The following is a 133990-nucleotide window of genomic DNA, read 5'->3' on the forward strand; positions in this document are numbered from 1 at the left end:
AACCCAGCTGATACCAAGTAATGAAAATAACAGAGAGGTAACAGCCCGCTGGGTGGATTGCAGCTTTATGGGGAGCATTTGCTGTTTGTATTTCCACTGCTCCCCCTCTGAGTTTTGCTTTCTGACCTGTGGTGTGAGGCAGAGGGGGGGTCCAGGAGCAGCATGGGCTTACAGCAGCACTGCTGCTTTGGTGGTGTTAGTACTGCATGGTTTGTGCTAAAAGAGAACAACAGAGCATGAGGTGCTGGTCAGGTGAGCTGGCAGCAGCCACCTTTGTTGGCTGTTGCTGTTTTGTGCATTTTAACCAGAAATACAGCTCAGTGTCCTCAGGAGCTGCGTGCACGCACGGATTAATCCATGGCAAATTGTTGGCCTGTGCTTCCACCCCTGGGGTAAACGGTTCCAGGTATACTGAATACCTCTCCAGGTAAAAGCAAACTGTGGCCTACATTTTGCAGCCAATGGGATGGAAAAGAAGGCATTAGCAATATCAATGGTGGCATACCACCTAGCTTCTTTTGACTCCAATTCATACTGGAGTTCTAGCATGTCTGGTACAGCAGCACTTAATGGAGGTGTAACTTCATTCAGGCCACAGTAATCTACCGTCAGCCTCCATTCCCCACTGGTTTTACGCACTGGCCATATGGGGCTGTTAAAAGGCGAGTGCGTTTTGCTAATCACTCCCTGATTTTCTAATTGGCGAATTAGCTTGTGAATGGGGAGCAATGAGTCCCTATTGGTGCGGTACTGCCGTCTGTGAACCACTTTGGTGGTAATTGGTACCTCTTGGTCTTTTACCTGGAGCAACCCCACAGCAGAAGGATCATCTGACAGACCAGGTAAAGCTGACAGCTGCTTAACACCGTTTGTGTTAACAGCAGCTATCCCAAAGGCCCATCGATACCCCTTGGGATCCTTGAAATATCCCATCCTAAGGTAATCGATTCCCAGTATACATGGAGCCTCTGGACCAGTCACAATAGGGTGTCTCTGCCAGTTTTTACCAGTGAGGCTTATTTCGGCCTCCAACATAGTCAATTCTTGGGAACCCCCAGTCACTCCATGGATGTATATTGGTTGTGTCCCTTGGTGACTTGAGGGCATTAGGGTGCATTGTGAACCAGTGTCCACCAAGGCTTTATATTTCTGTGGTTGAGATGTGCCAGGCCACTTAATCCACACAGTCCAGTATACTCTATTGTCCCTTTCCCCCCCCCGGCTGGGGGCAGGGCCCCTCTATTGTTTACCTCGTTGACTTGCAGCAACTGGAACTCTCCCCTTCTTGGAAGAGTTCACCTTGGTAGTTGTTTCACCTTGTAATTCTTTCACTCGTGCCTGAAGTGCAGAGGTGGATGAATTACACCACTTCTTCATGTCCTCCCCATGACTACAGAGGAAAAGCAACAAGGCAAGACGTGTAGTCTCATCGTTGATTCAATGTGACTTATCATTGTCATTTGCTTGAATACGAGGACGTCTCTTTTTAATGGTTGAGATTTTCGATGATACAGGTCGAGAGGAACTCATGTTGTTTAGCTTCCTCAATAGGCGATCGTGGAAATCCTGGTCTCCATCATCTTGTACCACCATGGATTCATCTACATCAGGCACATTAGCCAATTTGTCAATAATATCATTTTGTGTTCCCTCCACTTCGTTTAACCTTTCCACAATTTTGACAATGGCTGAAGTATACAGATTAACTTCTGTGGCGCTTATAAATAATCCAAGTTCCTGAAGTCTGCCAATTAGTTCATTCACAAAGGGTTTCCTGTCCCCTTTGCCATATACTAATGCAAGTGCACTGGCATGCTTTTCTGGAGCTGCCTTTGTAAAGTCACGCCACATTTGTCGTGGAACGCGGACTGCTTCAGGATCATGTAATTGGTCTGGATCATTACGATTGAACTCGCGGCTGTATAGCATTTCCACCAGAGCATTTTCTCTCAAAAATTGGATACCTTTCTCAATATCAGTCCATTTCTTTCTCTCAGGCTCCAAGTCCCGTTTAAAAGGGAATCTATCTCTTACCGCTATCAACATCCGCTTCCAGAGGGTGTAGGACCGATTTTGGCATGTGCCAATACCTCTGTCCACACGTGGGTCCCTGGAAATGCTACCCAGTTGGCGAGCTTCACTGCCATCGAGCCATGCACTGTTGGCACCATTGTCCCAGCAGCGAAGTAACCAAGTGACCATATTTTCTTTTGGCTGACGTGTGTAATCCTTTCTTAGATCTCGAATTTCACTCAGTTTAAAAGATCGATCAATAATGGTCGTAATATTTTGCTCACCTTTTGCTCTATCAAGAGTCCCAGGTGTTGATGGTGGCAACTGTGTTGATGAGGCTGCCCCATCTATAAGTTTGGACTTGAGAAATTCTTGTAAAGAAAAACTAGCTTTTGGCTCCTCTTCTAACTCTGACCCTGACCCTGATGCTTGTGTTATTTCCTCCAGGTAACCCTCCTTCTTTTTCCTCTCTCCTAACTTTCTCTGCTCCTCTAACTTCTTCTGCTCCTCTAACATCTTCTGCTCCTCTATCATCTTCTTATACCCCTCTAACATCCTCTGCTCCTCCAACTTCTTCTGGTCTTCTGACTCCCCCTGCTCTCCCGAGTCACCTGAGTCTCCTGAGTCCTGCTCTCCTAACTCCCTCCGCTCTTCTAACTCCTTCTGCATTTTCTCTAACTGAGTTGAAACTTGTTTTGTCTTTCACCCTCTTACAGGGGCAACCAACATTGTATCTGGTGTCCCCGATGGTTGGTCCAATTGGACTACATGTGCCCCCGGTGGCTGGTCAGATTGGACTACATGCGCCCCCAGTGGCTGGCCCAATTGGATTACATGTGCCCCTGGTAGTTGGTTAAATACATTCAACTCACCCTGGAGGGCACATAGCTGGTCTCGGAGAGCGTTCCGCTCAAACTGGACAGCACCAAGCTCAGTCTGGAGGCTGTTGTAGTTGGACTGGAGAGTGTTGTACCCGAACCAGAGGACGTTATGCTCGGCCTGGAGGGCAGTGTGCTCAGTCCGGAGAGTGTTGAGCTCGGTCTGGAGGGCATTGTGCTCGGTCTGAAGAGCGTTGTGCTCAGACTGAAGAGTGTTGTGCTCGGTCTGGAGGGTGTCACAATTGGGTTGAAGGGCATCGTGCTTAGGCTGGAGGGTGCCGCACTCAGACTGGAGGGCGTCATACTTGGACTGGAGAGTATTGTACCCGGACCGGAGAGCATTGTGCTCAATCTGGAGAGTATTGTGCTCGGTCCCGAGGGCATTGTGCTCAGTCTGAAGAGCGTTATGCTCGGACCGGAGGGCATTATGGACAGACTGAAGAGTGTTGTAGTCGGACCGGAGGGCATCGCAGTTGGGTTGGAAGGCATCATGCTTGGCCTGGAGGGTGCCGCACTCAGACTGGAGGGCGTCATACTTGGACTGGAGAGTATTGTGCTCGGTCTGGAGGGCATTGTGCTCGGTCAGGAGGGCATCGCGCTCAGTCTGGAGAGTGTTGTACTCGGACCGGAGGGCGCTGTGCTCGGACTGGAGAGTGTCGTGCTCGGACCGGAGGGCGCTGTGCTCGGACTGGAGAGTGTTGAGTTGGGATTGCAGGGAGCTTTTCTCACCCCAAAGTTTTTCTGCGTCAGCTCTAAGATTCTCTTTCTCGTACCAGATTGAGTCTCGTTGGTACAGGAGATCTTTTCTCGCAGCTTCAAAAGCTTTTTCTCTCTCTACCTTCTCAGTCCAAAGTTTTTCTGCCTCAGCTCTAAGACTCTCCTTCTCGGCCCTGAGACTCTCTCTCTCAGCTTCAAAAACTTCCCTCTCAGGAATGGTATTGAATAAGGCCCGATAAGCATTAGCTAGGCCCAAAATCATTTGTGCCTCCTGAGATCTGCCTGAGCCACAACATTCCTGCCTCAAATATGCAATCAAACTCTCAGGATTCTTCAAGTGTTCAGGAGTGAAGCTCCATAACACTGAAGATATCTGTCCTTTGAGAATCTCTTCAAAGCCTCTCCACACTCCCTGCCACTCAGTATTCTCTGGTTCTAGGGAAGACTTCCTCCGGATGTTATAAATCCAGATACTGAGTGAGATTATTACAATAATCAACAGTAAGATCAGGGAGATTAAGAGTGTGACCCACTGATCATTCAAAAACTGCATAAAGGATTCATAGAAAGAAAGAGGAGCACGCTTAAAAATCACCATTTCTGTATAATTAGTTGCATTAGTTGCTCCCTCTGGAGCTGTACGCAGATACGAAGTGAGCATTGCTAACCATGCTTTCAATCCATTATACAATTGTATAGCTCCATAAGAAAAAGTGGCTAGCTTAAACATGACCCAATATGTTCGGAGCATCTCAAAAAAGGAACCAATGGCACACAGTCCCTGGTAAAACAAATTTAGTAGAGAAAACATTTTTTTTTCTTTTTTTTTTTCTTCAATAGAGAGGAAAAAAAGTAAAAGAAAACAAAGCTCAGCAGTGTTTATAAAATATACCGGAGTATTGGCAGTCCGCCTGGACTTTCAAGGTCAAGCTCGCAGGTGCAGAATCGCAAACCTGAGATAGCTCCTTAACAGGGAAAAAAACTCGTAGCTCTGTTAAAAGCTAAAAGAGCAACAGAAGAAAACACAGAAAAACAGCAACTCAATTTGCCCGCATTCAAAAGGGGAGAGAGCGTCAAGGATGGGGAAGCGTCAACAGCTGTGCCGTTATCAATACCAACACCCCGTTCTCTCATGAAATTCTTTCATTCCTACGAGCCAACTTGTAATGTTTTGCATGCCATCTGACACTCCAGTTCTTCAGGCATTGTTGCCTGTAGGTAATATGAGAAGTAGTGGTTGTTGGTTGTTGAATTGTTTCATTTTTTAATGAATTCTGATGGCAAACAAGCAGCGTTCCCTTTGATGAGACTGTACACCAGGCTGTGACAGCTTGTGTTGTGATGTGAGGTGGAATTAGATGGAAGAACATTAGCAGGGGGAAGATTGAGTGAGGGACTGAGTGAGTGTTGGAGCTCAGTATTCTTCATAGGGAGCATGGGAATGATGGTGGAGTTCTTTATTCCGTAGTGAGGCTGGAGAACTTTCTGTTCACCAGCTGTGCAGTAAACCAAGGGTACGTACTATTGTGTTTAAGAACCAGCTGTGTTGTCTTAGGAACGTGGTGTGAATAGGCACGGAAAGATTTTTGTCTGGTTTTGTCTTCTGTAGAGACATTTCAAATGCCTGCAAAGAAGGAAGTGTATAGGTCCCTACTTAAGAGCGGTTGTACAGGGATGGGCTGCGGATCTGGAGTGGTAGAACCGAATGGTCCACTCGTAATGGGAAGAAGCGTGTTGTTATCCCCTGTGCTGGGTAGCCCAGCTGCGGTCCCAGCGCTCCAGCTGTGACCTCCTCAGGGCTGAGCAGAGGGCGGGATAACCGCCCTTCACCCACGGGTGGCACCTGGCCTCACGCAGCCCAGGACAGCGTTCGGCAAGGCAGCCCGGGTGGGTTCCTTGCAGGTTCAGCCTGGTGTCCAGCAGGACTGGTGGTTCTGCTCCAGCTGGCTGACCCCAGCTGTAGCACGGCCTGTGGACGTTGGTCCCCAGGAGCAGAGGTTTGCCATTGCCCTCTCTGAAGCCCGTGGGGTTCGTGTCTGGAATGCAACAGTGGCAGCAGTTGCACGGCAGTAGGAAAAAGGGGAGAGAGCGTCAAGGATGGGGAAGCGTCAACAGCTGTGCCGATATCAATACCAACACTCAATACCAACACTTTGTTTTTCAATTGTTTTCAATGTTAATTTATTGTTTGCAGTCTTTCTGTTTTCTATTTGAGGTTGAATTGGACGGTGATGACAAGGGTCCGTTGGGGCCAGTGTGTGTCCCAGGTGCTGCCTGGCCCCAGCCTCCTCAGCTGCCCCATGGGCTCTTCTATTGCTGCCGGGCCTCTTCATTGATGGTGCTGAATGAAGGGGTGGCCTCTTCATTGATGGTGCTGAGGCCTTAAGAAGGGTTTTTAGCAAGACTAAAAGGTAAAAACAAGACTAAAAGGGAAAAGCAAGACTAAAAGGGAAAAGCAGCAGTGAAAGGGAAAAGCAAGACTAAAAGAGAAAAGCAGCAAGGAAAGTGAAAAGCAGCAGTGAAAGGGAAAAGCAAGACTAAAAAGGAAAAGCAAGACTAATAGGGAAAAGCAGCAGTGAAAGCTAAAAGCAGCAGTGAAAGGGAAAAGCAAGACTAAAATGGAAAAGCAAGACTAAAAGTGAAAAGCAGCAGGGAAAGGGAAAAGCAAGACTAATAGGGAAAAGCAAAACTAAAAGGGAAAAGCAAGACTAAAAGGGAAAAGTAAGACTAAAAGGGAAAAGCAGCAGTGAAAGGGAAAAGCAAGACTAAAAGGGAAAAGCAAGACTAAAAGGGGAAAGCAAGACTAAAAGGGGAAAGCAAGACTAAAAGGGAAAAGCAGCAGTGAAAGGGAAAAGCAAGACTAAAAGGGAAAAGCAGCAGTGAAAGGGAAAAGAGTAAAAGGGAAAAGCAGCAGTGAAAGGGAAAAGCAAGACTAAAAGTGAAAAGCAGCAGTGAAAGGGAAAAGACTAAAAGGGAAAAGCAGCAGTGAAAGGGAAATGCAAGACTAATAGGTTACTTAGATCTACCTATGCCCGTGACACGGGAAGCCACCCCGTGGGCCCCCCCCCGGGGCCCGGTAAGTAGGGGGAAAAGGCGAGTGGGATAAAACAGCAACAATCTAAGGAGGAAAAACTTATTTTACTAAATATGATATCGAAATACAAGATAACACAATATAATATAATTGAGGCTAACAAATCGAATGAAACAGAGAGAGAGAGTCACCAAAACCGAGAGGCCTACTGTGAACTCTAGGCAACACGGCTGGAACACATCCCACTCTCCGAGAAGTTCGAGAGAAGAAGGAGGGCACTCCAGCCTGGAAACGAGATTATATAGAGTCCTGGTCCCGTAACTTATTGTTACTCCTGTTCTCTGGGATATGTAGTCTTCTTCTGTGGACTGCACATTCAAGAGAAGTATCCATACTTGACATTATGTTATGATGTGGAATACTGATAGCAAAATTACAAAATTACAAGACCATGACAGGGAAAAGCAGCAGTGAAAGGGAAAAGCAAGACTAAAAGGGAAAAGCAAGACTAAAAGGGAAAAGCAAGACTAAAAGGGAAAAGCAGCAGTGAAAGGGAAAAGCAAGACTAAAAGGGAAAAGCAAGACTAAAAGGGAAAAGCAGCAATGAAAGGGAAAAGCAAGACACAAAAGGGAAAAGCAGCAGTGAAAGGGACAATCAAGACTAAAAGGGACAAGCAAGACTAAAAGGGAAAAGCAAGACTAAAAGGGAAAAGCAAGAGTAAAAGGGAAAAGCAAGAGTAAAAGGGAAAAGCAAGAGTAAAAGGGAAAAGCAAGAGTAAAAGGGAAAAGCAAGAGTAAAAGGGAAAAGCAAGAGTAAAAGGGAAAAGCAAGAGTAAAAGGGAAAAGCAAGAGTAAAAGGGAAAAGCAAGAGTAAAAGGGAAAAGCAAGAGTAAAAGGGAAAAGCAAGACTAAAATGGAAAAGCAAGACTAAAAGGGAAAAGCAAGACTAAAAGGGAAAAGCAAGACAAAAAAGGACAAGCAAGATTAAAAGGGAAAAGCAGCAGTGAAAGGGAAAAGCAGCAGTGAAAGGGAAAAGCAGCAGTGAAAGGGAAAAGCAGCAGTGAAAGGGAAAAGCAGCAGTGAAAGGGAAAAGCAAGAATAAAATGGAAAAGCAGCAGTGAAAGGGAAAAGCAGGAGTGAAAGGGAAAAGCAAGACTAAAAGGGAAAAGCAAGACTAAAAGGGAAAAGCAAGACTAAAAGGGAAAAGCAAGACTAAAAGGGAAAAGCAAGACTAAAAGGGAAAAGCAAGACTAAAAGGGAAAAGCAAGACTAAAAGGGAAAAGCAAGACTAAAAGGGAAAAGCAAGACTAAAAGGGAAAAGCAAGACTAAAAGGGAAAAGCAAAACTAAAAGGGAAAAGCAAGACTAAAAGGGAAAAGCAAGACTAAAAGGGAAAAGCAAGACTAAAAGGGAAAAGCAAGACTAAAAGGGAAAAGCAAGACTAAAAGGGAAAAGCAAGACTAAAAGGGAAAAGCAAGACTAAAAGGGAAAAGCAGCAGTGAAAGGGAAAAGGAAGACTAAAAGGGAAAAGCAGCAGTGAAAGGGAAAAGCAAGACTAATAGGGAAAAGCAGCAGTGAAAGGTAATTAAGACTAAAAGGGAAAAGCAAGACTAAAAGGGAAAAGCAAGTCTAAAAGGGAAAAGCAGCAGTGAAATGGAAAAGGAAGACTAAAAGGGAAAAGCAGCAGTGAAAGGGAAAAGCAGCAGTGAAAGGGAAAAGCAGCAGTGAAAGGGAAAAGCAGCAGTGAAAGGGAAAAGCAGCAGTGAAAGGGAAAAGCAGCAGTGAAAGGGAAAAGCAGCAGTGAAAGGGAAAAGCAGCAGTGAAAGGGAAAAGCAGCAGTGAAAGGGAAAAGGAAGACTAAAAGGGTAAAGCAGCTGTGAAAGGAAAAAGCAGCAGTGAAAGGAAAAAGCAGCAGTGAAAGGAAAAAGCAGCAGTGAAAGGGAAAAACAGCACTAAAAGGAAAAAGCAGCAGTGAAAGGGAAATTCAGCAATGAAAGGGAAGAACAGCAGTGAAAGGGAAGAGTAGCAGTGAAAGGGAAGAGCAGCAGTGAAAGGGAAGAGCAGCAGTGAAAGGGAAGAGCAGCAGTGAAAGGGAAGAGCAGCAGTGAAAGGGAAGAGCAGCAGTGAAAGGGAAGAGCAGCAGTGAAAGGGAAGAGCAGCAGTGAAAGGGAAGAGCAGCAGTGAAAGGGAAGAGCAGCAGTGAAAGGGAAGAGCAGCAGTGAAAGGGAAGAGCAGCAGTGAAAGGGAAGAGCAGCAGTGAAAGGGAAGAGCAGCAGTGAAAGGGAAGAGCAGCAGTGAAAGGGAAGAGCAGCAGTGAAAGGGAAGAGCAGCAGTGAAAGGGAAGAGCAGCAGTGAAAGGGAAGAGCAGCAGTGAAAGGGAAGAGCAGCAGTGAAAGGGAAGAGCAGCAGTGAAAGGGAAGAGCAGCAGTGAAAGGGAAGTGCAGCAGTGAAAGGGAAGAGCAGCAGTGAAAGGGAAGTGCAGCAGTGAAAGGGAAGAGCAGCAGTGAAAGGGAAGAGCAGAAGTGAAAGGGAAGAGCAGCAGTGAAAGGGAAGAGCAGCAGTGAAAGGGAAAAGCAGCAGTGAAAGGGAAAAGCAGCAGTGAAAGGGAAAAGCAGCAGTGAAAGGGAAAAGCAGCAGTGAAAGGGAAAAGCAGCAGTGAAAGGGAAAAGCAGCAGTGAAAGGGAAAAGCAGCAGTGAAAGGGAAAAGCAAGACTAAAAGGGAAAAGCAAGACTAAAAGGGAAAAGCAAGACTAAAAGGGAAAAGCAAGACTAAAAGGGAAAAGCAAGACTAAAAGGGAAAAGCAAGACTAAAAGGGAAAAACAGCAGTGAAAGTGTAAAGCAGATGTGAAAGGAAAAAGCAGCAGTGAAAGGGAAAAGCAGCACTAAAACGAAAAAGCAGCAGTGAAAGGGAAATGCAGCAATGAAAGGGAAGTGCAGCAGTGAAAGGGAAATGCAGCAGTGAAAGGGAAGAGCAGCAGTGAAAGGGAAGAGCAGCAGTGAAAGGGAAGAGCAGCAGTGAAAGGGAAGAGCAGCAGTGAAAGGGAAGAGCAGCAGTGAAAGGGAAAAGCAGGACTAAAAAGGAAAAGCACGAGTGAAAGGGAAAAGCAGTAGTGAATGGGAAAAGCAGGACTAAAAGGGAAAAGCAGCAGTGAAAGGGAAAAGCAGCAGTGAATGGGAAAAGCAGCAGAGAAAGGGAAAAGCAACAGTGAAAGGGAAAAGCAAGACTAAAAGGGAAAAGCAGAAAAGAAAGGGAAAAGCAAGACTGAAAGGGAAAAGCAGCAGTGAAAGGGAAAAGCAGCAGTGAAAGGGAAGAGCAGCAGTGAAAGGGAAGAGCAGGACTAAAAAGGAAAAGCACGAGTGAAAGGGAAAAGCAGCAGTGAAAGGGAAAAGCAGCAGTGAATGGGAAAAGCAGCAGAGAAAGGGAAGAGCAGCAGTGAAAGGGAAAAGCAACAGTGAAAGGGAAAAGCAGCAGTGAAAGGGAAAAGCAGCAGTGAAAGGGAAAAGCAGCAGTGAAAGGGAAAAGCAGGACTAAAAAGGAAAAGCACGAGTGAAAGGGAAAAGCAACAGTGAAAGGGAAAAGCAACAGTGAAAGGGAAAAGCAAGACTAAAAGGGAAAAGCAAGACTAAAAGGGAAAAGCAAGACTAAAAGGGAAAAGCAAGACTAAAAGGGAAAAGCAAGACTAAAAGGGAAAAGCAGAAAAGAAAGGGAAAAGCAAGACTGAAAGGGAAAAGCAGCAGTGAAAGGGAAAAGCAGCAGTGAAAGGGAAGAGCAGCAGTGAAAGGGAATATCAGCAGTGAAAGGGAATATCAGCAGTGAAAGGGAAAAGCAGCAGTGAAAGGGAAAAGCAGCAGTGAAAAGGAAAAGCAGCAGTGAAAGGGAAAAGCAGCAGTGAAAGGGAAAAGCAGCAGTGAAAGGGAAAAGCAGCAGTGAAAGGGAAAAGCAGCAGTGAAAGGGAAAAGCAGCAGTGAAAGGGAAAAGCAGCAGTGAAAGGGAAAAGCAAGACTAAAATGGAAAAGCAGCAGTGAAATGGAAAAGCAGCAGTGAAATGGAAAAGCAGCAGTGAAAGGGAAAAGCAGCAGTGAAAGGGAAAAGCAGCAGTGAAAGGGAAAAGCAGCAGGGGAAGGGAAAAGCAGCAGGGGAAGGGAAAAGCAGCAGGGGAAGGGAAAAGCAGCAGGGGAAGGGAAAAGCAGCAGGGGAAGGGAAAAGCAGCAGGGGAAGGGAAAAGAAGCAGGTGAAGGGAAAAGAAGCAGGGGAAGGGAAAAGCAGCAGGGGAAGGGAAAAGCAGCAGGGGAAGGGAAAAGCAGCAGAGGAAGGGAAAAGCAGCAGAGGAAGGGAAAAGCAGCAGAGGAAGGGAAAAGCAGCAGAGGAAGGGAAAAACAAGACTAACAGGGAAAAGCAGCAGTGAAAGGGTAAAGCAGCAGGGGAATGGAAAAGCAGCAGTGAAAGGGAAAAACAAGACTAACAGGGAAAAGCAGCAGTGAAAGGGTAAAGCAGCTGTGAAAAGAAAAAACAGCAGTGAAAGGGAAAAGCAGCACTAAAAGGAAAAAGCAGCAGTGAAAGGGAAATGCAGCAATGAAAGGGAAGAGCAGCAGTGAAAGGGAAGAGCAGCAGTGAAAGGGAAGAGCAGCAGTGAAAGGGAAGAGCAGCAGTGAAAGGGAAGAGCAGCAGTGAAAGGGAAAAGCAAGACTAAAAGTGAAAAGCAGCAGTGAAAGGGAAAAGCAGCAGTGAAAGTGAAAAACAAGACTAACAGGGAAAAGCAGCAGTGAAAGGGAAAAGCAGAAGTGAACGGGAAAAGCAAGACTAAAAGGGAAAAACAGTAGTGAAAGGGAAAAGCAGCAGTGAATGGGAAAATCAGCAGTGAAAGGGAATAGCTGCAGTGAAAAGGAAGAGCTGCAGTGAAATGGAAGAGCAGCAGTGAATGGGAAAAGCAGCAGCGAAAGGGAAAAGCAAGACTAAAAGGGAAAAGCAAGACTAAAAGGGAAAAGCAAGACTAAAAGGGAAAAGCAAGACTAAAAGGGAAAAGCAAGACTAAAAGGGAAAAGCAAGACTAAAAGGGAAAAGCAAGACTAAAAGGGAAAAAACGAAGGGAAAGGTAAAAGCAAGACTAAAAGGGAAAATCAGCAGTGAAAGGGAAGAGCAGCAGTGAAAGGGAAGAGCAGCAGTGAAAGGGAAAAGCCGCAGTGAAAGGGAAAAGCCGCAGTGAAAGGGAAAAGCCGCAGTGAAAGGGAAAAGCCGCAGTGAAAGGGAAAATCACCAGTGAAAAGGGAAAAGCACCAGTGAAAGGGAAGAGCTGCAGTGAAAGGGAAGAGCAGCAGTGAAAGGGAAGAGCAGCAGTGAAAGGGAAGAGCAGCAGTGAAAGGGAAGAGCAGCAGTGAAAGGGAAGAGCAGCAGTGAAAGGGAAGAGCAGCAGTGAAAGGGAAGAGCAGCAGTGAAAGGGAAGAGCAGCAGTGAAAGGGAAGAGCAGCAGTGAAAGGGAAGAGCAGCAGTGAAAGGGAAAAGCAAGAATAAAAGGGAAAAGCAGCAATGAATGGGAAAAGCAAGACTAATAGGGAAAAGCAGCATGAAAGGGAAAAGCGGCAGTGAAAGGGAAAAGGAACAAGAAAATGCAGCCCTGAAAGGGAGAAGCAGAACTGATAAAGAAAAGGAGCCCTGAAAGGGAAAAGGAGCCCTGAAAGGCAAAAGGAGCCCTGAAAAAGAAAATAAGCAAAGGAAAGCAGCCCTGAAAGGGAAAAGCAGTCCTGAAAAAGAAAATAAGCAAAGAAAAGCAGCCCTGAAAGGGAAAAGGAGCCCCGAAAGGGAAAGGAACAGCATAAAGTAACACTGATAGGGAAAAGGAGTACATAAAGGGCAAAGGCAGCACTGAAAGAGAAAAGAAGCCCTGAAAGGGAAAAGCATCAAAGCAAGGGAAAAGAAGCACTGAAATGTAAAAGGAACAAGCACAGGGAGCAGGCAGGTAGGCACAGCAAAGCAGCAAGCAAAGCCCAATCTCTCAGAGGGGGCCTGCTAACAGGAAGCCCAGCTATTGCCCTCCCAAAGAAACTCCACCATTTTGACAGCCAAAACAGAAACTACGGTTTCGGTTCTCATGACTCTTCCCTGCGCTCCCAAATAAATGGTTTCGTGACATCCTCTACCACACTGCAACTGCTCTGAATAATCAAAATTATATCATTCATGACATAAGAAACTCACTTTTGCCTGGTGGCAACGACAGTCCATTCCCATCCTGTCCCTCCATGTAATGAACATTGCATTTGGCCTTCTAACAGCCTTTTGGATGAATCCACCAAAAGCAAGGAAGCACCCTGCCCTTACTCTGAAGAGAGAAAGAAAGCAAGGTTCATGGAAACAGGCACACAAGGCTCGCAACAAGACACGGTGCTCCAGATCATGCCAGAGATAGGACTACCACAGTGCCAGAACATGATTTACCACTAAAGGAAACATCTGGGAGCACATTCACAACTTCAGCACAAGCTGTAATGGCTCAGCATATTTAGCTTTCTTATCGTTCAGCTGGAGAACGAGATACTCCCAAGTATCAGTCAGCAAGCACTCGGATGAGCCTGCCCTCTGGTTTTAACGATGACAGACATCATTACTGCCACCTCTGACACCTTACCAGGAGATGCTTCCATTTATTAGCCTGGTCTTGATTCCTTCCATCAGCAGCTGCTCCTAAACTGACCTCCATTCATACAGTGATACCACTGACTTCTAGCACGAGCTGACCTGCAAGACAGAGAAGAGAAAGCAGGATGGCAACAAACACTGACATAGCACAATCTAATATTCTTGAACAGCTGCAAAAGAGACAAAACAGGAGAGAAACGCATCCGCAGCAACACCCCAGTTCATAAAGAAATGCAACTCCAGCCTGGCCTCAGCAGCCCTTATATATTTCTTACACATTTGATTAAGCCAACTGCAATTTGAACCAGGAGAATTCACAGTCTCTTGCAAATGTCACCGTAAAGCAGAATAGGACACAGCAAAAAAAAAAAAAAAAAAAAAGAAAAAAAAAAAGAAATATAAAGAAAAAAAGCAAGCCAAAAACCAGGGAATCAAAGTTTAAAAAACCACAGAAAACAAATAAAAAAAAACACATACTATCTGTAACAACAGAAAGACTAGCACAGTGTGAATATACTACAAAGGTAAGGAAAGAATGGCTCACCCACCACTGAGGATGGAAGTGCACAGAACAAACTCCACAGAGGAGAAACCATCAAAAAAAATTCCACCCAGGGGCAGTCAGCCTTCAAAAATGAGCTGTAAGAGAGGTGCAGCCAGGCTCCATCCCTTCCAGTCACTCAGCTGCATTGCCCTCACCTGCACTAACCAGGGCTGACCAGGTCCCTTCCCTAGGTGATAATCAGTGGCTCAGACTGTGATTCAACAGTTCTCATACAGCGTATCTAAAGAAAAATAGCAAAACATAGATGAAAAACACAACAACAAATAAACCATGAAGGATTTTAGGAAATAACACAGAATTAAAAATAATAATAATAATAAAAGCAAAGAAAAAATAATAAATCAAACAAAAGAAAAAAACTAAGACAAGGAAAAACAGAAAAAAACTTATAAAAAAAACAAAAAACAAAAAACAAAAAACAAAAAAACAAAAAACAAAAAAAACACGACATAGAAAACACCAAATAGGAAAGAAAACCATAGAACTGCAAAGGAAAAAAAATAACACAGCAAAGCAAAGCACAGATGATAAAAAACAACAAGGAAAACACACCTCCCTGACATGACATCTTGCCTCCTGAGCAGGTCACAGTGTCCCTCACTCAGATGTAGAGCAGGGAGGAAGCTGAGACCCCATGTGTTCCTTGCTGCACACTCCCATCTAAAAGGTCCATATGCTCCTTGGGAAGCACAATGCCACCTGGGGAAAAGAGAAAGCAGGAACAAAACATGCAGGCGGCTATCACCCAGCAGAAGGCCAGATCCTTCCATCTGTTATCCGCTCCTCTTTTTAGTCCTAACAGGGCCCCGAGGATACAGAAATAGCAGTGCTTAGCAGAAGGACTCGGAGAAGGACCGGTAGAAACTGTCAGGAGGACAACTGGCATCGCATGGACACAAACAGGCTGTTGGTGCAAGGAAGGAAACAGCACCTGAGCATTTCACCAGACAGGTTCCCTCCTCTCTGTCTTCCTGCAAAGATACAAGGATAAAAACCTCATTTCCTCTGAGCAACAATTGGAAACAAGACCAGAAAATTATTAATTCAAAGGCACTTTTAGGAGATGTATAACAGAGTCCTTCCCAGTTACACGAGCTTACGCTGTGGCCTTTGGAGAAACAAGCTGCCTTTGTGGTCCTGAGGGTTCCTTTTTGTCATCTGTTGGGCACAGCAAGAGAGCTTTTCTTGTACAAATCTATGCCCTGTGTACCTTTCTCCATCCCAAAACCTAGAGTTGCGGTGCAGACACTGGATGCTGACCAGAGCAGTAAAAGAACAGAAGAGGGGAAAAGCAGATACAGGTAAGACACCTAAAGGAAAGGAAAAGAGCAGAAGAGAAGGAAGGATACGGTTAAGAACAAAGGACAGAAGATGGAAAGTGCTATAGAGGATTGGACTGGACATGAGCAGATCAGAGCTACACCAAGGTGTGGCTTCTCCCTGTGTCCCTGTCCACCACTGGCAACATCCCCCAATGACAGGGATGATGCTGCTCCAGCAGCTGATGGGGTTGTGGTCTGGGGTTACGTTCTATGCAGAGCCTCCACAACCTGCTACAGACCTCCAGTTCCCTGCCACTTCTTTTTTTTCCAGGTGTCTGCACACAAGGAACAGGTGTTCCCCATGCCCTGCATGCTGGTAATTAGTGTGGGCAATTACTGTGTGGGAATTGGGGGAGGGAAATTCAGGGGTGGGATAGTGAGGAGGAATTGGAGGGGGCTGGGAAATTGTTTGGGTGGGATTGTAGAGATCAGATACAACTGCTAGGATGGGGGATATTTGGTTGGAAATATTGTCATTTCTATTACTCATTGCTTTGTATAAGTTATTAAATGCTTTATGTTCCCTCTGCTACATCTCTGCTTGCAGTCATTTGTGCAGTGACAAAGGTCCTCAGCTCTACATGCCCACCTCCAAGGTAGGATGGAGCACCACAGATGGCAGTGTTCCACAGCTGCCACCAGCAGCCCCAGCTCGTCCCTCCACACCTGAGGTGTGAGTGGCTGTGAGAGGAATGTCTCTGTGGAAGTGCAGCTCATTCCTCCCCTCTGATGGGGGCAGAAGGCATCTGCATTTCCCTCATGGCTCTTATTTCCTGTGTTACTGTGGGAAATGAGCTGAGCCACTGTGCCTCCCTACTATGGCAAGCTCTGCAGCTCTGCCACTGTCTTTATACTCAGCTGTTCCTGTGTGTAATGCTCCACACTTGGACCCTGCAGAGCCCAAAGGCCTCCTTGGTTGCTGTTACTCACCTGGACATTGAGGGTGCTGTGTCTCCAGTCTGTACCTGCTTCCAGGTGTCACTTGCAAGACACTGCGAGTCCACCTGGTTGGAACTGCAGTCAACAAACACAAATGTGAAAGAAATAAGAAAGGATTCTTTCATTTCACAGGCTTTCATCTCCATTGAAAGATGTTCTGCTGTGCAGCACAGCTGGGAGCATTTCATATGTGCAAAAAAGGGGGATAGGCCCTGGCTGTGCCCGGCCCCCTTCCGGCCCAGGCCCCAAAGCAGCCCCGACTGTGCTGGGTTCCCCTCTCACCTGGGCCCTGCAGTGGCCTCAGCTGTGCCTGGTCCCCCTCTGCTCTGGGCCCTGAGCTGGCCCCAGCTGTGCCTGGTCCTCCTCCATCCTGGGCCCCAAGGCCCTGCCTCTGCCTGCTCCCCCTCTGCTCTGGGCCCTGAGCTGGCCCTAACTGTGCCAGGCCCCCCTCTGGCACAGGCCCTGCCTCAAGCCCCGCCCCCTGTGGGCAGCAGTGCTAGTGCCTGTTGCTTTTGCTCTCTTCCCTCTTCTTTCCCTGTTCTCTTCACAAATGCTTTCAGATCCCCCAGGATGACGTGCACTGACACTGCTGCCTTCTTCCTGCACAAACTTTCTGGGCAGCTCAGCTTTTTCTACAGAGCAGCGTGCCTTTGGAAGTGCTTGGAGGATGTAAACTAACAGCAAGAGAACACTGAGCTCTTCTGGGTCTTTCTAGGAATGGCAAAGAGACAGGAGAGCGTGCTCAGCCTTGAGTGGTTGCTTGTATGCAGAAATCCCTGTCACGTTTGTCAACATCTGTGCTGTTTTGCTGTAGGCAGTAGTGTGTGACAAGAAGCCTACAATTATCAATTTAGTGAACGTAATTAATTGTAACAGTTCCCCTTTCTTCTTCCCTTGACACTTGGGTTATGGAGTTCTCCTATGCTATGTGCCGGTGTAATACCTCTGAGCCACAGCACTGTTGCGTTTAGCAAAGCTCATGGCAACAGGCTTTGGCCAACCTCAGAGCTACGTAGATGATGAGAAGATATCCGATGATAGGAGAGAAAATGAACAAGCTCCAAGGTAAGTGTTGTTTTTTCCTTCTAGTCAGCACGCCATCGCTAAATCTTCCATGCTGTGTCTTTTATCTTGATAGTGATGATCCCTTAACCTCACACCTTTAGCACAGCACTTTCTGTGGAGATTCCCACCAGTGACAAAGTATTAGTGCCGCTTTTCTGCCTGTTTCTTTTTTGTCTGTATTTTCCAGAATGTGGGTATTTCTTTCATTGCCCACAAACACTGCCCAGTGCAGGAGGAGGCAGGGACAAGAGTCAGGAGCAAGGGCAGAATAGTTTCTCTGTTAGTGAATGGAATGCCAGTGTTTTCTGCATATGGACTTGCCATAGTGCTTCTTACAAGGCCTAACAGTGGGATGAAATGTGCCCTGAAGCAGGTGTGCTTGCAGGAAGGCAAAAGAGAATTGCAAATAATGCTAAGGGGGGCCAGTAAGATGATCAGAGGGCTGGAGCACCTTTCCTATGAGAACAGGTTGAGGGAACTGGGCTTGTTGTGCTTGGAAAAGAGAAGGTTCCAGGGAAACCTCACTGTGGCCTTCTAGTATTTGAAAGGAGTGTATAAACAGGCAGGGGATCGGCTGTTTACGAGGGTGGATAGTGATAAAACAAGGGGGAATGTTTTTAAAGAGATAAGGGGACGTTTAGGTTGGATATTAGGTTGATGTTTTTCACACAGAGGGTGGTAACGCACTGGAACAGGTTGCCCAGGGAGGTTGTGGATGCTCCATCCCTGGAGGCATTCCAGGCCAGGCTGGATGTGGCTCTGGGCAGCCTGGTCTGCTGGTTGGAGACCCTGCACACTGTGGTCCTTTTCAACCCAGGCTATTCTATGAGTCTATGGCTGTACAATTGTATCAGACCTCAGGGAAGTCACGTGGAAGAGACAAGCCTTTGAAATTAAGCTTGATTCACTTTGCCCCTCATACACCTGATCACTGCATCCCTTACTTGGCAAATGGTCTTTCTGTGGGGGGTAGATGAGGAAAGGGGAGGAGGAAAATAAAGCAGCTGCTTTGTCTTAGAGCTCTTGTTTCGTTGGGGTCTGGCCATATTTTCTGAAACTAAAAGACGATGTGTGAAAGAAGGACAGGGAAAGGCACAAGGAGGTTTTGGGTTTGGTGCTGACTCCAGCTCGCTGCTTGGTGCTGGGAAAGGCACACTTAGCTCCAAGGAAGGATGCATGCGTGGAAATCCAGTGGCCAGGGGTAAGGGGTACCCAGCAATAGAGGGCAACAAGAGCTGGGGTGATTTGCTTTTAAACTGCAGCCAGTGAAGTCCTGTCCCATTGGATCTGACATATGTCTCCCCATTCCCTTCCAGTTTGTGCAGAGATGGCATGAGACAGAGGGCATTGCTTTCTGCCAGACTGCAGGAGCAGAAGCATTTCAGGTACCTAAATGGTTTGGTTTCCTCATTGTGGTGGAATGGGGTACGCATAGAAGGAAGACTTCCATTCTTGGGGTGGATATGCACATGGGAGGCTGTGCAGGGAAGGCTCCATCCTGGCCAGTTCAGCCAGCAGCTGTATCCAGCTGGCAGAAGCCCCAGCCCATGAGGCCGGCACTGGCCCTGGGCCATAAAGCCACAGTAAGGGAAGCCAATATCAGCTCTGGAGCCTAAAGCCACAGTCAGAGAGGCGAGCACCAGCCTCAGGGCATACAGATGTGAACCCTTATTCATTCCCACTATCTCCCCTGGGACTCCATTGAGCGCTATGAGGCCACATTAGTCTTGACTGGTTATTAATGAAAATTACAAAATCATGACATCTGCACAAGAGTCACCTTCACTTCCCTGTTGTCTTTTAGTCTTGCTTTTCCCTTTCACTGCCGCTTTTCCCTTTCACAGCCGCTTTTCCCTTTTAGTCTTGCTTTTCCCCTTTTGTCTTGCTTTTCCCTTTTAGTCTTGCTTTTCCCTTTTAGTCTTGCTTTTCCCTTTTAGTCTTGCTTTTCCCTTTTAGTCTTGCTTTTCCCTTTTAGTCTTTCTTTTCCCTTTTAGTCTTGCTTTTCCCTTTCACTGCTGCTTTTCACTTTCATTGCTGCTTTTCACTTTCATTGCTGCTTTTCACTTTCACTGCTACATTTCCCTTTTAGTCTTGCTTTTCCCTTTTAGTCTTGCTTTTTTCTTTCACTGCTGCTCTTCCCTTTCAGTGCTGCTTTTCCCTTTTTAGGCTTGCTTTTCCCTTTCACTGCTGCTTTTCCCTTTCAGTCTTGCTTTTCCCCTTCACTGCTGCTTTCCCTTTCACTGCGACTTTTCCCTTTTAGTCTTGCTTTTCCCTTTTAGTCTTGCTTTTCCCTTTTAGTCTTGCTATTCCCTTTTAGTCTTGCTATTCCCTTTTAGTCTTGCTTTTCACTTTTAGTCTCTCTTTTCCCTTTCACTGCTGCTTTTCCCTTTAGGTCTTGCTTTTCCCTTTTAGTCTTGCTTTTCCCTTTTAGTCTTGCTTTTCCTATTCACTGCTGCTTTTCTCCTTAATCTTTCTTTTCGCTTTCATTGCTGCTTTTCCCTTTTAGTCTTCCTTTTCCCTTTCACTGCTGCTTTTATCTTTTAGTCTTGCTTTTCCCTCTCTTTAGAGAGTGTTTTTTACAGCTAGTTAGCTGAGAAGGGTTGTAATCATGGTGCAGCTAAGCAAGCAGCCATAACACCTGCAAGGACAGCAAGAACAACAGGATGCCCTGGGATGGTGAGAAACTAGCCATGGTTCTGGGAACTCAGCAAGGGAGTAGCTTTCAGTTGATAACAACAAGCTGTTAAGATACTCGGGGATAGTATGTAATTGGGAACCAATGATGAGCTCCACTTTTGCAATATGTATGAGCTAATTATCCGTATTATAAAGGTACACGCAGCCAAGGAATAAATGAGATTCGCTGATCATATGTCAATGACAGGTGTGGTCGTCTGCTTTTCTCCCGCCGTTCTGCAACAAACACCTATATACAAATTTAAGAACACAACGGAGTAACTGTTACTGTTTATTAACAACCAGTTTTAATAATACGATAAAAGTATGTCCTGAGAAAGGGGAACAAACATGCTTCTTCAAGGTTTTTTAGCTGTTCTGGATCTCAGCCGTCGCTTGATGATCAGATGATCACTTTCCTTCTTTTGTTCCTCAGATTCCTGAAGAAAACATTTCAAAAGTTACTCATCTTTTCACACAAGACTGACAAGCTCTTCTTGACCCACGCAAACATATTTCTTCCCCTAAATGGATTTCAGAATGGCATTTGCTTATTATATTTTATTCAGAAAACTATGGGATACTGAGATCATTTTAATGCAGTTTAATCACTCCGCCAGCTTCCTCTGCTCCATATGTGCGCGTAGCAGTACCTGCTAAAGGAGCGCTGCCTCAACACCACGTGCGTGAAGGCCAAGCACAAACAGACATTTTCTGTTGGGGTGACCTTCAGTGAGAACTGACAACTGAGGAGTGAGTGCGAGAGCAAACCCGGGCTCTGTGGGAAAGCATCTGGCGTGAGTCTCTGCTGCCAGCCTGCACTGCAGCAAGCACAGCCGTGGCTGCCAACTCTCACAGAGGGTGGATTAGGGATTAGAAAGTGCAGGAAGAGAAGACAAAGGCAAGGGCTGTGTGCTTGCAAGCCCTTGCTGCCTGCTAGGGTGCAGTCTTGTGTAACTTAAGTCTTGTGATTGGAATAACACCCACTACAGAGGGGTGTAAGATCTAGGAATATAAAGGTATGCTAAAGGATTCAGTAACTTCCTAGAATGAGAAATATGAGTGCAGACAATCAGCATTTCTCTCTAATTTAGATAGGTGACCTGTCCTTTATCTGGCATGTAAGGCCATGAGAGGTAGCACAGTGGATTTTGCTGAAGAAATGGGCCAAATTTGGTTGGCTGCTCCACCTTTTATCTGTGAATTACACGCATAGCAAGGCAAGAGACCCCAAAAGATGGGCCAAGAAGGAAGTCGGACATCAGTTTTTATGTTGGTGCGCCGAGCCTTCACATGGGGTTCTTGCACTTTCCCAGAGTCTGAACGGGAGTCTTGATTTCCAGACATGGGAGCAGATTTCCCATGGACATGTGGCTCACGGCTGACAGAAAGGCTGGTGTCCATGCAAGGATGAGCTTTGCTACAGAGGCTCAAGGAGATGCGGCAGTAATGGCGTGGCCCACCTCTTGTTCCCCTCTTGGCAGGCTCCCTGCCCTCTGATGAGATTTCTTTCGCTGGGGAACTGCACAATCACTTCTTCCTTACCCAGATGCTCTCCCAGAACTGGTTGCATCTGGCTATCCGTGGAACTTCCAACTTTGCTGGCAAATACATTCAAAGCTTCAGGAGGTAGGAGGGAATGCATATACAAACATACACTTATGTATATCCATTTGCTGCTTTGCAGGACAGTATCATCACAAGTGCTGTTTCTATGGAAACAAGACTAAAAATACAGAATAACAGAAATTAGAGACTCATCTAACAAGTATTTTCTATCCTGGACAAGGTTATTCTCATTTATATACTGTGCCTGCACATGTTTGCATGGAGACGGGGTTTCATTTTGTTTTGTTGGTGCTCTCGTCTGCTCTTACATGCAGAGCCCCTCAGCAATAGTCCTGCTGTTATTTCTTCTGAAAAGAAATGCTGCATTGCATCAATATGTGCTGCTGAAGCACCTCAATGAGATCAAGAATTGACGTTAAGGATTCTTCCCCATCTCAGCTGCTTTGCAGCTGCGTCTCCAGGGCACTATAGCAGGTGCCCAAAGCAGGCAGCTTTTGCCCTTTGGCTCAGGGCAGCCACCTGCTTTGCTCCAGTGCTGGTGGTGTCGGAAGGGCACTGCAGGCACTGATCTGCCCTCACCTCACAGCTTTCCCAAACAGGCCTTTGGGGCAGCAAAGCACTGAAGCACCAACAGTGTGTTGTGTGAACCCCGTGCCCTTCCCCACTTGAGCTGCCCGGGCCCACTAAAAGCTTTAAAAACCCATGAAAGTGCTCTTGCAATTTGCATATAAGCAAGACTGCACTTCAGAAAATCTTACATTTTACTTCATAAACATAGGCATCTGCTGCTAATTAAAGTAGCAGCATATAATTATACCCTTTCTTATTAGTAGATATAGAGTCTGACAGTTGCTTAGATACAAAATAAGCAACCACGGATTGTCTTCTGCACTTTAACAAGCAGAGAGAGCAGGAACAATAGAAATGTAAACTTATTCTATATTATCTCTGGTAAGTGCGCCTGGGAAAAATGTTTAATCTCATTGGTAGCTTGTAATTTTAGCTGTAAGGTTCTTCAGCAACCCCTCTGTTTTCCACAGTAAAATACCAACCAGTTGGTTCCTTGCCCCGTCCTTGGAGGTGTTCAAGACCAGGTTGGACGGGGCCCTGGGCAACCTGATCTAGTAAATGTGTATGTTTGGTGGCCCTGTTAGGCAGGGGGGTTGGAACTACATGATCCTCGAGGTCCCTTCCAACCCGGGTCATTCTGTGATTCTGTGGTTCCTCTGGGGAGAGCAGTGAAGCTCCTTGGGGAAGGTGTCGGGCAGGAGGAGTGATAGTGGAGCTAGTAGACACCATTTTTCAGAGACCCCATCTTCTGGCTTTTTATTCCCAGGGAAGTAATGTCTGCTTCCTGATTAAAATAAAACCAGTGCAATCCAGGATTGTCACTGTAGACAGAGGCAGATAAACAGGAGCAAAGTGAACTGTGTGCAGAGCGTAGGTAAGGTTTTTAAAAGGCGGTGATGTTGCCAAATGTGGTTGCCTTATTTTCTAATGGGTTAAGTTTGCAGCCAAAGCAGCCCGGATGTGACAAGATGGATCTTCAAAGTCCTTACTGCTTCTCGTCAAAATACTCATGACGCTGTAGTGAAAAATCACTTCCCTGCCCCACTGAATATGTCAGCTGCATCCTGAGAGGCACACTGCAGTGCGTGACCTTTTCTTTCCTCTTGTTCTGCTAATAACCCCCAACTTTCCTTGCTCGCAAATCTAAAACTCTGTTGATACACCTACAGTCTAAGTGCTCTTGTTATTAAACTGTAGGGAAGGTAATCAGAGCAGCTAATGCCACGATAATCCCCCTGATCCATACTGTTATCTTTGGAGATATCAGAAATGATGCTGCCTGTAAAAGCGATGATGTATGTTCTGGTTAATTCTGCACTGGGAAACATTTGAAGCTAACCTTCAGAGTGTTACATGCTGGAGGCTGCAATGGAATTTCAATTGCCTTTCTTATTGACTAACAAAAAGTGCAATATTTCTCAGCAGAAACCACTGGCTTATTTCTAAAAAGTCATAGTGAGAATAAGAAAGTTCATTTTGGGAAAGGTCCTTCTTCCCTCTGCAGCACTGTGACACCTAGGCAAAAGGCCAAGGCTCATAGGGATGGGCAGCAGCCTCCCTTCCTTCTCCCTGTGTGGGGCGTTAGGAGTTGAAGAGAGACATGAAGCTTCCCTTTGCGATGTCAGCTGGAGCAGAATTTTGGGTATGGCTTCCCGTGCTCTGAAGACAGATTCGGTGGGCTGTTGCTGTTCTCTCTTTTCTGAAGCATCACCAGTTTTAGGTTCTGCGTTACTGTTTTGGCAATGATGCCAAGGAGATGGCACAAACACTTTGCCAGCCTACTTGGTGCTTTCCAAGCTGGCCAGATCTACAGCATGGGCATTGCTGGCACACCTTCTGGTTCAAAGTTTTTCTGCTATGGCAGCACTGGGATGCCAGTAGAGAAAGGCCAAGGCAACTCTTTCTCTCGCTGTGCCACTCCCTGGAAACCACCTTGCCACCTCCTCCCAGCCTGCACACAAACCAATTGATTTGCTCCACTCTCTGAGCCTCCTGGCAGCCCACTGTGAGCTGACACAAAGGAAGACCCACAGATCAAAAGAAACCAGCACAGAGACAAGGGGAAAGCATTACAGGAAAGCAAAGTGCTGCAGTGAAGTTCTCTTAGCATCTTTTTCCATCTCTGTTTTTGTTACTGGGCGATTTCCTTTTCATTCCCAGTGTGATAGAAACTTTATCATCCCAGTAACATTAATTTGCTAGATCCACCCCTCTCTGAAAGACTCCTGACAAGAGGACTGCATGGCAAACTCCTGTGCTCTCTGCCTCCCCATCGAGTTTCTCAAATATTCTGATGTTGTCTCAGAAGTGCCTTTCTTCTGCTGTTTTTGTTTCTCAGCATGAACTTTATGGTCCCCAGAGGTAGATTCAGAGCTTAAAGGTAAGTGAAATGCAGTGTCACTGGGTGTGCTTCAGGCTCTTCCGCATGAAACGCAGAAACAACAATCTCTTCACCTCCTTCCAAGCATAACTAAAGCCCTATTTTCAGTAGGACAAACTCATGCAAAAATTCCATAAGGTTCTTAATAGAGCCAGCTGAATTTGCTGCTCACCCTTTCAATCCGTGGGCATTTGACAATTGTGAGATGATGTTATTTTAGCGAGTATCTGACAAAGCATCTGGTAAATTTTGCCCCCCTGTTTTTCAGGAAACCAAATTTCAAGGTAAGGTGATCTTAGAGGTTGCCTATTGCAGCCGTGCTTGACATTTTGGCTGCAGGCAAGACATGCAAGTGCACGGCTGTGCTGTGCCAAAAAGGTATTTCTCTTTTGTTCTTGGTGTGAAGTCTCATCTAACTCAAGTACAGGTGAAGAGGTTACCCAGTGTTAACAACAGTGGGCTTTCTCCGTGCCTGCTTGCAGGTATAGGTTCTACTAACAAACCATGGGAGACTCACATGTGGTAAGAAAAGCAACCTCCAATGAGCTTGCATAGTTTCTCTGTTCCTTACTATCCCATTTTTTTCATGCACTTTTCATTACAGCTCCTTTTTTTGTACTTCACTGATCCCTCATTCTTTTTAGAAAGACTTTTTTTTTTTTAAATAACTTTTAAAAATACAGCTTTCTTATAAGATGGGCTCCTCAGGCAGCACGCCTCCCTCGAGACAACAAAGTAGGCATCTCACACAGAGCCCTGAGAGGCTGTGGATGTCCTGCCCATCAGTTCACTGTTTGCTTTCCCATCACCCTGCTGAGGATTCTGCTACTTCAGTGATGCTACAGCAGCAAATAGACTTCGTCTGTTTTAGGCCTTCGCAAGGCAAAGGGTGACAGCTCCCAGCTGTCTGCACAGGGCTGCAGGAGGAGGCTCTTCATATGAGCAAGTGCTGCCCATGGATCAGCTGGTGCACAAACATTGCTTCCACAGGTCCATGAGCTCTCTGTGCTGGCCAGTGTCTGTGTGGGCTGAGGAAAGGGGCCCAGGGGAGAGAGGCTGTAAGGTGGTTCAGTACCAGAATAGGAAGGGACGTCAGGGAGCATCATTTTGGCTGCACCTGGGGGCTCCTGTGTGGGCTGGTATAGGGCTGATACCACTTCACCACATGAAGGGGCTAGGCTGAGAGCCCCCACAGCAGATGTCTCTCCTTACATACACATTACAAGTTGCTGTAGATCCAGGAATGAGTTCCTAGTGCAATGTGTATGGTCTGGGAAGGAAGGTATCTGAGAGGTGGAAATGTAATCCTCCAGCAAGAGTGGAGGTAAAACATCAGTGTACCAAAGGGGTTTTGTACATCCCCATATATGCTGAAGCAATATTTAATTTGTGCTCTCACGAATGCACAGAGCTCATCAAAGCTGTAAATGCAATCAGCTTTTGTAAACTGACTCACAAGAAAGGAGGAAAACTGGGGACCTGGGAACTGCTCTGGAGACTCGGCATATCATCTCAATAAACTGCCGTTACCATCAGTGCATCAGAGAGCCTAGAGCAGGGTCCTGTTGGCAGTGTTTCTCTATTGGCTATGGGATATCTAAGAGCTACAGCTAACTGATTCCTTGCTGTACCTCAGTGTATCTAGCATCTCCAGCATTAGCAGTATGTCTGCTAAAAGGCGTCTTGGAACAATCTGAAATGCAATAAGTGCTGTTGTACAGAAAGCTGTTTTTGTGTCTGCAGTCCAGGCAAAATGGGTAAACACCTATACTGTCACAATGGGGTCATGTTGTTCCCTCAATAAAAAATAGGGTTTTCGCAGCATAGGTTGCTAAAATTTGCTAGTCACAGCATATTTGAAAAAGAGCCTCCAATTTCCCTGTTAGCTAGTGCTCTTTCTCTGCCATAAACAGTAATGCTCGATCAAACATCTTGATGTTGTTATAATGAGCTGTACCTAATACCTTAACGAAAACATCTGTGTAGGCTAAAAGGGAGAACAGACTTTCTGGCTCTCAGCAGATTTAGAGCTCTGTATCTGATGCAGTCCAGCCAGATAGTCTCTGTTCATATCTTTCCCTGTTGGCTTTCTTCTTTTCCTACATCTGCTCAAGTAGCACTGGGTGTCCACGACCAGTCACAAGTCACCAACCTATACAGATGTTCTGCTTAGGGCTGTGCCACCTGTGGAGAGGAAATCCAGCAGTGATGGGAGTTAGTGGTTTCTTTGCAAGCCCACCCCATGTGCCATGTCGTCCTGTTTTCCCCTTGAGTAGACCTTTGATTTCTCTTTTTTGCAGGCTGCTTTCAATATTCTGTTTCTCCAGATACTGGTGCCCTTCTCTTGCATTCTCTGTGTACCCACATGCATGTAGTACCTCATGTAGTAGCACGTAATACCTCATTCATAAAATTTCCCAGGCACGCTTCTAGACCCAGATAGCAAGGGCATTTGTTAACTGAGACAGGATTTCAACCTGTGTGATGCAGTATCTGTGGAGTTGACAGAGCCTGCGGAAAGCTGACAAGAGATGATTTCATTCAACTGTGAAGCCTTGAACCATGAAGATCGCAGCGCTGCTCATCCTTTCAGAGCACTGTCATCATTTGATAGATTAATCAGGGTTACTTAGCAGGGATGCTTACCTGGCAAGGCAATTCCTTAGCTTTTGTACCCCTTGAGTAAAAAACTCAAGAGCAATGAGCAGCTGCATCTGGCTCCAGCAGCACTATTAAACTTCAATACCAATGGGGTATTCAGTGAAGGGTATGAGGGCTCCATGTCTTACAGTTGATTTTTTTCTCCCTTGAAGATACCTCTGTATTTTGTCTTCGGTGAGGTGAAAATTTCACTGTAACCCGCATTGTTGCATCTGATAATATTTACAGAGCTTTCTGCCTTAGTAGCCTTGAAGAAATTCCTGTCTCTGGTTTATATTTGCTATGAGCAGACCAGTGCATGTTACCATTGTTGTTTAAAGGATATTTGTGCTTCAAGACCTTTTGTGTAGCATCTCTTTCCAGCTTTGGAGTCAGACTTTCTGCTCCTCCCCTGCAGGTCTTCATGCTTCCTAAAGCGTGCCCGTGGGCACAAGATGAAGCACACACGTACCAGTGTCCTGAGGCTCAAATGCTTTCTGTCCTCAGGAAAGATTCTGAAAAGCCTTTTCCTAAGTGAAGCTCTGGCCCTTGTTTGGGTTGGGTATGAGCTGGCAGAGACAAGATCCTTAATGCTACCTGCATGCATGCTTAGATTGGATTTTATGGCTTGTGAGCCTTCCTGCAGCCCTCTGTGTGGCAGCCTGACATTTAGGCTTCTTTCTTCTTCCATCTTAAAGAGGGGTCAAAAGCAAGTTAGCTTTCTGCCTTCTTTCTTATCTGATCTGGTCTTTGTACCATGATCTGAGCTTTTGTCACCTGCGTGGACAGCTTATATTAACACTGATTTTAGTTTCCAGCCTTTGATCTGCTCTCTTCTAGCTATTAATCGTCTTATCTCGTTCATCAGTAAGACTGCTTTTCCCCTGAGGGGAGATATTCTCTTCCTCTGCCCCGTTTTCCTTTATATTACTGCTACAGCATGTTTGCAGTGCCTGAACTTGGCTCTGCATTGTATTTTCTCTAACTTCTTGCTTACAGATGCAGATTATCAAATAACATCCCATCTGCAAATGGACTCTTAATTTAAGCTTCATAGTATCTGAATATCACCACGCTGCAATCACATCAAGACTGAAGGGAGAAACACGTTTTGCAGAATGGCAGTGTTGTATTTCAGATTGGAGTCAGCCTCTTGTGAAAGCAGCCAACACTTTTGCTCCAACTGGAGCATACTGATGCTTCTCTTCTGTGACTCACTTGAGGCTGCAAATCTAGCTCAGTAACATCTTATTCTTGGTAACAGTGGTCTTCAGAATCCCTCCAGTTTTGGAAGGCTTGTATCACATTTTTTTTTCCCCAAGGACTGAGCCATAGGTGGGCTATGGCTTCTAGGCTGCAGACCTTGTGTATGTTTTTATAAACCTAAAGGAAAGAACTAATGTCTTTCCTAAACAACTTAGTACAAGCTGTGCTACGTTACTTGAATACCCTTTCCAATTAACATCTTCTGTGTACAGTTCTTGAACGGCCACTAATTTGTGTTTGCTCCATTTTAGTGTAGCACTGTTTAAGACATCAGTTTATTCATTTGATTATTTTAGCCACAGCAGTGGCACTCCCAAATATACTTTTGTTCCACTGTCCAGGTAGCTTGTCAATGTGCATATTGTTAATGCTTTTGTTTTCTTTTTTGCTTTCCCTTCTTTTTTTTCCCTCCTGCAGTTGTGCTGCAGTCAGCCCTAGAAATATCTTGAAGCATAGATTTCTTCTCTGTGCTAATTCTTTAAATGCCAAAAAGTCTTCCTGCTTCCATATGGAGGCTTTTAAGCTTTTTCTTATGCAGAAAACAAACATTTTCTGACAGCTGCAGAGGAATTCAGCCTGCTCTGGCATTTCAATACAGACACCTTTTTGCTTGCTAGATAACCACTTTGGGATGAGAGGTAGTCTTAAAAGTAGAATTTTATCGAGTATTTCCTTCCTTTCTCATAACAAAATTCAAAGCCTTTGGTCTACAAATGCATATGACTTGTACCTGCCTCACTGCTGCTGAGTGTTAGCAGCAGGGTGCAATGAAGCCCTGTTTTCCTGAGTTACAGAAGGTCTTCTCCACCTGCACAGAGGCTTTTTCACCTCCCGCTAGTGCTGTGCAGTGGGAATCAGGGCTCATTTGGAGAAAGTGTAGGTGACCTCTGGGTGCTCACAATGCAATGAAAATACAGTAACCCCAAATACAGAGCTTGCTGTACCTAACACATTTACTTTGCAGATCCCTTTGTTCAGATTCCTGTTGCACAGAATGATATGCTTTATCCTGCATAAAGATGGGTCACGCTGCTCTTGGGAGTGCAGGCTGTACAACTTTCCACTCTCTTCTGAGAGCATCGTGCCTGACAAGTCTCTCTTCGATCTCGCTAGACCCTCAGTAGCTTCCAGATATCCAGACAAGAATAAATGCCAGGATGTTCTTTCATTCTTCATTGTCAAAAAGGATTGCAAGATCATTTTTTCTACAGACTGACTGAACTTGCTCTATCTATCCAAGCCTTTTCCATCTTCATATTAAATTACTTCCTCATATTTCTACATCGGGCTATGATGAGTACAGCATATGGGAAAGTTAATAATGAAAAAGCAAAGAAGTTAAAAGTAAATCTGGAGTTTTAAATTTATTCACGTTAAAAAGCCAAGTGCTACTTTAAAAATTATTTCCTATGTTTTCACAGTGTTATTTCAAAAAATATCTCCACTAAGAAAGCTAAAAATCAAATGTGAGTTGAAACTTTTTTAGTTTCATATGATGTTAATGAAGTATCTGGGCAAAACAACAAACTCTGAACCCAGATTGCAAAGTCTGTACAACCAAAGGAAACAAGGGGGAGTACCTACTGGGGGTGATGGCTGACAGGCAAACCGAGAAGAACGTGAACCCCAAGTACTTCAGCCAATAGGAAAAGGGGGAAGGGCTCACTACTGTTGGGGTATAATGATAAAATAGAGGCTGTGTCCCTCGGTACTTTGAGACATTCCACAGGGGAATGCCCCAGTGAATTCAAAATGAGAGAGCTGAAGATTCGCCTCTGTCTCTTTTTGGGATGATTGAATAAGCCTGCTGGAGCAGAAATTTTCCAAACAACTGGTTCAATGGTTCACCCACAGGTCTTAGGAGAATGGGAGGAAACTGGGGAGAGGCTTATGCATTTCTTTCTGCCTTTCTCTTGCCTGTGACACAGAGGTAGTACTGCAGCATGCAGAAAGGCTGCTCTGCTGAAGAGTGCTGAGCACACTGCCAGCTGCAAAAAATGTCATAGTGTGAGATTTAAACAAGAAAAAACAAATTAGTTCTCCTCACCCTATCTTGGAATTTTGAGGTGTCTGTGGGACTATTTTCTAAGGGCTGGAGGGCTGGAGGTTTGTGTTCTCTTCTCTCCTTTTGCTTTTTAAAAGATAGCTAAATTTCCTGTGGGATTATATGGCTTAAAAAGCCGTAAGAGAGGGAAGTCTGAATCCTCGGGAGCAGTCATTGCCCTGCACAATGCAGAATGTGCAGGCAGGTGGGTAGGAAGGCTGTTAGTGTACAAAGATTTGTCTTCGTGCATTTTCATCCTGTGAGGACTGTTCAAAAGCTGCTCTTGTTTAAGGCAATTGCAGAGATTATCATTGATGAAGAGTGATTTAACAGTTCCTAGGTGCCATACATTCACTGTGCTGGCAATCCGGGCTCTCCAACAGCCTCCCCAAGGGCGGGCCTACAGCTGGTAAGGACATGCTTAGAGGCAGCATTTTTTCTGACTACTAACTTGAAAAAGTGGTGAACTACTCCTTGGTGTGAGCAAAGGAGGGACATCAGAGAGTGAGGGTGGCTGCAAGACCCCTCCCAGTGCCACGCTGGCCCCTCTGCCCCAACAGCTGTGTGAGGCCTCACCTGTGGCCTTTACCCACCCCTGCCCAGGCCCTGTTTCAGCCCTTCTGAGATCTGCACCAAAGGATAGCTGCTACAGATCATGCAGGTATGTGTATGTATGCTGTTTTGGTGGGTACCTAGCTCTGTTTAACACAAGTTTGGTTGGCAAAAGATGTCTGGGTGCCTCCTCTCTCCTGCTCCACCATGCAAGACTTGCGCTATGCAGGACACATGGCTGGAACTTGCCTGCTTGATGTGCTAAAGCTAGCCAAGTCTCTGTTGTGTCAGCTTTACAAGTCAAGAGGAGCTCCACCTGAGGCTTTTTTTCCTTTCTCTGGCCAAGATATCTCAGCCCTGGAGCTGCCAGCTGGGGTGTGGGTGGTAGCCGGTGTGCAGGACTCCACCAGAGCTCGCTGCTTGCTTTTCCCAATGTTAGCAGGGTGAGCTGAAGAGTTTGAAAGGAAAGAGGATAACTTCCTCAGTTGGAAACTAGGGGTGTTGGTAACTCTGGGAGTCCTTTCTAGCCTCGTATTTCCCATCCCCTTCCCCTGTGGGAAACCTGAAGGAGCAAAAGTAATCTACTTCCCGCTGCTTAGCTGTATTTATTTTCCACTGCCTGCCTCTCTGCCTGCAGCACCACTAATGTTCCCAAAGCACCTGAAGTCATTTATTTTCTACCTCTGCCTGTGGCAGTGGTATTGCACCCTAGAAGGTTTTTCTTGAAGCCTTCTGGGCTTTGTTGGGTGCGCTCTAGGCATGTGAGAAAATAAATGGGCATAGAAGCAGTATGTGTTAAATCCACAGCGGGTGTCTAGACTGCCAAGGCTTGTATATGTTTTCACTTTTAATAAGTGTACATAGATATATTACTAAGTATCTAGTAGACAAACATACTCTAGATGCTGGAAACTTGCTGCTCCTATGGTCCTCACAGGAGCAGTTTGAACAGCATCATCTTCCCTTTATAAACACTGTAACATTTCTCTAAGAACTTAGATTACTTTTGATGCTCTCCATTTAATTAGGAAAATCTCTGCTTGTTTTACAAGCTTTTCTGGGTCATCCAAAGCCCTGTGTGAGAAAAGATGCTTGGATGTTGCTGGGGTTGTGCGGGTCTCCCTGCTCTGAACTGAGCTATGCATGCATAGACCAAGGTTCAGCATTTTGGTTAAGAGGAAAGGAGCCAGTCAGCTGCTTTTTCAAAGAATGATGAGGTTTAGAGTGATTAAATGTCTACAAGCTTCTAAGGTAACAAGGCTTCAATTCTTCTGTGATTATAAATGGCTGAGAGTCAAAATGGGACTATTTATTTCCATGAGTGACTGCGTAGGAAGTGCCTAGTTCATGCTGTGAATAACTTGTGTTTTTCCTCTTCTTCATTCCCTCGGCTTCTGATGGTCTCTTGCAGACGAACTTAGACACATTTCTATTAGCTGTCCCCAGCTGGTGTCACTGGCATCTCCTAGATCTACACCAGCAGTTTTTTGGCCTCAGTCATTAAAAAATACATGAGTAAAAATACAAGTCACTGGCTCCAAGGTGGACATAGTGAGCTAGGCTGCTTTCCCCAGTATCTAGCCAGTCTGCATCTAATGGTGAGCCTGCAACCAATAAAGTCCTGAGGAAGGCACATAAGATGTAAAGCCTTTCCCCTCTTATTTCCCTTGGACTGTTTTTCCCATCTTTCCTCATGTGTTTTGCTAGCAGAAGCACCTGTTGTTTGTCAGACAGCTACTTAAGACTTAGGCTGGAACAGGCACATGATACAGTCAAAACTTTTGTAATTTGAACTCCTATGTAACTTTCCTACTTACCACAGGGGAGATAAATCCTCTTACCCACCTGTCAGGTAGGCCCAACAGAGCAGCTGGAAAGAAGAAAACAAGCTGTGCATGACCATCCAATCCCTGCTGACCATTGCGGGTGTTGCTGGGAGCATGCTTTGCTTTCTCCTGTGTAGGAGATATTACCTGGAGCTTTACCTCTGGGGTCTTCCTAGGCACTCTGGTGCTGAAAAGTCCATTCTGCTCAGCAAAGTCATCAGAGGTGAAAAAAGCAGTTTGAGCAATTGATAGAGCTTAAAGTTACAGATGAAAAGGGAACTTCTCATCAAAGGCTTCAACTTTTTCTATAATGTTGCTGCCCCCAGGCTTGCTCTGCTGTTGGCCTGTGCTCCTTGGGGTCATAGGAAAACTGCTTTGTCTGTTGAGGATGGGGGTGGAGGAGGAGAAAATAATAAGTTGGTCTTTCTTTTTTCTTATTTTTTTCCTCTCTGGAATTGAAAAACATGCAGTTTTAGAAAACATTATGTCAGTCTGTTCCTGCTATGGAGCAAGATTAGTGTTGTATACAAATGGAGATGTTAGGAGAAAAATGTAATGCAAAACAATGTCTTGTTCCCATGCAAGCTAGAGTGGCTGCATAATAAATACAAGGCATCCAGTCTGTGTTTAACATGCTTTTTTGAAGCCATGAAAAAACCTTCAGTAAAAGTCTCCTAAAAAGCTGTGAAATGAAAAAGTAGCAGCTGATTCTTACAAATGTTTCTTCCTGGAGGTTTATGTTTATCTTCAGTATTTTTGTTTAGGATTGTTTGACCCTCACACAGCCCTGTGCAGAGGGCATATATAAAATCAGAACAGCTCCATTTTGAAACACGTGGGGTGGCTTCTGAGCTCACTGGCTCTGCTGTAACTAACACTGCAGCACCTCTCTATCTCTCTCTTAAAACTGAGACATCAAAAATGTTTTCTCCAGCCTCCTCCTCCTGGCCACACTTCACCAACATGTACCTTGCAGAAGATGAGGGATAGCAATCCATGAACTTTACGGCTTCAGTGCTGGGGTTGTTCCTGGGCCAGCTGCTCCTCTGGGTCCTGCTGATGGTCAAGGTATGCATCTCTGGAAAAAGCTGGCTTCTGAAGCAAGAGGTATAGCATTGAGACCTATTTGAGATCAGTTCAAGTGCACTGATGAGCTGCAAAGCAATAAGGCATCCAGTAGGAACACGTAAGGTGGTATTTCAGCACTTGCCAAGGAAGGGCATTTATCTGCTATTAAGTCAGCACCCATCAGGATAACAACTAATTGAAACCAAAGGGACCGCTCACAGCGTAATATACCAGGCAACGTGAATAATGATAATACTATTTGGCCCTCAGTTAGTCATCTACAGTTTCCTTCTAGAGCTAGAGAGCTCTGGCTGTATCTCCTGCTGCTGCACGTGGGCTCTGTGTGGATTAATTTGTGCCTCTGAAGAGGGGTGACTGCTGCTCATGTCTGCAGGTGTTTGGCCCAATCTTACCCCTTCCATTTAAGAACTGAAAAATCAGTTATTTTTTGCTTCCTCCTTTACCACAAACTATCTGGGGTCTCTCAAGTGTCTCAAATAAATCTTTCTGATTTCTCTTTGTGCCTGCTAAATTATGGCATCTTTACTGCAGGATAACAAGCCTGGCTGCCTCCCAGCTGGTTTCTTTGCTGGTTGTCCAGCTGTTAGCCTGACCAGAAAGGTGACATGGATGTCTGTCACAACGCAGGGTTTGCCTTTTCTTTCACATTACTTATGTTGCTGTAAGTATACTTGATGAGGTTCAAACACATGAAGTCTGTGGGAATGAAAATTCCTTGTTATTGCCCATTAACATCTATGCAGGGAGACTGGTACTCAACAGTACCAGTGGATGGGGATTTTTTTTTCTTACTGCTGGGCTTGTTTCTTTTTGTAATATATCTTCCTGGAAACTGATTTTGGTTCTCCCGTTGCTGTCTGTGAACTTTAACAAGTAGACAGACTACTGTGATGGCTGCTGCTGCTGAACAATATTGGATGAGCAGACAGGGTTAGTGCTAAGTTTTGGAACACACTCAGCATGTGCCCCTTGAAGTCTGGATTCTTTCCTGGGACTTGAGGTCCTTCTGTGGACTGCTGCTGTGGCATTGCCTCTGCTCATTAGATTTGATACTTCTGTAAGTATAGAAAGGTGGCTTACTGTTAATAAGCTTCTCTGTTAATCTCAAGCGTGTCCCCTTACTGTGTAAAAGCTCCTTGCAAACATAGACTCCGAATCTCATCTTGGCTGTGCTTCTTCGTTTCTGTTTGTGCCATGCATTGCAGTAACGTATCATTTTCTGAATCCTGCCAGGAAGAATGTCTGCTATTCTTCATAGTCTTCTTTATAAGATGGCTTCTGTAGTGTTAGTCCTTGCCTGCTCTGGGAAACAAATACTTTGCTGACAGTGTTTTTCACTGATACATCTTGCTGTACTATTTTTGAAAGCTGGTCTCGTCTTTGCACTTGGGCAATTCTCCCTTTAGAAAATGTGACAATGAAACCCATGTGGCACCTTTTGTTTTCGCCCTAGCTGCTGATGAGTCATTGGTAGGAGACGCTCTCAATGAATTTTAAGTTTGCACAGCACCAAATGAAAGTACTTATTTGGACACTTCCAGTCGATGTTGTGCTCAAGCACAATAGCAGCAATTAACTTGAATGTGATTATTGTGAGGTCTGGTTTTGATCCCACCAAAGATGTCCTCAAACACATCCTGCACTGTGAGCTACCAGATCTGAGGGTGGGAGGGCAAAGCACAAGGATGTGTATTTTGGCCACTTCTGAAAACAGAAGCATCTGGATGTAGATTCTGTCTAAAGGTCTCACCCTGCAAAAATGTCAGCCATCATAGTACCAGATTAGATCTTCACTTAGCTCCAGTATGTTTATCAAACTGCAAGGTTTTGCTTCCCCCATTCCCCTGCTTCTGCAGTCTAAAGCTGCTGAGGAGTTTCATAAGAATATGTAGCTGTAGTTCCTGTAAATGGGTGAGAAAAATGAACTGCCAACAGTCGTATACTTTATCAATTAGCAGACTGGAGCTGGAAAAAAGAATTATGCCCACTTGTCCTCAACAGTTTCCTGTTTACTGGATTTATTGAGCCCATTCATCTTGACTGAAACATACATCTGGATATGCAGGACTGCTGCTTAATATGTGTGAAGCGGGGGATTTAAAAATCAATCATATTGAGGAGCAACTATTTTCAATCCTTCACTCTTTCACATTTCTGCCTTTTCATTGTGTTCTCCAAGCTGTGAAAGCTTTTAATTTCAGTGTGTTTGACTGACACCCCAGAGGATGTGACTCATGAGTTAAGGGATGGACAGGAAGTGTTCAGTGGTTTCTCAGTAGGGATACATCTGTCCTGAGGCAGTTCTCCTTTTTAAGTGGCAGGGGGCTTTAATGGGAAGAAAGGAGATTTTGACTAGGAATTATAAAGGGTATCTAGTAGAGGCTTCTAAGAAAAATGCTCACATAAATTCTTTTAATTCTGTGCTAATAGGGACTTGTCAGTGAGCATCCAAAGGTAAAGTTTGGCCAAGTTTGATCAGCACAGAGAGCAGAAAAGGATGTGGCAGCCCAGAGTGCCTTCTTTCCCCAAGTTTCTCTGGTTGGAAGAGCCACTTCTCTGGTCTTGACAAGAGGTCTAGAAAGAAAAAGACAGATTCTGCCTACACTAGAAATAAAGCTATGCAATATGCCTACGTTCTGACACAGAGCTCCATGGGCAGTTTTCTGTGGGCAATTTCTTATTCTTTCCTTGCTTCCTTATGCTGTTCTCTTTGTCATGGTGTCAAGATGTCCTGTGGATTTTATGACTTGAATTAGCTCATGCTAAGTAATTTACCTGAATGTTAACTATATAATAACACAGGGGAGGTTCAGGTTGGATATCAGGAAAAGGCTTCAGCCATGGGGAGGCTGGGCACTGGAACAGGCTCCCCAGGTCAGTGGTCATGGTTCCAGACTGCCAGAGTCTTAAAAAGGTCTATTGGTCAGTTTAATCCTACAGCCTAAGCTGACTAGAACAAGATATGTTGCAACTATAATGAGTCTATTTATTTCAGTGTATTCTTATTTATTTATCTTTCTGTTCCATGGGTTCAAACTCAGCTATAGCCCTAATCTATTTTATATATGGTTTTCCCTGGCTTCAAAGTTTTGGTTCAGACCCCTAGGAAAGTGCAGAGAGTTTCTCCAGACAGAAATCCGTTCAGCTTTCTGATGTGTCATGGAAAGACTTTTTTTGGGTGCTCATATGTGGAGCCAGTGAAGCGTTTTGAAGCATCCCTCACCTGCAGACCACTCTTCTGACTGCTTTGTGAGGGAGACGCTGGGTAAGGGATCTGTGAAAAGTAAAGCAGCTTGAAGCTTTTCTTGTGATCTTGCCAAGCGGGATAAATGGCTTCCCCATTTAAACAGGTCAGCCTCTAGGAGGTTTCTTTTCCAATTGGCTGCTGTGTTAGGGCACTCTGGGAAGACATTCTGTGATGTCTCGGAAAAGTTCAGAAAATGCATATAATGTTTCTCAGTCTTAAATTCTTTCATTACCATTGAAGGAACTTCTGGGATTTTGCTTTTTTATTAAAGAAGACTACAGGTGTGTAGGAATCAAACTTCATAAGCTTATGAACTTGAAGCAAATGAACGCATTTCCTCCAGTTTCCTATGGCTCTAATCTCAATAGGCTTTGATAATATAAGAACAGGGAAAGGACAGCTTGTGGTGATGGACAGTTTAATCTCACCTGCCTGCTGTGAAATACACTGGTCGATCTCGAGAACTGCAAAGTATAAATTGCCTTTTTAATACTGATAAACAATAAAGGGGTAAACAAAAACTTAAGGAAATATTACATCCTAATTGTAGTTATCTGCTGGGATCAACAAATCTGGTTCATCCCACAGCTTCTGCTGTTTATTGAGTCTCTCAGCCCCACAGTAATTATTTCCTTAGCCCTTAGTTTGTTTGTGCTGTAACAATGGCTTGAGGATGAGAAATTCTGTCCATGTTTATTATGCAACCAAAGCAGCTGACCAGCTAAGTATCTGTCTGATTTTTTTTTATCAAGGAGTTTGTTAGCAAACTTATAATCTAAATTATGCCCTGATGTAATGTAAAGAAAGGGAGGTGATGGATAATCCTCTACCCCTCTCCATCCCATTCCTTACAAGTCAATAAGCTGCATTCCGTGCTACTTCAGGCTGTTTGCATGGAAAAGAGGTAAAGAGGGAATAGACTGAAATTATGTAACTTGTTTAATCGTAGAATTATAGGGCTGGCAGCAATGCTTCAAGTCTCCCTCACACCCAGCCTTTACTTGTGCCCTCAGAAGAAGCAGGATCCTTTCAGAAACTCCGAGCTGAGTCTCGCCTCTCTATCACAAGGCAGAGATGGATCTTACCAGATTTTCAGGCTGATCTGATGAAAGAGAGATGGAAAAATGCTACATCCTGTCAGTTTACAATCAGGCAGCCTCCAGGTGCCACAGCTTGGGAGTACAAACACCATGAAGAGCATCTGTTTGAGAAGATCTAACACAGGGAAAGAGAATGAAATTGAGACTGGGAAGAATATCAGAGCAATGTTTCACATCAGTGAGGACTACTGAGTATGACTGGGAAAACAGCAGAAATGATCTTAAGAGTGGGGTGATAACTATGAACCAACCCATGCACACTGCCCTGTAAAGGAGGAGGAGCTTGTTATCTGCCTGGTGGGGAAACTGTACATCAATTGGTTGTTTGCAGTCTAATGAAGGATCCAAGTGTGCTGCCCAAAGGTGGACATTTTCACTGATTTATGCCAGAGGAAGACTCCTGGTAGCACTTCAGCTCAGTCTGATTTCAGTGTGTTGCACTCATGTCTTATTCTAGTGAATTAGGCCAGAGTGGAGTCCTTTGTTAACATAGGGTGGTCAATTGTATTTTGCCTGTAAAGCTTTATTTTTTATGCCTTTTTCTCCTTTTGCTTCAGGATCCCAAGTCCCGAAGCATTTAGAAGAGCAGGCTCAGTTAGAAGCACTGTAAGGGCGGTGGAGATGTGTGGCTGCTTACAACTGTCATGGACAGATGTCATGGGAGCTCAGCATTTTGAACAAGAGACAGGCAGAGCTGTGCTGTCATGTCTAAGGAATATGATCCCCGTAAGAGGAATGATATCTGCTATCCTGTAGGGCATCATGTTGATGGGTGATGTTAGCCTCTGAACTGCTTTTCATGACACTTGAGTGGGTCACTGGTAGCTCCCCAAAGAATTAACTGCTGTGGTGAGGTGGGAAAAGATGTCTGACCTTGGATAGCTGGCCTTTGTGCCTCAAGCACAGCAGCTGGTGCCCTCCCTCTGCAATTGTTTTGTGGGAGTCTGGGAGGGCAGGCAGGCAGGCATGGAGACATCCCTTTCACAGAGCAGAAAGGGGCTTGTCTGGCTGTGCTTGTATGCTTGAAACGTGGAATGAACTTAAATATCCCCTTTAACTTTCTTAGAAGAAATCCCATTTGCATGTTACACCATTATTAGCAGAGACAATGGGACAAACACTGGTATCCTGTTAATTATGGGCATGCTAATGATATATACTTCTGCAGTCAAATAGCTCTGTAATTCTATTTCCTGTCTTAATTTTTGCTTTGCTGTTTGAAATGTTAATGAAGCCAGAATTCTCAAAGGTCATCCTCTGAATATATCGGCTTTTTTATTTTTTTATTTTTAATTTTGTTTCAGAACAATTTAAATGAGGTTTTGTTCTTAATGTTGCTAACAGTGTTAACTTTTCTGTTTAATTAATGAAGGTGTAGGAATATGCCTTGGCCCTGGTCAGCGAGCTAAATGAGAACAGCTCTGTGTTCTTCTCTAAACCATTCCCTGCCATTTTCTGCCCTGATATGTGTCCTGTTGCCCTGTTTCCCCCAGCAGCCCCTGCCTCTTTCTCTTCAAAGATGACATGGAAGAACAGTTAAAGGAAAAAAGAAAAAGAAAAAACAAGAACAAAAAAAAAACAACAGAAAAGTGCAAATTTAGCAGAACTGAGCATTGCATTTTCCACGAGGCCATTTATCATCCTCAGAAAGTTTAGGTTCTTCACAAATAATAAAGCAAAGAACTGGTAATTGCAGTTTTCGGCTAATTGGCAGAACTGTGTCATGCAAAAAGGAGAATTTCTACACTGCCTTTGCTGACGATACTTGAAGGTTGTTTTAAACTTTCTACTAAATTAAGTGATTGTCCCTTGTCCGGGTTCAGTGTTAATCCAACAGGTGGGGTTTTCATTTGTTTTTAATACTCTTAGATGACGGGGAAGTGGCAAGTGTAAGAGGTTGTTTCCACCAACTCGATTTGTGTGATAAAGCTCTCCAGGTCTGTTGTATGCACCTTCATATTGTAAGCTAGGTTCTGCTTTCTTTTTCACTGGAAAGCAAATGGAAGCTCTGGGTTATTTGGTGCTTTTGTACATGACCATACAGCTTTTTGGTGCCTTAAATACCTCTCATGCAGCCAAAGCTTCTCAGTGGTTAGAAAATGCAGGAGCCGTTTGTCTGGCTTTTTTCAGTCTGAACTGCTGACAGTTTCCAGCTTTAGGAAGCTCTCACCTGGCTCCCAGTGTTTAAGTCTCTGATACAGTGGGGCTGAAAGGGAACTGTCCAGGGGGAGGATATGCAGGTATTTGTTTCTAATGAATTAATCGAAACTGGATCAGAAGGGAGTGGTGGAATTTTTAGCTAGCTAATCTATCAGCTGTACTTGCATGTACCTACAAATCTGTGCATGAGAGGCAAGCCAAGAGCTTCTGCAGTAAACTTGCTATTTTTCACATATTTAGATAGCGTGATCATCCTGCATGTGGAGGGCAAATGTGTGAGTGGAATTTTACCTGCTTCTAATATAATCAACAGAGAGTTTGCTTACTTCTCTCATACACCGTGAAGGTGACTTTGGTCTACCTCTTACATTTCTCACTTTACAACTGAGATTGTCAGTGTCTTTTAGCTTCACTGCCTAGGGCTGGATAGTTCCTCAAATATTATTTTACAGCAAGTGTTTCCACCTACAGCGCTGAATTTGCATGTTAGAGCACTTCAAGGGCAGCTTCCCAGCCTACAGACCCTGCTGTTCAGGTAGATAGAGGACAGTTAATCAAGTGTCTGAATGGAGTTCAGCAAGATTTGCACAGGTATTCCTGGTGTGTCTCAGTGTCAAAATGGGGCAGTATTTACCCTGTGGTGAACAACCCTGGATGCAGATATAACAGCTGCTTGGGGAGGAGTCTGTGGCATTTGTAGCTCAAGAACACCCACTAGCTTAAAACCAGGGTTGTGGCCACATAAACTTCTAATCTAACACAACTGGAGAGACTATAAGCCTCTTAAACCAGCTTTTCCTGGTTTGTGGACATCACTTGTCCATCAGCCGTGGTAGTAGAACTGCCCCAAAACTGGGGAGGAGAACCATGCTACTGGTTAATGTCTCCTGCAACACTGCTGTTCTGGGGGGTGAGGCAGTTCGATTATCTGAATGCTTACTACACTGATATTGCCAACTTTTCTTTTTTTCCTCCACTATTATAGATCTAATCATAAAGTCCAGCTTGTACCCAAAGCACTAGCACATCCATCAAGACGCATTATGTTCTCTAGGGCTTTTTATTTTTATTTATTTTTTTTAAATAAAGACTGTATATTTGGCATTATATAAGAAATCAGTTTTGAGAGAAGATTGATGTTTTCAGCAGATTTTGGTATTTTATGATATTTACAAAGCCCAGAGAAGTGCAGAGGGAGAAAAATATGACTAACTTTTCTTGAGTACTCCAAATAGTTAAATTGAAGTGAAGCTCTTTGTTGTTCCCCAGCAAAACAAAAACAAAAGTCTCTTTTGTTTTGTGTGGTAATTATGGATTTTCATGAGCACTCCCTGGTAATCAGGTTTAATGACACCAAACCCAAATCACATTATAGTCATTTTCCAAGGCTGTGTTGGAGACATGCCACATTAACCCAAAAGAACAAAGCTTTCGACGACAAGAAGAGTAAAAAGACAAAGGGAAGCAGCAAAGAAGTAAGATTTTTCTTACCTGTGACTGTACCCTTTGCACAATGTGATGCTGCACTAGAGGAATAAGCACTGATAAAAATATTGGAGAAATAATGTTGTCCTTGGATATCTTGGGAATCTAAGGGATAAACTTGTGTAAGGATTTACTCTTAATTTTATCTTCTTTACTATCATGTCTATTTGATTAAGCTAATAAAAAAACCGTGCTGCAGGTTGCATTATGTTATTTTAATATGCTCTTTTTCTTCTTGCTTGCTAAGCCTGACTTAGCTCAGTTGTCGAGTGCCAAGGGTTATGGGTTAGACTGTTCTGTGAGCTCATGAGCTGCAGAAAAAGGTTGGGGCTTGGTGGGTTGGAGGAACTTTCTATAGGAAACTAATGGGGGAATCTCATGTCTGCTGTGATGAGTAATGCTTTAGCAGATGCGCATGAAATGATGGAAATAGATCAACTGTACCACCACATTGAGCACTGAAAATAATTTTGGAAAGCCTGTCTATCCAGGCTATCCAAATAAAAACTTGATAGGAATTTCATTGCTGAGCTGAGGAGGGGATGTGGTCAAGAAGTAGGTAACTTAAAATTCATACAGGGAGCATGCTTTAACATAAATGCATGTTTTGAGTTCTGGTAAGATATGAAGTGTGCACACTGGCACACTTGTATCCATTTTTCTATTATGTCATATGCACTTATTAGTGAAAACCTCCATGTAATTTTTAATATGTGCCGAGTGAGTAAGATAACTCTCAGTGTGAATTTTCCTGCACTATAACTTTTGCTTTCTGGCTTCCACAAAGCACCGTAAGGACTTCATCTGTAATTAGTGAGTTGTTCGCATTGCTGTAAAGTGGTAACCTGCTGTAGCTATTGTCTTCTTGGCTGTACACAACTTTCAAAAATATGGTCTAGGATGCCATTATTCTTTTCTTTGTGGTTCAGAAAAGGAATCCATTTTCTTTGATAAAAGACCCATTGATCTTTGTGATCTATAAATCATTCTTTCAAAAGAAGCCCTTTGAAATATCAATTCAAGGTATTCTCACAGAATATAACTTTATAGCTTTTTCTAGTGATGGAAGATAATCCTTGCGCCTATCAAAAAGGAAAATCCATACTATTTTTCATTGAATTTTGTGACTTTAGTTGAAGCTTTCTGAAGGCCCAACATTACCATCTCTAGCCTTGTATACCATATGAAGTCAAAGCCTTTGTGTCAAAACAGCATTTCCTTACCTCCAGCAGAGCCTGAGATAATTGAATTAAAAACAGGACTGTACGAAACAGCTCTCCTTGCAGCACTGCAAAGGCTTAGCACCTTTCATGAGGAACACTTGTGCTGTGTGTGATTTCTTCCTATTTCTATTTTTATTTTATTTTATTTTATTTTATTTTATTTTATTTTATTTTATTTTATTTTATTTTATTTTATTTTATTTTATTTTATTTTATTTTATTGTCTTTTAAGGAACTGGTTTTCCATTATTGTAAACTGCTTTAGGAGCCCTGATAAACTCTCTCCATAGGATGCGTTTCTTAGATGCCAGCTTGAAAGTGTCTTACATCCAGTGGAAATACCTGATCTTGCATAAACCTGTCCTGGACAAATCTGCCTCTACCAAGGCTACAGGCCAGGGTCTGCTAAGACTGTCGTATTTGGTGAAACAACTGGAGGGGAGGTGGTGAGTGAGTGGTGTCATCATGCTCTCACACGAGCTGTCAGTCCTGTAGCTATCAAGTTTTTTGGCATAAGGGTGCATTCACGTTTCTCCTTATGCAATAAAGGACTGAGACTTTTCTTTGTATAATCTGAAAACCATGGCCACATCTTCAAGGAAAGCACAATGTACGATAACAATGCTGGCTCTATTGCTAGTGGAGGCTAGAGAGCGGGCCTGGGGTGGCTGCCTTTCAGTGCTATAAGTAATGAGCAGTCCTTAAGTGAACAGTTTAGAATTCCTCAGAGACGTTCAGAAACCTGCTGCACAAACCAAGGAATAAACGCAATGCAGCTCTTTTACATAAATAATCCTTTCTGCTTCTAATCTTCTGATTTATTCCCGTGGTGGCATATTGTTTGCGGTGTTTATCTCAAGGGACTGCTATTGATCTCTATTGAAGTGCTGAGGAAATGCATTTATCTGCATGAACCTGTGTCACTGTAGAGGCGCTCTCTGTCTGAGTGTACAGTTCTCCTCTTCGTGGTGATCACGCCTTATCTTTATTTCTCTTTTCCCTCCTCAGTTTATCTTTTGGGTGGCTGGCGCAGAGCAGTGGAATGCTTGGTGTGGTTTGTGAAACTGATTTAGGAAGTCAGCAGTGCTTCTAGTCCAGATCTTACCTCTTCAGTCTGTGACCTGACTGTGGATATAATGTGATTTGGTTTGGTTTTTTTTTAATAACTTTCTCACAGAGACATCTATACTTCAAGCATGTTCAGTGAAATTGGGGCACTCAGTAGAGGAGGGGAGAAGATGGTAGTGAGGAAATACTACACAAACTGCATCCTTATTGAAGCTAAATAGGGTATTCCCAAAGGTTGAGAAAAGGACCAAGATCTGAAAGTAGCTGGAGTGCCATGCAGAAGGGGGAGGATTTTGTAGCAAATGTGTCCCTCTGTCTGTATTCTCCTCTGAGAATGTGAGGTCTGAAGGATTCTTCAAAGAGCAGAGCCTTCATCACAGGGTTGTCTCGTCTAAAACTGCAGAATAGAGTGAGAAACCTCTTAGGTCTGGTCCTCAAATGAGAAGATTAAAGAGAAAACCACACTTCTATTTTTGTTCATTTGTCCTTCAACATTAGAAACAAGGCAAATGTTAGATTTCTGTTAATTTTTTTTTTTTTTCCTGTTATTTTTTTTTTTAACCTGGCTTGTATTATAGGAAATGTCAAGGTAACTGACCAAAGCTTTGGTATCATTCCTATGGGTTTTCCTGCCCCTTGAAAAAGGCAACTGAGCAGTTTTTGTGAGACCTAACATCCTGAAGATCCAGATCCAGAGCAATCAGATATGTCTTTGCCCCATTGCACAGGCTGTCACAGCAGCTGGCTTCAGGGCCTTAGGCAAAAAAATCTCCTTGGTCTTCAGCAGGATGCTGTGGAAGGAGTCTGAACTCAGATGAGTTCCTTAAAATCACCTGTAGAGTTCTCCTTCACATTTCTGTAAGGAGTTCAGATGCCATTTCACTGTCTTCCTTGGGATAAGTCAGCTTTGCTGTGGAAATCAGTGAGGCAGGCCATATCCTTGCTAGTTGTTCTGCAGAACCAACCTGCTTGTTCCTGTTGGCTGGGTGAATGGGATTTTGGAAAGATGCTTTATGTCTTTGAAGTATTTTTCTGGTTAAATATTGTTAATCGTCAGAACTATTCAGTTCTTAAGGTAATTTGTGGGTTTCTTTTTTTTCTTTCTTTTTTATTTTCTTTAAATCCATTAAAGGCATGAAATGGAAAAAATTCTTTGGTTCAAGATTATTCAATGTAATTAGAACAGTGTCACTCATCTTAGTAAAATCCTCTATAAAAGTGTTTTTTTTTCCCCCGCTCTCGTTAAAACTTAAATCCATGATACATAGGAAAAGATACAAGTTATTGTTCATTTACTCTGTACCTCGCCATATAATATATTCCTAGAAATAGGAGGCTCTTGGTTTTAGTTTTATAAGTTGAATGCAGCTACTGCTACTATAGGTTGCTGCATGTATGGGAGGCCTGGAAGTGCTTTCTGCTGGTATCGGATTAACTACCTCTGTAATGTATGAAATCCTCATGTAAAGGATGGCTGTGCAAGAAGTGTGGCTGGGATGTGAAATATGGATTCACTGGACACCATTAGGCAAGGCAAGCTGCAACGTTATTATCTGCTTGTAGATTGTCTTTAATACCGGAATACATGTTGAGCATCCTTCTGGCCATCAACCAGATGCTGATTGTGACTTGTTGATTTCTCGATTCCAGCTTCAGCCATGACATTCCAGGCTATGAGGAATAAGTTACTCTTACTACCAGTGCTCGGGATGATAAAGAAACTGTTATTGTTTTTCTTCTTCTCTGCTTTTGTCTTTAATTTGATTGCATAAAACCTTATTTTTCATTTTCTATTTTGTTCCTGTAGATCTCATGGTTCAGTGGAAAAGAAATCATGGGATGCTGCTTCCTTCTGCAAGCTCATCACTTTAAATTTTGATCATTCGAGTTAGTATTATTTCAAGGACTGTTCATTAATTAGGATTTGGATTGCCAAATATGACATTGTGCCTTGTGTAATCATGTATCAACATATCAATGACTGTGCTGTTCAGCAAACTCTAATAGCCATTTTGGGCAGATAAAAATTACAATAGAAATTAAAAGCAGATTTAAGTAGTTTTATGCTTATGCTTTATGCTTATGGCTGCATATATCTAAATTTTCCAAGTGTTTCATTTGATTATTCTGGACTCATCTATTATTATTGAAAGATTTTTCCCCCCTTTTCTATGCTTCTCATGACTTTTTTTTTTTTTTTTTAAGTATCACCATTTGTTCCTCTCTCTGTGTGATGAAGAGACCTCCTCCTAGTTTTCTTCACAAAAGTTTGGCTTGCTCTCCACTTGAATCCTAGGAATGAATTTCATTTGTAGCCTGAAGATCCATAATCATTCTTTGTCTACATAGCTCACACCCTGTCAGAGGCTGCTGTTTCTTACAAATTGCTGAATACCTGCAGTGTTTTGCCTTCTTTCTGTTTGTAATGATTGTGTAACAGCTTCCACCATTCCCTAAGTGCTATTACTGTAGTCTGTTCTCAGTTTGCTGTGCTCAGTCTTGCACTTCAGCAAGCCTTTGATATTTCCAGTTGTCCCATGTGAAGTCTCCAACAGGCCTGATTTTACCTACCAAATACCCATTTTCCTTGGCTTTGTGAGTTACCACTCATCTGACAGTCTCTTAGATGGAACTCTATCCCTGTTCCTTAGTGAGGTTGGTGCACCTGGCTGGATTGCCAAAGAAGTTTAAAATGAAACTGTTATTTGGAGACATTTCTCCCGCTGTGCCATAAACTGAGGTTTCTCGTGAGCCCATGAGAGGTTATTAACAACAGGCAGTCATGGAAAAGTCTGTTTCGCAGGACACAAATAAGTTCTATGAAATATAGTCCAGTACATTATTATTACTGTGGAGCAAAGGAATCAGGTTTTATTTGTATGATCTGGAAGCTTTGGTTTTTGGCTGGATAGAATGACTGGAAGATACTGGCAGAAGCTAAATACCAGTAATAAACACTCTTCTTTAGTGCTTCGAGCTTGTATTATATTTTTCTGTATGTTTGTCGGTTTGATATGATTGTCATAACTCAAATCCATTTGTTCTTAGGTGTTTAGGAACTGCTGTGAGCAGCTACAAGTATCATCCATTTATTTGCTCTCCTACAGGAAGATGTGTAAGAATACGAAGTTGCCTGAAAGAGACCTTTCCTGAAGTACTGATTTTGGTTCTCACTCTACAATGTGACAAAGCCACCTTCCTAAGACCTTCATCTACAGGTAATATAACATCAGCTGAGTCCATGGTGCTGCTGTTAGATGCAGCCAAATTGAAAATGTATCATAACTAACAATGCACATTGTACATCAGCATACTGAATACATGCATATGACACAGTCTGTAGCTTGGGATCTCTGGATTCCACAGGTTGGAGTATTGGGCACCATCACAGGTTGTTTACTCACCTGTATGTAATGTATGCTCACTATTTAGCAAATATGATAAATCTGGTATCAAGTTCAATGATATGGTTGGTTGAGGGAATCAGGCTCAAAGAAGAAGAAATGGTATCAAAACCAGCTGTATTCTGAAGTGCTTTTGGGGTCCTACAGTTGATAGTTTCTGAAGTGCCCAAGCAGCAGGTTGTTTTTGTTTACTTTAAAGCTTGTTGCCTTCTGATTATTTTCTTTCTCTGGTCACTTTTTCTTAAAGGGAAATAATCTGAGTACCAGGTTTACCCACTGTATTTGTTTGTGCGTAGCTTCTTTGCCTTGTTCATGTTTTTGCTTGAGGGGAATGTTGTCTTTGGACTGACTAGGTACTTAGATATTTCTCCTATGTTAGATGAAATATTGTATCCTTTACAGGGTGGGGAGTGCTACCATTTAAGACGATGGAATCAGTCTGTTCCAAAACTGTTTTATATGCATTAGGATCAAGTTAAAGAAGTTTTTTTTTCTGTTGCTATGACCAAACTGTTTCGGTAGCTTTGGACCATTTGCATCCTCATCTTTGTATATTGTCATTCTGAAGTCAGTGTTTTCTACTGCAACACTGGAGCTTTTACAGATTTTGTATTGAGAAACTCTTCCTCAGTCTGGGAACGTATTTCTTGTACAGTCCAAATTATATTCACAAATAACTTGCCTTTGTGCGAGCCCCTACCACCTCCGTGCCTCAGCATGCACCGTACTTTTACAGGATGAATACATTAAAATGCTTAGGCATTCACGGCTGACATTTGTTCTGTTTAATTGAAATAATTTCATCACCTTCTAAACTAAGCTTTTATGACACATCAAAACTTTGGAACATTCTCTTTTCAATTATTTATAAGCCTTACAATATATTTCTAAATTTCTAGTTTAGTTGTCTCAAATCATGTTTTTATGTTTTCTCATAACAGCCTGCTCTTCATCTTAAGAATGCTGTCTAACCTCTAGCTTTCTAGAAAATGTGTCTCCTATGAGCTGTAGGATGAATACACAACACAATCCACTCCATTAAAATGCACACACCATAACAATGCTAAGCTTTTGATGCAAGAGTGCTTTCAAGAAACCCGTGTTTCTTTGTGCTATAACATGTCCATTGCTGAAAGTGGTCTAGTACCTAGAGCTGCCTAAATGAAGATTGTGTTGTAGCTCGACTATATTACAATGACAGTAAATGAAGGACATATTTTGTATTCACTTACCGTGTTTTTTTTTCCAATTTACTGAAATCATGGAAGTATTTATGGTTAGGTTACCTTAACTGAATGGTATATAAGCCCACTATATGGTGGTACATCTATTCTAAGAGTCTAATTGAATAAAGTAGGAAAACAGGGTAAGAGTTTATTGACAGAAGAGTGGTTCTGTGTTCACAGACTTCTGCACCATCTTGTCTTATTAACTGAAATGTTGTTTCCCTAGCATATAGCTGTTCTATGGTTGTCTTAATCATTTTGCTCTGTAGCCTCTAACAGCACCCTCAATGTGCTATTAGCAGCAGGGTCGTTCTGTAAATGAATAAGACAAAATATCTGTTTTTTTTTCCTTTTTCCGGTGAAATTTCTCTGCCTACACAAGTTCTGTGTCCCTGGGAGCTGCAAGGAGTCAATCTTTGGTTCAGGTTGGGAGGAGTTTTATTTCTTTTTTTTTCTTCCTCCTTTTTAAATGTAGTTCAGCCAGCCACTTGGAAGGTGAAGATAAGATAGCACTGAGGTTGTCTGCAGACTCAAGTCACGAGGACTTGTAGGCTTCTCTCTCTGCTCACAATATAGTGTTGCAGCGGGCACTTCTTGGGATCCATGATGAAGGTGTATATTTGATTCTAGTTTCAGTGCTTTTCTCTTGGTTTCTGAAGCTGTGTTCTTGCTAAGCAGGAAGGTGTTTTTGTAGTGTTAGAATTAGCAATCAGTGTTGGAACTAATACCTTTGCTGTGAGCTGGGCAAGAGCGCTTCAGAAATAGCGCGTGGTTGTCATTAAATGCAGTGAAATGCGGCAGTGTCTTCTAAAAAAATTAACTTCCAGGATTTCCTGTGGAGCTGACTATTTTCTTGATCTTCATGCAAGTGCTCAGAACTAGTGCTCATAAAAAGATTTTAGTACTAATCCTCCTGTAGCATTACGAATTAATCTAAACTGGAAATGTTATTTCTTGAAGGCCTGGAGCAAAGATGATATTTATTCCAGGCAAGTACCTTCTGTTCTGCCATGTTGTGTCTGTCCATTGCTCTTAGCTGCCTGTCATCTCTGCTGAATGCAAAATACATTGATTGTCACTTCTGCATTCTGACATTATTGAAGCCTAAATAGAAGGATGTAGAGCTAGTATTTGTTATGCTACATCAGCCATAACATACTTCCTGTACCAAAACAGTCTCGTAGTCTCTGATGTTCAAAAGTAAGCAATGTCAGGGAAACAAAGACAAGCCCATCACTTGGGGACTTGTTTTATTAGCCTCCTCTAGCTAAATACTCCCTGACCTACATCTGGAGCTTGTCTGCAATTAGGAAATAACTATGTCTGCTGTGTTGAGCAAATCAGGAGAGAAGCTCTCAAAACAAGTGAGCAGTGGGTTATGCCTAAGCTGGGGATATTTAAGGCAGAATCCTGAAGTTCACATTCAAGCACGGAAAGTGAGTGACGTGGTAACTTTCTGGTGCGCAATCCTACACCGTGGTCAGAAAGGTGACTGAAAGCAGCCCTCTGTGGGTTTGCTGATGGAAAAGCTGAGTTACCAGACTTTGATCCATAATCAGCACCATTATTCACTGAGACGGTTGGGATGGCCCATGTTAGAGTCAGGCAGTCTCTAATCTTTAAGTAGGAAGTTTGCAAAGCCTTGGATCAGTTACATTCTGAGTAGGAATAAGCTCTGTTTTTTTGTGGGGATTGAATATCAGTAAGACTCCAGCAGCAGGGCTCCCCTTTGCTCCCACAGTGAGGTGGTGTCCACAGCTCTGTACCTTTTCCCACATTTCATGGTGTCAGTGTGGAGTTTTTAACAATCAGCAGCACTTAAGTTAGCTAAGAGGCAGGCAGTGTGTTGGCACTGCCAAGAATGTCAGCAAGCAGTTTGTGGCCACCCCACATAATTGACACATCAGTGCGTTATTCAGAGTTTGCTCCGTACAAACTGTTAAACAATGAGTTAGGATTGCCAGCAAGGATAGTCAGTTTGGGAGTATGAAAATGTGTGCATCAGCATCTCTAAAATAAGAGAAGAAGAAGCAGCTTTGAGTCTGGGAAAGATTTACAGGTAGGCAGCACCCACTTGCTTTAATTAAGACTGAAAGAGAAGAGCTGAAGGTGACCTGTAGGGGTATAAATGAAGCTGGTGTGTGTAGTAGCAGAATAGGGATTAAAAGACCTGAGGAAGGGAACTGACTATCAGTGTTTGCTAGTGAGGAAGAGGAACCTGCAGCTTTTGGATGAGTACAGAGCTCTTCACTATTCAGTAAGAACCCAAACAGATTGAATGCAGTTTCCTCCTTTCTGGCTAAACAAAGACTGATGGAATATTACAATAAACTTCAGCCTTTTACTGCTTTAGTCAGTATAAAATTATAGAGAACAGGTCAGCCCTGTGAGTGCAGAGGAAATAGGTCAGGGGTAAAGCATATGAACAATAGCATCTCCATTTTCATAAGATATATTATTCCTGTTTTGAGGCAGATTCTGGTCTTTGTGAAGTGCCAGAGGGCATCTGTTGTGAACTCTGGAACAGGTAGATGAATGGTAGCTGAATTTAACTAATATAAGGAAGCCTTCATTAACTAATGAACTGAATAAGTACAAAGAGAAACTGAGCTTGAATAACTCAGCTTCTCCTCTGAAAAGAAGAACAATGGCATGGAAATCAAATAACATACTCCTTACGTGGGAATAAATTTCTGGCCAATCAGTCCTTGATTTGTTTTCCAGGTTGTACCCGTGCTGGCAAGCTTCATTTCTCATGAGTTGCTGGTAGTTGCTGGCTCTGGGATTTGTGGGTGGTTTATGCCAGAAGGTGAGTCCCAGTCTTGGCATTTGAGCTCTGTGTTCCACATGCAATGTAGTTGTCAGCATTTGGGCTCATGACCTTATTCTGACTGACATATCCTGTCCTATGCCCTGGAAAACCCATATGTGCACAATCCACTGTCAAACAGAGTTCATAGAGAGGACACGTTATTCATATAAACCTTGTTTTGGAATCTTTGGTCTTTGCCCTTTACCTGTTTATCTGTAAGTTTATTTACAAGACTGCTCTGTGTCCATTTGTGTCTAGATGATAAGTGACAAAATTAGATCTCACTTAAGGCTTACACTTGTTTACTTCTAGAAGATGGTGTGATATAGGTGCTAGGAGAGGTGAATCTATTGCAAAACAAAACAAAAATATTTCATTCAAAATTGAGCTTAGATACTTTCTTCTTGTAGTTCAGACTCTTTTACAAGGAATACAAATATGCAATCAGGTAATAGTGCAATCAGTGTCCTAATCAAAGTCAGGGGTCACTTGCTAGATGATCTCTTCGTTTGACACAAGTAGTAGGTGGCCAGATAGATAGTAGAGGACAGACAATCGCTATAGATAAAGAAACAATACAACCAAAATCAATTCAAACTTTTTTACTCTTATGACAGCAATATGAGTCATGCTGAAAAAACCTTCACAGCACACCTTTGGTTTTTTTTTTTTCCCTGGTAAATGTTTCAAAGGCTGAATATGAAATTTGGGTACAATTATTATTCCATTAAAAATAAAGATGTACTGCATCTGATTTCACTGTGTATCCAAACAGTTTTTAACATTTTTTTTTTTTTTCCAGAACAAAATTGCACCAAGTAAATTTGTGCTAGAAACTTGCACTTAACACAGGAAAGAAACATTATTTTCTGGGCTGAGTGTACAGATGCTGCTGCTTTGGTACACGTGAAGTTCTTTTGTGTTTTATAGTCAAGTGTGTGATTTTTTTTTTTCCACGTGGATGTACTTTTCTTTTGAAATGCCATAAAAATGTATTTTCTCCGCTTCCAAACAAAGATCAACAAGTATGTGATGCACTGACATGTCAGCAGTTACACAGGATAATTTTCCATGAAAAGGATGCTAATTAAACTTGAATCAAAATGAATTTGAACTAGAACTTGCCTTCTGGTGGGTGAAGCATGTAACAAAAGTAATAGCCTATGAAAAAATGGGACACGTGTATGAAGGTTTTTCTTTTGTGGTGTGGCACTCAGGAAAATACTCTTCATGTTGTGGAATTTCACGGTGCAGTGGTTGGTAAGTTTCTCTCTATTTCATTCCCCATAGATACTCTTGAAGCAGAACTGCTGAGTCACAGCCTGCACCAGTGACGGAGCTCCTGGTGGGAAGGCAGGGCCTACCCAGGGGAGCTTAAGTGCATGTAATGTGTCTGAGTGATTGGAAGGGCTGGAGCCAAGATCTACCCTTTCCAACACCTCATTTGAGGGTTGGTGGTGAAGGTGAGGATATCTTGTTGGAGATTCCTGTATACCTGAGGCCTTCTCAAAGTAAGTAGCTACTTTTCTTTATTTCTGTGTCTGCTGTTTTTGAGCAAATCCTCACTTGTTGCAGCCTGTGATCTTGCTCCTCTGCTGTTGTAGTTGTGCTTTCTGTTGTGTTACAGCCCTAAATTGTGCTCTTAGTCTGTGGTAGCTCTATGGGCTTTTTCCAGACCTTATTTAAAAACAAATGGAAAATGGGCAAAGTGGGTGTGAGAGTCAGACGAAAAAGTTTGGGTTTCACAGTGTCAACAACATGTATTGCCTCCTTTGGATTCCTTGACAGGTGACAAAAGATCAGAATTTCTATATTCTTCGCTGCACTATTTGTTACAAGGCTATACTACAAAAGGAGAACTGTGGTTTCTTTTTCCTATTTCCATTTCTTTTCTTCCTGTTCATTAAACTTCTCTTTGTAGAACATAGTTTATCAACTGGATGTATATGAAAGGATGCAGCCTTTTCAGCCAGAAATTTGACTCAAGCACTGCTGTTGAGAGGAGAATGCCAGTTGTGCTTGACAACTTAGTACTCTGTTGAGTGTGGAGTAGCTTTTGATTAGTTTTAGTTTTAATGTAGGCATTCTGCAGGTGAGAGGAGGTTCATGTAGAATCAAGGTAAATGTTTTTGAAAGGCTGTTTCATTTCATCAAGCAGCAATAATAAACTTGCAATTGTTGCATATATATTTCTAGGCAAGTCAGTAATTTGCTTCCAAAGTGATTTGGTTATGTTTGGCCACTCATAATGAAAAGCCTTATTCTGATTAATCTACAGCACATGTCAATTAATCTCTTGTGTAAGACTGAACTATAGTGCCTAATGTGGTTCTTCAAAGTGATAACCCTCTTATGCTTTGCTAAAAAAGTACTTGTCTTTGCAGTTCTGAAATAGATTAAATTAAATTTCACATTGTTGCTGTGAAGAGAGGAGGTAGGAAGAGCCCAGTCTCATAGAATCATAACTGGAAAGCAGTTTTGCTCTTCATGAACACTCTTGTAACCTCACTGTACTAACCTATGGGCAGAACCTAAAGGAAATGACATAAAATCCAATTTAACTTCAGACTCTTTCATTTTATAAGCAAGAAGAATTTGTGAATCTGCATAGATGCAATTGAACAAAATATGTAATGCAAGCCCTTTTTCATTGACTTAATTTAACCAATTTCAGCCACGTGTCAAATCACATGAGGGGGATGCTCTAGAAACTAGTAAAGTCACAAACCTCTTAACTAATCTTGTTGATGCTAATTTAAATTCTTGTAATAAATTTCTATTATAAAAATATCAGAGGGAAATAGGAAATGCTGGTACATAATGCTCAGGAGATATGAAAACTAGTCTGATTGGCTGGGAAACTTGTGCCTTTCAAAATTCCACACTTACGAGCAGTCCTATGAATGTTTTGGTCAGTTGCTGGCATTTAATGAAACCTGCAGAATTCATGGCATCTGTAAGAGTCCCACATTGCATTAGTTGATGATGGGGCTTGGGCCAACAGGCTCAGTGTCTCTGGATGATGGATCTCAGGTTGAAAATCACTGTGCTCGCTCACCCTTCTGATCATCCTGGACGTCAGATTCATGGGAAATCAAAGTTGCTTTGTTATGCTCATTTCTGAATGGAAACGCTTTGCATGCCTCTCATGTCTACATCTGGGCTTTGGGTCAGATGCTTTGCACACTCAAGATTTCATTCAGTAGCTGTGGCAGAGTGCATCATGTTAGGTTTTCATTCGTCAGTCCTGGGTGCTTGAAACTGTAAGGAAGAGCCATTCTCACAATATGAGTGAGAAACCTGAAGTTGTGGGGTCCTCAGCGCATCAGCTGCAGCTGACTAGCTAGTTAAAGATAATCTGGTCTTTCTAATTTAAAAATGTAGTGTAAGATGATAAGTTAAAGGGAACACTGTTACGGTTGTACATGACGCTAGAATAGATTTGTCCTCAGTGCTGTTACAAAACAAGTCTCCACAAACAAATTTTAGTGTCTCATTAAAGACTGCTTTATTGAGAGCATAGTGAACAATGGATATTTAAGGTTATTTTTTGAGAGCAGAAATAATTTACGTTTAAAGAAAACTTTGACTTTATTTCTTGACCATCTTAAGCTATAAATCTTAAGCTGTGTTTTACTTGCTCTGTTATTACCAGAAATGCAGTGTAGTAAAACATGAAGTACTCAAAAAAAACCCCGCAAACATTATTGAAGTCTTATATGGGCACTTAATGTTGAAACATCTTTACTACCAGTTTATAGACACTTAAAATATCATTGTCCTATAAGGTCAATTGCTCTTGCAACTTCACTAGTGGCAGTTACACTGCCTACCCTGTATTGCATTAAATCTTCGTGTACTTATTTAGAGTCATGTGCTTCTTCCACTTTCAATGCTCTTACATATGTTATAGGAATCAGAACTTTTAAAGCAGGCTTTTAAAAATCGGATGTAACTTTTAAATCATATGTGCCTTCCTTTTGTTTATTTCTAGAGCTGTTAGAGACACAAATGAAAATGCTTTTGTAATATAATTGATGTCTGACTATAACATGAATCTTGTCATATTCAACTTTTACCTCTGTTCTTGTACTTGTATCATTCTGCTCTTTTAGCAGAATTGAAGAGGATAGTGTCTGGTCTTGATAGCTTGGGTACAAAAAGGGATCTATGGCGAGTCCTAAATGAAATCATTTATCTGCTTTAAAACTATACTTCAAGGACTGTTATGCCTTCAGCAGAGATTTGCAGGGGAGGGGAAGAGATCAGAAGGAAAAACTGAAGCGATGGGTCATCATGACATAGTTGCGTACAAGCATCAATAAATACACTTCTTAGGGGCAGCTGCTGGTACGTCTTCCTCCCAAATATGAGTACAGAGGTATGGTGTCTGCCAGCACCCACTGGGCAGCTCAACACACAGCTACATGCCACACACACTCAGGAGAATGCACAAAAGGTAATTTGTGTAGGCATAAATATATGTACCGAGAATATAATTCCTTAGGAGCAGGCAAGCTGATTGTTTGATTCAAATTGTTTCTTAATTGAAACACAAAACAGCTCCTCTTTAATCTTCAGAGTACTTGAAATCATGTCTAGCTGGGAATATATGAACAACAGTATATGAACTGCATCTTTGAGGAATGATGTCTCTACTTTTTTCCAGTAACAGATGCCATTTGGATTAACAAATAGGGATTCTCCTCACAGCAGCAGTATCTGATGGGGTTATCAAATTCTCTGAAACTAAAGAGAATGTGACAGTGACATCAATCAGATGTTATTGCTGCACATACAAATTCATTTGCTAGCCCAAGTGGTAGTTCATTTTTGTGCAGCTGGGAAATTCCTTTCAAGATTTGGTAATAGCTCAGCAGTGTGTATGAGTGGATTTGTATACATAAATGACATATATGGGTGCTGTGGCAGCAGTACAAAGCCATACAAATCTGGAGCTGTTTGTTCCTGATTTGAGGCTTTCCATCATCAGAGCTTTGTCTTTTTGGCCTGTGTTAAACATGGGGCGCATAACATCAAGTTGAAACTTGCCGTGGTAGATTCACAGATGTCTCACCTATGTATTTGTTAAATTAAATGTAGGTCTGTAGTGACAAATTTCAGTCTTGATTAAACCTACGTCGGATTATAGTCTGGTGCTGCAGTTTTCACGTTCATTTTGTAGTGGAGTAGGTATCAGGCTTAAAACCTTAACTTATATCCATAATATTTAGAGGATGTTCAACACTAGACTTCTGTTATAACATTGCCTTTATGGTTTTAAATGGTAATTGCCCTAGTGGCTATTTTATGCACTCAAGTATAAGTTCTCTATATGTGTATAATACCTGGATTTAGTTGTCTTTGTTCAGAGCCATATCAGGCATAGCAACAGCTCCTGTGGGTCAAAAGCTTTTGCCTTTTGAATACCCTCCGTGCCTCTCTGAGTTGACCTTCTCTTAGGAAATAGGTTCACAATAGGGCTGAAACGTCCTGCATGCATTTCTCATTTCGTAGTGGAGCATTGCAACTGCTATGTCCTCTTGGGCTTTGAGCTTTGAAGAGCTCCTCTTCCTTATGGCTGCTTTTAGACAAGAAAAAATATGCCAGCAGACTCTATATCTGTGCGTTAGCACTCCATGTACTGCATTCCCTTTCTGGGCTGTTGCATTAATTTCACAGTGTTTTCCAATATCTAGTAGCTCTGAATCAAAAGAATCTTGGTCTTTTCTGTTTCTAGCAGTTCTGGATTTAGAACAGTCTAGAAATTAAACGATGTCCTAATCTTTCCTTAGTGGCAAATGAGGGAAGAGTACTTGTCTGTGTGGGCATGGCCAAATTGTGGCACTGGGACTTACAGTCCTGATGTTAATCCATGGAGAGAACATCCTCCTATCCACACTGTTATTGGGCCATGAGAAATTAGTTTATTATGAACAGGATTTAGGAAAAAAAATTAATGAAGTGTCATTAAAATATATATATATATATATACACATATATATTTTTTCTTAAAGCACCCTGTAAAGTAAAAGCATGAATTCAGTTTGTTTGTGGAGCAGAGGCATCTCGATATGTATTCGCACTTGTTAATGAAGGGGGACAGCTGCCTGGAGATGCAGAAATTGTAGTTGAAAGGAACTCTGAGAAACACTTATAAGTGTATGTCTATGTATTTTTAGATAGTCTTTTGTACAGATTTGTATCTATTCACTGTAAGAGAAACGCTATCCTTTTACAGTCTCCATTGAGTGGTATTGGCTTTGAAAGGTATATTCCACCCCTGCTTTGTTCACATATGCACATTATTTCTATTTTAAGGTTTGCTGTGAGTAAAAGCAATCACTGGGTAGGATTCATCTCCTTACAACTATGTCTCTTTAGAGTCAGTGGAGATCACATCAGGACAGTCAGTAGATTCTCGAGTGCAATTCCTGCTATCTTAAAGCAACACTTAAATAGGTCAGATTAATTGTGCCTGAGAGGTTTATTTCTTTCCACTGATTATGGAGGGAGAGTAGATGTTTGTATCACAGTCATCAGCTCTGAAGCTCAGTGATGTGCATCCCACCTGTGGTGTCAGCACAGAGTGGTTTCTGCAGTGAGGTGCTTCCCATCTACTGGCCTCCCGCTCTGCATTTCTGTGGTTCTGCTTTCCTGCACACCAGTATGATTTTTGCCTTGACATTAGAGTTCATAGATGTGAAAATGTAGTCTCCAGATGTTTTAATTCTGCCTGTCAGCACAAGAACCACATTCTAAAACACTTCGTTTGACATAATGCATAGGAGAGAAGTGGAGGTGCTGTAGGAGACTTTGTCAAATGGGTCCTTTGCTGTTACAACTAGGGCAAGTTAGCCCTGTTTTGAGCATGGTTGGATTATGCAACCTCCAAAAGCCTCTTCCAGTCTGGTTAATTCTATGACTCTTCATCCAGAGTTTTTCAAATTCATGGTTATTAGTGGCAGGTTTTAAGTCGGGCAATCTGTCTTTTAACAGGTCATAACATAGCAGCCAGTCTTGGGCCTGTACCTTGCTATCTGACCTATTCCTGGGGCTGGATGAGGAGAGCTGCCTGGATTTTCTCCATGAAGTTAGGCAGGATCTTCTGTAGGTACTCAGCAGAGCATTGCTTGGCAAACTTTTTTCCCCCTTTCCTTCCTCTACAAAGAATAAGTATATAGAATAAAGTGAAAGAAGATATTTTTCTGTTCTGCTAAGGCAATTTTGTAAGACCTGGCGTGAGTATCCTGGGAGTCTAAGCTAAAGATGGTGAACATATGGGAAAGCCCAGGAGGAAGCACAGAGTTTTAGTTTTCAAACCTCACACTTGGATTGCTACAGTAATGTAATGAAAGGACATTAAATGAGCTGAAGTTATTAAACCCTAAAGGTTACAGAGTCCTATTGGGGGCCACATTCAAAATGTAATTAAACCAAGTCCAGATATTTTAATTTCTAGCTGGAGATTTACACAACATAAGTAGATTCTTCTTCCAATTCTAAACTTTATTGAAAATAAGCTTGTTAATTTGTTTATTTCTCTTTAGCAGTAACTGAATAGACATTGTTTAGAGCCACTTGGCTCTAGTAAAACAGTAGGTACCAGTATCAAAGAGTCATGGTTCAAATCAGATCATGTATCTGGGAAAACAGATGCTTGCACTCTGCTATTAAAGTCTCACTCCCCCAAAACCATGTAGTCTGCAAATGGTTATCCATTCTGATCCTCCAAGGCTCTCCCTGCCTGTTGTTCCAGATGGTCCATTGCTGGTATAATGCTCTCCATTACAGTGTGTGAGAGAACAATGGTCCTAGAACTGTTAATTCTGCTTATTAGGAATATAGGATTACACTTATAAGAGGTTGTTTCCATCTAAAACATTCCGATTTCATTGTAAAATGAACTTGAGTGAGTTTAACTCTTCAAGAACACTATCTTTAAAAAACAAAACACAAGAACAACAACAACAAAAAGTTCACCAAACATGAACACCACCGAGAAAAATCCTTAAAACAAGCCAAAATCCAAAACCAAGGACATATCTTTATGGATTTGACTTGGCTTCCTATTGCTGGATTGGCTCAGCTTTTAGTAGTCCCTTCTGTCCTTCTGTCTGACTAGCTGCTCTTCTCTGAAGGAGTCGGATTGGCTCTGCTATCTATTTTCCTCAGGGAGAAAGCTGGCATGTGGTTCAGGTGCCTTGTGCTGCAGTTTGCAGGTCTGTGCTGGAAAGCTGACTCTTGAGATGACCTGGGTGAAAAAGAAGACGTCACTCCCTCTGCCCCACATCAGTTTATTTCTTGGACTAATTCTGTGACCTGTTTGGGCATTGTGACTCCAAACAAGTTTATTCATGAAACACATCTTGAGTGTGTCCTGTGACTGCCTTGGAGTTGGGAAGATGATTTGAGGGGGCAAGAAGCCAGCAGTCTGCCTTGGTGAGTTGTGCGCACACTAGCTAGGGTTTGAGTGACCTGGAATAATCAGGCACTGGCAAGGTATACCTGGGTGCTGTGAAAAGGTGTGGATTAGAATTCTTAAGGTGAGGGGAGACTCAGTCCTAAAACTCGCTCCTTGGTTGTTTGTCTTGACTGTTGGAGGCAACGGGCTGGCACTGAAAAAATGCTTAAGTTTTAAATTCAGAACAAAAACCTGCAGCAAGCCAAATCACCTTATTTAGAACTTACTAATTGCTTATAACTTTGCTACATCAGTGAAGACATTAGTTAGAAGCAATTGTGGGGCAAGGAGGAAGATAAGAACATGTTTTTAAGACTGTCTTAATATTCAGTCGTACTAAGCAAGGTTGCTATGCTTGAGACAACAAGAGTAGAGGAGAACTGCTGAGAGTTGCTCTCCTGCTGGAAGGTGTTTGTGTTTGGAAGTACAAGCACTCTGCCCAAGAGACAGCGGGCTGCAGGCTGGCGTAAAAGCTGCTTCAAGGACAGAATCCAGTGAGAATGGTTTGTATGCAGGTGGAGGAGAACATGAACCTTGGGCACCACTCTCCCTTTTTTGTTTTGTTTCTCTACTCTGATAGGGTTGTGTAGGGCTGGGCTTCTTAGAGGAGTAACTGTATTAAAGACAGCAATTCCTGAAAAGGTCAATTTAGGATACCTTCGTCTTGATCGATAAACAGACAAAAAAATAGATGTGTGAGTTTTGCACTTGAATCTCGATGAGCAGGAGGCATGTGGTAATGTGTGAGAAGAGCCTCAATGTGCAGAGCAGCCCAGAGAGACCAGTTCAGCAGCAGATCTGGATGTGGGAGTCAGACAACGCTCCCACATTAATTAATGAGGTGAGGAAAGAAATAGAATCACGTGTTTTCCAAGTTTGTTCTCCAGAGAAGATTTATCTGGAAAAGCTTCTGTGTTGATTTAATGGAGATGTGCACACTATGAGGTGTTTGTATGAACAGTTCTGAGCTATTTGGATGCATGTCCCAAAAGCAGAGTAGGGCAAGCGGTGAGAAACTTCTCCCCTGCTTTTTTATTTGCTTACCTTATTTCTCACTGAACGAAGGTGCATTGGGTCTGAGGGCAGTGTCTGAGCCAGTTATTCCTCTGTCCTTCCGGGGTACAGTGCCAGTCCCTGCCTGTTCCCTGCCGGGTGTTTCCTGAGGGAAAACTGAATGAGGAGTGGGGAGTGAAGAACCTGTTTCCCCCAGGAGAGCAGCTCAGGGATTTGTATTGAAACAGGCCAGTGATTGAGCTTAGTCCTTAACCAAAGTGTTAATGCTGGCAGCTTGCCTGCACAGTATAAAAAAAGAAGTAAAAAAAAAGGTAGGGGGAAGGATGAGGGTGAAGATGTGGATGGAAAAGAAAACACAGCAGCCTGTACAACCCATGCAAAAGAGACAAAATGAATGTGCTACAAGGAAGGCAAGCTTCCTGGGTGAGGTCAGAATGGAGAGGGGAGCAGGTCACAGGCACAAGCTTGAGAAGGTTAGCTTTGAAAAGCACTTCAATGGCTTTTTTCTGTGCTAGGGAGCAGCAGCTGTTGGTTGTGCCTCTGCTGAGGTTGAATTTTGATCTACTTCAAGCTGCAGTAAAAAAGATGCAATATCCTCTGCAAAATGCCTGCTGAGCACAGAGCTGGGTTTGCAGGGATTGCATGGGTAGATCAATCTATTGGCTTATTAGCTAAAATGATCAGGAATTGCATCACAATGGACTATCGATGTCCCATAGCAGCTGATGGCTCTGAGTTCTCATCTCTTTTCTTTGAATATCTATTTTATGTATTTATGAAGAAACTTAAATTTATATTTATATACATGTATGTATATTTATGAAGAAACTTAAATTTATATTTATATACATGTATATATATATATACATACATACATGTATGTATGTATATATATATGTATACATACATGTATGTATGTATATATATATACATGTATATAAATATAAATTTAAGTTTCTTCATAAATTTTTAGGATACAGTGCACTCGTACCTTGTAACAATTGTATCTTCTGAGATAATTGTGCCCTTAATTTTTTCTGCTAGTTGTTTCTTCTAGGCTTGCCATCTGTGGGACTGGCAGTCCTCAGTGGCTTCAAACATCCCAGTGAAATTTGATCTGATCTTTCCTTTTACTTTGTCTAAACAAGCATGGTCTAAACTAGTTGGTTCAGGGTGCGTGGCACACAGAGCATGCTTGACTGAGAGTTTCCAGGCAGGGTGAGGATCCTTATGAGGAAAATCCATTCTCTTCAGTGAAAGCTGCCTTCAGAGCCTGGGAGCCCTGGGACAACTGCAGCCGTGCCTTGCAGTAATCTGGTAAGCAAGAGAAAGATGAGGCTGATTGGAAAATAAACCGAAATGATACAATATTTGCAATGGATAGCTTTCCTCCTGTCTCTGCATATATTGAAAGTTTGTGCTATTTCATGATGCCTCTCCTTTCCCTACCAAATGTTTTACTGTTTTGCTGCTTGCTCTGAAGCTCTAGCAGAGACCTGCTGTGGTACCTAACTTCTAATCTGAGGGTCAGCAGGTTGGGCTCATTCAACAGCAAACTCTGTGGTCACTAAAGTGTCACTGATGCCATGTCCCGAGATACATCCCAGTAAGGTTTTCCAGAAGTGAAAAGATGACAGTTCTGACAAAGGCCGATGAAGTGGGAATTATCAAAGCAATGTAAAAGCTGAGTGTGTTCAATGAAGAAAAGAGAAGTTTCCTTTTGGGATTGGGGGAAAGGACTGAAATGAAACGAAGCTTTCTTGTAAATATTATAGAGAAACTCTTTGCTGGCTTGGCTGAAAGACAAAGTTAGCATGAAGTAAACCGGACAATGAATTGTACAGACAGTTGGATAGGCAGGCCTTGGATTTCTTCATAAAGACCATTTCCTGTGTGTTGTTAATCCTGTTGATTTAAAAACAAAACAACAACAAAAGGTTTCCTTAATTGTCCAGAAGTTTGCTGGACCCAAACCTTGATGGTTATTACGTATTTTCCACAGATTGCACAAATCTAAGTTTAGTTTGGATGTCATTCTAGCTGACTCTTTTTCAGCCATGCAGTGGAATTTGAATGTGGGTTATTATAGTGGGTCCCTTTTTCCTTTACTGACAATTTTCCCAGCGGTGTAATCAGTCTGTGATAAGTTTTGATTCTGCGTTAACTCTTGTGAGATTGTTTTTATGGATTCATAAGGAATCAGACCTTTGGAACCTGCGTTAGCAGAACAGAAAAACTTTTCCTCTTGTCCTCTGGATGCAGAAACGTCGTGTCACCTAGAAAAAGTGACACAGTAATCACAAGCTGAATGTGAATTTGCAGAAGAGGGCTGTTGTATGGTCCTTAGCTTAGAACTGCATGATGCTTCTTTAGAAGGGAGACCCTGAAGAGGCGTTCAAAATGGAGTACTTGATATGCTTCATGTAAAAACCAATGCCTTAGTGGAAATCATGTGTTGCATTTTAATATTTCTGGTTTTGCTAAGGGAGAGGAGAAAAAAATAATCCAGGTTGCTATTTCTAAATGAGTTCTAGCGGTGACCCATACAGTCCACCTTCTTCTTTTACACAGGCACACAAGGGATCTCTCACAGTAAAGAGTGCTAAGTTTGCATGCTTAAATTTAAAATCCTGCTTAAATAGAGTTTAACTAAGACCTTAACTCTCTTGACATTAGGCCTAATAATTATTAGGCAAAGCAAGTACTGTCTTTTATTAAACTAATGGGTAGAGTTGGAAGGAAAAAAAAGACAAGCTCCTGGGTGTAAAAGAATTTGTCTTTTTTTTTTTTTTTTCCCCCAACATCTCTTAGCAAGAGGTGGGGAGAATGAAGTATTTTCTCTTTCCATTCAGTGCTTTTCTTGCCCATGTCCTTGATTGACCATAACTCTGTTATATACTACATTATGAACTATTGCTGTTCTGTGGTTGTGTGATTAAAAATGAGAGAGGTCCTATTGGGGGAAGCTGCAGTCTGACTGGGACTAGACTCCATGGTGAGGTGCAGTAAGCAAAGGAGCAGCATCAGGAAGAGACAGTGAAAAAAGCATGTTTACAAAGGTCAGTTCTCCATGTGGTTTTGGTTTTGAAGACCAAGTACGTAATGCAGTAAGCTTCAGAAGCTATCAGCAGCTTCTCCTAGCTGACAATTCAGGTACTGGGGATAAAAGAAGTGATTTTGAAGGAACTGATGAAACTTGTGAGGTTACATGTTAACATCCAGTAGATGTGAGCTCCCAATTGCCAAGCTGGCCTCTGTGTTCTTTCATTTTTTGAGGCCTGTGGCAGATGTAGGAAAACATGAGGAATTCTGACCTGTGAATTAGGCTGGGATCTTTAATTAGGCAGGGAACACTTAGGAAAAAAATTGGCCTGAATGGGGATTTTTGAGCAATGAGCTGATTTGAGAGGTTCAGGTTTGATATCCTGCCAACTAAAGTTTTGCATTAATACTCAGGCCTCTCTTGCTGCGTGAAGTAGGATGAAATCTGTTTGGGTTTGCCCAGTTTAGCAACATTTTAACTGGTACAAAGCACATATAAACTGTCTGCAGGCTGCTCAGTGTCCCTGACTCATGCTGGATACAAGCAGCAGTTAAAGTTACAGCATCCCATTCTCCAGCTGTGCCTGGTCTAACAGGGCAATATCTGCTTGAGACTAAGAATGGTGTGGGTCTTCCTGGCCAGTTGGAAGAAAGCTTTAGCACGCAAGCCTGGATGTGGAAACAGTCTCGTCTGCAAGAGTAACTCATTTCCATTGTTCTGAGACCTCATTTTCTATAATGATGTGGAAACACTGCTAATGAATTTCAATTCATGTTCATCAGATCTCTTGGATTTGATCAAATATAGGCAGGTCTAGTATAAGACTCAGTAAAAGGGGATTTAGTTTCTCAATAGCAGGAGTTATGTTCTCTCTATTGCCCTGTATTATCCAGCATCAGAACTAAGCTTGGTAGAGCCTGTTGCAAAGGTGGAATGTGCTTAGCTTAAAAACTAGGTCATGGTCTGAGTAGGCAGCGATTAATATCAGGGTTCAGACCATGTGTAACCCATTTCTGTGAAATATTTATATTCTCAAGAAGGATTTTATCATGGGAGGATTTCGCAGCAGGTTAGGCATATACCAATGTAGCCTTCATTTTTCATGCTGTGATTTAACTGGGTCTATTCAAGAAATGAGTAATTGCTACATCATTGTGATTTTTTGCTTTATCTTAGAACTGCAAGTTTACCTGTTGCCTACAGGGTTCTAATATGAACCTGGTGAACCACGAACGAAATGCTGTTTTGGAATGTAGCTGAAATTAAATCTTGATGTGGATCCTTTGCATGATTTCTAGAATAATGTTCTGCAGGGTATCCCATAACACTGCTGTGATTCTAACACTTGCCTGTAAGAATGTTTCCAACGGCATCCCTAACAGCGACTGGGAATCACTGTATGTTTTCATCTGAGATGTGTACTGACAAAACTTTTAGAAGAGTGTTTTGAGAATGTGATCATTTTCTATCACTTCTATTTTCTTGGAGTGTTTGCTGTGATCATAAACATAATAATAAGAAAGCAAGAGGATGAAAACTGAGACACAGGCAAGATCCACGTACTCTACCTGGTGCTAGTATTGCCTCGCTGTGAGAATCATTGTTCTCATCAGCCACAGAAAATGTAGTTTAGTTTTGTCTTCTCAAGCTTATCTACTTTACGCAAGCAGCTCTAAGACACCAGGCTGAGTCATGCCTGGTATGCCTGGTAGATAAGTCTACTTCATGCAGTCATTTAAATTACAGTGCTTATCCCTTTCATAGCATAACGAGTCTTTTTTTCATCTTTGAAGTGCTTTCAGACTGTTTGCTCTTAGTTCACCTAACACCTGAGAGACAGTGACTGAGAAACGGAGGTTAAGGGGCTTGCTTCAGGCACAGAAACAGTTGGTGTCTGGGCTAAATTCAGGTTTCTGTACACTTGATTCCCATTCCAGAATTAGGAGCCTCCATTTAAAAGCCAACTAAAGCTTATATCTCCTTTTTGTTTCTTTACTTTTTTAAAGGGTAAAAACTATTTTGTTGCTCCACTGCAGCAACGCTAATGCAAGTTTTAATGTGGGAGCTGTAAGAAGGTATTTGTTACAGGCGACAGCTTAGAGTTTCTCATAATGACAGCTCCACACAAATAATAATCCAGTAGTTCTGTGTTAGGGTTGTCTGATGGCAACAAAATTCTGAGAATCAAAGGTATGGATGTAATTAGGAATCTTGCTAATGATTCTGTGCGTTTTTGTTTTTTCCTTCTCAATGAAATGAGATTCACACAGATTAATTACTACCTGCTATAAATAAACCCTGAGAATGGCAATCTGCATCGCAGTGGCAGAGGGTAGCTGTCATTTAATATATCACAGCTTTCCACGCACCTGTTCACCCGGTACTGTTCCTATGGCAACTACACTTTATAAGGGAAGCTCTGCATAATTAGCATGGATCGAGGTCTATATCAATCAGAATAATTTGGAAGAGTATGGAGAGCCCAAAGGAGAAGGCAATGCTACTTGTCTCAGTAGGGAAGGTATCAGACCTCTGCTGCGTGCTACATAGTGAGGCAGTTACTAGGAGAATTCAGCAGAATTAGCAAATCTGAGGAAGCCAAATTATACAAAACAAGAAACTTTATCTTTTTTATTTTTTTGGTTATGAAACCATGTTAGAATGAGCTTTGAAAAGTGAACAAAGACAGAAAACCAAACTAAAACAAAAACCATGCTTGCATAGGAGGCTTTGTTGCAACTTAGGACATTTCACAGAGTGCACAAGTGTTGTCAGCCTGGGGACCAGGCGGTGATGGCCAGCACTGCTTGTAATGTCCAGCTATGCCTTTTACCTTATTGATCTTTGTTTTTTGTCAAGACCTGCCAGACGCATTTCAAAGTGACAGATGCAGATGTGTGACCCGTGTTGCCTCACAATGCAGCACATTAAATGTAGAACAACAGCTTTAACTTCAGTTTTATTTTTTTTTCTTGGCTGCTGGTGTCAGAAATGTCACTTAAAAAAAACCAAAGCTCAATGATTTTATAAAATGCCTATAAAAAGAATAGTGCTGAAACTGGGAGAGCTTTGTGTCTGGTTGTGTGTGTGTGCACAGAAGACTGAGCGAGTCTTCTAACACTGTCTTGGCTTCAAGTCTTATCTGGAAGTGACTCAGTTTTCAGTAGAGGAGCTGTATCAGGCTCTGCAGCTGTATGTGAAGTATATGACTTTTAATTCACTGGGGATCCAGTTTGAACGCAAGTGTTGATAGAGCAGAATCATACTTGTGTTGTAATAAGACTTCGTAATATGAGTCATCAAAGTATCTCAAAAGAAAAAGGGAATGAGAACTTGAAAATATGTGCTCTTCAGCATTAGTAATGCTGGAAAATAATTTGAAATACAATGGGTGTTAGAGGTCATGCAACAATGTGACAGTGTAGTATGTGTACCATCTTGGCTTTTGAAGATGCAGTTACTGAAATCGGTCTAAATTTGCAGAATTTGTAGATCTTGTATGATAAACAAGGTAGAATCCTTGGGTGATACTGATTTGTGTTACTTCATCATTGCTGAGTTCTGCATTAGGTGACAGGCTGTAGGAAACTCCTTTGCTACATCTGAGTAAAAAGTCTAGGAGAGAAGGTGCTTTTTTTGCTTCTACTGGTTCTGGATTGGGTACTTGGTGGAGAGGCCTCCACTAATGCTATATGTGATTTTTTTATATTTTATTTTATTTTATTTTATTTTATTTTATTTTATTTTATTTTATTTTATTTTTCCCAATGGGGATGATGGTGGGAGGATTCTTGACTAAAAAAACTGGCATTGCATGCCTCTGTAACAGAATACAGAAAAGATACCCCTCTTAGGTTCTGTGGAGGACAGGGCAGGGACTTGAGTCCTTGATGTCTTGAGGGTTCCTTCCTGCATGGTATCACAGCTTCAAGAGGCAGAGCTTTGGGTGCCTTCCATTTAAGCAGGTGTCTGCAACGCTCATTTTGGAGAATTAGTTTTGAATCTCCCTAAAGAGAGACAATGGAAAGAAGAGCTGGGGTGCAGCCTTAGCTGCGCTCATTCCAGCCTGGCTTTGCACCATTACCATTGTGGCCTTCCTGGGCAGGCTCTGAAGAATAATTTCAGATATGACAATTTCCAGTCAAATAAGAAAATGAATAAGGAGCTTAATTTCTTCCAGGAAAGGGCTGCAATTGAGTGAAGTTTTCTGAGTTGCAACTTTCCAGGGAGATAACTAGTAACTACATTCCCCAGAAAAATCTTGCTTTTAGGAGCAAATCTGGCTTCAAGTCTCTATTCTAAGTTAAGGATTTTAGCTCTGAGAGTAATGATGCAATGTAAGTACTTTCATAAATTCAGTTCATTTAAAAAATATATATATTCTGTGGCCCCAAAGTGCTGGATCTCATAAGCTACCCATTTGAAATTGTTAGATAAGTGAGTTTTTTTATTGTTTTTCAGTAGGAAAACATAACCTCAAGATAAGGATTGTTTGGTGCAATCTATTCAGTTTTGGAGATGTGTTCTCTTTGGAGTTCTGCCTCATTTTACTTTTGTGTAAAGGAGAACTCAGTCCTTAGCTCCAGTGGTTCAAATCTTTTCATATTTCTAATCACGTTGAAGAAAAGGGGAAAAAACTTGGCCAGAAAAGCTTAAGTAATATGCGGTCCTAAGTTTTGGAAGGTAATCTTTGTACTCCATTAAGGTTTAAGGGCGGCACAGACAGTGGTTAAAAGAAATTTCCTAACCTATGTCAAATTATTCTGTGATCTACAAAAACAGCAGACTGGACTTTTCTCAGCATGTCTGCTTCTGTTTTTTTCCAGTGTTCATTTTTTGGTTATAAAATGCTATCCTTTTTGACATCTACTAAAAAATGCATTTAAAATCTTCCTTAAATATATGACCATCCATTTATCTGTGCATCGTAGATCTATCTGAAGTAAGAAGATGAGTAATATGTCTCCTGATGCAATGCTTTAAACAACTAGACTGAAGCAAAGATTATTTCTAAACAGATAATTTACTGTTTATTAAAGGGACTAGATTGGGATAGCAAGAAAAGGTCCTCTAGATCTGAATGTATTAATAAGGAAAAAGCCCACTGTCTTGTCAACTTCTGTGTCTACACCACCAGGGATACTTCATTGACAATTACTGAGAGATAGTTACTCATGGAGATTAAATATAAGTTTACTTCCCTCTTCCCCTGCCCCATCCCTCCTGAGCTTAGTGGTATTAGAATGGACCACTGTCATCCAAAAACTTGAGCGAAACCACTGAATCATTCTATATGTGCATTCAGAAACCCCTTTAACTACAACAGGCTTTAATCACTATCTATAAAAGAAATTGAGATGAAATGGAAGTCTGGTACGTGTGTTATCAGTTCCCAAAGCTAGCCAATACACTTGGCATAAAAATACGTTCATATTCCAGGCTTACTTTCAATGTATCTTGCTGAAAATGAAGAGACTGTACAAAACCATTCCACCTTTGAGCTTACAGCTGATTTATATAAGGTAGCAAAATGGGATCAAATGTGTCCTGATGTGTCTTCTAGATTGTGGTTCTTGTAGATTCATAAAACACTAGTAAATTCAGCAAATTTCACCCTCATGACGAATAGTTTCTTCAGTGAACAATGTTTAATAGACTCCAGGTGATGAGACAGGCAGAACTGCAGGAAAGATCTTTGAAGGTCTGAGGATTAGCAAAATGCATTTGGAGTTTGGGTTTTCCTTGTAAAATGTATGGTCTAGTTTGTACCTCAAAGACCCAGACTAACTAGTTTCTTCTGTAAGCATGGACCTTTGCTTTGTTTTTCTTTGGTTTCCACACTTTGAATCTGTGTAAATCTGTGTGCCACGCTGAAGAACAGCTGTTGTGAGTTTGCCTATATTTCTCTCCTTCCCCCCCCCTTATTTTTCTGCCTAATTTTTACTGAATCTGTCTTCTCTTGCAGCTTACTTTAGCTCATTCAGGGCTAGAGATCTGGAATGGGAATAGGAAAAGCAGTCAGTCAGATCTGTAAGCCTTACTTCTTTGGCAAAAGCATTGGCACTAACTCTAGTTCTTCATCACTTTTATTACATCATTATGCTGGCTTACTACACTGACTTTTCAGTGTAAAATTGGCACAATGTGGGCTTTTGGAAGGTGGGGTTTAATGCAGGTACAAAGCCATGTAAAGCACTTGCTGGGGTTGCACACTGGAGGAAAGAGTAAGTAGGAAAAGAGGCAGATCCCTGTAGCGCCCACATGCTTTTATCTCAAACAGTGGATCTGTTTGTTTCCACTGGCATATGGAGGTGCTTTGGAGAGCAAAAGGATCCAGAATTTTGCCATCTGAGTGAGACTAGGAGTGAAATGTCATGTACCCTTATAGGACTCAATTAAAACATTTTGAAATGCTTGCATTGGGCATGCATACAAACACATTCAGAAGAAAGGCAAGGCTCGATTAATGATGGTGCATCAAAAGTTCAGCATCCTAAACCTTCCCTTTTAAACTCAGGGAGTCTTTAGAGATCTTGTCAACGCTGTTTATGTTGCTTAACAGTGTCTTCTGCCATTGACAAAGCAGCACTTCGCTTCTGTAGTTAATGTGGCAGATTCTCTCTGTCCCTATTCGGATGCTGATGGAAGTTATTTACAGCCTCAGCAGAAAGATCACACAGCGCTGTGATAACTGGCCCCTATCGACACTGCCAGGTTTCCAGGTCTGTAAGACAAATGTTGCTGCTGGCTCTCAGCACCCTGTGTGCCTTGCATTCTGATGCAGATTTTTATTACCTGGCAGGTGGCTTAGGAGAAATAAGAGCTGAGATCAATAACTGCAAACGATCAAGTCATGTCAGAGAGGGGTCAGCAGCCAGCACTAGTGGAAGCTGCCCCTTGACACGGCTCTTGTGGAGGAGGAAAGGGCCTTGATTTCTGAAAAGCACTGTGCTGTGTTAAGAGTGCCTAATTATAGCTGTTGCTACGGCCGGCTAAAATAACAGAGGGCTTTGAACAGGACTGGTGAATAACTGCACTTAGCTCTGATTGTTGGCTGTGTTGCTGCTGTCTCTCAGGTCTGTGCTGGGTGTTCCTGGTCTGGAGACCCAAATGCACAGTGCTGTGGGCCTGGGAGAAGACCCAAAGGCCTTGGGCAGCCCCACACCAACTGTGGCCATTTTGTGCCTGGGGTGGGCTTATCTCACCTGCTCTTAAACACCACCAGTGTCACCTTCCTTTAGCACACTCCTGTGTGGCAAAACCAAAACCAGCAATTTTTGCTCTGGTTGCCAAAGCAGAACGATGAGAGGCAAGGGCCTTGTCAGAGTTTCAGACAGAACTCCAGCAGATATAGCAACCTCTTCATTTCATCTTGGTTCGTATCTCCTTGGAATTAGATGAGCAGCAGATTCTGCAGTTTTCTTCCAGCGCAATCCAGGAAGATGTCTGTAAGCAATTTCTGCATTAAAGTCCCTATTTATATCCGTAATTAAAGAAGTAAGTATCGTAGTTATCTTTCTAATTTCATAATTACCTCTTTGAAATAATAGCCCTGTTCCAGGTGTTTTCAAAAATAAAACAGCCAGGGAAATTAATTTCAATTAGAATGGAAAAATACAAACTGAAGTGGAGTGTTTTTTTGTTTTTAAAGATAACAGAAAAAACAACAATAAAACACAACTGCAAAGAACAAAAAAAGCCCAACGTGCACTTCTTGGAGTGTACTTCATTTAGATAATTAAATCCGTACAGTGTGAATGAACCATTGGCGGCAGTGCCCTTTGTCAAATGACATTTAGAATGCATTAATCTGCTCAATTCTGAGGCTTCCCAGCAGCTTAAAACACATCTGGAGGCAGAAAAAAACAGTGATTTCTTAATGGGAGTGAATAGTCTTTTGGTATGTAATACAGATGCTCTAGGCTTTCTCACTTGGAAGATTTAGTAATGTTGAGAAACTCAAGCTGTATTCGTGTGAATTCAGAAGCAATCACAAGCTCATAAGCTTGTTTATGCTTATGTTTAAGTGTTTATGTTGGGGTTCAAAATAAAGACTTTTTTTTCCATCCCAAAGAAAATGAGAGAACCCATGAAGGAGAACACTCTTATCTCAACCATTTCTTTTCCTCCTTTCTCCCTAATCTTTCTTCCAGCACCTTTTGTATTGTCTGTTACCACTACAAATCCTATTTTCTTCCTGTGACAGGGTTGTAGGGGAAACTGTTTGATGTGGGATATGTGGAAAGGAGCTCTTAAGAGAGCTGCCAAAGCTGACAGATTTTGGGAGAAAGTCATGCTTGTTAAAGCTCAAAGTCTAAAGTTGAATTCTGTTAGCAGCACCTGTTCTCTTCCCTTCTCTGGCTCTTGGCAACCCTTCAAAGTGGTCACTAGAACAGAGCTCGTCAAAACAGATAAGGCCTGAAAGCAAATTATTAAGGTCACAACTCTCTTCTGGAGTCTTTCAAAGTGTGTTTGTTGCCCTTGTGATGTTGTTGCTCCTATCGGGAATGACATCAGTGAAGTACAGTAGAACCTACCTTCCTGCAGGTCCCCTTGTGAGCCATTAAAATTTGAGACTTTGAAAACTTATTCTGAGTTTTTAATTCATCTGTGCAGGCCTTTGGGGATGAAGCTTCAGGTTTCAGTAAGTGTTTGATACAAGAGAAGGCCTCAAAGTCTGGACCTTTGGATTTGTGTGACATCTGAAAGTGGCCTGGACATCTCTGAAGAGTGTGTTCTCGGGTTGGCTCCCTGAACTTCTCGGAAAAGATCTAACATTGTTCTTAACAAGTACGAAGAAGTGCTGTGGCAGATGGTGAAAATGAACAGGAGGGTTCATTTTACCTCTTTAGAGGTAAATTACAGTACTGGGAATACTTGGTGTCTAAAAGTATGTGCTTTGAGGTTTAGAGGGAACTTAATGATATCTGTGTTACGCTAGCCGTGTACTGTTTCCATTTCGAAGTAAGATCTGGCACGTGCCAACCTTTCCCATCACACACATCACCCGAACTAAATGATTGTTTTCAATTGCATTAATTTTTCTGAATAAAATGTTAGTCCTTTAAGTAATAATGTGGTACAACACATTGGGTGGGAAGGTTCTATGTGGGCACTGAATAGGAATGGAATGAAAGATGACCAGGATTCATTCATAGAAAAGGTGCATTTCAAATTGAGGGTGGGACCGCAGATCAAAAGAAGAGAAACGGAGTGCTTATGATCTCTGAAATTAGTGCTTTAAAAAATAAATAGGGGGAAAAATAATTTTTGAACATTGCAAGATGTAAGGGAATTTACATTGGACGTTTTTCATAAATGTTCTTTTTGTTAGTAACTAAGGCTTTTGCAGCTTGAAGACTTGATCCCTTGCAGCCTATCATTTTATCTCTCCTTGATCCTGCAGTGAAATCATAATACTTCATTTTTTTGAGCGATATTATGATCATTTCCATGGCAACAGACTGATGTCCAAAGTACGGGATCATGACTTCAGTGTAGGATCAAGGAAGGGGAGATAAAGTCCTTATTAAAATACGCACTTTGTCAGTAAGAAACGAAACTCATGAAAAATCAATTAATTTTATTATGTGTTTCCTTCTCCAACTGAACATAAGTACAATAAAAAGTACCTTTTTATTTTTTTTAAAGAGGCTGTTTATTTTTGCTTGTTAATGCTGATCAATAAAACTTTGGCATTAAAGAAAACATGAACAAAGGAATTCAAGCTATCATATATTGTATACATATATAAAACCTTACATAAAATCCTGATAATATACATATATATTTAAAAAACAGTGTTTTCTCACAATCTTTAGTAGGTCTACTGTTATGAAAGTAGACCTTCTCCCCAAAAGATTACTTTTGTGCACTTATATGCCAATTAGGAAGCTCCTGATCATCCCAGCTATAGCTGTATTCCATTAGGCTCTCTTGGTCATGATATTTCTCTCTTAAGACATTTGTTCTGCCTCCAGTTACCCACATTAGGGAAAAAGAAATACTGGCCTCAGTGACCTATGCTGCAAACCCTGATATGTGTTTGGCAGAGGTGACTGCCTTCTGACCTACCAGATATTTTGGAGGGCATCATGAAAGCCAATGTTAAAAGATGCTATTGGCAGTCCAGAGGCATCAGAATTTTGCCAGATAAAAATGGTCAGTGTTACATTTGTTTTGTGCACTCTCTTTCCCTAGAACTGGCTTGGAGAGGTCACTGCATGAAGACTTTCTTGATGTTTCTAAGTAGGAGCAAGAAGGAAGCAAGGGATGTCCTGTGTTAGTAGTCCTATACTGAAAAATACACAGTGAGCTCTGTGGAATCGTGCCTCATGCAGTGGTTATTAGCAGAGGTTTCATACTCAGTCTGAAGTGGTTGTCAGTCCTGTCTACTCCCTCTCAGACCTTTTTTCTAACCAGTTGTCCTCCAGTGAGGCAGTACCAGGCTATCTGTATGTCTGTGATGTGTGGAAGGGCTGAACGTGTGGTTGCCAGCCTGTAGTGGAGAAGAGGGATGGTAAGGCAAGGATGGATGAGGCTGGACCATGAATCCCAGCCTATCCCATGCTGTTGGCTTCTAAGAAGCCACTATGAGTCAGTCTGTGGTACTCTAATATACTTGCCTTTTGTCACTGGATGAAGATGTTGAATTATCTGCTATCACCCCATGGGCCTAGTTCTCCTCTGTCTTATACCAGGTGTGTCAGAAGTATTCCTCCTGAGACCAATATTTTGGTGTAAATTAGAGGAGAATAAAACCCTCACTGCAGTGGATAAAAAAACAGACATAGATTTCACGATCTCTCCTCCCATCAGTGTGTGCCTGATTTATGCACAAAACTCCTATTAGCATTGGTGGGAGAAGAGATAACTTACATTGCTAAACAGGTTGTTTTTTTTTTTTTCCTCAGCTGCCTGAAGCTACTCAGCATAAGCCTGTTGTGAAAGTGATTGGAGATTTAGGAGAAGGAATGCCAGAGAGAAATAAGAAAAACAGAACTAATTCTAAACCAAGCAACTGTAAGAACTGTGGGCTTTTTCTTGTGATTTTCCTTGAAACCTAGAGTTTTTAAGCAACTAAATAACTATTCTTAATGGTTTTGAAGTCTTGGAGCGGCTCTGTGGGTGGGGATTTGCAGAGCCCCTGATGAAGGTGGATGTGAAAGGACAAGGAAAGCTCTTAGGTGAGAAAGCAGGAGTAATTTCTCTGCTCATTTCCCTTATCCCAATGTTCCTTGTGACAGCAGAACTCCGTAGAAATGCAGCTCTAGCCCTTACTATTTTGCAAATCAGGTTTTGCTCCCTTTTCCTTTTAATAAAACTTCTGATCTCATTGCCAGCCTCAGAGCTGTAACATTTAAGATTAGTTTTCCCTCTCTCCCTCCTTCTCTGCAATGTCTTCTGAATTTCTATGACTCTTCTTGAATTTCTGGTCTCTAACAGAAAACTTGTTGTCTTGCCCTTATATACAGCCACCAACTTACTCACTGAAATTTTGGGTAGAACCTACCCATTTTGCTGTTTTCCAAGTGCTGGCATTGCAGTAAACTCTTGAAGGCAAGAGTTAACCTTTTTAAAGCAGAAGCATACAGGACCCACATAGACTCTATAGTCTCACTATATTCTCACACTTACCATTTCCTTTATTGATTTGCCTGTCTAAATGAGTACTTCTAAACTCTGTGGGAGTTTTCCAATTAGATAAAAGGCAATTCATGTCACCCTGCTGCAGCTCTAACAGCCATAACCAAGAGCGTGCGTTGAGGACTCTCAGCAGAACAACCTGGTTTAATCAAGGCGGCCCCCTTCGGTGCTGCCTCATCTGTAGGACATCTCTCAACATGCTTTCTTTACTGGAACTTTAGAGGAATGGGCTGCAGCTACACTAACAGCTAGATGGCTAGCAGAGAAGATGTGTGAGCTTCCCTCTCTTCACCTGTTTGGGGAAAGTGCTGCTTCTTTCAGAACACAGGTGTGATGCACGCAGAGCTTGGCAACTGTCATCAGCTGGAGCTGCCTGTAGCATCACCCTTTTCAAATGAGAACAAAATGTCTGAGAATGGCACTGCTGCTCATGTGAATGGTGTGGCTTCTGTGAGAGCTGAAACTGATAAACTTGCTAACAGAGCCAAGGTAGCGTTTTCTGAGTCTTATGCGTTTGCTGGAGAGTAATGGACTCTGTGTTTTGTGAGAGAAACTCATTTTCTTGTATGCCTGGAGAGTGCTTATGTACCCTGTCCTGAGAAGCAACCGATGGACAACCTCTGGGCATGGCTGAAGAAACCACAATGAGAAGTGGGGGTTTCAAATTGAAACTCCATTGAACATCTAATGCTCTGCATCCTATCCTGGCTTTGGCCCTCTAAGTTTCTCCCTGCTGCTGCTTTCCAACCTCCTCTGCTGTATGCCCTTCCTAGCTGACCTGTCTACCTTCAGAAGGATCTCCATGCTTTTTGGTTTACTCTCCTGCATCAGGTTTCCGGTGCCTCTCCTTGGTTACTCCAGTGAAACAGCCCACACAACTACCCATCTTTTTGAGGCTGCGAGCAGTCTCCGGGCTCTGCATGGCTTTTAAAGGCAAGGAAGTCCCTCACATCACAAGGATAATGGTCCAGCAGCCTCCTGTTAGCACAACAGATCCCCAGCAGGTCCTTCTTGACCTTGGGCCAATAGTAGGATTTAGCTGCTGCTGAGAGGAGGCTGGGGAAGGCTCAGGAGGGAAATGTCCCTCTCATCCAAGAGGAACAATTCTTGGGCCTGAGGGGGCTGAAGCAGAATTTAGAGTAGCACAGCCTGGTCCCACTAGGTGGGAACCCATCATGAGGATAAAGGGATGGGGAAGAGATGGGCATTTGTGGCCTCAAATATTTGTTATTAGGAGAGAAATGTGTCCGAGTATACAGAACTTCATTTGCTTTGCTTCCTACCTGCAGTCGTCTTGGAAGACACCTTTGCTCAGAATTGTTGAGTGGCACTGGGCTGAAGCAAGGGAGATGGGTTTCTCTCTGTGTACTCCTTGGTCTCATTTACTCTTTGGTGTATAGTGAGGGCTGCTCATAGCTCTTTCCGCCCACAGAAAGACTTGTAGCTTTGACTGTAGAAGACAGATGTAGATGTGACCTATCTAGATTCTGAGCATGACTGAAATTTCTTTACACGTGTAAGATCTCCACAAAATACTTCTCAGTATCAGATGCTCTTTCTCAAGGAACTGGGCCATCTAAGAGCTCCTTGAGACTCTGGAGCAGTGCTGCTATGTGCCCCAAACTGCCATCAGAGTCCTGTGGAATATTGGGTGGCTGAGGAGTATTTTTCAGTTGCAACTTCCCACACTGTCACTAAAGTTACAATGAGGACTATGTTAATTATTACCAATGCATTTTGTCATTGTCAGAGTTAATGCTGAATATTATTCTTTCTTTTTTTTTTTTCTTTTTCTTTTTTTTTTTTTTCCTAGCAGGGAGAAGTGAAAATCCTGTTATTTTATTTTTTATCTAATATGATTGTGATATTAGTAATGCACTTTTTTTTGAGTAGTACAACTCTTTGTTCAGCCTTAGCAGTGTATTTGGAGTAGTGGTCTCCTCTTGCTGCCTTGTGTGTCTGCTGGGATGAATGCTGCAGTAACTCTGTAATCTGTAGCCCCTTCTCGAAGTGTACCAGCTGCCCTAACATTCTCATTCTGCTGCCCTTTGTTGTGTGGCTACATAAATCTTTCCATCAAGCACGGTGCCCCTTAGCTGAGAACACCTCAATCCACTGAGGCATTAGACTTTTCTGAGGAAACAGTATGGCTGAAAAATCTTGCTTATTGGCAGCGTTGGAGAATGTTGCCAATAGGAAAACCCGTGATTTGTCCCTCCTGCCCGCACTACTGCAGTAACCCCATGGCTGACCTGCAGCCTTGCATTGTCAGTATGTTAATGCCACCTGGCTGCTGTAAAGCAGAATGGGAGATGGCTCTGCTCTGCTTGTCTCTCTTCTGGAGTGTTGCTGGCTGTGCTGATTTCTGTCTTCTCTACTCTGCCTACGCATCCACTAAACTTGTAAGAACTCAGTTATGTTAGAGGCTATACCCTCCCCTTTCAAATTCGGGTGAAGTTAGCTACTGAACTCAAATGATAGGGGAGGACTTGCAGTTTGCACATTTGCTGGACAGACAGCATGAATATATCAGCACACTACTATTAGAAAACTAGGCTAGAAATAAATAGTAAAATTCCTGTGAATTTATGATGTGGTTCTCTGTATCTTAAACATCCTCATGATACTTGACTCACTTAAACAAATCATTATAAAAACATTCAGTGGGGGAAGTTAGGAAAAATCCCCTAACGATCATGGCAAATGCTGCTTTTCAGCTCTTACTGGAGCACATACCAAGACGCAGAAACCCAGCGTCCAGTGCTGTGATGACTAAGATGCTGCTTCTTTCTCACACTGAGAGACCGAGGGCAATGTGAAAAGGAATAAGAAAAGTAAAAGTGTAGTGGAGATGAAAATTATTTGATGGCAATTAACATGTTTTTCCTACACAAGACTAAGAAAGTTCTTCTTCCTTTTTAATGTTTAGAATGCCCCTAGCTGTAAATCTTACAAGTGTATGGGAGGACTTTATTAATTTTGAGAATTCTTTAACCTTGCTTTACCATCATCTGGGAGGCACAGCTTTACTCAGGAGTATGTAATTGCTGAACAAATGCTGCATCCGAGGGTAAGATGAATAGAATTAAGGTTGCCATGGGTACTTCACTTTTGAATTTCTTTACTTTGGAATTTAAAGTCTAAACATTAAAAATCCCAACAATTTTTAGCGCTGAATACACGTGTAAATTAATGTCTTAGCTCATGGCTGCAGTGTAGCCATTACTGTCTAATGTATAATTCTCTGTGTACAGACAAGCTTTGTTTTCACTTGTTCTCTAAGTTTTTAATTGCCTGATGTTTTGCAGTACAACATAAAGCACAGGTGTTCAGAAACTATGTAGAAATGAAGGGAAAAAATTAAAAAAAGAGAAGCAGGTTATCTTTTGACTAAGAAATTAGTCAAACGCTCTGGTGTTTGGCAGAGCGAAAGGGAAGATAAATGATGATCAGCGTTCGGCTGGGGGTTTTATGGGTACTGGTGCGGGCTATAAAAAAACAATCAGAAGGAGTCTGTGAATAAAGGCATGTAAATGTCATTGATTGGGGGAATATCAAATTGCAGAGCATCTCTTCTCTTATATGCAGACCTGGGAGCCTGTCTCTGAGAGGGGGGTTATCTGATTCCAGCCTGAAGGTTTCATCGTGAAGGGAGGTTGTGATGAGGAGGGGCTTGGCCTCTTCTCCCAGGCAACAAACAGGACCCAAGGAAATGGCCATAAGTTGTACCAGAGGAGGTTTAGACTGGACATAAGACGGAACTTTTTATCTGAAACAGTGGTCAGGCACTGGAATGGCTGCTCAGGGAGGTGATGGAGTCGCCGTCCCTGGCAGTGTTCAAGAGGCGTCTGGATGAGGAGCTATGAGATATGGTTTAGTAGCTTGTGGTAGCAATGGTAATGGGAGGACAGTTGGACTAGATGATCTTGTAGGTCCTTCCCAACATTGTGATTCTATGATCAGAAAGTTGTATTACATTGTTTCTGATGTTCATGCTGGCACCTCATGGATAATGCAGTAGGTGCTGCCTTGAGGTGAGGGGCACTGAAACGATCCCAGGAGGGCCAGACTCACCTCACTGCTGCTGATCTGCCTGGGACCTCACATGTTTGAATGGGGCTGTTAAGTTCATTTTCTGCAGTGTGTTTCTGAAACCTGACAGAAAGACCACAAGACCCTTTCAGGCCTGAGTTACAGGGACAGTGCTCTCATCTGCCACTGAATTAGGCACAAGGGAGGATCCCAATATGTTCTGACCCAAGCTACACCTGGTTGAAGTGCTCTTAATGAAGTTCGTGTAGGGTGGGAATTTCAAGAGAGTACTGAGCAAGCAAGCAGAGAAGTGATGGTTATGTAGGGGCGTCTGCTGGCAGGGCTAAATTCCTGCCCATTTCCAGAGATGCATTGATAGGCAACTCTACCTCTTTGAGTCTTGTGAGATATTCTGGGAAATGTCTTTTTAATGGTAATAGCCACAAGTTATAAGGTGTGCCTTGAGACAGGATGGCTTTTATATATTCTTACCCACATTACAAATTGTGGTACGTACTTGTGGTATGAGCTGGTGTGTGTGTTAGTCTTGATAGAGTTTAGTCATTATTTCAGCGTCAGTGCTTTTTAATCATGCTTCCCCTGTCAAACATAGCAAATATTTCCATTCTTCACTCGGGTAGTTTTTTCTTTTTCCCTGTAGCCCTTCCAAACGAGACAAAGCAATAGCATTATTTTAGTTCATCTGTATGTTTGTGCATCTCTGCTCTTAGCAAAGAGCATGCTAAAATCGATGTCCATTGAGGAACTGTTGCTATTGCCCTTGCTGCCTGATACTCCACAGTAACTGTAAACTGAAGTCCACTGGAGAGTTTGGGGCTAGAAGAACACTAATATCAGAAGGGAACCCATATGGTAAATTGTCTTAAGACTAGTTGCTGGAGGATTTATAGTTTCTAGCCAAAGCAAAGCAATAGTGGATATTTTGAAGAGAAGGAGCCCAAATTTCACTAAGATCAACAATGCTCAGGCTGGGATCTAGAGAGAGTAACTGTGGAGTTCTTCTGATTTGTTCCCTGACGTGTGTTCTAATCTGGGACAACTCATTTACTGAACTTCTAGCTTTGGGTTTTCCTGGCTGTAAAATGAAGATGTGAAGGTTCACAATGATTAAGATGAGAAATGTTATGCAAGTGCTGGAGGAGAAGGGAATGAGATGCTCCTTCTCAACACCAGTCCTTAGAGGAATGTCATTGTGGCATTGTCTGAAATATCTTCGTCTTCACTGTTTTACTCTTCTTGCACTTTCTCCTTTGGGTTAACCTTTTTATTAAGTCTCCAAACTGGCTCAAATTCTCTGTAGACTTAAAGTGAAATGCTAGTAGAGGGGTTTGGTTCTTTAATTCCATGGGGACTGAAACAGAGAGGAAGAGGCCTTAGGAGAGGGCCTAATCTGCAGTGTCAGAAAGGGCTAGAGAAGAAAGAAAAGTTCCAGAGAAAGCTGATGAATTGTGTATATGTGAGAACAGAATGTAAGATATATTTCATGGAACAGTTCTTGACAGAGGCGAGGTGGAAAAGCAGTCCATTGTGCACCTGATTACCTTGATGTATTCTGTGGCAGGCTGTTGTTGGATGGCTTTCTGGCTGGATGGCTTTCTGGATACTTGTCCTGGGGTGCTGCAATATAGCCATTCCTCTTCAGCCCCCAATCTCTTACTGTTATTTTAATATTTCTTTTAGATGTCTCTCATCTCCCATGAGTAACTAACCACAGGCTATCCTGAGCTCTTCTCTATCTGAGGCAGAGATTTAATATCTTTGATATTGGAGATTCTTTCCATTACAACTCTGTAGTGTTTTTTCTTTCTGTTTATTGACATATGTGCACTAAATAAAACAATGTTAAGCCCTGTTTTGTAAAAGTTCTTTGGAGCATTATTCCATATATTGGAATTTATAGTTCCCTATATAGATTGCCTTGAAACCTCAACAATAGATTTGAAGAACTTTCTGCACACAGTTTTACTATTAGTCTGGAAGCTATTTTATGTATATATTCTTTGTGCATGGGCTCCCTCTGGAGCTTTCTCTTATTAAAAAAAGAAAGAAAACCCTTTAAAACATATTTAGAGGGAGATTTTAATAAAAAGCATCAAAAGTGCTGCTATGTCATTGCAGGGTTCAGTAGAGCACTGTTTGATATCAGTGTTAGGTACATGAACAGTCTTACTGTATTATGCCATCTGAGGAGAGGGGCCCTTATAATTAACATCTAGTTGGTCTTGGAGAGAGCCTTGTGTGAAAACAATGCCTCACAGTGTAAGAGTAATTAATTACAGTACTCTGAAGATGCAAAGTGCCATGTAAATCCCAGACATTCATCATAGCGTTTAGACTCTAATGGCTAATAACAGATTTGATTTCGCTTTCAATGAATCATCATAATCAAAGAAAATTTTGCTTCTCTGAATATTTTCACTATTTTCCATATGTGTTTTATTAGAGTGTGAGCACAGAGGGAGGAGAAACATTTTAATTTACTGAAATCAAACTCTGCCAGTATTGGTGCAGACACTTCCAGTGCTTTCCCCTTGGAAATTCTGGGAAATTTTTGGAAAGAATTTTATGTGTGAAACCTATTCGGTGATGCTGAAGCGTTTACCAGCATCTAGTGGCTGGCAACCCTGCCTGCAGTGGGGCGTTGGAAGTTGGTGATCCTTGATGTCCCTTCTAACACAAGGCATTTAATGATTCTGTGCTTTCATAGTTTTCCTTATCGAGGACAAAGTAAGCAGTAACATCTACATTGGTTTTCTCTGAAGGGAAGATAGTAAAAGTCGTATTTCCTTGAATTATGTTACTACTTTTTGAAGAGCTTATAGATAGTGTTATTCTGAGGAGCATTTTCTCTTTATTTTAATAAAATTGGATATAATTGTTCTGTGACCAGCTACATGTACTTTTTAAAAGATGCAGTCTGATTGACAACAGTAACAAAAAGACGTTATGTACTTGGATTTTTATCCTGTGATCTGCTTCCCAAGCGTCTTAAACTGAGCAGGGTTGTAGTTTGCTCATGTCTCAGTGCACTGTGACAGTGGATGAGGTGCATCAGAAATTCGGTCACCCTTCTGGCCATTACTGTTTTTATCAGAGATTTTAGTACCTTATCAGATTTGAAGGAATTTCTACTGCATAGCGGTGCGACTGGGTTTCTGTTTCTTTTTTGAAGCTATTTCAGTGTTTTCTTGGTTTGTCTTCCTTGTGTTTAACATGAATGGAGTCTTGTACAATTAGCTTACAGACAGTGATGTGATAGAGATATTTCTTGCATGGTTGTAATGAATTTATGACTCTTCTTATAAAGGCATTCTGATAACAAACAATCTTTTCCCTGTGGAACACAGGGAAGGAGGCCAGGATGTTCAGCTTCAACAAAGATTCCCCAGTCATTGTTATATATATATTTTTTTACTCTATGGTGAACCAACTTTTATTTGCTAGTATTAGAAGCTCTTTTGCACTCCAACTTTTGGCAAGAATGACCCAGTGAGCACAAACACTGTTGCTGGGTACGTAGAATCTCTCAGTTTTGGCTGGTGCTCCAGACCCCTTCACATCTGATCAATTTTTCTCTTGAAGTACATTGGTCTGATTAATTGTCTGGGGTGAGAATATCACAGGTGTCCATACTGTTCAGAGTTTCTTCTAAACGTGGAGGTCTACACAAAGTGCATGCTCCCTTACGCTGGTATTAATCATCCTTGCCTATGCATCTTATTTTTGCAGCATTCCTTCCTGTAATGGGAGGTTGTTAGTGGTTTTGCTGGTCTTGCTGCTTATTTTTATTTATTAGCCGATGCAGGACTAATAGTATATCGGTTTTTAAAAATAATAGAGCCATTATCTTTGAGACCACTATAAGTTGAGTTACTTCTTCCGTTAATAATTCACATTTTTAGTCCATTTGCAAATTAAACATCACATTTTCATTTTTAACATCTACTGCTCTTTGGAAAAATTTAATTTCCTATCATTGTCTCATAATTAAGCTCACTGTGCATACTGTGTAACTTAAAGGACTCTAATAAGTAGGACATAGAACCAACTGTTTCAAATCTCTGCCCTTTAGAGTAGACACATTGAACATAAAAGTGGTTAAAAAAATGAAAAAGCAAGGGAAGCAGCAAAATCCAATGGGATTTTGTTGTTTCACTGAGCCATGTGCCTGGTACTGTGACTGTGGTCCTACTGAAAAAATGTTTCTTGACACTGTGGTAAAATGGGAGTTACCTTTCAGGCTGAAAACTTTTAATGAAGTTCTGTTGCAGTTTGGTTTGGCACACAGCACACGCAGGTGTTTTTGCTCCATTTTCTGTCTTCTGGATCCAGCCACTCTTTTCATGTAGCGAGAAACAACAGCAAGGGCTTCAGCCTGGCAGGGACTGCATGGGACTGATGCTTTGCAGATGGAAAGCAAAGTGCCTTACCCAGGCGAACACAGAGGCACGGCAAAAGTAGGACTGCAGGGAGGTGAAAGAACCAGCTATGGGTCCAACAACATTAGTAAGTTAATTTTCTGGACATCTGTTCAGATCCCATGAATTGTAAAAGGATACATTTTCCCCTGGTGATAGGACCCCACAGTTTGCTCCCTGAGATTTCCGCCTCTCTTTGCAGAGTGAATCTCAGGTGTTTTATGAGCAAATGAAAACCAAGATTTGCCTTGGTCCTGTGCTGTTAACAAGGCTGATTTTCCTCTGTCTGCTTGAGCTGCTGCTGCTGCTGCACAAAGCCCAGCTGGTTTTGCAGGAATGGAAATGATATTCCATGAATGATATGAAAGGCATAGAAAGGCAAGAAAGAGGGAAAGTAATCGTGTGGGCTCAGCTGTTTACTATTTTCAGCGTACAGGAGACTTTTTCTGGTCTTCCTAAGTGAACCTGGAGAACTGAATGTATAATGTTAGCTCAGACCATGGTTCCTCAGTTTTCTGTGGTTTGCTAAGTAAGGACAGTGATTACAATTCTTCTTTTTCCTGTAGAAGACCACTGAAAACTAAATGAAAACCGTGCGCTTGTGCTGCACTTGCTGCTATGTCTTTTTCTTCCTCTCTCCCTCCTAACTACCTCCTGACCCAATTAACTGATGGAGAGGTAGAATAATAAAAAAGAATGAGTTGACATTAGTTTCTTGAGCAGAGGTGTCTCATTGAAGAAGATGGGTCTTGTGCGTGCTCCCACAAAGCGAAAATCCTTGGAAAATGCACACAGAGTGCAGAGCTGTGCTTTGGATCAAAACTTTGTAGAAACTAAGCTTCTTAGTTTTGGCTGCTGATGGCTCTGTTAGCTTGTCATTTTAAATGCATCAAGTTCCTCTTTGTGATGGCTGAATGAGTGTTATTCCATTCATTTGCTTTATGTGAGGACATTTTCCATACAGTTGATGCATGAATGGGTTTATGGTCCAATTTAAGATGAGTCTGGGGTTCTTCTGGAATGCTCTGCTCTACCTGTAAGGCTGGTGATTCATAAGGCAGGAGGGCTTTAACATCACAGACAAACACTGATTTATAAGAATATAAAGTGTTAAAACATTCTTTTTCCTCTTATAATTGTCAATCCTAAGTCTCTTGTGGGGAAGACATATTTCACATTAAAATAAAAGTAAATGCCACAGTTATACTGAAGACAAGAAGGATTCTTCCCCTCCCCACCCCAGTTTGATTAACCACAGCATTGTTTTTACTCTTGAACATTACTTGTTTCCTCTTCTATCTTGTACCAATAATATCCAGAGAGTGCTTGTACAAGCTTAGAGATTTTATTCCTTAATTTATACTCCAGGGGGTACATCTCCCAGAATCTTTCTAAGGAAAGGCCAGGGAAATGAAAATTGTTGGAGTTCTTATAGCCGCACCACTGAAGTATTTTAACCTTTTTATTGCTGCGTGGGTACATGCCTACAAATATTACCACTGACCTAAGTTTGTTCCGGGTTATAAAACTGCCTCTTGTTGATAAATGGGACCTGTCTTTCCAGAGACCAGGAGGCCAAGTATTTTAGGCCTCACATGATTATGATTTCCTCTTTTATTTCTGCTTATATGAGCTTAATCCAATACCCAGTTGAGGAGATAAGTCTTCCTGTTGACGCATGCAGCAATTGAAGGAAAAGATACAACAAAGCTGTTTGAAAGTTTCTGGTAGTTTATTTTTGTCAAAACAGAAGTGATTTGGTGGTTTCTTTACAGCTCTTCTCTCTGGCTGTAAATATGCCTGGAGAGGGAGCCTCAGTTCTAAACCAGGAAGAGCAGCCCCGAACCACTTACCCCATGCTGCTGATGAGTGTCTGAAGTGTACAGGACCCTTTTGTATTCTCTTTTTGCTACCACGTATAAGAAAGACCTTTTATTTTCATTATTATACAAAGTGACATTAAGTTAGGTCTGCTTTCCCAACAATCCCACTGATGCATATCTTGGACTTTCTCCTTTGGGCTGCTTCTACAGCATGGTGTGATTGCAGTGGTACAGGGGTCATCCTAGGTGGCTGAACTTCCCTTCGTGCAGAGGGCCATCACTGAGCCCAGAGGAAACGTAACTTCCACAGGAGTCCTAGTCTGAAAGTGAGCAAGGAGTTTAAAGTGGCCTTTAGGGGCGAATTTATGTCAGCCTCTGCACTCTTCCTTGTGTTAAGCATGCCTTCTGTCATGGAAAAACCCAGGCTTGATTATTTTCATGGATGTATTTCTCAAGCGTATTTAACTCTATTCCTTTCCTCCTTCAGGACTCCAAATAATGTCTTGTGTAATTGCCATTGCGAGCGAATTTTTGGAAAGAATATTGCATTTGAGCTGTCAGCAATGCAATAATATAATAAGCAAATACAAGGTATGGAATAGGGTTGCATTCACAATATCTAAGTGCGTGTATACATAAATGTGAAAACTTGTATGCGTCATATATGTGGTGTGTACATAGGTATAAGTATCTGTGTATGTACATGTAAGGAGATTCTTTTACTGCAAGTGGTATTGGTCAGCTGAAATCTGTGAAATAATAAAGTAATCCACATATTGCATGTTGAGAATGAAAGGGAGAAATGTGCATGAGAATACATTGAAAGATCATGTAGCTGTACATTTAAAGTAAATGTCTCAAAGTTTCAAGAGAAAGTAGGAAAAATACTCTTTACAGCTGTGCACTTTGCAGTTGCTGATCTATGCAAACTGATAAGACTGATAAGCATTTTGGAAAACAGACCAATAGGAAGGGGAAGCTTGTAAAGTCACCTCCCCACACAAAGCAAACAAACAAAAGAAGATAATTCTAGGATGCAGAAATGGGAAGTAATTGCTTTGCTGAGAACCTGAGATACTGCCAAACTCTTCACCTGGTGTGGTTTACTCAGTTTTGGATATCACGCTAAAGAAAGATGTGAACAAACTATAGAGAGCTCACAGAAGAGAATAATCAAAGTGGGAAAGACACACCTGAATGAAGCAATTTCTCAGCATAGAGGGAAGGTGACAGGGTGGGATGTGGTAATGTTTTTCAGATATCCAAGGTGGCTATGTGAGGAAGGAAATAATCAATTTTCGGTATCCAGAGAGTTGTTTGCTAATATGAGTACCGTCATCAGATGCAGAATTGAACTAGGATTTCTTATTTATTTTGTGAATCAACATATGCATGGTCATGTATGCAGCCATTGCTGAATTTGATGGATTTTGTTGGCTCTGCACTACATGCATATGTTGCAGATATCAAAAAGAAAAGTGTATTTTACCAGAATCTATTTCCTTACATTTTCTTGGTGGCTTTTTCTTGTCTTGCTCCCACTCTTGATGCAAGTTCATAATAAAATTAGGCCAACTTGATTCGTTTTTACACTTGTGGCCTTTTCTTTCTGTAAAGCTGAACTAGATCCACAAAGAGACATCACAGAATTTGGCATCTTTATCCCATCATGTGCTAGGCTGCCTAACTCTAGGTGCAGCATTTGGGAGCTGAGCAGAGGGGCAGGATCACCACCTTTCACTTGCTGGCAGCACTTGCCCTCATGTAGCCCAGGACACCATTCACCTTAGTGGCCAGGGCTCCCTGCTGGTTCTGCCTAGTGTCCAGCAGAACTCTGACTTACTGTCCAGATGGTTGGCACCATCTATGAAAGAGCCTGGTGATTTTTCTCCTCAGTTGCAGAAATTTGCTCTTCCCTTCACTGAGACCCACGGGGATCCTGCCTGAAATGTAACAGTGGCACAGCAGCAGGAAAAAGGGGAGAAAGCATTTGGGGTAGGGAGGCAATGACCACTATGCTGTTGGCAGCACCAACACGATTCTGCATCTCTGTTTCTGCTTGATTTCCATGGTGGAAGTGGACAGCAATGACAGGAGTCCATGGGAGCTGATTTGTGTCCCAGCTGCCACACAGCCCCAGTCTTGCCAGCTCCACCACTGTTGTATTGCTGCTGCTGGCGGGGTGGAGTCTTCCTTGGTGATGGCAGATCCTAGTAGTTACTGGCCTTCCTCTTGGAGGCTCATTGGGTCCCCCCAGATGGGCTGATGCCACAGGGCCCTGCCGTAGGCTCTGCCAGTTCATCACCAGATGATGCGTGATCCACAATGAAGGTGGAATAGATGCAGCTCTTCTGCCATGGTTGGCACCTCATCCCTGTTGAAGCTGCTCGGGCTGCTGAACTGGGCAGAAAGTCTATTACAGGTGTGCTTGCTACGGTGTTTCACTTCATTGAATAATACGAGATTAATTCTCATTTTTCCTGTGTTCCCTTGAACAGCCACAGGAGCCTCGTGCTATTTGGAGTTTTTTTAAAAGCAAATTGAGGTATCACATATGAAGCTGTTCTCCATTTTAAAAAAATCGGGGGATTCAAGTAAAAAAAGATCATGATGTAACTTAAATGTTTCAAAAATCAAGGGTATCACTCAAGGCTATGTGCTGCTATTGGATTGGAGTTTGATTCTTTAGTGTTCCGTGTGTTTTCCTTCCTCTGATGAGTTCCTGCATTACTCACAGTGGGATGGTTTGGGATGGGGTCTGATTTTGTGATGTCATCACGCAGTGTCATCACATGCAATCATAATTGGCCCATCTTCTGCTTATTAGGGTCTTTGTCTCTTTTATTAGTAATATCAGGAGTGCTGATTTACGGTCATAAATTTCAAAGATGAAATTTAACACCCTCTATCTATCAGGACTGAAATATGGAGAAAGCAGCATGGGTAGCATGGGTAGGAACAGCAACGCCAGCAGTCTTGTCAAAAACACAGAGACTTTTTGTTCTAAGTTTTAAGGGATGTTTATTAGGTATTATAAGCAGCAGGCCGAGAGGCAGATGTTGGGCTCCCGGCCCGCCGGAGCCGTGCTGTGACAGCATTGCGGTGCCGGCCTAGTGCCGCCGCCGGGTCCGCCTCTTGCAGGGCGGCGCAGAGTCCTGGGGGCTGCTGCGGGCCTTCCTCTTCGGGGGGCGCCGGGGCCCCCCAGACGAGCGGTCCCTGCCCTGGGAAGAGGGACCCGCTGTGGCCGCCTGCCCTGGCTCCGTGCTGGGCCCTGCGGTGCTGGTGGAGCGGCCTGGGCCCGAGGCAGGAGGCTCCTGATGGGAGGTGCTGGTGCTGGTGCTGGCTGCAGGACTGTCCTCCCTCCCTCCAGCAGCACGGGTGTCCTGGTGGTCCAGCTGGTGGCGGATGGTGGGGCCGTACAGGGCTGCAGCGATGCCGATGAGCCTTCTGACGAAGGGCACCACGTCACCACTGGTGGTCATCTGCAGCGCCTGCACCAAGGCCTCCTGGTCCAGCCCGTGCTGGCACAGGAAGTTCACGGTGGTGCACTGTGCCACGTAGACTTCCCACCAGTCGTCGCTGGACACCTGCTGGATCTCTCCCTGCAGCCATCGGAGCAGGGGTCCGAGGTCTTCCGGATGTTGCTGGAAGAAGGCAGCCCAGACCTCGGCTGGGAAGTTGTGCTCAGCTGGGATGAGCACCGGCTCTGCAGGCCCCTGCTCGTCCTGCAGGCCGTCACCTGAGTGCGCTGCGGGCTGCGGGACAGCACACTCCAGGTAATCCTCGTCCGACCTCACCGAGTATCGGATGGTGGCGACTTTGTGCCCGCATATGGCACAACTCGGCTTCTTCTGTGCCCACCAGACGGCACAGCCGTAGCACAGCTGGTGCTGGCAGGGGGTCACGTAAGCCACATCCTCCCGTACTTGCCCACAGATGGGGCAGGTCCAGTCGGATGTCGCATCCATGGCCCGGGCTGTTCGGTGGGCTGGGGAGAGCTGAGGTCGGGAAGCTGCTCCCCTCACAGGTGCTGCAGCAGGCAGAAAGACGGTGTCACCAACTGCAAAAGACAGAGAGAGGCCACGGTCACTCACTGTCCCAGTCTCTCATCAGCAAACCCTCCCGGTCCCTGTTCCCCTCCTGCCACTGCGGGGGCCATGTCCCCACGGGCATAGGCCGGCCTGGGGAGGGCCCCTCAAGAAGCACCCCCAGCTTCTGGCGTCAGGCATTGCCACGCTGCCCACCTGCGCTGCTGCACGCTCCTCTCCTAGATGTCCCAGACGCCTGCAACCAGCAGGGTCGGGGTACAGCTCAAGAGGCTCTGGGACGGCGGCTGAGTGCTGCGCAAGCAACACCCAGATCACGTTCCAGCTCCAAAACTCGCCCTGTCCACACTCCAGTCCTCGCACACTCGCTCGGTTGGAGGCCAGGCACGAACTGCTGGGCTGGGCTGCTGCGCCCGCATTGGAGCAGCGTGGGCCAAGCAGTCACAATCCATCGCACGGAGATGTCACAGACCAGGGCTTGGCCGTGTTGCTGGGCCTCGCCTTCACTGGGGGACATCACCACCCGTCCCACAGCGACGGCGTCATCCACTGCTTGCTCATCACTATGCGCCAGCCTCACGTGCTGCACGTTTTATTATTCAATAAAATTTCCTGCTTCCCTCTGTCTCTTGAAGTTGGTGATCTTGGAGATCTTTTTCGGCCTTTATGAATCTATGATTTTGTGTTACCCAAGATCACTCTGATTTAGATGCTGAGGGAAACGTTTGTTAATGAATTTTCACTGCCAGTGTATGGAATCTGTTTTAAGATTTGTTTATCAAGTAGTTTGAAGAAGGTAAAATAAGAAACAATTTTCTGTCCAAGTATTTAGTTGGACATATGCTACTAGTGTAAAGGAAAGTTACATGGTTTTTTATTATGCAAGATTAAAAATATATTTTTTTTTCTGTTTTTTAGTAAAGTGAAGTTTTTATTAGTAAGTGTATAAATTTTATTCCTGTACATAACACTGTGCTTTAGCCATTTTCATAAGCCATCTTGGAGTAGATTTATCTTAGAGTAAAAAAGTTACTTCTTACATCCAGTGTCTTGTTTTTCTGTTTTGGAAGAGATACAAAACAGAAGTCAAATGCACATACATCAAGTTATTAGCACTCAGTGGAGAAAATGTAGTGCATTACCAACAACAGTTCAGCTCTAGCTGATCTCCAGACAAAGGTACTTTATGATTCTTACACCTTCACTTGTATGGAGAGCATATCTACTGTCACCGAATATCGCCCAATTGAATGCTGTACTGGCACTATGTAGAAAATGGCACCCACATAAGTGAATGGATGTTTTGTTACTGCTTTCAAAGTGCTACTGAGTATCAGACTTGCCTTGTGACTTGCATAAGGACTGTCCTATTTGAGTTGTGGCTGAATTGATGCTGTCTCCCAGCAAGTGGTTTTGAGGCTTCTCTCTTTCAGCTAGCTTTGAAGGCTCAGGGGCAGCAATTCCTGGCTGAAGATGAAAATTCTACTGCAAAAAGATGAACTGTCCCCTCGCTAGTGCTTGCTTGTATTTCTGTTCTATTTGGAGTATAATTTCATTTTGGGCCTTCTTCCTCCCGTGTCATATGAAAGTTCTATGCTTCTTTTTGGGTATTTTTTATTTAATTCCTGTCCAGAGGGGTATAAAATGCAAGATGAATTAAGCTCCTTGAAGATAGGAACATCTACCTCTTTTCATGTACCATTTTGGGTGAATGTATATAAAATGTCTAAGAAGATGTTTCATTGAGAAGTAATCTGAAACCTATGGACTGAGTGACAACAAGTTTGTTTTCTTTTGACATGAAGGACCACGTAAATTAATGTTTGAAATTTAAATGACCTTGTGAAGGAGAAAAATAAGTACTAGCACTGTCGAAGGACCTCATGGGACTGGTATCTAAACCTTTTTCTACTAAGCACGGTCCTTTTCAGTGGGGAAAAAAATATTAAGAATATTAAGGAGAATTAGAACTGGATTTTCTTTAAGGTCCTTTCCAACCTGAGCCATTCTATGACGCACTGCTTGCTCTCTTCTGAACTAGAAGAACTTTGCCCTTAAACTGATGCAAATGCAGTAGCTGACATAGAAGAACAAGAATGCTCTCTGAGAGTTTTTGTTATGAAATACGTCAAATTTGGGTACCTTACTAAAAATACATAGTGTTTTGATCTTATTGGCTGTTGGAGCGCTTGAATAGTCAAAGAAACATTGAAAACCAAAATATTTCTGTTGTGAGGTGACTGGCATTTGAGTTTTCTTTCGTGATGAGCCTTCTTATTTTAAAGGAGCATGATCTTTGTACTTCTTGTTTATCACCTTAATTTTTTATGAATTCAGAATGCTTTAAGAGAACTTGCTATGTCTCTTTGTTTATCTTTTTGCTTTTGTCACTATTAGTTTTGAACACATGAATGTGTGATCAGCTTTAAGAAGCTGTCCGGACACAGACCAGAAGAGGAAAAGCTGCCGCAAAGAGATGCCATGGTTTTTAACCTCCCAGCAGTTAGCTTGCTCATTCTGACTATGCAATTTTTTAAAAGCCTGCATGAATCCTGGTGTAATCTGAGTCTGCCACACTGTGATTTATGACACCTTAATGCAGGAATTTAGATTTTTGCTTGTCTGCCATGAGGCACCAATTGTAGTAAAGAGTTAACGAGGGGACACGAGTAACTTGAGCACAGAATAATTTTGCTGCCACAGGTAGGATTTAAGCCTTACAAACCTGAACATTGTGTTATAAATATGGTAAACATTGCCTCTTGTGTATGCCATTTGACAAGGAAAAAGTAGGCAGTGTGTTTGGAACTTGCTCCCTATAAATGATAGGACACAGAGCATTCATGCATAATTTTCTGGGGTCTGCATGTGCAGGCTGGTACCAAGTTAATATGCCACGTAGGTGCAAATACAAAACATGAAAAAACCACTCACAAGTTGTTCTTGAAGTTTCCATCAAATGCCCTTTGAGTTTATACTTTATTTCTAGGAGTCCCTTAGATTTCTTTTTATTCAAGATGTTTGTCATGATGCATCGGATGCAGCACAGATGGGAAATGAGATTTTTATCTGGAAATGTGTATTATCTTTTACAGAAGCATAGAGTCCTGAACAACTCTGAAAAATGAGTTTATCTGTGCAGCTGCCTGGGAGAAGTCTTTCTTAGTTTCTATAGGTACCTTGTATGCTCAGTGGGAATGCATGACCAGCCACTCTTTCTCTGATCATGCAACCTAATATATTTAATTTCGTGGGTAAGGTTCAGAAAAAAGGTGGAAGGGACTTGTCAGGGAATACAGCCAGTACGTGTTTGAAATGTTTCTTTAAACTTGGCTCCTTTAACTATAAAGCTAGAAATTTAACTTGGCTTCCTGGGCAAACTTCAGTCGTCCTGATAAACATACACAAGGATGTTTGGATAACAAAAGAGAGAGCATTACCAAGGTGATGCTTAATTGAGCTAAACCCACATATAATCATTCCTATTATAGTGAAGTGCTGTTCCTCTTAGATGAAGTAAGCCACTTAGAAAATTCTGCAAATGTTTCATTGTGTTGCTGCTGCTTCTCTGACTTACACTAATGAGGATGAGGAAATGCTCTACTGAAATCCGTGGTGCTAAGCAACTGTTAAACATCATTTGACATGCCAATATTAAGACAGACTTATGTTTTCTTTGATTTTCTTTTAGTAAATTATTCATTATTATTATAAGTGATTGGGCAAAACTTCAAAAGGAAGAAAAAAACAGCTAAGGATTGAAACAGGAGGAACTCACGTTGAACTGTTAATACCCACAAGGAAAGTGTTTTGGAACAACAGTAACAAAAAAGGCATAGCCTTTGTCCCAAATCATTTTTCCTCTTGAGTCACTTATATAAGGACTGTTTGACAGATTCTGGCTCCATTTAATAACAGTTTTATGCACTCTGCACTCTCATTTTGCAGTGGCATAAGGAGAACCTGTTGCTATTCAGGTGCCTATTTGGCTAACATAGATAAGTTCACGGGAAATTGGTAGCAACCAGTACATCTGGGAAGAGAGAGATCAACTCAGTATGTTCATTCCGATGCTTTAACTTCTCTTGCTTTTTAAAATTAAGTTAATTTATCAGAAGTTGGTAAAAGATTGAAGTAAGGGGAGGAAATGGCATAGGCTGTGATTATTTCACGCTTGTATTTTGAGGTTGTTTTCTGGGCATGATCTGCATTCCTTGGTCTTGCTTCACTCTATGTAGTGGATGGAGATGGAGGGCTTAGCTCTGGTGTAAAGCCAGCTGTTTCTGCTAGGAATCATGATATTCATTCACAGGTTTTTCCTTCAGGTGATTTTCACTGAAATTAAATGGTCTGGGAGTTACTTGAGTAGCTTATGATGCTTTTCTACAAGCATAAGTGAAGTATTCCTGGTCTTTTAGAGCACAGCTTTTCTTTAAATTAAACCATTTTCTGTGTGCTTTTATATAACCATTTCTTTATCCTTCTTAAAAAAATAAAAATAAAAAAAGCAAGTTTATACAGGAGGGAATACAGGAAAGTAGAGAACGATATTTGGCATGTTTTCTGAAAAGGGCAGATTGGGTTCTTGGCATCTGTTTGTTCCATATTTCTGAATATTGGGTTGGCCACAGTTTTTCGCAGTCTTCTTTCTGAAAGCTTTGGTCAGCTTGAATTCTAGAACAGCTGGATCTTCTGTGAAAAGTAGGCGTCAAGAAGACTCTGAGGGTCCTGGATTAGCAATTTCTTTCCCCCAGGCTTTCAGGCTTTCAGTCGATTGTGGCTGACAGTGCTGTACTTAATACATTTTCTTTCCAGTTGTTTCTGACATATGTAAAGAAATCAATTCTGATATTGCTTTAGAGGAGCACCTTGTTCTCTGGTTTCTTGCTGAAAGCTCACTAAGATCTTATTATTCAGAACTCAGCAATTCCTTAGAGGAATAACTGCTGTAATTTGGACTGGGAATTTAGGTAATGGAACAGTATTTATGTGAGTCCACTTACAGTGGAAAAGAAGGAGAAGAAAAATGTGAATAAAGGAAGGAGAAATATGTCAAGTATTAGTTCAGAAAAAATTAGCATTCAGTAGTTTTGTTCATATTTTATATTAGAATGGCAGATTGTTTAAAATTTAGTCCTAAAGTCCCACAGTAGTGCTAGTAGTTAGATAGACCTCATTTTATCTTTAGGATAGCAAGAAGAATTCCCTTTTTTTTTTTTTTTTTTTTTTCCTCCAAAATATGAATTTAATATTGTGACTTGTTAGATATGAATCCGTTTTGCTTTCCTAAGGGCTTGTGCATCGCTGGAGATATTAAAGATGGAATAGCCTTATTCAGTCATCAACAAGGCTGTTACAGGTTTTATTCTCTGGACTATGGTTTCTAGTATTGTGCTCTCCTGGTTTGATATGCTCTCAACAATAAGGCTGCCTTATCTTTTCTCAGGAGGATGTTCTACTGCCTAATACGAATCACTATCAAGAAATACTTAAGATATCAAGTGTACTGTTTCTAAGAGATCTGATGCAGCAGTGTATGAAATTGCTCTGTATGGAACTCGTGCTGATCCATCGACACAGGGAAGCTCAGTCTGAGCTTCATGCTTCTGGAGTTCACAGGAAGGTTCTCATCAGAGGAAAAGGTTTCTTATTTTGCTGCATATATTCCACCTAAAATTAATTTTGAACAAAACTAATGATAATTCATCCACATTGGTGAAATATGAGGTCTGCTTCAAAAATAATGCTTCCTACTTTGTTGGCCTACAACATTAGAGGCAGATGGTGGTGGTACGGCAGTAGAGAATGAAAATTCCCACCAATATTCCATTGCATTTTGTTGCTGTGTGACAGATAAAAGCAGAAGGGCAGACTAACAAAGTGGTTTCTGGCATGGAAGTGCAGATGAAGCAAAAGTGTGTCATCCAGTGGTTTGGACAGGTTATGGAGACTCTTAATTCTCCCTTATAGATGAGTTCCTTTACTTCATGTGTCTTACTTGTCTTTAAACTCTGTCCATTTTATTAACATAAAGCAAAATTTGCTATCTACTAACTAGAACTGAAGGCAGTTCAGCATGTGAAGTCACTCTGAAGCCAAAGAAGCATGGATTTTTACCTCCCCGATTGCTAAGCAGCAGATGTAATAAAGCTGAAATATTTGTATCACTTATACTGGAAGTATGCTCAGTTATGTCACTATTTTCAGCTCATCTCTGAAGTCAGTTATGTCTATGCCTGCAGAATACCAGGAAAGCTTGTTATGTGTATTATCTACTTCATTACCTACTTCATCCCAACCAACTAAACTAGTGAAGAAGTTTCTCCTCTGTAGCACCTCCCCATGACATGCCTGTAATCTTCATAGATGTTTGCAGAATTTTTGCCATCTCACGTGGTTGGACGTTTGCTGAGGTGCCTTACTGCTGGCTTAAAGAGGAAAGCAACTGAGAGAAGGACCTTTGTGACAGCAAGAGCAGAGTAACTGGTAAAGCCCATTTAGAAATCTGCAGCTTTTCTTGGCCAAGGGCTCCCCAGGGAGCTCTCTGGAAGTAGTTCTGTCCATCTGCTGAAAGTAAGGATACGTGCTGCTGCTTAGCTTTGCGCCCAAGCCTCCTTGGTAAGCTAGTGTCAAGGTTTTATCAGTGTTCAGTTGTTACTGCATCACCTGCTGAATAGACAGCAAAATGTGACTGCATGAGCAGTGGGAAGAGCAAGGGGCATTTTATGTATGTGCACTAATGTGAAGGCAATATTAACTGCAGAACCTCCAATTTGCTTTGGTCAGAAGCTGCTAAGTTTGCTTTTTGTTGTGAGGAGCAAGATTGAAAAATAAGTAAATCAAGAAGTTTTCTACTGCTTTCATCAGTATGAGTGTGAATTTAGGCCACAGAATAAAACAGAGATTCTGAATTAATACTAGGGAGTACAGCATCTGAACCTTTACCTGAACAGGCTTTTCTACTGTACCAGCTCTAAATTTCCGTTGTTCCTAACACCAACCATACATGTAAATCTTTTGAGATGTGTCTCTTTTGAGAAAATGTATCGAGAGGTGACCTTCAGTGTGCTGCTCATTGTCACCTTCTAACCAAAGCCACTATGTTCAACTTAGTAGGCAGCTCTGCTCAAAGTGCTTGACTTATGTTTGAGATGCTCTGCACTGCTCCTTCCAACGTGTGAGATATTCTCAATAGCATTTAGACTGTCAGGAATTGACAGATGCATCTGTTTTGGCTGTTCCATGTTCATAGTCTCAGTCTGCACCAGCTGTTTTCTCCCAGTCCCACTCAGGCAAGAGGGCAGACTGAGTGCCACGTATATCCTTTCTTTGTGTGTTTGTGAGAATGAGTTGTCTACTCCTTCATAAAATGCGTCTGTGATGACAATCTCATATAAATGAGGGAAACCTCTTGAGACACTATCTCTTTTTACAACCATTGTTTCTCTTTATTGAGATACACAGAACTATTTTCATGAAATAGGATAGTTTCTAAGGCTTCTAATTGTATTATTTTTTGTTTTTCTCTGTCTGTTGCTTTATAAATCAGCAAATCTCTAATGTGTTTGACACTGGGTTTCAACAGCGTAGGCAGGCATTCTGGTTTTCAATTTTCTGTTGAACACAGTGTCAGAGGGTGACAACCCACACTTTAATGGTATTGTTCCTTAATTAAATACTACGGAATACGGATAGGAAACTGATTCCAAGGTCTTTCAAATAAGCAATTTATTTTGATACTGTTTTCCAATACCTATTTAAATGAAGGATAATGGTGACTAGTGGTTGCTTGTCTCTAGGTGCTCTTTAAATTCATCTCCATTAAACTCTGGTCCACTTTCAGACATACCTCTGGGCAGGTAGAACATGCAAGAAAAATGCATTTGATATAAGCAGTTGTTAATTCAATTGTGCTATCTTCTAGTGAGACTGTTTCAGAGAAATGCAAGTAGAAATCTAAGGGAAGTTTGTTTTAATACACGGAATGAAAATGGATTGGGAGTATGCCACTCCAGCCGTGCTCTATCATCTAAATTACTTTTGGTGACCTAATCCTTGCCAATAGCTGTTGATAGTAACCATAAATGCAAACTGACACGTGAAACCTGTTTTGTTCAACTTCAGGCAAAGGCTGCTGAATTTGCCTGTTCATCAAATTGTTATGCGCCTCATATGTTTTAAAGTACTTCTATTTTCTCTCTTCGATGGTGTGTGATGCCACAGTAAGTAGTTACTAGTTAATGCTGTTTAATTTCCACCCCTATGAAGGGAGACAGGTCATTTTTACACTTTCTGTATATGAGCATGTGGACGTTCAACCTTTGAACTAAACCTTCAGTTTAGTGTTACAAAAGCAACACTAATCCCCATTGCTGGGACATCCATCAAGAAGTCCATTTGTTTAACTGTTCCACACCATAGACATGAATCCTTTGGTTTCTATGTCTATTTTTGCCACAGCATCCTCGTGTTGTCCTCTGTGCTGCCTTGACTTTTTTTTCTTTGGTAGCAGACTGCTTGATAGACTTCATCACAGCATATTTGAACTGAAGAGGTCAATTGCGTAGCCTGAGCTGAACTCTGTTCCTAGCATCAGTTGTCTTGAGTGGTGTAGCTCTGCAATCCGTCTTTAGTTTAAAGCATCTGTCGTGGTTTTCAACTCCTTCTCCATAACTGAAGAACCAAGTTATAACATTCAGAACAGGGCAATACAGTGAAGCACTGACATGTTTTGGTAGTTTAAAGAAGCTCCAAGTTTATTGTAGTAAAACAGGGACAGGCAGTTTGCATTTGCTTCTGCAACTCTAATCTCATCAGAGTTAAGACAGCCAAGATAAACCTAAGGCAACTTCACACTTAACATATCTTTTTAATGCAGTCATGCTTAATGGTGCTGCTGCTGTATATTCCTAGGGTAACTATGGCCTGTTTCTCAGTGTGTGCTGAAGTGTTTCTGTTTTTAATATAAGGATCTGACTTGAAGAGGAGAAAAACATCCCTTTTCCAAGTTTTTCATGCTGAGAACTACAATTAAAAGTAATTGCTTCTATTTCCAAAGTAAAACATGACTTTTAAAAGCTGTAATATTCAGCAGTACCAGGAGGACACTTATGTCATGTAGAGAGAGTTTCGATATTTCACTTTATAGGTGCTCCCATCTGCCTCTCTTAAAGCAGTTCTTCCTGAGAGATGAATGAAGCAGGTTTCTCAAAAAGGCAATATAAAGGGAAGAGGAACACAAAATACCAGAAGTAGAAAAATGAAATAAATATAAATGCCGCATCAATCTGAAGGCATTTGTGCAAATTGCCTCATAAATATAAACAGTGTAGACTGCTGTGATAAGTAGAGGCATTTTAGGGCTGAGATGTTTTGTATACAACTCCGATGCTAATTGTAAACGAAAAAGATTATATTGATAAATGAACCTTGTCTTACTTCTTTTTTTCTTCTTCTTCTTCTTCTTCTTTTTTTTTTTTTTCCCCCTCATAAAATAGAGGTACAAATTGCATGAGTTAAATTTGTTTTACCTATAAGCCATTATAAATAAGAGAATCAAGAGAATGTCTGAACTTTGAGAGGAAACAGAACAACGTAAAATGGGTTTAGAAACCTATCTTGATTGGGCAATGAATTGTGCTGAAACAGCTCAACATAGAAGGACATGATCAGAATATCCCAAATTTGGAAATTTAAGTTTTATGCCTGGGAAGGAGAATAGACTGAATTAAAACAAAATACAAGTTCAGATGACATTGGAAGGGGAGATATGGCTTTCTGCAGAGTTTGCGCCTGCCTGGGAAAATCTGCTGTGATCTGACACATCCAGAACAACTGGACAAGTATTGGTTTTGCTGGCTTCCTTAATGTGTTGTTCCCTGGAGTGCACACTGTGGACAGAGTAAAAGCCAGATGCTTGCCAAATACAACAGAAAGGAATTACAGAATTAGAACCCTTAGCAGCCTCTTAAAACGCTATGAAACTTGTGAGATTTACACACGGCATCACTGCTTTCCGGCTTAATGAATTGGCCAAGTCCATTTTCCACTGCCCTTTGGACCTCCTCTGTAGGTCATCTCCCTGCAGAGACAGGCCAGCCTTTTAGGAGACCCAAGCTTTCAAATAGAAAAGGTTTTTAAAGGCCATGCTCCTGTATCCATAGATGTAGGAAGTACTTTTAGCAGTAAGGATGGGGTAGGTTGGAGCATGTGTAGGAAGGCTGGGAAACCTGATGCCCTGACATCCTGCTCTCCATACATTTCCTGCAGGATTTGGGGCAAATTACTTTGCCTCTTTGCCTGGCAGTTACACAGTTGTGAAATGGGGACAGCTGTCCTCCTCTATTTCTCAGAGGACTTGTGAAAATAAAGGCATTAAAGATTGTGAAGCCATCTGTTGCTATGGTGATGAGGCTCATTTAGGCACTGAAGCACCAAGATTAGAAACTAATATGTTTCCTGCACAACTTATTTAGAAATATGGATAGGCGGCACTGACGTGTCGGGTCTGGCTCTGCCTCCAGTAACAGGGTTACTGATTTTCATTGGGAACAGAATCTGTAGATTGTAGCAGGCACTCTTTGCTAAGCCTTGGTATGTTAAATGCCTCAAATTGGGTCAGTTGCATAATGCCTCATGGTTGCTTGTTACACCAGGTAAAAACAACGTGCAGGATTTTAACACCTATTATGATCGCTAGATGCTTTTGCATTTCTTGTTAGGCATTCAGAGCTCAGGTGAACGCAGTGGGAATGTGAAAACTTTGCTGGGGAGGTACTGGAGGAAAGAGCAGAGAAAGGGTATAGGGAAATGGATTTTCTTACTTCAGCCCTGCCATAAAGAGCATGCTATGGATGAGTCAGAGGCTGGGGAGGAGGATCAGTGGGATACCTGTGATACTGCTGTTGCTGGGGAAGGATGATGAAACTTACTTCCATTGTTGCTTTGCCCTGCAAGTGTAAGTTTGATATCTTGAGGCTGACAGATTTTGCAAATCTTACCTGCCTGTCTTTTCCCAATGCTCTGCATCAGTACAGCTAGTGCCGTTTAGCTGTATTGAATAATTCAGGTTGGAAGGGACCTTTGGGTCCTCTGGTCCAATGCCTTGCTCAAAGGAGGGTACGCTTCAAAGCTAAACCAGGTTCCTGGAATTCTTGTCTAATCAAGTTTTAAAAATCTCCAAGGATGAGTATTCCATACCCTTTATGGGCCCCAGTTTCAGTTCTGATCCACATTTTTCACTATTATTTAACTAGAATTTTCTTTGATGCTGCTTATCCCTGATGGGTCTTTATTGGACTCTGAGGAAAAACTGCAGTACCTTGAAGCCACGAGACTGTGCTTACAGGACATTTGCTTATTAGCAAATGCTGCATGACCAGAAATCTTCCTGCTTGCAAGGCCTGAGCTTCACCCCACGTGGAACAGCCCTCTGCCACACTGCTGCTCATTCTCAGCCTGAGTCCTTCCTGCATTATGCTGCTGTGCACCATCTGTGTTTGCCCTTGGAAATAAAAAGACTGGAAAACAAAAACCTACTTATGATGAGGAGCTTTAATAAGCACTTGATACAAATAGAGAAAGCATCTGGGGTCGGCTGTAAGATGTTTGCTTTTAAATGGCCTATCAAAGTATGAGATGCTTTCTCTAAATGTGATCTTGAGAGAAATCTGAGTTCTATATCCCATTTCCAGATGGCATAACTTAATATCATGGTGAATTATTTGGCACACTTTAAACAAATTCTTCTTCTCTCTGCACCTGAGACAGAAGCATCATCAAATTATGTCTGGAAAGTTTGGTGAATTATTGTTTCTTATACTTAAAAACATAATACAGCTTTTCAGACTTTTCTGGGACCTGGTTAGTATTCTCTCTTTTTAAACCTAACATGACTTTTCTCCTATGTGTTTGTGTTTGGGAGTTATTCTAGCACACCATTCTCAACCATCTGTTTTTGTTCAGTGTTTTGAATCTTCTTCCAGCTTCCCTATAGCTCAGAAGTCTCCAATGCAGAGGGAGAATAGGCTCCAGTAAAACACTAGAGTGGTTAAGTAGTTCCAGCATGACCAGCGTGAGTTTGCTCTGTTTTTAAACAATGTGAATATGAACTAAATGAAAATGCTCTGAAGGAGAAGGACAAGGCAGGAAAACTTCTTATTTTCTGTATCTTGTTGAGACATTGTAGTCAGAAGTAACAGGAAAATTGATCATTTTCTCACATCCAGGTGATGGCGCACATGGCCTCTATTAGCTGACAACAAATTTAGATTATGTTTATGTTGTAGTCAGCTTTGTCAGTAATTTTCTTTTGAAGTAGTAAATAATATTAATTGTGTAGAACAGAAGCATAAATACTCTTCTTTACCACTCTCTGCTGTTTAGAACATTATTTTGAGAAGGTTTTGTATTTCCTACAGTTTTTAATATTAATTTGTTAAGTCATTCATGGCGTGTTCAAGTGATTAAGACTCAAGGTCTGCTTTCCTGTACCTCTAGGTCATTGCAATGAATTTCAGTTTTTATTTGCTTCTGTTGCCTGAAGTACAAGCCAACAATCACATGTAAATGCACTTCAGAAATTCCACAGGTGTTCCATGAACACTGGCTTATAAATTGAGTTGAGACAGAATAGGATGCAGCTGAAACATAAAAGTAAAAGGTTGCAGAACTGTATTCCTGCAGCTGGGACCATGCCTTGGGGGGCATTTATCAGTTCAGACAGCCTCCTGATTAGGACTCAAAGAAACACAGGAAAGCACAGTGAGGGTGGATGTAGGAATAGGGCATTGCAGAACATACAAGCCAAAATCAAACATCTGAGGAGTCAAAATGTCAGATATGGAGTGGCCGAAAAACAATTGGAAGTCAGTCAAAGGATCCCAAAGCCATCACAACCAAAGCAAAATGTGGTCAGAAACAGGGATAAGGCAGGAATGAGTGGTGCTGACCCTTAGAGCAATCTCAGGATGAGGTGTAAGAGCCCCACATAGCACAGTGGTGCTGTCCCCATGTCCTCCATGCCTGCCTGGGTGCTGCCACCATGCCTTAGGCTGACTGTGAACACTCTCCAACACCTCTGCAAGCTGTACTGCTCAGTTGCTTTTGCAAATTCTTAAACACTTTCTCCTTGGCAATGCCTCTGCAAGGAAACGAGTGACACTTAGGTCTCTTTCCTTTCACTGTCGGCCTTGTTCTTTGGCTTGTCAGGGTTATTATCATTAAGGGGTTGCAAAGCTCTCTTCAGCCTGTTAGCAATTAGCAGACTGTGGCCTGGGATTTCTGAGACAGAAGATGTGGCCTTGCAAAAGCAGTTACAGCTGAGAGTGGTGTCTTTGCTGTGCTCTCTTAATGCGTAATTGACTGCTCCAGGGCAGAGAGGGAATGAGCAGACAGAAGTATCGGGGAAAAGTGTATCGTTCTGCTTTTTCTTGATCTGATCCAAGCACTTGGTTGAATCTACAGTGAGCAAGGCATGCTTGTAATTGGCCTGACTTTTCTTTGCTGGGTTTTGTTATTCCCCGAACTATTTGGAGCTCTCCAAAGTTTTGGTGTTAAGTCTAAAGGAAGGATTTCTGTATGTTATACTCAAAATGGAGTAAAAGGTCTTCAGGGCCAAAAGCCTTTGGACCTTTGTGGTGCTACCATACTGGAAACCCAAATTAAACACTCTATCACCACTGCAAGCTTTGTCTCTGCCTTAGAAACTGGACTAGTATTTTGTGGACTAACCTTTGTGTCTGTGAAAGCAGACTTGCACTGTGGTTCAGACCTGGTAGAAGCGAAGTTCTGCTGATCTGGAAGAAATGGTTCTTTGTTCCTATTTTCTTCCACTGTTTGGATAGAGAATGTTTTATGAAAAATGACTGTGTTCCAGGTAGCTTTGTTGCAGCTGATAGCTATAGCACTGCCATGTAGCTGTATCATCTCAGTGACTGCAATAAAAGATTCAGTGGGCTTGATTCTGCTCTCCATCTGATGTGTTTATGCCAGCAGGCTTCTGTGGCTGTATTATTGTTTGTTTCTAACAGTGTCAGAACAAGAACAGAGCTTCTGGGGACAAATATAGGTAAATGGAATATTTCTTTGGAATTCAACTCATTCGTTGCTCTCCCTCACCTGTCTAAGAGCAGACTACCCTGGCAAGGCTCTGAACCAACTTCCCATATTGGTCCTGTTCCAAGAAGGTCATCTGAAAAGTTGTACCACTTGGCAGCGATTTAAAAACAAATAATCAAACCTACTTGTCTCATTTCTTCAGAAGAGAGAGAAAGGGCACCAGTCTTAAAGAGAAATTTTTGAGCTGTGAATTCCAAGGAGACAGTGGCATCAACTACGGCCATGACAAAGTTGGAGGAGAATGCAGATTTAAGAATTACTCTATCCTTACTGAATAGTTGTTAGATAAGGGTGGAGGAGAGTGGATTTTACATGGTCCCTTGGTTAGTGAGCTTGAGTGCATTATATACTGCTATTATGCATTAAATGCACCATGTGCTAGACAAGATGTCTCAGTAGAGTTGAGGTCTCTAAAGTCAGATATAGTAGTGGCTGTCTTCAGCTCTGTCTTTAGTGTGAACATCTTTGCCAAAGGAGAGAACTTGTTTTAATTGACTTTTTTTTCTCTGCCAACATTTTGCTTTGGTAAAATAAGTGAAAAATCCTATTAGACAGGGGAAGGAAAAAAGAGAGGGACTTTTTGTCCCTCAGTGTGTTCTGAATATTTGAAGGATGTGATGTTTAGAAATCAGTGAAAGCTAGATGGGATTTAAATATTAAGGGGCAGGAATTTGCCTTCAGGTAAAGGATGATATTTGCATGACTCATGTTGTTAGGTGAACATTCCTGTGTATTGGTGACCTTTTACCTTGGTAGCAATGGGAAATATGTTAAGTAGGGGGCCCAGTTCTTCATCATGTTCCACCATAGGAAATGATTAGAGGGAACTCAAAAATAGTGTGTAGCATAACAAGATGCTGAACTAAATATTTTCACTGCTCAACTAAATCTCCCATTGCTTTTAATAACACACTATTTTTTTTTTTCTTTCTTTTCCCATGAATACCATACAAGAAGAGGAAATCTTGTAACAACTGCTATGGAAGCCATGAATTTCACTGCAATTTCATTTCTATAGTTTAAATTATATGAAAGAATATGCTGATTTATCTGCTTAACCGTGTCTCTCCTCTGCCTGGTATTACAATTTTCAAGGTATCCAAAGAGTAGGAATGTTTTGGTGGAGGTTTGTATGGTTTCTATAATGCAGCGATACTTGAAACAAGTGTCAAGTATGTAAACAAAGTTTATTGAATTTATTCTTTGCTGTTTAAGTCTTGTACGGGCCAGGAGTCCAAAAGAGAATTAGAAAATGGTGTTCTGCATGTCTGCTAATGATGACTTAGGATTGCTGATACTTACTGAACTTGTAGTGAAAGGTTTTTTTTCCTGTTTTAAGGGGAAAAGATCTATTTTATCAAACTGTAGCCACAAATATTCAAGATTATTTTTCTGATTGGATGTTATCTGAGCTGCCTATGACTGTATCTTTAGTGTCAGTCTTTATGTTGGTCTTTTAGCTGATGCAATATAAAGAAGTCATAAACAATGGAGTATGTTTATGTAATTCAAATAAAATAGTGATGCAGATAAAAATAGCTAAGTTCCATTAACTTTTCAGACCATAATAGTGAAACACTTGTAAGTTGTAGGATACGCTTGAATGTCTGTAGTACCAATTTATCCCTCTGCTTAGTCATTCATTTCTATTTAGATCTTGGTGCTTCTGTGCAGCCTGTGATTAGATTGGCAGTTCTCATTTAAACCCTAACTCATTCAGTCTTGGTTATCAAATAGCTTAAAAGGCAAGAACAAACGCTGTTGTTTTTAAGATGTACTGATATATGATTTGCATCCTTACATGTGGTATAGGCTGGATTTACCAGAGTAAATGTTCTTTCATCTGTAGTTTTCTTTGTAGGTATTTTGTGTTTTGTTGTGTGGGTTCAGTACACAATACTTTAAATGTTATATTTGTTCCAAATTCGCTGTTGTAGCGAATCAGAGCGGAGCAGGATGAGAAAGTAGCATGTTTTGTAAAAGAGAAAAATTTTACTTTACAACTCTAGGAAGTGGAGGAACCGGTACTCCCAGAAATATCCCTACCCATCAGTACTGCATCTCTGGCTCCATTCAACTTTAGTTTTCTGACTAGCAGTACTGTGTCATCGTCACCAAGCACTGTTTCAACATCAGTGATGAACAAGGTGAATCTATGTTGTATGCTATAAATGCTTTCCTGTATGAGTCTGTATCTGCTCTTTTGCAAGTTAACTTCTGTGGTGCTCATGAAATTAACTGGTGTTAGTTCATACTGAGTTGAGTAAGTCAGAGCTGTATTGCAGTTTGGAGAGAAAAATGCAGTTTTTTGATTGTCAGTCTTAGACTTGCAAATGTCTGGTTTGGTTTTGGAACTGTGGCAGAAAATGAAGTTGCATCAGCTTCTTTTGCATTTAAGAAATCAGATGAGAAAAAGGACGAAACTCCTGCAGCAAAGTGAGGCTTCTCTTTTGGTAACGTGGAGTCGGCTCCTGCCTCGCAGTTTGTTTTGGGAAGGACAGAAGAGAAACAGGATTCTGTCAGTTCTGCTCCTCCGTTACTGTTTGGGAAGAAAGTTGAGAATGAAGAGTCAAAGGCACAACCTGTCTTTTCCGTTGGGCAGCCTGAACGTACCAAAGAAGAAAGCACAGCAAAACCTATGTTCAACTTCAGCTTTGTTAAACCATCGGAGAAAGAAACTGAGCAGGCAAAGCCAACTTTTTCATTTGGGGCCCAAGCCAATACTTCAGGTAAGCAGAATATCTTTTGTCTTCAGTTGTCTAAGTCCCTCAGATGGTACCTCTGAAGTCATAAGTTACAGAATCTGTAGGAGTTGCTGGGTTCATGTACTGGAGCTTTAGAAAAAGCTTAATTACTCTGTGCAGTGTGATTTGTGTTCCAGTTGTTGACGTATAGACAATTAGTAGAATTCCTGTTTTGATTTCAGTGAGTTTTAAGACCAGGTTTAGACAAAAAATATATACATATTGTCACACATTAAGGAACGTGTATTGCATCCCACATGAGCATGGATGGTTTGTATGGTTTCTGTGCTAGCAGCATAGTTGGTGGTACAGTCTTTAGCGTGGTGACAGAGGCCTCATGCGATGGTTTTCATAGTGAAAGGGGATGTGAGGAGGTGTCTCATTCATGTGTTCTTGCAGCTGTGCTGCTGCAATTTACTGCCATGAAGGTGTGGAAATTGCTTAATAGGTACTACACAGTTTTGTGCATCTTTAACCTTCTGAAAGAGCGGGCTGAAAGATTTTAGTAACAATTGCCATGTGGAAGAATTCTGATTCTGATTTCATGACTTATCAGCCATGGTTTGCAGAACAGCGTTCATTACTCACTTCTACTAACTTTGGAAGTTATAAGGGAAGGAACAGAGAGAATAAAAGCAACGCATGGGGTTATGGTTCTTATGATTGAGTTGAAGTTCTGGAGTTTGATTTAACCATGGAAATTTGATGAAACACCTTGTGTAAAAATGAGATTTTAACGAGCCTTCTTCAGCACAGTAGAGAGTCCCTTAAAAGTGGCATAGATGAAAAGGGTCCGTAACTTCTGGAAAAACAGCAGTGGGAAATCAAGAACAGGGTCAGGTGTAATAATGAGAGAGCAGAAGCTTAGGGAAAGCTGAAGAACTGCATAAAAGATAACTTTAAATGTAAAATTGCACTCAGTACTTTGTGACAGTTCTGTAACAGGGGGCTGTTCTCTGTGGCTCCCAAAAGCAGGTCTTGAAAGTACTGAATTACAGTGAGCTTAAGCCAAAAGAGTGAGGCTGCAGGATGATGGGCTTAGCCAGCTTTAGGGCTGTAGGCACAGGGCTGTAATTTCAGGATAGGCTACAAAAGCAGCTGTACCACTGTGGGTTGTTTTTTTTTTGCTGTGTTATTTAGCAAACTACAGAAGTGTTGCAGGTAATGCATGTTGTTCTTCTCAGAGCATCTGAAGAATAGTTTTGTTTGAGGAGCTGAGATGTACTGGTTCATTCTGGTTCCAGTTGTTATAGCCAGTGCTTGGTGTCCGTAACTACTAAAGCCTAGAACTGTGGTGGTGTCATCATTCTTCACAATTCTCCCATTCCTTTAATTGCACATGGCAGCGATCAGTGTATTAAACCTGGATTTTATGTAATCCACAGTAGCTGGATAATAGTTGAGACATCGTCCAGCATTTCTCCTTGTACAGTGGCTGGAACAGGGTCTCTCTGTTGCGCTTGGTTTGCCGTTTTGCAGCGTTTTATGTTCTGTTCTCCCTCTCAGATCAAGGAGCAGCAAAGCCATCCTTCAGCTTCTTGAGCTCTAGTTCCTCCAGCGCAGCCGTACCTGCCACTTCAGCCAACAGCAGCAGCCTGTTTGGCAGCGTCACTTCTTCCTCCAACCCTGCACCAGTTCCCACTCCCTTTGTGTTTGGGCAAGCCAGCAACACTGTGAGCAGCACCGCTTTTGGCAATTCTGCAGAATCTACAGCATCTCAGTCATTTGGCTTCTCTCAAGAAAACAAACCCACCACCACATCTTCCACCACTGGTGCAGCAGTTAATCCATTTGTCTTCGGTTCAGGAGCCAACAGTAGCAATGCAGCAAGTTCTGGCTTTACCTTTGGAGCCACGGCCACATCGAGTTCAACAGGTACATTTAAGCAGGTGCTTTTGTTTTTGCTCTTAGATCACAAAAGTGGAGCAGGGAAAGAGTGTTTCCTGGAGAACAGGTAGGGAAAATGCGTGGAAATTGAGAAAAGTAGTGAATATTTACATCCAACAATATATAAACAGTGCTAATGCTTGGGGCTCAGGTCAAGTTTTGAGGCAGTCTGGGAAATACAGTTTAGGGATCAACTGGCTGTGGTGATATTTTCTGCATTGGATAATCCTTTACTGGCTTTCATTTGCATAGGAACTTGTCATTGTGAGAATGAATTTCCCTCTTCTCAGTATCCATCCAGTGCTGAAGGTTAAAAGTTAGTTTTAACTTGAATTTTTCTCTCCCATACCTAAAACTCTTCAAGCGTTGTAAATAACATCAAGATTTGTACTATCCACCCTTCACAAGTGTATATTACAAACACAGTATTGATATATGCAGCTGCTGCTTTGTAAAGCGTGACTTCTAATGAGCACGATAGCCAGTCCTTCATTTTCTTGGTCTTCATAATCTTCAAATCTTCATAAAAGTACTGGAATGCCTTTTAGTCCGTCTTAACTTCTGTTTTCCTTCCTGGAAAAACAATCAGCCATTCCGAGTTACGTTGCAGCAGTTGTTATTTTTATGTTGCGTGACGTCTGCTTAAATTGCATTTAGATTAATAGCGCTATTTAGAAGGTCTCTTTTTGCTCAGCAGAAGTGTGTATGTTTGAAGTCACAGCTCAGTCCTGTATTTTTTTCTCATTATTTCTGCTGGCCATGCAGAACCAAAGCAGCTAATTGAATGAGCTTATTTGCTATTATATGGAGAGACAGAATTATTCTGGTAGCTCAGTTAGGTCCCTGCAAGCCTGATGTGGTCTCCAGAAATTGATAATTGTAAACATTTGGATGAGGAAGGGGTGCAGTTGCTTATGAGAGGAAAGATTGGCGTTCTCCTCATTCTAGTAGATCAGGAGCTGTGTTTTGAACGCTTAAAATAATACAAATAAGTGAGTGAGTGTTCTTTACCCGTGGTATAAATAAGTCTTAGTAATACAAATCAGCCTGTGCTATTTGTGGGAGCCTGCTTCTAGAGCCTGAATGGCTAACAGTAATTTGAGTCTAGACAACCCGTGTTTGAGGTGTGCGTTGTCTGACTCCTTTAAGTATGCTGTTTTTCATGTAACTTACAAGAAAAGGTAGGATTCCTATCATGAATGAGGTGCTGTTTGTTCTTTTACCTACTTGGCTGCAAACATAAAGCTCTGTAACAAACAAAACAACTCAGCACATACTGAAATTTCTCTTCTTTTCCTTTAGGGTCGTCCTCTACATTTGTCTTTGGGTCTGGGTCTTCAGCGCCTGCTGCTGGACCAGCATTTGGTGCCAGTCAGCTACCAGCATTTGGCCAGAGCCAGGGCTCCGGCCAGCCAAATGCTCCCTGCTTTGGATCCTTGTCGACATCACTGTTTTCATCTGGCTCTCAGCCTGCGCCTCCTGCCTTCGGCTCTGTGACAAGCAGTACTGTGTTTGGACAGCAATCGAGCCAACAGCCAGGTTTTGGCTCCGGCGCCTCCAATGCTGGTGAGTGTTGACCATCCTTTTCGTTTCAGGTCTCAAAGAGAGCTTGGTTAGTCAGTGAGTTGGTTTCCATGAAGTGCAGCTGAAGTTTAGTGAATGAAATTACTTCTGCCTTTTGTACATACTCTACTGTAAGAATTGCCCTCCATAGAGGGAGAAGACACAGGGTTAAGTATTTTGCATCTGATTCCTTACTGCCGGAGAGGTACACTACCTTCACCAATACACTGTTGTATATTGTGGTGCATGCAGCCATAGACTAATGGCAGTACAGGTAGCAGCAGACAGTTCCTTAGCAATTTGCCAGCAGTCTAAAAATCTCTTTATGATGCTCTACTGAAACAAATGACGTTGTCTAGGTGTTGTTCCTGTTGTAACTTAGCATTTCTGGTAAACCTCCCTCCTACCCCAAGCTGTGCCGCCTTGAGCAAGGTCTAAGCAATGTATGTTAGAGGTGGTGGGAGGAAGGAGGGGAGGACTTTCCTGGAAAGAACAAACTCAATTTTCAACTTCCTTATTCCCTTCTCCTTCTACCCCGTCTTTCTCAGGTCCCGTATTCCAGTTTGGGAGTAGTACTTCTAATTTCAACTTCACGAGTAACCCAGAAGTATTTACTTTTGGTGCAAATCCTCCTGCACCGGCAGCATCGGTACAACCTTCCGGCTCTTCAGGATTTTCATTCAGCCAACCTGCAACGTTTACAGTGGGGTAAGAGACCAAATCAGATTTTCACTTGAGCTTTTGGTACTATCTGTGGAGCGCAGGCAGCCTCTACTGATGTTAAATTGCGAGGTGCTCAGATGTACTTCGGAATTTATGTCTAAGGACAGCATCTCTCCTCGCTCTGTTAGTGTGACTGGCTAAGTAGGCAACGATGGCTTTATAGCAGCACAGCTCTCAGAAATATCATGCAGTGTTATGGTTTTGCAATTTGGTTGGTGTTGGTATTCCACATCAGAACACCATGCTTCATAATGGGAGTAAAGGGGACAAGTTTTTTTTTCTGTGAACTGCCTTAATGAGCATGTGGGGAGGGGCACCGGAAGGGAAGTGAGGAAGGGGACGGCGTTGCTGGACTGGCTCCCTGCGAGGAGACAACGTGGTCAGACCTTCCTGCCTTCCACAGCTCCATCGGTGAGATTGGGGACTTGGTATTCTCTTTGTTGAGACTCTCTTGTTGTTGTTTAGTGTTATTAGGTTATTAAACTGCCATTCGTTTTCAGATCACCTTTTTCCTCCCTCATTTTTTTGTTAGACCTAATCGCAATCTCCCTTCCCTTCCCCGTCTCCCTAAACGCACGTGGCCAGGCCAGGCTGGACGCACCTTTGGGCAACCTGACCTAGTGGAAGTTGTCCCTGCCCTTGGCATGGGCTTGGAATGGGAGAGTCTTGGAGGCCCCTTCCTACACAAACCATTCTGTTATTCTATGATTTTCTGGTTCTAGGTGCCAGAGACAGCCAAGGAAGACTTGGGGCTCCCGGGCAGCCGGCCCTCTCCCCGCCAGGGCCCGGCACAGCCCCCCACCTGCCCTGCGCAGTGGGAGGAGAAGAGGCAGGAGCTGAAGGCACTGCAGGCCCAGCTGGAGGGCGAGCGGCTCCGCTCCCAGGAGCTGCAGCGCCGCTGCGCTGCTGAGAGACGTGAGCGGCAGGAGGCGGCAGAGCGGGAGCGGCAGCTGCTGGCCGACAAACTGCGCTCCAAGTGGGAGCGGGTGCGGGTGTCAAAGCTGCAGTGCCTGCGGGAGCAGAACCTGAGGCAGTGGCAAGCAGAGATCTGCCAACTGCTGCAGGAGAAGGAGGCCCAGCTGCACCAGATGCAGGAGCTGCTGCAGAAGCGGCGCAATGACACCATCTGCCAGGCATGGCATCTGCAGCGGCAGCTGGCGGAGGCGCTGCTGAGGAGCGACAGCAGCAGAGCGGACCACAGAATGCAGCAGGAAGTCCAGCGGCAGCTCTGCTGGAAGTCCCGTGCAGAGCAGGCCGTGGAGAGCAAGCGCCTCCAGTGTGAGCTGCAGGAGCAGAGAAGACGCTTCCTGCAGTACATCCTGGAGCACGTGGAGGGGCAGCCACGCGTCTTCTTCAACAGGGCCAGGGCCTGCCATCGGGCTGTAGCAGAGGTGGGTGTTCAGGCTACAGAGCAACAAGAGGCCTGCCCACCTGAGCGCAGGGAGCAGCAGGAGCAGAACACCCATCTGCTGAGTAAGCTGAAGGAGCTGCAGAGACGGTGCAGCCTCCTTGAAGAGAAGAGCAGAAGCTCTCAACAGAATGGAAGGAGGTGGAGTGGCTCAAGGACAAGATGCGTACGCTCTGCCTCCGTACCCAGCAGCTGCTGGAAATAGTCTGGCAGCTCAAGGAGGCCTCTTCCGCATCCAAAGAGGCCACAGAGAAGGCAGAGGACGTCAACCAGCTGCAGGGAAAGCATTTGGAAAAGGAGGCTGCAGAGCAACAAGAGGCCTGCCCACCTGAGCACAGAGAGCAGCAGGAGCAGAACACCCACCTGCTGAGGAAGCTAAAGGAGCTGCATAGACAGTGCAGCCTCCTTGGAGAGAAGTGCTGCCTGCTGAGGAGCAGAAGCTCTCAGCAGATGTGGGAGGAGGTGGAGTGGCTCAAGGACAAGACGCGTACGCTCTGCCTCCGTACCCAGCAGCTGCTGGAAATAGTCCAGCAGCTCAAGGAGGCCTCATCCACATCCAAAGAGGCCAGAGAAGGCAGAGGACATCAACCAGCTGCAGGGACAGCATCTGGAAAAGGAGAATGAGACGGCCAAGGAAGACCCGGGGTTCCCAGGCAGCACAAGCAGCAAGCTGCTGGAGCAGTGCAGCTACCTCCAACAAGCCCTGAGCAACCTGGAGAGGCACTGCCAGGCCCTGAAGGCCCAGAACCACCTGCTGAGAGACCTCCAGCAGGCTGACATCAAGCTTGGAGCGCTCAGCAAGCGTCTGGAGGAAAAATGCACACAGCTCCAGGAGATGGGGAAAAAGCTGAGGCCACACAGAAATCCCAAACAGGAATGCCCCAATCCCCAGGAAAAGCCGGGGGAGTCAAAAGAGTGGCCAGTGGCAGTCTGCATCTACATTTTCGCAGACCATCACCACCAAAACAAAGATTCTTAGCTCGTCACAGCTACAAAATCCTTATGAGGGCCCTAATGAGGACCCAGAAAATGAGCTTCCACTGACACCTGGACAATACATTTATATCTGTGGAGACATGGATGAGGATGGCTGGTTTCTGGGAGAGCTGACGGACGGCACAAGAGGACTGGTCCCTTCCAATCTGGTGGAAGAAGTTTCAGACGATGACCTGGATATCACCGTGCCTCCAGGGCTTCGTGATCTCCTGCTGGATACCGATGATGAAGAGAGATCAGGCAGCAGGAGCAGGGGCAGAAAGTGATGGTCACCATCCAGAAATCTGTGTCCGTGTGTTGGCTCAGCCTGGGGGACACCAAGATTCCTCTCCATAAGACAGCAACATCCCATCAAGATTCCACCTTTCTGGATGAAGGCTACCTCATGCTCCACTTGATGTTCAAGTGGAGTGTGGTCCATCAGCAGGAAGGCCTTAAAAATTCATCCCTTGTAAGACTGAGAATTTATTACATTGGACTGGACTAAAACAACAAAAAACAACAAAAAACACCAAAAACACCAAAACAATTTTAAAAAATTTATATATTATATGTTATTTATATATTATATATATTATAATATATGATTATATAATATATATATTATAATATACATAATATACATTATATACATAATATATATAATATAATAAATACAATGATAAATAATATTATATTATATATATTATAATATTAAAAAAATACTAATAAAAATAACCAAACCCAAAAAGTGTGTCCAGTCTTCTTGTTTTTAGACAGTCTGCTTTTGTAAAGGTACAAGGAAAGGTAGAGGCTGAGGAAAGCCTCCAAAGTCTTTCTCAAGCGCTCTACCTACAAGTATTGGAATCAAGAGAGAAAGGAAACATCACTGCTTGCCTCTGTTCTTTGGGACACCTTAAGCACCTTGGAAGGCCGCACTTCCTGAGCCCTACAGACAGTCTGTCCCAAAGCAGCTGTTTGATCATTTCCATTGGGTGACAATGCATAGCGCTTGCATCGTCTGCAGGCACGGACTCAGATGCAAATCCACATCCTTAACTGTAGGTCCGTACATCCTTTATATACATGCTCCAGCTCCCCCTTGAAATTTTCTTTCTGTCCCTACATGTCAGCATAGCACTTAGCAAGTCTCCTTCACGTCTAGACACCAACTGCCCATACAAGTGCGTGTGATAATGCACACGGCTGCGGCCAGCACTCTGTGTAAAGAGAAACTGTCAGAGAGCTGCACATCAGGGAGGGGTTTCTTGGTCTCAGCCTCTGCTTGCTTTTCTGGCTGGCTGTGAGGGACGCTCACGACCAGGTGAGATGGCACACAGAGGGCGTGGATCTCTGGGAGATAGGAGAGTTACATTCCTTGGAGCCAGATGTGCATTCTTCATTCTCAAGTGTTGAAATCTCTTCTGGTGACAAAGCTGGTGAGACTCAGACAGAGGGATGCCGGTGGATGAGAAGGCCAAAAAGACAGCAAGAGCTGTAACAGTACCTGTGGGAGATGCTGATGAGCGTGGACTTGATCAGCCTGGTTCTCCAAGGAAGGTTTTGGAGAAGGCAAGGGGCAAGAGATGGGAGCGCAGGGAGACAGAGAGATGCTCTCAGCCAGCATTTGTGTGCCGGGGACAGAAAAGCCACTGGCACTGGAGTTTCTTGCTTGCTTGCAGGAGACTCGAGCTTTGTGGATGTGGCCGTGTATTTCAGCAGGGAGGAGCAGGCGCAGTGAGTGCTCTGCCGAGATGTCATGCCGTAGACATATGATTCTATGGCCCTGCTGGCAGAGGGCTTTGCTGCCTTTCCTCCTCATGAAGGCATCTTGGGCACTGCAGAGTGAGCCTGCACAAGCAGCAAAATAAGTGCAGTGCATTTCCTTCCTGATGAATGCAACAGCAACTACAAAAGAAACACGAATGAGTGTGAGTTTCGGAAGAGATTAATGTGCTCTGGACTCTGAGGAAAGACCCACAGTCACCGCTGGCAAGCAGGTGTCAGTCAGCCTTTCAATGAGGTCAGGGAGGGATGAAACAAGGCTCCAAGTATTTGTTGCACAGTTGAGTTGCTTCCTGCTGTGCTTCACAGCACAACATGTTTTTATAAAGATGAATGCCTGGGAAACGGAAAGACTACTTTCATACATCTTGTCTGTGTTAGTTGACTGCAGTTCCAACCAGCTGGACATACAGGGTCTGGCAAATGACACCTGGAAGGAGGTACAGGCAGGAGGCCCAGCACCCTGCAACCTCCAGGTGAGGGAGAGCAGCCAAGGATTCCTTTGGGACCTGCAGGTTCACTGTGTGCAGCATTACATGCAGGAGCATCTGAGTATAGAGATGATGGCAGAGGTACAGAGCTAAGCATCACAGAGAGGGAGAGTTGCTCATTGTTGGAAGTAACCGCGGGAGACGAGTCTCATGCTATCATGATCAACAGGTCTCGTTTATTAGGTGTAACAGCATCTCATTTATACAGTCAGTAATAAGCTCATGCATATTGCAAAAGTAAAGCTTAGGATTGGTAGGTTACATATTACTTCATCTGACCTTTGTGGTTAGCCTTATAGTTACTTTTTCTATGTCTATACATTGCTACACATCTTGTTTTTCCCTTAGGCTGTCCTTGCCTCTAGATACATATTCTGTCTTTAGATACATATCCTGTCTTTCACATCCTGATTTCTCCTCAGCTGGTGCCTTCAATCACGTACCTTCTCTTACAATTTAACTAACGGAGTTTCATCATGTCCTTTCTCACAAAGCCATTCTGCATAAACACTCTCCACAGCTCATCTTGTTTCCCATGGTGAGACAGGAACTAGGAGCCACGAGGAAAATGTGGCCGCATTCTGCTTTCCTCTTCTGTCCCACACCAGCCCCGTCAGAGGGGAGGAACAGCCACGCTTCCACTGAGACGTTCCTCTTCATGCACAAATGAGTGTGCACGGAGCTGTGGGCAGTGCTGGGGCTGCACACATGTGGGTGTGCACAGGTGTGTCCATGCACTGCAGAGATTTGTGCACGCATGTGGGAGGGTGTGCAAGGATGAGGTGGTACGTGTGTGTGTGTGTGTGTGTGTGTGTGTGTGTGTGTGTGCAGGGATGGGGTGGTACGTGTGTGTGTGTGTGTGTGTGTGCAGGGATGGGGTGGTACGTGTGTGTGTGTGTGTGTGCAGGGATGGGGTGGTACATGTGTGTGTGTGTGTGTGTGTGTGTGTGTGCAAGGATGGGGTGGAACGTGTGTGTGTGTGTGTGTGTGTGTGCAGGGATGGGGTGGAACGTGTGTGTGTGTGTGTGTGTGCAAGGATGAGGTGGTACATGTGTGTGTGTGTGTGTGCAGGGATGGGGTGGAACGTGTGTGTGTGTGTGTGTGCAGGGATGGGGTGGAACGTGTGTGTGTGTGTGTGTGTGTGTGTGCAAGGATGGGGTGGTACATGTGTGTGTGTGTGTGTGCAGGGATGGGGTGGTACATGTATGTGTGTGTGTGTGTGTGTGCAGGGATGGGGTGGTACATGTATGTGTGTGTGTGTGTGTGTGCAGGGATGGGGTGGTACATGTATGTGTGTGTGTGCAAGGATGGGGTGATACGTGTGTGTGTGTGTGTGTGTGTGTGCAGGGATGGGGTGGTACGTGTGTGTGTGTGTGTGTGTGTGTGTGTGTGTGTGTGCAGGGATGGGGTGGTACGTGTGTGTGTGTGTGTGTGTGTGTGTGTGTGCAGGGATGGGGTGGTGGCCATTTGCACGAGCACAGAGGTGTGCAAAGCGGTGGGCGATTGCTCCGTTGAAGCAAGAAGCAAGCGTGACAGTGCTCCAGTTGTAAGGAAGTGCATTGCTGGAACAGGGCAGAGCTGAGCCTGCAACTGCAGCCTCCTTTGCACAGCCCAGCTCTCAGAGGGTGAGACAGTTGTGCTTCCTGAGCAGCTCAGGGACGTTGTGGACAGAAGCAGCCGAGTCCAAAGTTCCTGGTGTGAAGTGCTCCGAACATCGGGCTCTCTGGGCGAGCTCCCGGCTGACAGCACTGCTCCCCTCTGCCCTCGCCCGGGCCTGCTGGGAGCTGCAGGGCCTGCTGGGAGCTGCAGGCCCCGCAGGAACTACCACTCCCAGGATGCTGTGCGGCAGCACCGGGCGCCGCCATGACAGTGCTGTGTGCAGTGCTGTGCAGGGCTGGGCCTGTGGGCTCAGGGCACCGGGTGCTCCTTCCCTGAGCCTGCCAGGAGGTAAGGCACCGTGAGGGTGGTTTGGGGGAGACCAAAAGACGTAGAGAGGACGTAGGTGGGACATGGAGGTGAGATAGATGGGGCATGAACTGGATCTAGAGAGAGGGGTGAGAAGGCAAGGTGGATATCCGACAGGTGGGGACAGGGGCCTGTACAGGTCAAGGGCCAAGTCCAGCTCTGCAAGCACAGCAACATGTCGGGGACGCCGGGCTGCGGCTGGGGATGGAGCAGAGCAAGATGGAGAAAGGGGGGAACATTCAGGGAGCGAAGAAATCTCCAAGTGGGGCTTTCTCCATAGCTCAGCCTGCAGCGCAGCCACACGACCTAGGCAGGCCTCAGACTGGGATCCTGCTGCTGGGTGCTGCAGGGTGCAGCCTGGCTCAGTCCTCTCTGCACCTGGGGACTGATGGCTGTGTCTGGGATGGCAGTGAGCCTCCTCCACTCCAGGCTGAGCCACTCAGCTCTCCCAGAATTCCCGTCCATCCCCCTTTCTCATCCCTCCATTCCCACGCAGAACTGACTGAGGAGGGGAGGGATGGGTCCAATGGTGGTGGCAGATCTGGGACACTGCCCTTTCTGCTGCCCTTTCACATTGCCCTGAAGGTGGGCCCGGGGGCCTGGGGAGGTGGGCTTTGTAACTGAAGGAACGGCCGCAGGCAGGCAGAAATATGGCAAAGACATTTAATCATTGAACATAGCAAACAGTCAAGAAATGACAGTATTCCCAACCGTTTCCCACCCTAACAATCCTTTCTGATCCCACCCCCTCAAACTCCCACCCCCAATCAACTTCCCTCCCTCTGCCAAAAACCTCCCAGCCCCCTGTTGTAATCCAAGAAGAATGGCAGCAGCCATGGATCAAGAGAAGGACTTGACAGAGCAGCAGCTGTGGAGCAGGATAAAGAGCAAACCATGTTGGTGGTGGATGCGACAGGCAGTGCCAGCAGGGCGTCCCCTGCTTCAAAGTGCACCTTTCCTCTCTCACCCACCACACATTCTCTCCTGCATTCAGGGTCTGAGGGATTTCTTCCAGTTGTACTCCATATCCGCATGGCCAGTGCGTGATACCGAGCCCAAGTGGAACACCTGCTTGGAAAATGAAATCAACTCTCCCATTCAGTTCTATGAGCGTGTGCCTTCCTCTCAAGTGATGCGTGGTCATATTTGAAAAATCCAAATTAGTTGGATATAAGAGAGGTAATAGCATCATAACCGAGCATTACTAATACATTCAATGATTATTCCTGCAGATTCCAGCACCATTGGTAACATCAGACCCCATTGGATTCACATCCAATCTATTAACATAGTAGAAGCACAAGATAACCTGGATAATGCCTAATAACTCTGATTCCTGAGACAGTAGTTGGCGAACCTGAAGGCAAAAGGTCAGCGCGCTAGGACAAACAGCCAGACAGCAGTATGGTTAAATATGGCTGCGTCCATCGACTGCCCGAAAAGCCATGCTTTTATAGCAGACAGACGAGGGCATTTAAAAACCACACACACTAATTGAAGGAAAGCTATTGCAATAACAACCCTAAAACCCCCGTTGAAAGCCCCGAGCTACTCATTTTTTTCCTAGAGGTGTCCTTGGTTCTCATGCTGTTTCTCCCTCCACAGCTGCTGCTCTGTGAAGCCCTTCTCTTGATGCATGGCTGCTGCTCTGTAAAATTCTTCTGGTATTACAACGGCCCCCCAGATTCCCACCCCAATAATTCCTTCCTCCAAATTGCAACACTGAATTTCAGAGTGTAACATTATCAGAGTACAATTTCTCCCCCAGAATTGCCACCGCACCAAGTTCCCTCCTCATCTCCCTTTCTGCTCTTCTCGTCTGCGCGTCTTCCTTACTTTCACCCTGTCCTTTTTCTTCTGGTGATGGAGATCTTCAGGCTGGAGGAGCTCTTGTCTTGCTGCAGCCACCCCAGCATCCCTTGCCAGCTGTGCTGTGCCCAAACTCATCCTTGCTGATCCATGCCAGCCGATCATCAATGTCTGCCATGTCCTCCGGGCTGCCTGCGCTTGTTGTCACTGCTGGAACAGCAGTCTGGAAAAGGCAATCTGGAAAAGTAAGTTCTTTGTACTTGAAAACTTCTCAGTTCCTTCTGATCTCGATATACAAAGTAGTTCCAAGTCCCTGTAGCTTTTGTGTTTTCTTTTGCAGAAGGATTCTGTGATTCTGTGTGATTCTGTGATCTTTGAGATCCTTTTCAACCCAGGCCATTCTATGACTGTACAGTTCCATACTGGAACAAATATAAAATGCTAACTATGTAAAACATGGAGTAAAACCTGTGTGATTTGTCCACACCAGGAGGTGATTAGAAAACAATTTGTAAGCTACAAAGCTGCTTGCTGGAAAGGAAGAGAAAATAAAACTACAAGAAACAGGGAAAACATTTCTTCCTGAAAATAGGAAGAATAATGGACCTGCCATGAAATTTGGGTGAAGCTGCCTGATTTTATGAAGCTATTCACATTATTTTCTTGGTGCTGTGTTTCCCAAATGAGTGGTTTCTGGCTCTGCTGCAGCACCAGTCTGCATGTGAACATCAACTCTACTCTCCATCTGGGAAGATTAAGACTTCACTTCTCCCACCAGCACCACTGAATTACAGTTACTCAGTGATTAAACAAAGGAATCCTTAAAGAAGGGTTTACAGCTGTCCTGTTGTCTGAAGTGCTTGGGGCATTCTGATGCTATTAAGCTCTATGTATTAACAAGTTCAAAAAGAAAAGGTAGGCATCTGATTGTTGTGACAGTTTCTAAGTTATTTGGAAAGCTGTACCACCCAACCACTCCTTCTATTTGATGGAGGTGACAAAGCTCAGTTTAATTTCTGACTGCTGTTTAAATTCTGAAGCTCGAGCTGTTTCCTGGAGCAGAAAAAGCTCGGAAGCTGTCCCTCCTACAAGCAGGCACCTCTGAGCAAAATATGACATCTCAATTTCTGATGGTAAGGTCAGGAGATCTGATACCAGCGTCTAGCTTTCGGCTTCATGCTATGTTAGTGGGACCTTTGGCATCTAGCACTTAATGATCTTGAAGGTTTCTTCCAACCCAAGCCCTCCCATGATCCTATGATTCTGTGATTTCACTCAGGTTTATTAAGATGAGATGAGTTCTCCTAAATGCACTGTTCTCCATATGATTATATTTGGAGTCTTAAATTATAATTGGGTGACTGAAACCAGACACCAAACTTTCTGATGGCCAAAATGAAATGAAATCAATCCTTTACTGTGTCAGTAGTCTGTAACTAGAGCCCATCAGGTAATTCCCAGCCTCCTGCCTGTATCAGTGGCTGCACACAGTGAAAAAGTCTGATGGGATTTTAACCTCTAAAATGTTCCAAAGCAACCAGAGGGTGAATATATTCACTATGCAAATACCTGCAGGAATAAGCTTGTCATGTATGTCCTCAGGTACCACAGTAGTTACTGGTGGGACTCAGTAGGTCATGCTGCAAGTTGAGTCTGCTGATCTTGAAGGTCTTTTCCAGCCTACATGACCTTATGCTAATATTTCTGTATTTATTTCTGTTCAGCTCCCAGAAAACCTCCCACCCAGCCCCCAGTTGACCCCGTGGTGAAAAATAAAACAGAAACCTCAGTGATGCTGGCATGGACCCCTCCGAAGATGCACTGCCCCATTCCAATCAATGGCTACATCGTGGAATGCAAGAAACTAACTGGCTTCACCTGGGTGAGGTGCCACGAGTCTCATCTCCCCTTCCCAGAGTTCATGGTGAGCAATCTGTCTGAAGAGGCTGATGATCAGTTCCGAGTGTCTGCAGTCAATGCGCATGGACAGACCCCGTCTCTGGAATTCCCAGGGAGCGTGCACCTTGGTAAGCACAAAAACCCCAGTAAAAATGGGTCAGTGTGTGCTGAGCAGCTGTGTTGGTTCCCTAAAGATGCTTCCTTTGACTTTAAGGATAGTAGTGCATTAACACACCAAAGGCTTTCCTTTATTCCTAGTTCTCCTATCTCATATCAACCTCCAGCTACCACTAAAGTGATACAAGTTATGTTTCTGTGACAGGGACATGAATATCCTTATCTTTTGATATCTCATATGTGCAAGATCTGTAACAGATCTTAAGCACAGAAGTGCTTCTTCCAGCACTCATGCAAAGGGAGAAGTAGAAATGTCCCTATGATTTAATCTTCCATCTCTAAATGAGATACCAGACTTGCATCTAAAGAGCATTAAGACATTCATGTTGTTCTTCCTCAGAACCAGTCCTGGTTGTGAAATCCCCCCTAACAACTGGTGAAGCTGTACCTGGAGGGGATGCCATGTTTACTATTGACCTTACAACAACGTGTCGCGGCACTTGGTACCTCAGTGGTAAAGTCTTACAGGAAAGCGAGACCTGGATCATCAAGAGAACCCAAACTACTCACAGCCTAATGATAAAGAACGTCACCAAGAACGAGGATGGAGCAGAAGTGAAATTTGTTGCCAAAAATGTTGATGTCAGCACCAAGATGAGAGTGAGAGGTATTTGCTTTGATCCTTCTCCTTTCCTCTTACAGTCAAGGCATAGTTGCTGTGATCTGATGATTAGAACTGGGGCTGCAGGCATTCACTGACTGTACCAAATACCTGAAATTGCATCCCATGGACTGACGTGAGTCCTGGTAATGACCTAAACATGATAGCACTGAGTGTAGGGTAAGCCAATCTACCCAGCTGCTTGGTATCTGAACCAGATTGCTCCATGCCAGCTGATGAATGTCTGCAGTTCACAGCTACTGGCCAGTGCCTTCAGTCACCAGGTTTACCACTGCATCACCATAGAGCAGTACTTTCAGCTCCAGGTTCAGACAGCCTTTCTGATTGCACTGGAATAGTTTAGAAGTAGGGGAGCAATCATTCCAATAATATCTCTATCAATCAGCTTTGCATGACAAAATAAAACAAATAAAGATTCATTATGGGAGGAGCTGTTTGTCATTGGGTGGAAACCTCCGCAGAAGCATGTTTAGAGCATTATTAAACAGTAGAAGGAGATGTTTGGTTGATTTTTACTTAGTAAATCCGGCAAGAAGAACAAATTAAATTTCTTGAATTGCTCAGCACTGACCCAGTTATGAGTGCAGGAACAGAAGGTGATACTTTTTCAGAGATGTTGCAGCAAACATTGACCACGTTAGCCTGATATAAATTGAAATAACGAGGCCTTTGCTCCTGACAGGTGCCGCAGTGAGATTTACCAAGAAGAGCAAAGATGTAGAAAAGATCTCCGCTCGGCTGCGTGAGGAAGCCAAACTGCAGGCTGAGCTTTCAGACACAGGTGCTACTGTGGAGTGGATGAAGGATGGGAAGGAGCTCAAGGTCAGTGAAAAATAGGAACTGCACATTGTGGGGAAGAAACAGACCCTGAAAATTCACAGCGTCTCCATGGATGATGCTGCAAGTTATCAGTGCATCTGTGAGGGGGATAAAATGCTCTATCAGCTTTCAGTGAAAGGTATGTGACAGTCTGGGCTGTCCTCTTCCTGCCCAGGGCCAGCAGACTGCATTCACCTGACTCCCCGACAGTCCAGCTGTTGTCAGACAGCATCTGGGGTGTTTTCAGTGGCTGTTTTGACTTGAACTAGCCAATCTGCTTTGTAGAGCCATTTGATTTCTGTGTTCTGTCCTGTGATTCGTCCCTAAGATATAGAGGAAATCAAGGGAAAGATAGGAAAAAGAGCATCCCAGTCTTCCTGTTCTTCTCCCAGGGTGGCCACGAGAGATGATGTAAACAGCTCTTTTTGTAGCAGTGATCCAAAATGTAGAAGAGACCTGTGAAGAGTCACAGGGATGTTTACTTAGCTGTCATTCCATGGTGGGCTTTTTCTTGCACAGATGTAGAGAGAAACTTAACTTTCCCACGCAGGTCTCTGTTTTGCTGCAGGGTGTAGGTCTGATCTCTGAGATCCACACGCTGGGCCTTGATAGCAATAAATGAGAGCCCTTTGTTTTCTCCAGTGGAAGACTTTCCATTTCTGCAGTACCCTCTGCAGATGACACAAATGCAAATGCACCTTCTTCCCAGCAACAATTGCCTTTTTTTTTTCACACTGAGTATGCATGAGGCTCTTCATCATATTCTGCTGGCTTGTCACCCTTGTTGATCCATGGAGAAACAACAAAGCCCTAGAGTAGTGTATGCACTTTGGCATTGGAGAGCTTACTTAATTGCTTCTTCTCAAAGAACAAACTCCAGAGAGACATGGAGAAAGCTCCAAACAGAACTGAATAATGGGACTAAATTGATGGAGAGCAGAACTTCCTGCCAAGGCTTGTCAGCTAGTCTTCATTTTGCTTTTCTTCTCACTGTCATGTTAGCATAATATTTCATACTGGCAGGTCTGCCCCCAGAATTAACTGAATTAGCTGATGGACGTTTCCATGTGCTTTGCACTGTAATGTGACTATCAAATGAGTAATCAATGCTGTTATTTTAAAACCTGTGTTGGCAAGCTGTAAGACAAACAACTGCTGTTGGTAGCTTGGTTACTGCAGAATCAGCTTTCGTGTATCTCATAGATAGGGAAGAGACCCTTAAGGGTCAGCTAGTTGGACTGCCTGGCAATGAACAGGGGCACCGCAGCTCCATCAGGTGCTCTGAGCCCTGTCCAGCCTGACTTTGAACATCCTCAGGCTCACCAATCTTATACCCATGCCACACACTCGCAGTATTTCACCATTCAGCATCGCCACTTGTATCTTCTCTTGCTGTAAACCAGAGCTAGCTGGTAAATCATCTGCTGTGCGGGTCAGCTGTGTCTCTCCCATGGGCATCACGTGGCTGCTGGGAGGCTCTGAAGAGCTGCAGCCAGAGGTGTGTCACCCGCTGGGCCTCGTGCCCAAAGGAGCCCACAGGAAAGTGTTGTTGCAGTTTGTCATGCACTGCACTGCCATGAGACTTGACGTGCCAGACATCCTCTGACACGTGACCTCCTGCATCCAGGCAGGACATCTGAGACGTCTCCTTCAGCCTGACGTGGCTGCAGTTTCACACTGGTTTTACTAAGGAAGGAGAAGGCACGTGGATGAAACTCTTTTCCTGCTCTTCCTGGCATTAGCTCATAGTACAAGTAAAGCACTGTCAGGTCAAGCCTGGAGGAGTAATGCTTGTCACTGACATGTTCCTGTTCAGGGTGGAGCTGGAGGGTAAAATAACACAAGAAATTGTCATTGAATTTCAATATCTGTGAAATTCAGCTGGCTTCATTCACAGAACCTGGCGTTAAGATCTGTTTTCTGGTTTCTATCTTGAGCCTATTTTCCATAACCCAGTCCTCATTTATGAACTGAAGCTCTACTGAAAGCCTTTCGCTGTTTATGCTCATGCTGCAGCGCAGCGCTTGTGACCTTTAACAGCACATTCACATTCCTCTGATCACAGGATCCTTAAGGTTGATTAAGACCCTCTAGTCCGACTGCTCACCCATCACCACCATGATGCTCACCATCAGCTAGCTAAAAACTCAGCAGAGATGATAGATCAAGCACAACACTGGATTTGGGATGGCTAGAGATTCCTAAGATATTGAAGGATTGCTTGCAGGTGGTGTTGGCTCAGGTATTCACCCTGCATCCCACCTCCTGTTCTGTTTGGTTGAGAATCATGCATTCTGCAATTTCACTTTGTAATTCAAAGACCCTGGCTTTATCTGTTGACAAACTGATCTAAAACAAGCCAAGAAGACTCCGTTGGAACTGGTTGATGCAGAACAAAGGACATCCCCAAAGGACAAGTTGCACTGTTTGATGAACATTATTGGATGAGAGCTAAGCTAAGATTTAAAAAGTTCTGGGGCTGTCTCTGAGCATCAGATACAGAGGAAGCCTGCATGATTCCCTGAGAATGGATACCTCCTACTTTGGTGTAGGGTTAAGGGAACACTAGCAGTAACTCCTATCACAAAATGTCACATGGCTCAGACAAAATGCCATCAAGAGGGCTTAATTAGGAGCACCAAATGGTCACAAGATGGTCTCAGGGCAGGGAAGTAATCTATCTATGTGATATTGATTGATGCTGTTAGTTCTTAACAGCTTGACTCTAGAGGGACTGTTCTTCTTTGGTCACCTAGTTTTAAAAGAATAGATGGCTCCTGTCTATTACAATTTTTAAGGCATTATTTGTTCACTGATGCCATAAATGTGCCTGGCATAGCAATTGGCCTTGGTATATTCAGCTCGGCGTCCAGTCGGATCTTGAATATCTCCACAGAAGGAGACTCCACCACCTCCCTGGGCAGCCTGTTCCAGTGCTACGTCACCCTCACCGTAAAGAAGTTCTTCCGCATCTTCGTGCAGAACTTCCAATGCTGAAGTTTCATCCCATTACCCCTAGTCCTGTCCCTACACATTACTGAAAAGAGACCAGCCACGCCACTATGGCACCCACACCTCAGGTATTTATAAACCTGGATCAAATCCCCTCTCAGCCTTCCCTTCTCAAGGCTAAACAGACCCAGCTCGCTAAATCTCTCCTCATAGGGGAAATGCTCCAGGCCCTTCACCATCTTAGTGGCCCTCCGCTGGACTCTTTCCAAGATATCCCTGTCTTTTTTGTACTGGGGAGCCCAGAACTGGACACAGCACTCCAGAGGAGGCCTCACCGGGGCAGAGTAGAGGAGGAGGATCACCTCCCTCGACCCGCTGGCCATGCTCTTTTTAATGCACCCCAGGATGCCATTGGCCTTTTTGGCCACAAGGGCACACTGCTGGCTCATGGTCAATCTGTCGTCCACCAGGACGCCTAGGTCCCACTCAGCAGAGCTCCTGTCCAGCAGCTCTTCCCCCAGCCTGTACTGGTGCATGCAATTATTTCTCCCTAGGTGCAAGACTCTACACTTGCTTTTGTTAAACCTCATCTGGTTTCTTACTGCTCAGCTCTCCAGCCTGTCCAGGTCTCTCTGAATGGCAGCACAGCCTTCAGGCGTGCCAGCCAATCCTCCCAAATTCGTGGCATCAGCAAACTTGCTGAGGGTGGTCACTATCCCCTCATCAAGGTCACTGATGAAGATGTTGAACAAGATCGGACTCAGCACAGACCCCTGGGGGACGCCGCTAGTTACAGGCCTCCAGCCAGATTCCGCACCAGAAATGACAACCCTCTGCACTCGGCCAGTCAGCCAATTCTCGACCCACTTCACCGTCCACTCATCTATCCCATACTTCCTCAGCTTTGTTATAAGGATGTCAAGGGGGACAGCATCAAAAGCCTTACAGAAATCAAGGTAGACTACATCTACCGCTCTCCCCCTGTCCACCCAGCTAGTGACATCTTCATAAAAGGCCTACAGGTTGGTCGAGCACGACCTCCCCTTGGTGAACCCATGCTGAGTACTCCTGATAACCTCCTTTTCTCCCAGTTGTCTGGAGATGGCATCCAGCACAAGCTGTTCCATCACCTTCCCTGGGACAGAGGTGAGGCTGACTGGCCTATAATTACCCGGGTCCTCCTTCTTGCCATTTTGAAGACAGGAGTGACACTGGCCGTCCTCCAGTCTTCAGGCACCTCCCCAGTTCTCCAAGACCTCTGACAGATTACAGAGAGCGGCTCAGCAACGACCTCCAGCAGCTCCCTCAGCACCTGTGGATGCACCCCATCAGGTCCCAAGGATTTATGGACCTTAATGTTTCCTAGGCACTCACAGACCACCTCTTCCCTGACTAAAGGGAAATCTCCCATTCCCCACACTCTCTCATTAACCTCCAGGGCCTGGGATTCCAGAGGGAGAGCCCTTTCACTAAAGACAGAAGCAAAAAAGGCGTTCACTATTTCCACCTCCTCAGCATCCCTCCTCTCCCTGGAAGCACTCAAGGCCAGGCTGGATGTGTTGTGAGCAACCTGGTCTACAGCGAGGTGTCCCTGTCTATAGCAGGTTGGAACGAGGTGATCTTAAGGGTCCCTTCCAACACAAACCATTCTAAGATTCTAGGACAGAAAAACAGGCCAGCTCTCCCACATTGTTTCAGTGTCATTTACTTATAAAACAAGCTCTGGGACAACCCGAGAAGGTATTTGTTCCACGTGCAGCATCACCTGTGATAGAAACCAAGGAAGCCTACAGCAGGCCTCAGGACTCAGCAAGCCTTTTTGGCTCAAAGCAGGGCCAGCTGGAGCAGCTTACCACGAGTGCACCCAGAAGGGCCTCCATGCAGCTGCAGGCTTGCCGCATGTCATTGCATGTCATTGTGATGCAACAGTGGGTGAGCGTGACATAAAGGTGCAGGCTGGAACTCCGGCTGGGGTGGCCTCAGTTCGCTGCTGCTGGAGCGAGAGGTGGTAGCGGAGGGTTGCAGCTCTCAGAGAGTTCCTACCAGGAGCCATGGAGTGCTGTTGCAGTGCTGGATTCCGAAATCCAGATGAATTTCTGAGCAGAGCGGGGAAGAGCGGAAAGGTGAGCGCTGCTACATCAAGAGAGGGCTGAGTGCAGTAGCCTGGGGTATGCAGGGCTGCTCTGGGGCTGTAGATGCTCTCCAGAGGCTGAGGGACACTTCTCCTCATGCTGGTGCTGGAGAAGGCTTGCAGGGAATCACACCTCTCTGCACATCCCAGCATCGGTTACAGAAGTGGGGAGGGAGCTGCCAAAGGGAGCGGAGGTGGGCTGGAGAGGGGAATGGAGTGTCTGAGTGTCCAAGCGTGTCTTTGTCTTTCTAGCTCCGACCCAGAGGACAGGAAGTTGGAGCAGGAGGTAGCTGGCTGTTGGACCTTCCACTCGGGGTTAAAATCCCTGTGCAGCCCGGCACCAAGCTCCTTTTCGCCAGGAGAAAGCTGGGGGAAAAGGTGAGAGGAGTAAGGAAGCGTCAAAAAGGGCTCTTGTTTCCTGGGGTTGCCGCCATGCCAAGGAGGCCTTGTGTTGGGATGCCAATCCCATGTGTTGGGATGCTGGGGCCAGGCACCCATCAGGCACAGAAATGTGGAGACCGGGTCGTTCCTGGAGGAGGGTGCAACCCTCTGCTCTCCCTCTTGGAGGACTTAGGAAAACCCAGACATGACTGTTTGGGAAAGAGGCAAGAGGCCAGCCTGTGGGTGTGAGCAGCTTGGAAGTGTCTCTGTTTCTTTGCTGCTCTCTCCTTCCCCATTCACACTCTACAACACATCTCTTCCAGCTCCACCAGCCTTCTCCTCAGTTTGACCTGAGAGATCCGTACAGTCGCAATCTGTGCACAGAGTACAACAGCCTGCATGACCCGCATCTGCGGGAGTTCCACAACCGCAAAAACAACCTGCGGAACCTGAAGAAACGGGGCTTGGTCACCGAGGATGGCGACGTAAGTTTGGCTGTTGGGCTGACCAACACGGGTCTCCTCAGGAGGGCTTTCCAGTCTGCCAGGCAGGGGCCTGACACTACAGCCATCTGTCATTGTCTCTTCTGTAGGTTGTCTGCACTCTGAAGGAGTTCAACGAGTACAGGCAGTACCTGACCAGGCTGAAGCTGGAGAAAAAGCAAGCAAAGAGGCGAGAAGAGGTAGGCAAAGCCCAGTATTGGTAGGCACGTGTCAGCAGCATGGCACTGAGGGCACGGGCTTTACTTGATGGATCTGAGGGAGATGGGGAAAGCAGAAAAGGTGAGGGGCGGGCTGGTGGTCTAGGCATTGAGGCATGGAAAGGACAGCTCAGCTCAGAGCTGAGCTAGCACAGCGTGCTGGTGTGAAGGCAGCCTGGAAAGTTGCTTGCTTACAAGCAGAGCACTGTGGCAGCCGTTCTCTTCTGCCCTCATTGCAAGGCTGAAGCAGTGTGCTTGCCCTCTTCTGCGTAAAGCAGCAGTACTTAGGGTGGGAAGCACTCTCTAAGACAAGACCAAGCATAAACCCTCTGTTCCCTTCCAGGATGAGCTTCTTCAGGAGATTTCCAATTTGAAGAAGTCGATCCACAGACTACAGATGGCCAGGGACAAGTTCCAGCCCGGTCCCGTGGATTACATTGCGGGTTCGAAAATCAGACCCACAATGCTTCATAAACCAGCTGGCCCCTCTCCTTCATGCTATAATCTTCTGTCTGGACAATGCAGAAGGAATGTGGCTTTGATGGAGCGTGGCCTTCAGGGAGACTCATGGAGCACAGGGCGTGCAATGAAGCTGCCTGAGAAGTCACCCAAACCTGCGTTGGGCAGGGAAGGCTCCAAACTCCCCAGAATCATCCAGACTACTTCTGCGTCAACAACAAACTCCAAACTCCCCAGAAGCATTCGTACTGCTTCTGACCCAACAGCAAACTCCAAACTCCCCAGAATCATCCAGACTACTTCTGCGTCAACAACAAACTCCAAACTCCCCAGAAGCATTCGTACTGCTTCTGACCCAAAAACAAACTCCAGAGTCCCTAGAAGCATCCAGGCCCCAGTGAAGGGAAAAGGAAAAAAAGGGGAAAACAAGTAGAGAGATTGGCCAAAAACCAAAACAGTGGCAACAAATTAGTTTTAATTGGCTTAATTAATTTTAATTTGTTTAATTCGTTTTAATTTGTTTAATTAATTGACCAAAGATGATACCAGAATGCAAGATAACACACTACAGTACAATATATCATAATTAGTATCAGAATTAGAATTAAAACCAATAAAAAAAATTAAAAAAATAACATTACAAAGTGTGTCCGAAAACTGAAGTCCTTATTCTAAAGCCGAGGTGAGACAACCCAGGGAGTTCTCGTGCTGCTGGGATCAAAAAGGAAAGGGGAGATCAAGTGATATACGGATGGCTTTTATCTTTTGCACTGAACATAAAGGGTGACAGAGCAGCAAGCAATCCTCTGGGGGATGTAGTTGTTCTCTGCTGGGGGTACATGCAGTGTTACAGGCTTGGGACAGAATGGCTGGATGACTGTGAAGAGGAAAGGGACCTGGGGCTGTTGGTCGATGCTCTGCTCAACATGAGCCCACAGTGTGCCCAGGTGGCCAAGAAGGCCAAGGGCATCCTGGCCTGTATAAGAAACAGTGTGGCCAGCAGGAGCAGAGAGGTGATCATCCCTCTGTACTCAGCTCTGGTGAGGCCGCATCTCAAGTACTGTGTTCAGTTTTGGGCTCCTCACTACAAGAAGGACATGGAGGATGAGGTCCTCACAGGGGACTTCAACCACCCTGATATCTGTGGGAGGGACAACACAGCATTGCACCAGAAATCAAAGAGGTTTCTGGAATGTGCTGATGATAACTTCCTCTTCCAAGTAGTATGGGAACCTCAAAGATCAGGTTAGGAAAGCTAAAACCCAGGCAGAACTAAATCTACCTGGGGACAGAAAGGGGAACAGGTATATCAGTGATTAAAAAGAAGGTAAGCGAGGATGTGGGCCCTCTCTGGAAGGCAACTAGAGGCCTGGTCATGAGGAATACAGAGAGAGCTGAGGTGCTCAATGACTTCTTTGCTTCAGGCCTCACTGGCAAGTGCTCTAGGCCCAGAGCCCAAACTGCAGAAAGCAACAGTAAAACTTGGAGAAGGTGGATCTGTAAGTGCTGTAAGTGAAGATGAGGTTCTAGACCATCGAAAGAATCTGAAGCTGCACAAGTCCAAGGGATCCATCCGCAGGTTCTGAGGGAACTGGTGGATGAACTTGCCAAGCCGCTGTGCATCGTATTTGAAAGGTCATGGCAGTCTGGTGAAGTTCCCACTGATCAGAAAAGGGGAAACATAACCCCCCTATTCCGGATCGGGAAAAAAGAAGATCCAGGGAACTACAGGCCAGTCAGTCTCACCTCTGTGCTTGGTAAGATCGCGGGGTAGATCCAACTGAAGGCCCTACTGCACCACACGGAAAAATAAAGACAAGGTGGCTGGTGGTAATCAAAATGGTTTCACCATGGGCAAGTCAGACGTGACAAACTTGGTGGCCCATGTCAACTTCATGAAGTTCAACAAGGACAAGTGCCCTGAGTTGGGGAAATCTCAAGCACAGATAAAGGTTGGGTGGAGAATGGCTTGAGAGCAGCACCGAGGAGAAGGATTTGGGGGTCTCAGATGATTCAGCACGAGGTGGCAGTGTACGCTTGCGGCCTGGAAGGCCAAATATATCCCAGGTTTCATCAAGAGAAGTGTGACCAGCGAGTCGAGGAGGCGACTCTGCCCCTCCGCGCTGCTCCCGTAAGACCCCACATGGAGTACTGCGTCCAGCTCTGGGGACCCCAACACAAGGACACTGTGCTGTTGGAGCAGGTCCAGATGAGGGAAATGGAGATGATCAGAGGGCTGGAGCACCTCCCCTAGAAGGACAGGCTGAGAGAGCTGGGGCTCTTCAGCCTGGAGAAGAGAAGGCTCCAGGGGGACCTTATAGCAACCTCCCAGTATCTGAAGGGAGTGCATAGGAAAGCTTGGGAGGGACTTTTTATAAATGCATGTAGTGACAGGATGAAGGGAAATGGTTTTAAACTGGAAGAGGGTAGATTTAGAATACATACCAGGAAGAACTTTACTGTGAGGGTGGTGAAACACTGGAACAGTCTTCCCAGTGAGGCTGTGGTTGCCTCACAGAATCACAGAATTGCAGGGGTTGGAAGGGACCTCTAGAGATCATTGAGTCCAACCCTCCTGGAAAGCAGGCTCCCTACACCACGTCACACAGCTCGGTGTCCAGTCGGATCTTGAATATCTCCACAGAAGGAGACTCCACCACCTCCCTGGGCAGCCCGTTCCAGTGCTACGTCACCCTCACCGTAAAGAAGTTCTTCCGCATCTTCGTGCAGAACTTCCAATGCTGAAGTTTCATCCCATTACCCCTAGTCCTGTCCCTACACATTACTGAAAAGAGACCAGCCACGCCACTATGGCACCCACACCTCAGGTATTTATAAACCTGGATCAAATCCCCTCTCAGCCTTCCTTTCTCAAGGCTAAACAGACCCAGTTTGCTAAATCTCTCCTCATAGGGGAAATGCTCCAGGCCCTCCACCATCTTAGTGGCCCTCTGCTGGACTCTTTCCAAGAGATCCCTGTCTTTTTTGTACTGGGGAGCCCAGAACTGGACACAGTATTCCAGAGGAGGCCCCAACGGGGCAGAGTAGAGGAGGAGGATCACCTCCCTCGACCCACTGGCCATGCTCTTTTTAATACACCCCAGGATGCCATTGGCCTTCTTGGCCACAAGGGCACACTGCTGGCTCATGGTCAATCTGTCGTCCACCAGGACGCCCAGGTCCCACTCAGCAGAGCCCCTCTCCAGCAGCTCTTCCCCCAGCCTGTACTGGTGCATGCAATTATTTCTCCCTAGGTGCAAGACTCTACACTTGCTTTTGTTAAACCTCATCCGGTTTCTTACTGCTCAGCTCTCCAGCCTGTCCAGGTCCCGCTGAATGGCAGCACAGCCTTCAGGCGTGTCAGCCAATCCTCCCAACTTCGTGTCATCAGCAAACTTGCTGAGGGTGGTCACTATCCCCTCATCAAGGTCACTGATGAAGATGTTGAACAAGACCGGACCCAGCACAGACCCCTGGGGGACGCCGCTAGTTACAGGCCTCCAGCCAGATTCCGCACCACCAACGACAACCCTCTGCACTCGGCCAGTCAGCCAATTCTCGACCCACTTCACCATCCACTCATCTATCCCATACTTCCTCAGCTTTGTTATAAGGATGTCAAGGGGGACAGTATCAAAAGCCTTACAGAAATCAAGGTAGACTACATCTACCGCTCTCTCCCTGTCCACCCAGCTAGTGACATCTTCATAAAAGGCCTACAGGTTGGTCGAGCACGACCTCCCCTTGGTGAACCCATGCTGAGTACTCCTGATAACCTCCTTTTCTCCCAGTTGTCTGGAGATGGCATCAAGCACAAGCTGTTCCATCACCTTCCCTGGGACAGAGGTGAGGCTGACCGGCCTATAATTACCCGGGTCTTCCTTCTTGCCATTTTGAAGACAGGAGTGACACTGGCCGTCCTCCAGTCTTCAGGCACCTCCCCAGTTCTCCAAGACCTCTGACAGATTACTGAGAGCGGCTCAGCAACGACCTCCAGCAGCTCCCTCAGCACCTATGGATGCACCTCATCAGGTCCCAAGGATTCATATTCAGTGACTGAAAGCAACAGTTGTTGCTCTAAGAAATGCAATACTAAGCTAGGTCTGCCTGTAGCTGACAGCCATCAGCTTGCTCCTCAGGCAGGTTCTGTCTGGATGGAATGAAGGGCATGAAATACTGATGTGCTCATCAAACGCTGCTTGTTAGCTTAGAGACAAGGTGTTAAATAGGTTTGTTCATGTATTGCAAACATGTTACTTAGCTGCCTTCATTCTAGCTTCAGAAGAACATGTGCAGAATACAGAATTGATTAAAAGAAATAAGAACTGTCTGCATAGAACTTACTCTTTCCTTTACACAGGAGAATCAAGC

General features: G+C 43.5%; 2 protein-coding genes and 4 long non-coding RNA genes across 8 annotated transcripts; 5 read left to right on the forward strand and 1 right to left on the reverse strand.

Moving 5' to 3' along the window:
• Positions 1 to 6411: 6411 nt before the first annotated feature.
• Positions 6412 to 16229, reverse strand: LOC146759342 (uncharacterized). 2 transcript variants are annotated; one of them, XR_014932261.1, is made up of 5 exons: positions 16094 to 16229; positions 14394 to 14540; positions 13976 to 14061; positions 12836 to 13375; positions 6412 to 7010 (listed from the first exon to the last, which is right to left on the reverse strand). It is a non-coding gene; the product is annotated as an uncharacterized LOC146759342 (long non-coding RNA). The 2 variants fall into 2 exon arrangements; XR_014932260.1 differs by lacking the exon at positions 6412 to 7010 and having other exon boundaries at positions 12386 to 13375.
• Positions 16230 to 16828: 599 nt separating this feature from the next.
• LOC146759343 (uncharacterized) lies at positions 16829 to 51649 on the forward strand. The gene is made up of 3 exons (XR_014932262.1): positions 16829 to 17167; positions 47170 to 47280; positions 51417 to 51649. It is a non-coding gene; the product is annotated as an uncharacterized LOC146759343 (long non-coding RNA).
• Positions 51650 to 52238: 589 nt separating this feature from the next.
• Positions 52239 to 60615, forward strand: LOC146759344 (uncharacterized). Its single transcript, XR_014932419.1, has 3 exons — positions 52239 to 53015; positions 58504 to 58614; positions 59720 to 60615. It is a non-coding gene; the product is annotated as an uncharacterized LOC146759344 (long non-coding RNA).
• Positions 60616 to 106187: 45572 nt separating this feature from the next.
• On the forward strand, positions 106188 to 111050 carry LOC146759345 (nuclear pore complex protein Nup153-like). Its single transcript, XM_085510638.1, has 4 exons — positions 106188 to 106858; positions 108380 to 108748; positions 110063 to 110326; positions 110872 to 111050. Exons 1-4 carry the CDS (start codon positions 106768 to 106770, stop codon positions 111033 to 111035), a joined length of 888 nt encoding a protein of 295 aa, XP_085366764.1. The 5' UTR covers positions 106188 to 106767; the 3' UTR covers positions 111036 to 111050.
• A 6514-nt stretch (positions 111051 to 117564) lies between these two features.
• LOC146759346 (uncharacterized) lies at positions 117565 to 121334 on the forward strand. The gene is made up of 3 exons (XR_014932292.1): positions 117565 to 117652; positions 119540 to 119724; positions 121204 to 121334. It is a non-coding gene; the product is annotated as an uncharacterized LOC146759346 (long non-coding RNA).
• Positions 121335 to 122867: 1533 nt separating this feature from the next.
• LOC146759347 (fibrous sheath-interacting protein 2-like) lies at positions 122868 to 130084 on the forward strand. Of its 2 annotated transcripts, none has more exons than XR_014932293.1 (4): positions 122868 to 123135; positions 128332 to 128457; positions 128784 to 129142; positions 129504 to 130084. XR_014932293.1 is itself a non-coding variant. In XM_085510285.1 (4 exons), exons 1-3 carry the CDS (start codon positions 128000 to 128002, stop codon positions 129066 to 129068), a joined length of 483 nt encoding a protein of 160 aa, XP_085366411.1. In that variant the 5' UTR covers positions 126890 to 127999; the 3' UTR covers positions 129069 to 129142; positions 129504 to 130082. The 2 variants fall into 2 exon arrangements, 1 of the variants encoding a protein (XP_085366411.1); XM_085510285.1 differs by lacking the exon at positions 122868 to 123135 and adding an exon at positions 126890 to 128071 and having other exon boundaries at positions 129504 to 130082.
• The last annotated feature ends 3906 nt before the right edge of the window (positions 130085 to 133990 follow it).

The sequence above is a fragment of the Coturnix japonica genome, chromosome 10 (assembly GCF_054131305.1).
Source record: "Coturnix japonica strain WE chromosome 10, WE-NBRP24, whole genome shotgun sequence".
NCBI lineage: Eukaryota > Metazoa > Chordata > Aves > Galliformes > Phasianidae > Coturnix > Coturnix japonica.

Bases quoted from the DNA above. Each gene is read 5' to 3' on its own strand.
- LOC146759345 (XM_085510638.1), top strand. From the start codon at position 106,768: ATGTTCAACTTCAGCTTTGTTAAACCATCGGAGAAAGAAACTGAGCAG. The intron at 106,859-108,379 runs GTAAGCAGAATA...TCTCCCTCTCAG, and splicing joins GGCCCAAGCCAATACTTCAG to ATCAAGGAGCAGCAAAGCCA. The intron at 108,749-110,062 runs GTACATTTAAGC...CTTTTCCTTTAG, and splicing joins GGCCACATCGAGTTCAACAG to GGTCGTCCTCTACATTTGTC.
- LOC146759347 (XM_085510285.1), top strand. From the start codon at position 128,000: ATGGAGTGCTGTTGCAGTGCTGGATTCCGAAATCCAGATGAATTTCTG. The intron at 128,072-128,331 runs GTGAGCGCTGCT...TTGTCTTTCTAG, and splicing joins GAGCGGGGAAGAGCGGAAAG to CTCCGACCCAGAGGACAGGA. The intron at 128,458-128,783 runs GTGAGAGGAGTA...CATCTCTTCCAG, and splicing joins GGAGAAAGCTGGGGGAAAAG to CTCCACCAGCCTTCTCCTCA.